Raw genomic sequence first — 144,179 nt, 5'->3', positions numbered from 1 at the left:
AGGTCCTTAAACCTTACAACGTGCTTTTGAATTAAGGTTCTGCAGTAATAATTCTGCAGGGACAGCAGAAAGAGGGAGAGAGCAGTGCAGAGGTGCGGAGGAGTTCTTTAGATAAAAAGATCTCCGTGGATCTTTGTTTACATGTTTGTGCACTGCTGAATAGGAGGAGCTGCAGCAAGAGATTATGGGGGTCATTTACTAAGGGCCCGATTCGCGTTTTCCCGACGTGTTACCCGAATATTTCCGATTTGCGCCGATTTTCCCTGAATTGCCCCAGGATTTTGCCGCACGCGATCGGATTGTGGCGCATCGGCGCTGGCATGCACGAGACCGAAATCGGGGGGGCGTGGCCGAACGAAAAACCGATGGATTCGGAAAAACCGCCGCATTTTTAAAAAAAAATGTGTCGCTAAACTTGAACTTACCTTCACTAGGAATAGGCCGGTGAATTTCAGGGCATTCCAGTGGGCCTCGGCGGACGTCAGCGCAGCAGCGACACCTGGTGGACGGCGGAGGAGCTGCCTTAGTGAATCGCCGGAAGACCCAAATCCAACGCAGAGAACGCGCCGCTGGATCGCGAATGGGCCAGGTAAGTAAATCTGCCCCTATGTGTCCTCCTGCTCTCCCTGGATCTGTCAATGAGATGAACTGTGAGAGAAAAAGGCACAGTGGGTGACGCCATTAGAATGGACTTAAGAAGCGAGAAACAAGCTGTGTATATATGCAGAGGGCAGCATGGTGAGAGCAAGGAAGGCTGAAGCTCTCAAAGGAGGCAAAGACACAGGTTCAGGGACCTGGTTAAAGGAAAAGATTTATTGAAAAAAAAAATTCTATAGAATTGTTATGTGGTAATTTTTACTAAAACAGACATTTCAAGAGCGATGACAGGACATTATTATGCCTGGAACACCCCTTTAAAGAGTGTGACTTTTACTGTCTTTCTCACATAAAGCTGTGATAGGAAATAAATTCCATGTGGCTGCGGCCTACAGATGATATTATAACGTCCTATATGAGGCGGATTTCCATTTGGAGCGGCAGAATACGAACGCTTCATCTTCCAGCCATATTTTTATCTGTACACTTCACTTTTCATTAAACATACTTAGCCCGTCCTTCAGTCATGGTGTCAGCTTTACAAGGTAGAATATTTTGGAAAAAATTGATTTTGTGTCACCTTCCTTCTTCGTCAACCGAGTTATTACAGTAATGGCAATGTCAGAGAGCGGCGCTATCAATACTGTACAAGACCCAACCAAAGGAGAGAGAATGATTATTCAGATGAGATTTTCCCCCGGAGAAGCGCTCGGCTATTAGCGATACGGCTGAACTTTACCGCAGAGAAAATGAAACGTCTGTAAATTGGTCATTGAGGAGAAAAACGTCTCACGCGGAGTAGTAACTGACCACAATGACATAACAGCACAACATCAGACTGTACTCAATCCTACTACGAGGAGGCTTCATCCGCACCTTAATGTCTTCATTCCAAGGAAAGTTTTTTTGGTGCCTCGGAAAGGATCCATCAAGAGATTGAAGGTGGCAAAGTGTCTTGCGCTCCTATATCACCATGACCCATGACCAAGGAGGATTGGATAAGACAATATTTGGAAGCCTCCTCTCAAGTTCAGACTCTGAAAAGTTCTGGACGACAAAAAATGTTAGTCAAGAATTTTTTTAAATAAAAAATGTGATACCAAGTCACGTCTACTGTACCTCTAGAGACTTCATGTTGGAGCTGCCTCCAGCAGCTCTTGATGATACAGGCGGTCCCCTACTTAAGGACACCCGACTTACAGACAACCCACAGTTACAGACAGACCCCTCTGACCTCTGGTGAAGCTCTCTGGATGTTACTATAGTCCCAGGCTGCAATGATCAGCTGTAAGGTGTCTGTAATGAAGCTTTATTGATAATCCTTGGTCCAATTACAGCAAAAAATGTTTAAACTCCAAATGTCACTGGGGCCAAAATTTTTTTTGTTTGGATCTACAATTATAAAATATACAGTTTCGACTTACATACAAATTCAACTTAAGAACAAACCTCCAGACCCTATCTTGTACGTAACCCGGGGACTGCCTGTACTATAATACTGTAAAATACTGTACTGTATTACTGTATATACTCTAATATAAGCCGACCCAAGTATAGCCCCAGGTACCTAATCTTACCACAAAAAAATGGAAAAACCTTTTGACTCAGATATAAGCCTAGGATGGGAAATGCAGCCACTACTCTCTAATAAAATGTCCAGTAGTCTCCCCTCATGAATGAAATGTCCACAACAGCCCCTACAAGCAGAATACCCCCATTAGTATAATGTCCAGCAAAGTGCCCCCATTAATATAGCGTCCAACAGAGTGTCCCCATTAATAAAATGTGCAGCAGAGTGCCCCCATTAATAAAATGTCCAGCAGAGTGCCCCCATTAATAAAATGTCCAGCAGAGTGCCCCCATTGATATAATTTCCAGCAGAGTGCCCCCATTGATATAATTTCCAGCAGAGTGCCCCCATTGATATAATTTCCAGCAGAGTGCCCCCTTAAAAAAATTAAGTTAGTACTGACCCTCCAACGCTGACACCCAGCGTCCTCTGATCCCCGCAGAACCTCTTTGGGTCCCTGGGTGGGCCGGCAGATGCACATCTATGGGATCTTCTGGCACTATAAGGTCAGCAGGCGGTGACCCTGCCGTGTCATAGTTTCTGTGCCGGTAGATTGCATAGACATGCATCTGCCGGCCCGGCCACTAACAGTGAGTGAGTACTTGCTTTATTACCTGAATGGGGGGTTTTCATCACATAAATTGTGCTGAAAGTCTTGGTTTATACTTAATGCTGGTGTGTGTCCCCTCTGATAGGATGTGCTCTTCTTTTAGCTTCTTATGCCCTTGTTTTTACAAAAAAAAGCTTTAAAAATTATGCAAATTATCCCAAGGGGCTCTGGGCTCCAAAGCTGTTAATTGAAGCCAGAGCCCCTCAGACTCATTTACATAATTTCTAAAGTCTTTTTTTTTTTTTTTTTTTTAGAACAAGGGCATAAGAAGATCGAATCCTGAGGGGACGAAAATGTAAGTGTACTACAATCCTTTATCATAGTGGTAGATTTCCTTTAATATAGAATATGCTACAATACAAAAAATGTATAATTTATGCTGACCTGGTAAACACTTCATGGTGACGGTCCTGCCCATCCCTCTACTTACCGCTCCTGAAGTGCTGAGGAGTTATCCCAGGACAAGACTAATCCCTGGCCTCAGCTATACTCTGCACACAATGATCATCAGTGTAGCAGTCACTTGAACATGTCATGACTGCAGGAGAAGTCCACAAGACCGGAACGGAAACCCAGAGCAACGGGGGCCTTACTGCCTGTGCATGGGTCTTTCGTTTCTTGTTTTGAAAAATGTTAGGTAATCCCCACGTCTTCTTATCCAATGACAACTCGATATTTTAGTTATTTACAAAACAAACTCTCTCTGAAGACAATCTACAATACAGGAAAACAGAGCTCTCTCTAGTGACCGCTGGGTGAAGCTACACTTTACAGCTTTCTCTAGTCGTAAGTGTATGATACTACATGTCAGAGCTCCCTCTAGTGGTCAGTGTATGATACTACACTTCAGAGCTCCCTCTAGTGGTAAGTGTATGATAATACACTTTAGAGCCTTCTCTAGTGGTAAGTGTATGATACATGTCAGAGCTCCCTCTAGTGGTCAGTGTATGATAATACACTTCAGAGCTCCCTCTAGTGGTAAGGGTATGATCCTACACTTCAGAGTTCCCTCTAGTGGTAAGTGTATGATCCTAAAATTCAGAGCTCTCTCTACTGATAAGTGTATGATACTACATGTCAGAGCTCACTTTAGTGATAAGTCTATGATCCTACACTTCAGAGCTCCCTCTAGTGGTAAGTGTATAATAATACACTTCAGAGCTCCCTCTAGTGGTAAGTGTATAATAATACACTTCAGAGCTCCCTCTAGTGGTAAGTGTATAATAATACACTTCAGAGCTCCCTCTAGTGGTAAGTGTATAATAATACACTTCAGAGCTCCCTCTAGTGGAAAGTGTATAATAATACACTTCAGAGCTGCCTCTAGTGGTCAGTGTATGATAATACACTTCAGAGCTCCCTCTAGTGGTAAGTCTATGATACTACACTTCAGAGTTCACTTTAGTGGTAAGTCTATGATACTACACTTCAGAGCTCCCTCTAGTGGTAAGTCTATGATACTACACTTCAGAGTTCACTTTAGTGGTAAGTCTATGATACTACACTTCAGAGCTCCCTCTAGTGGTAAGTCTATGATACTACACTTCAGAGCTCCCTCTAGTGGTAAGTCTATGATACTACACTTCAGAGCTCCCTCTAGTGGTAAGTCTATGATACTACACTTCAGAGCTCCCTCTAGTGGTAAGTCTATGATACTACACTTCAGAGCTCCCTCTAGTGGTAAGTCTATGATACTACACTTCAGAGCTCCCTCTAGTGGTAAGTCTATGATACTACACTTCAGAGCTCCCTCTAGTGGTAAGTGAATAATCCTACACTTTAGAGCTCCCTCTAGTGGTGAATCTAAGATACTACACTTCAGAGCTCCTTCTAGGGTCCAGTGTATAATACTATATGTCCTAGCGCCCTCTATGGATCAAAATATAACATAGCACATTTGAGCTTCAACTAGAGGCTGGCATATAATATGTCATCTCATGACATGTAAGCAAGTAACTACTTGTGGGAACTCCATCTTGTGAACAGTGTCTGATATTATGCACCAGAACTCCCGCTAGTGGCTGGAGTAGGATAATACATATCACTTTAGAGCACCTTCTAGTGGTAGCTGTATGATACTACATGTCAGAGCTCCATCTAGTGGCCATTGTATAATACTACACATCAGAGCCCTCTCTAGAAGCCACTGTATGATTCTACACGTCACAGCTGTCTCTAGTGGTTGGTGTATGACACTGCAAGTCAGGGCTCCCTTTAGAGGCTACCATTTAACATGCCAGGCCATAGCTGTCTATTTAGTGAGTAGAACATTGGGGCAGATTTACTTACCCGGTCCATTCACAATCCAGCGGAGCGTTCTCTGCGCTGGATTCGGGTCCGGCCGGGATTTATTAAGGTAGTTCCTCCGCCGTCCACCAGGTGGCGCTGCTGCACTTAAAAGCATCGGAACGCGCTGGAGTTCACCGGCTCGGGCTGAGTGAAGGTAAGTGCAAGCTCCGCGACACATTTTTTTGTTTTAAATGCGGCGGTTTTTCCGAATCCGTCGGGTTTTCGTTCGGCCACGCCCCCCGATTTCCGTCGTGTGCATGCCAGCGCCGATGCGCCACAATCCGATCGCGTGCGCCAAAATCCCGGGGCAATTCAGGGGAAATCAGTGCAAATCGGAAATATTCGGGTAACACGTCGGGAAAACGCGAATCGGGCCCTTAGTAAATGACCCCCATTGTGTGAATTCCTCTGGTGGTCAGTGTATAATGCTACACACAGAGCACCCTCTAGTGTTCAGTTTATGAGAATCATTGTTAGAGCTCCCCCTGGTGGCCAACATATTACACAAAAACTAGAGGCTATACAGTAAGGAAAGACAAAAAGAGGGAATCAAGTGGGAGGAGGACCGTGTCCCTGAGGGGTCGCAATCTAATTGGGAGGATAGATGGAGATATCCCCTAATATCACAGCACTGCCCATAGCATGAAGATGATATTCGTCCCTTTAAATATTGGCTCAGATTAAATGAATTTTTAAGATTCCTTTACAGAAACCAGTGTTCACGTAAGGGAGACATTAAACCCTCAATTTATATGATTTTTTTCTTCATTTTTAATCCACGAATATCTTAAACCAAATAGTGAAGTTCCCAGCCCTTAACAGCTCTGCGATTACCCGGAGCCGAGTGACTGAATTCTCATCTTACTCAAATCCAAATAGAAAATCCATGGTGACAGGGAGGAGTAGATGAAGCGTGTAATTGAAAGCATATACAGCTCTCCACTCTATTTTTCAGAATTTTTTTTTTCAATCAAATGTGGATTAATATTCCATTAATACATTTCTAGGACTTGTGTGTCATTAATATTGGGAGAGTCGGAGGGTTGTCTTCAGATTCCAGGGCCTTCTCAGGATTGTGCCGTTCAAGAACCTCTAGGATTTAACCTCTAGAGTGTAAAAATTTAAGGAGGCTGAACAAAACATTAATGCAGATGTGCTGCATGGTGGCTCAGTGGTTAGCATTACAGCCTTGCAGCGCTGGGGTCCTTGATTCCAGTCCCATCCAGGTCAACATCTGCAAATAGTTTGTATGTCCTCTCCATGTTTGCGTGGGTGTCCTCCGGTTTCCTCTAAAACATACTGGTAGGTAGGTTGTTTAGATTGTGATCCCCAATGGGGACAGGGACTGATCTGGCGTGCTCTGCGTAATATGTGTGTGCTTTATAAATAAAGGAATTATTATTTTTATTATTATAGTGGCCAGGGTTCATATAATTTTTGGGCTTGGAATTTCCTTAATTTCACACCCCAGGGAATGAGCTGTTGACCCTTTTATTCCCTTCTTCCTGCGTTCATCCGTATAGAGTATATGGATAGTAACAGCACTGTGACACTCAGAAGTAAAAGAAGATACACCAGCCACTAGAGGGAGCTCTTAAAAAGAAACGGTTCCCGTGAACCAGGCTGGAGACCAAGATCTATGAAAAAATATGATACTCACTTTTACCGACTCGCCCACAGAAGTCCTTTTTTCTTCTTTACCCTAACACAGCTGTGCACCAATCACCCGGATCTCAAGGGATGATTGTTCCTACTACCATCAGGGCAGAGAAGAGAGGACTCTGTGGGGAAACAGAGACTGCCTGCTCCCCCTGAGGATAAATGTACATGTTCAGCAGAGTCTATGGGGGGCGGATGCAAAGTGTTGCATCCCTCCTCCGGCCTCCGTTGATTGTATACTTCAGTGGGCAGGAAGAAGGTACCCAGTGATGGCCGCACTGTGTGTGCACATAGTAGGATATGTCTTAACCCTCCGCTGTAACAACACATCGGGAATTTTCCTGAAGTATCTTTATTACATACAGAAAAAAACGAGATGTGAATGAAACCTAATCGGTCAATTGTCAAGTCCAACTTGGTTTCGTCTGTAGTCAGCAAGTTGTCTTAAAGTTCAGGATTAGAAAAACACATCGGGGCTCATTTACTAAGGGTCCGCGGACCGCACTATTGTCGGAATATCCAACGATATCCGATGTGCGCCACATTTAGAAGGGCTTTTGTTGCACGCGATCGGATTTTGGCGCATTGGCGCCGGCTTTCACACGACACAAATCAGGGGGCGGGCCGTCAGATGATCGGACGGATTCAGATAACGCGCAGGATTTAACATTCAAAATTGTGTCACAAGACAAGCACTTACATGCACCGGGAAGAAGAAGGTGAACTCCGGCGGACCGGAGCAGGGAAACGACACAGGCAGGAAATTGGACGCACAAGCTTAATCACGGCAGCTCCAAATCCTCGTTGGACAACGCACCTCGGGGACGGGTAAGTAAATGTGCCCCATCATTTTCTACGTAAGAAACAGCTCCACATGTGTCCGTGTTTGGTATTGCAGGTTGACTGCACTGACGTGAATGTACCAGATGTAACCTGTCCCCAGCCGTGACACTGGTTCTCAAATAAACAAGATCTATTTTTCTAATTCTAACAACTCCATCTGTTACTTTACCACTAATATCAGAAAAAAAGCGATGGCCAATAACAAGAAATAAGCAGAAATTAATTCTTAAAGAATTTTAACTTATGTATAGATAAATGAAATGGAATAGTGTTAAAGGTTTATGGCTGGAAACAGACGGTTTTGCTCATTGACGCGTCTATAACACGGTTGGGGTCCTACAGATGGACCTCTACTAATTTCAAGAACAGATTGATCCTGTCACTGCTTTCTATGGAGAGAAATAGAAAATCAATGGGAAAGCCATTTCGGGGGCTATTTGTCTTTACAGAGGAGGGGGGGCAGTTATTAGACCCCATGATACGTGACTTCTATGTTATGTCTGAATCGATTGGTATTTCACAAATTGTGTTTCTACAATAAAAAAAACTTTGCTATAGACTTTATAGAGTTATAGGTTACATTTTTTTTACATTGGTTATATGAATTTTATCTATTGGGGTTAGTGTTTTTTGTAGGACAAGTACTAGGAAGAGTAAGCTGTCCTTTAACATCACCATGTTGAAAGATCTGTTCAGGGTAGAACATTTTCTTTATTGGATATCTAATTTCTTTCAAAGAGTTTTTATCAAATTTTGTAACAATAAGTACAAACAGCTGTCACAAAATACACAGATTTTTTTCCCTTTATTTTTGGAAGGGAGGGAAAATGTGCATATTTTTTCCCCATTGTACATCTTCGGGGATCAGGGCAATCCCTTTCAAAGGTCTCTCACCCTGTCCATGTTACCAAGTAGGGGCAACCCACCAAAAACTGTATTGGTATGGGAGGTTTCTCTGTTGTCATAAGAATTTTTTTAAAGGAAATCTACCATTAGGATGAAGGATTGTAAACCAAGCACACTGACATGCCGATGTGCCCCCTCTGGCAGGATAGGCTCTTCCTTTAGCTTTTTTATGCCCTTGTTTTACAAATAAAGGCTTTAAAAATTATTCAAATGGGCCTGAGGGGCTCACAACTGCTAATGGAGCCCAGAACCCCTCAGGTTCAAGGTGTCAAGGGAAAGCCATGTGTAGTTGACACTTGTAGGACCTTCTGCCTTCATGGAATAGACCTTGTGATAGACTGTATCTTTTTGTTTGGTACTTGAATCAGAGACACGAACCTGGTTTTCTGTTTCGGACAAAATACAAAGTAAACATTTTCGGTTTTATTTAAGTTGAGCACATGGGAGAAGATTCATCCACAACTTTCTAGGTCAAGCGGTTAGATACGTTTTATGGTGACCTACTCCTTTTGGTGGGATGTCTATGATGGATTAGATCATTGTGTCCTTTTTTATAAAAGAGAGCACTATCTTCTGCTTCACCTATGTAGGCCTATTAAACGGTAGAACATTGAGTTATTGGTGGACTTATCATACATCGGCATTTGTGCGCCTGTGTATGAAGAATCCCCACCCCTCCAGTATCAGCAGTTACATCAGGAGGCTCCTGATATCTCTGGTGGCCAAGCAGTGTACAATTCTTGCATAAACCGTGCCTGGTGTAGAATTGCACCATAACCCGAGAACATTCAGTCAAGAAAAATCACAGGCTCATTGAAGTAACGCCCCATGCCGGGCCACTTCACCACTAGCTGCAACACCTTCAAGCCCACTTGGCGTGAAGGAAGAATAAATTCTAGTAATTGAAATTATTTCGGGGCTCGTAGGTCAGAAATCTAGCGTACAAGTCCTGATACACCTCCCCCATTGAGTAGCCACTGTATTTCTTAAAAGTTATTGGTGCTAGAGAATACCTTTTTGGAAAAGCTAATTTGCATACATAGATGCTGACCGAATAACACCATGTAGTTCAGTTTCTTCAGACTGTGAAGGATATCATATTTCTCTCCAGACGCCATCTTGTTCACTGTCACCCATTTCATGTTCAGCCACCATCTTGTGTAATCTGCCCAATGATAGATTGTCCTTGTAGCTTCTGTCTTTCTCTAGCTTCTGCTTTAAGGTCATGTTTTGACTTCTGGGGAACTTTCACAGTACATTTATGGGTGGGGTAGTGATAGGTTTCTGTTTCCTGGAGATCAGTGATTTTACTTAATCTAGGGGAGTTTCTGGGAGGTGCTCCAAGTATATTCAAGCTAACCTATAGCATTTTAGTTTTCTATCACCTGTTACGCCTTAAGCAAAGTATTTTTGTTTTCTATATACAAGGCTGGGCGCCTTGAATAAAGTGTTATTGAGTGCAGTTACGACCCCTGAGGTGAGTTATAGTCTTCTATTATACCCCGTCATCAACAGTACTGGCAGCCATTTTGTTTTCCCTTACAACAACTAATTTGGAGATCACCTCACAACTGAGAAAGGATGGTTGGAGCCCTGGATAAAATCTCTAACAAGACAAATATGTTCAATCCATCAAACTTCTGGGTCAAAATCTGCAAGTGAGAATATAGCCTAACAGCAAGGAGTCAATAGGTCGGTACTACAATGGAAGAAAGGAGTGACACTCTACGATCCTCGTGATATAGTGACTTTACAAAGTAAAGTTACTGTGATATGCAGATTCCGAAAAGTAAAAACTACTTAGACAACAGTAAAATATATTTAGAATTTGTCAAAAGAAATTCCATAAATATTCTGAGATGCTTCCTCAGAAGACGTTTACCATGGATGTCCCTGCCCAGATTTTGAATACATTTGCCCCTGAGCGTTTGACATAGAAAATCCACTGGTCATTTACAGGAAGGGATTGTCAAAGGAGTTAATTAAGGTAACTGCGGAGGAGCCGGGCTTGTCTCCAGACATTCACCATTTTGTAATGATAAGTCCTACTAACTGACAGGAATTGTGTTGTGAAAACCGGAATCTGCTGAATTGAGTCATTTGGGAAATAGGTTCCCACCAATGTGCTGAAAATAAAACATAAAATGCTGTGGTGGACATACAGTTGTTACCCTAATATAAAAAAGTACATGATTAAGATCAAGAATGAACTTCTTACATGGACCATGGAGATTCTTGCAGAAGACACTTGCATGGGACAAAAACCGTAAGAAGCAAATTCTTGGTACAAATTTTTAGACCAAAGATTTTAAGTTGCAAATGTCCGTACCCTCAAGCCACTGGTAGCAGCAAGCTGTGGTGGGGAGGAGTGAGTGCTGATCACCCCTCCCCTCTTCATCGGGAGAAAAGTGGCACGCACATACTTATGGGGGAAGATAGAGCCTTCTCTATCCCCCCCACTAGTATGGTATGGAAGGGTGGGCAATACGTCGGTACTCTAACAAATGTAAGGAGGTGTGTGGGGTGGATTGGAATAGGGAGGTTCTACCAGTATAGAACTTTGTTTTGGCCATCTTGTTGAATAATTAAATTTTCCTCGGAATTAATGACTTTTGATATCCCGTAGTCCGGTGATTTCAATTGTTTCTGGTGCTCCAATTGTTGTAGAATTGTGCTAAGCAACAAATGTTTAGTGTTTGCAGTTATAGACTTCAATTTTTAAAGGGGTTGTCTCACAAACCAAGTTAGGCCCTATACACAGGACAGGGCCTAACATGCTGATCGAGGGGGTCTCAGTGATGAGACCCTCACAGATCATGAGGATAAGGAGTGCCGATGGGGTCCCAGGTACCTCAATTGGAGCCCTTGTCGCTCCCGTAGATGGCTGTCGCTCCCGTAGATGGCTGTGCATGACCGTTCTGCTCCATTCATCTCTATGGAGCTCACCGAAGATCACCGATCGTGGCTCTTGACTAATTCCGTAAGGTCCATTTACATGTATGAGCAGCGCTGTCATGCACGGCTTTCCGGCTGCTTTCATATACCACCACAGGCAGATTGTCTAACTAAATGAGCGGTTTGGACAGTCATGAGGTCCCGTGTGGATCCCCAAAACGAAGTAATCGTGATCCACTATTGGTTGTCTAGTGTCTAGTGGTCACATTCTGCCCCTTCCCTACTGACCACAAATGTATGCAAAGTCAAGCCTATTGAGTGATGAGGGATACACATCTTTCCTACTTCTCCCCTGCACAATGACCACTACACTGATCAGATAGTATTTCTAGCAAACGCTCTAATAGATATCTCCAGTCTATCACTATCTATGACCCTTGAGATGCTGTAAAGTGTCTCTCTCTCAATACTGTTTACCATCAATATGGCCTCCACCATATTCATGTACCGACAAAAAATTTTTTAAAAATACAAACAGATTATCATTTGGGCAGTACTGTGGCTCAGTGGTTAGCTCTACAGCCTTGGAGTCCTGGGTTCAAGTCCCATCCAGGTCAATATCTGCAAAGAGTTTGTATGTTCTCTCCGTGTTTGCGTGGGTTTCCTCTGGGACCTCCAGTTTCCTCCCACACTGTGGTAGGTTGATCAGATTGTGAGCCCCATTGGGGACAGGGGCTGCTCTGCTCTGTGCAGCGCTGCGTAATCTGTGTGCGCTATATAAATAAAGAAATGATTATTATCCAAAAAAAGAATATATTTAACTATTTAGTCATGAAAACAGATGACAGATTCCCTTTAAGGCTTTCGTGTTCCTTTAACTGAGCATTAATGTAGTTGACTGCTTGAACCTCCAGATGCCGGTGATAGAAGCTGCTTTCACCCTAATAAATCGGAAATGCTCTGACATTCATGGAAGTGATTTTACTTAGACACGTGATCTCACTTCATCCTAAATGTTTAATCCCATAGCGACAAATCCATAAATTAAACCAATTTCCCTTTCCCCTTTTTCAATTGCCAAGATCCATAGTAAGACTAATCCTCAGCGGGCAGTATGGAAGTTCAATCAGCAAATATGAAAATCTGCTTCTCATTTAAATCCCCCCACCCAGGAAAGCGGAGCGGACGCACATTTATCTCTCCTATTCCACGCGTTGGCTATGTGCAGGGAGCGAATACATCTTTAGCGCTGTGTAATGTATTGATTTTATCATCTTAAAGTTCAGCGTAGAAATGTATTAATCCCTCATGATAGTTGGATATTACGCGTTCTCTTTATTTGTCTGTTCAGCAGGAACCGTTGCCATAAATCTACATAAGACGCAAGCGTTCCCATAAGGAAATCCGGATTAATGCGTACAGACTGTCTACATCGCTGCTGGCCATTGATGGATGGATGTATAGGAGGTCATTAAAGGAAACCCGTGGTTGTAAGCTACTTTCTGCAATACTCTACAGGATATGTCATAAGTACATGATAGATCTCGAGCTTAGGGGTTCGCTGTCCCCATTCCCGTGGCCAGGATGAACAAATAGTTGCTGCGCATGCGCGGACATTCGTCATTTAGGTCTATGGGAGTTGCAAAAGAGTTGAATCAATAATCCAGCTGGAAGAACTAAGGACGTCCATGGCATATCGGCCTTCGGACCGCTCTGTGAATGCCGCTTCCATTCACTTTTATGAGAGCAGCGCATGCACTGTTAATAGATGGACAGTGTTCTAGCGGCTTCAACCCCTCCAGCATGGCAGCATGGAGTACCCCACCGATCAACTACTGATTACCTATCCAATGCATTGGTAGTATAATGCAAGTCACAAATGAGTCCTTGAATTACAGCCAGATATCACAGACCGACCACATTGCAGAGGATGGAACTCTTTGCTTAGTCATGATAGATGATGCAAGGAGTCAAAATCATGACAACAGTTATACGTTGTTGATCTGTGGGAAGAAAAGGACTCCTTGTATCATATATTTAGAAGTGCTGAGGAAGCAGAGGGGAGGGTGAGACAGTGTAACAGCATGTGAAGCCAGAGCATGAAAGTGCTCTGTAATGCCCCCCAGAGCCCTTCAGACTCATTAGTCTATTTTTTAGAAGGAAGGAGGCCAAGGATAACAAATATAAGAATATTACCACAGTCACTTGCCTGGATCTAAGATTAGGTGTCCCTGGTGTATCATGATGGATTTTGATGGTAGATTTCCTTTAAATCTAACACTTCTACCATAGAATTTTACATATCATTGTCTGCTACACAGTGAGTGCATGTCAATGTTTGTAATTTTATAAATTGGTCAGGTTAACCACTTCCAATCTCTTGTCTAATCCCCGCACTGCCATCCACCAACTTTTGTTTGTATACAGAGGGCGGCAGTGACATTATGTCGACAGTTTGCGCTGCTAGAGCAGCAGTTACAGGCTGTAGTAGACACGTGGCTGATAAGGCTGCATCACTGCCCGCCTCTGTACACAAACAGAAGCCAGGGGTAAAGGAATGCACCACATCTGGATAGAACAGACACACACACCCAAAAAATAATCCCAGATAACCCCTTTAAGAAAAGAAATGAATCAGAATGAAACTCTAAAAGGGACCTGTCAGTGTGATTTGGGACACTAATCCCCCACAGGATTAGTGAATACATGTCCTAAATCCGTCATATCAACTCTGATAAATGCTGAACTAACAATAATCAAACACTTTTACTTCTCCACAACTCCCGTAGCTGGCATAAAGCACTTCGGTTTGGCTGCGCATGCGCCATAGGTCCAGCATATGCACATTGAAGCCAGTGTGTGCAGCGACTTACTCCGGTATAGCTAGTCCCATCCTAATGATATATATTATATAATATACAGATATGAATTTACAACTCCTGAAATATGAGCCTGTCACTGCTAATACACAATGTATATTCGCTTCTGCGTAGATCCATTTCAAGCCAGCATGCACAGCAATTCTCCCGTATCCGTGCAGCTCTCCAGCCATTCCTTATCCTGATTGCCGCAGTAAAATGAGCCCTCATCAGACTAAAGGCATAAAATGCTCTTAATGGAGAAATAAAGCCGGAGCAGCAGGCATCAGTCTTCGTGTAAAAGTAGAAATTGTCTATTTTCGCCTCAGCAATCACATATTTCCGAATTTTGGATAATCTGATATAAGCTGCATCCAACTGGCCACGTAACAATTCGCTATCTAATCGGTTTCTTGGTTATTTTTCATGAAATATAACCTAACCGGATCCAGACTTCCAGATCCAGTCCTACATCAGAGAAAACTTAAGCACAAAAAAATCTCTACAAAAAAAAACTATACTACATAGATGTATCACCGAAACCATACTGACCCACATAATAACAATAATGTAATTTCAAATTTAAATTGATTGCCAGAATTAAAGCTTTTTAAAAAGTACCCTAAAATGATATTTTCAATAAATACAACCCGCCCTGCAAAAAACAAGTCCTTAACCAGTAACATCTCTCAATTTGTGTTTCTTTATCCCCTCCTTCTATAGAAAGAGTTAATAAAATTTCATAAAAATGTTAAAGTAGTCCTGAAATGAAGCCAACATAAAATGCAGCTTATCCTGTAAAAAACAAGCCTTTAAACTGGAAAATAAATGAAGATCCTTAGAGTGTGAGAATGTGAAAAACAAATAAGAGAACCAGAGAATCCTCCTGTGGGCCTAGGTAACAGCTCAATACTGGACCCCTGAAGTACAACCCAATTTGAAGGCTACAAGGGTCAATTTTGTAGGGATTGATGGGGAGTGAGCCTCAAGGAAAATTTATTTCTCTAAAACCCTGTCGACGATTGGTTTCTCCTCTCTGGGAACCCACTGGCTACACTCCTTTGGTGGCCCCAACTAAAGTAAGTCAAAGCAGTAAGTAATATTCCATTACATTGTTGCCCCCCTGGAAAGCTTATAAGGAGACACATTTACTGGCATTGTTAAACCCCCTGAAGAACAGAGACACAATTTTCATGGTCGCAATCTAAGGATGGTCATTGAATTTTTTTTGTTTAAGGTCTTGTTTTTTGCAGGACAAGTTACATTTTTGTTGGTGTCATTTCAGGGTGCCTTGAACATATTGGGGCACATTTACTTACCCGTCCATGTCGCGATCACCGATCCGGAATGTCCGACGATCATGCATTGTGCCGCGATTCACATAGATCATACGCCCGATATCCTGAATGTGTCGCTCCCCACTCAGGTCCGGCGGAGTTCACCTTCTTCTTCCTGGTGTATGTAAGTGCATTCTCTTGCGACACAATTTTAAAGTTAAATCCCGCGCTCAGTCTGAATCTGTTGGATCGTCCAATGGCCCGCCCCACTTTTTCGTTTGCATGAAAGCGCGATTGCGCCAAAATCTGATCGTGTGTAACACAATCCCCTTTTAAATGGGGTGCAAATTGGAAAACTTCGGAATATCTGATGTTTGTATGGTCCGCGTACCCTTAGTAAATGAGCCCCATTGACTTATCTCTATGAAATCTTTCGAAGGAAGGGGGGGATAAAGACATTAGTCCTTTCAGATAGAGCCGGCGCCAGTATGGCGAATATCCGGGCAAGTGCCGGGGGCCAGGGCTGTTGGGGGGCCCACATAAGGTTGTATATAAGGAATCCATGAGGGTGAGAGGGTCTGTTTCTAATGAATCCATAAGGGGTGAAGGGGGCTTCATATAAAATAACCATGAAGGGGCTGTTTGGTATGATAAACTAGGGAATATTTTAGGGAACAGGAATTTTTAATGCTGCAACGCGGTCTACTGAGACTCTGTCGCCCAGGGGCCTACTGAAACCTGGAGCCGACTCTGCTTTCACAGTTACATATGAATCTTATCTTGGTTTGGACTCGAAAGACAGTCCTAACCCCGTAACGCAAGGTCTATAACATATCAATTACATACTTTCGAAAACCATATTGTTACTGAATCTGTACATATAGTTTTTTATCTAGGTTTGGACGTGAAAGAAGGTCCTGACCCCGATACGCATGGTGGATAATATGTCAATTATGCACTTTCGAAAAGCATATTGTTAGGGAATCTGTAATTGCCATTATTCTGGTATTTTCGTAGTAAATATTGTGCAATGTCCATACACGATAGACAGAACTGTTGGCAACACAAACCAAGCACGGAGAAAGATTTGGCTGCACTCAAGTCCTAAAAGACCTTCTAATTAAAGTGGTCATTACCCAACAGTAGAGCGAGATTGCAAATACTAGAATTCTAGCATTAATAATTTTCCTTTTTAGTGCTTATCTGAAGATTTTCCTTTAATTAAGAAGACAAGTCGGAGTAATAAGCTCAATGCCGGGCCGGCTTAGTCTGCACATTACTGCTATATTGCTTCACAAGTTGAATATAGACCCCAGGGGATTGCACAGTGTACAACCAGGGCAGCAACATCCGCACTTCAAAGCTAAGGCGGAAAAGGTGCGATCCTGAGAGGTAAAGAGAAATTTGGAAATAAAGAGTCTTCTAATAGTTCTCCTTCTCCGGGAGCGATATTAGAAATTTAGAGTTAATCTTGATGTTATGTTTTTAGTATGAAAAGACGAATTCCGAGAAATCTGTGACCATTATCGCAGACGAAGAATGAACCCATCACTGCCCAGGACCCTTAAAGGTTCTTCAACTTCTGTTAAGAGGTGTTTAAGGGGCCTTATAATCTATATGCACTACATATGGACCATATGTTGGCTGTATTTTCCAGAATGAATACAATCCAATGACCTAGACCCATGGCAAGGTGAAACCAGAATTAGGTAGAGGTAGGTACCCAAACTTGATGGGTACAGTCTCAGCTGAACCATTGACTTATCACTCTGAAACTGTTGGGTATCCAGGATCTGTTCATTGGAACCATGATGCTGCGACTGTAATAAACATTTATCGGGGTGGGAGGCTTTGCAGTGTTTATTCTTCGCCAGTCAGCGGCGGCAGCGAGTGTGCCGGTGTGGGGACAGGAACGCCCCCGGCCGATCGCGCCCTCCGCGCCGTTCCCTCGTTCATGCCCCTTCATGCCCCACTGGCGTGAAGGTGGAGGAGAGGGCAAAATAGTCGCAAGTGCTAGCAATAAGCGTGTCGCAGAGGTCCTGATAAATATTCCCCATTGTGCCCGTGTCTTCCTTACTGTGTGGTGTCCTTCATTATAGACCTCCGGACCCCTCTGCTGATAAATGACTGTAGTCTGTTACCTGTATACGGGGACATAAACATAACTACAATGACATATCTTCAGTCTCCTGAGACCTAGGACATAGTGTGATAACTATGGTAACAGAAGGTGATCTGCCATCATGGAATAGGGAGATAACTAAAATCCTATGGGACCAGGATCCTCCCCTTTCTCTTACAAAGCCATGTTATAGGTCCAGTTATCAGAACCCACAATCCCTAAGAATAGTCATCCACAATTACTGACCAAACAGTTCACCAAAACACTCTTTTTTTGAGGGATCACATTTCTTCTGTGACACGCTGAAGAGAATTCCTGAGGGAGGGGTGAATAAGGGAGTTAATTTCTCTTCTGTGTGCCAGACACAACCACGGTCCCTCTCAACTCCCTCATTCCCCCCTTCCATCATTCCAAAGGAGGCGGGTTAAGCAGTGTCAGCATCAGTTAGCAATTGAATCACAACGTTAGAGATCACATGACCCTCCATCAGTGGCCATTTTATGGTCCAGAATGTCTGGCTGATGAGGTAAAACACAGTAAAAAAAAAAAACACATTAGGATATTATTCATGAATATACAAGTAAGTTCTTGGCAGGACGATTGCTCACGGACAGATAGAGATCACATGACCCTCCATCTGCGGCCATTTTATGGTCAGGAGTCTCTGGCTGATGAGGTAATAGACAGAAGGCTTCACTTTACATATCAAGAAAGCAGAGCAGAACTATTAATAGATGTATATTGGTAAATTACCTGATATCCTGCCGCCCAACACTTACACACATGACAAGAGGTAAAGTGGACAGCCCCTTTAAGTATTTTTCTAATAACTCCTGAAGTTTGGTAATCACAATATTACAATTTTCATACAGATTTACCCTGTTTATTGCTCTGTGCTGTAGTACCAGGCGCAGCCACACATGTACAGATGGCACTAGACCACGTACTGCAGTGAAGAGCTCCATTATCCATGTCTAATCCCAAATAGGTAACTCTAAATTGAATTTTTACTCCATGACATCTCTTCAGATCACGGTTAATTCAATCCTGTGCCCGTGCGATGTTCTATGATGGATAAAGACACATAAAATTGAGGCTAAAACAGAGAAAGCGAGGGATACATTTTCAGTATCATTAATTGTCATTTCTGCCTTGATTTAATCTCGCTACCTTCTTTTTTAGCGCCGGTGATTTTGTCAATTTATTGCTGGCATTAGGACTGCGCTCTGGCAGATTTCACCCGTCCACAAAGCCCGACCTCCGCAGACGCTCAATCATTACAAGTCACTTTCCTGCATAATTCAAGCACTTTCAGCAGAGGCTCGTAGACCGACACCTCGGCCGGGCGGGAAGATTATTCCGGCTTCTAAAAAAAAATGGCTTGTTTTTAGTTGCGTTTAATAAAAAGCCAAATATAAAAGAGATTTTACTCGTGTTTCAGGAGCAGCGAACACCGAATGTTCAATCACAGATTGAGATGAGGAATTGATTCACCCGCAGAAAGGAGAGAGGCTCTTATTATAGGGAAAGTAATGAGAAAATCGGAATATGGGAAGGATTAGTGCATGTACTGTATAATATAAGAGGCACTTCTAAGGGACCCTTTTATTTTAGGACATAGTGCAGATTTATTAAAGGGAACCTGTCACCAGCTTTTATATCACTAAACCACTAGCCGTCTCAGGTAGGGTATTAAAGGGGTTGGCCACTCTTTTACATACATTCTCCATGTGCCTTTACTGCCTTCTGGATAATCCCTTAATGTTCATCAAGTGATTCAGCAGTCCTGCTACTTACTTTTCTGCTGGGTGCAGAAACTCCACGATTCTATGTTTGCATGTTTGAACATTGATGAATAGGAGGAGCTGTAGTAGCAGAGTTATGACTCATGAGGACGGACTGGGAGAAGAAAGATACAGTGGGAGACACCATAAGGGGTGACTTAGAACAGTGAGAGAGAGGAATATATATATATATACTGTATGCAGAAGGCAGCATGGTGATAACAAGGAAAGGCAGAAGCTATCAAAGGAGGCGAAGACACAGGTACGTATAAATGCAGAGACCTGTCTAATGGAGGAGATTTATTAAAAGGTGATCAACCCCTTTAAATATAATATCTAGAATTCCCTCTATTATCAGAAATTTCCCCTGTTTACCCATATAAAAAAAATCTCAGAAACAATCATACGTAACCGAGCAGAGGTGGGTCAGTTTTTAGTTAAGATGAGTCAGAAACCCCTATTTGTTGCTCAAAAACAGAAAGGGACCTTGTTTTGGTGTCATATTAAAGATACAAATCTAAATTTTCAATTAGATTTTCTTTAAGACACCAAACTTGAGATATAAACAAATAAAGACTAACACAGAAAAGTGATATGCAGAAAAAATCTGATTTTTAAATTGCTGTATCTAACTTTTTTTTAAAGTTCCAACATTCTTGCCAAATTTTTCTCCACAAAATATTGTTAGCACCACATTTTCCAATACACTATTAAAAGGTTTCTGTAAAATGGGTCAGGCTTATCTAAAAAGTGGGGTTTGTGAGAAGTGGGTGGGACCTAAGTTGCTATGAGTGTACCAATAATGTGTCAAATTTTGCAGCATTTTCTGGCATAAAACGAAACTTACCCCTTGGTGGTGAAGAGCTACAGTAGACAGTCTTAAAGGGGTTGCCCCACAAAGAAAATTCTCAAATAGCAATCCCCTAGTGATGTTTACACAATAAAGATAATTTTAACAATTTTTTACAATTTTACTCAGTTTTATTGCTGTTTAAGCTCCTATCACTCCCTAGGCTGCTCAGTGCAAAATTCCAGGGTGTGGGCAGGGCCTTTCTAAGCAGACACATTGGGGCAAATGTACTTACCCGGCCCATTCGCGATCCAGCGGCGCGTTCTCTGCTCTGGATTCGGGTCCGGCCGGGATTTATGAAGGTAGTTCCTCCGCCGTCCACCAGGTGGCGCTGCTGCACTGAAAGTCATCTCATCGCGCCACCTCGGACCAGGTGAAGGTAAGCGCATGCCGGCGCCGATGCGCCACAATCCGATCGCGTGCGCCACAATCCCGGGGCAATTCAGGTACAATCGGCGCAAATCGGAAATATTCGGGTAACACGTCGGGAAAACGCGAATCGGGCCCTTAGTAAATGACCCCCATTGGGGGTCATTTTCCTGGCGTGTTACCCGAATATTTCCAATTTGCGCCGATTTTCCCTGAATTGCCCCGGGAATTTGGCGCACGCGATCGGATTGTGGCGCATCGGCGCCGGCATGCGCGCGGCGGAAATCAGGGGGGGGCGTGGCTGAACGAAAACCCGACGTATTCGGAAAAACCGCCGCATTTAAGAAGGGAAAATCTGTTGTGGAGATTGCACTTACCTTCATTCAGCCCGAGTCGGTGAACTCCAGTGCGTTCTGATGCTTTTCAGCGCAGCAGCGCCACCTGGTGGACGACGGAGGAACTACCTTAGTGAATCCCGGCCAGACCCGAATCCAGCGCAGAGAATGCGCCGCTGGATCGCGAATGGGCCGGGTAAGTAAATCTGCCCCATTATAACCCATCTAGTTCTGTGGGGTGACAATGTGGTAACTTTATCAGGGTACAGGTGTATATACACTTACACAGAGAGAGAGAGATCAAGTGTAGGATAAGACGGTCTAGTTTTACTTTTGGACAGTTTTCAGTAAATTTTTTTGATTGATGAGACGAGCCGGTAGCCACATCAAGTACAAGGAGTCAGATCTAGACGTATATAAGACAATACATTGTCAATATATAAGTGCATTGGTCTATAAGATGATCTTTATCCGTGTCATACGAATACCCCATTGACTTGGCATAACTTGACACTTCCACATGAAAACCTGGACCAGCACAAGGAAAACATATTTGTATCTCTGTGGCAGAAAGATGACAAAATAATTTCATAATTTTATCCTGATAAAAAGTGAGTTTTTTCAGAATAACAGGTGACAATTTCTTGGCCTCTATTTAATGAATATCTTTCATTATTGCTTCTTAAACATTAGAGGGGTCCACTTCCATTAATCTTTTACATAAGTAGGGGTCTGATATTGGGGATCCCCACTGATCGGACTTTTTTCGCCTCTTCCAGCCACCAAAGGGTTTTCCAGAAAATCTACCATCAAGAACAAGTATTATAAAGGGGCACCTCTCCGCTATCCAGGCACTGTGACTTTGGTAATCTTATATCTGTTAGCCATGCCCTCCTTTCGTCTAAAAATCAGCTTTTAATAAAAACATTTACCAATTTCCAGAACAATTGAGGCAATATTAGTTTGGATCGGATAAATCTGGACCTGAACCAAATTTTTTGAAAAATTCAATGAAGTGTCTAAAAAACAAATCTTGGATGATTTTCTTATCGCTAGTAGGAATGGTTGTCACTAGTGTTGAGCGGACCCGAAATGGGTCCATACCGAACTTTGCTGGTTTGAGTACTCTGGACCTCAAACTTCATTAACAGTTCAGGCCAGTTTTCCCCGTATTCACCCCCCCCCCCCCTCTCCTTTCCCAAACCACTCAGTTAATCAATCGCGGGCATTAACACTGTAAATGGCACTGGCAAAGTAAATTGAATTACCGGTCGGCACTAAACAGTCAGCGGTGCAGAGAGCCACCATTTAATGGATGATCATCATCAGGAGAAACAACCCTCCCCAAAATAGCTGTGCATGCGCAGTAGATCTGGATTCAAAGGCTAAGTATGCGCAGCCGTCAGCTGTGTATAGTCTATGTAGAGCACTGACGAGTGTGTGCCGCTACCGGGAGCTATGTAATGAAGATGTCATAGTAGGAAGATTGAAAGAGGCTACTGGGGTGTGGAGTAGCTTCAGCTCCACCTAATCCACACCCCAGTAGCCTCTATCACATATATGCATATTAGGGTGATAAAATACTTCAAAAGTTAAAGGGCACTGAAGGATTAGCCCCAAAAATGGCTCCCATGCTATTGATTAGATGAACCTGCTACCGGATCTACTTTAACAGGTAGATCCGAGATGATAGATTTTACGTTAAATTCACACCAGAATTTAAATGGGTCAACTCATCACTAGTTGTCACCCAAATAAAGATCATCCACTCCTGAATAAGTTTTTTGTCGAATAATTTATCCTATCTATATTTTCTAAAATATCTGAAATCCTGCAGTTTTTACACTGGGTATGAAGCCGTAATAATAGGTTTAGATTTCCTGTTTGTAGAGATCACTTTGCAGCTTTTGTCGAGTACTCTGAGGAGAGAGTCAGCAGTCATCTCATTATCATATCATTGGTATTAGAATATTTTTTATAAAACTAATGGTTGAAGTTATCACCTCATTGATCATAAGTGATGCAGACAGCTCCCTCCCCCCTCTTGGTGCAGAGCATGTCCTATCTAAGTCAATAACTCATTCCGTGACAAATTTCCAAGTGCTTGCTAGAAAGTAAATCTCCGTTTGTAATTAATTCAAAATGGCCGCCTTCATATTCACATACAGAACGGTAATTAAAAAAAATTTGACTAATTGAACAAAAATGAATATTTATTAGTATCTGGTTGTCATTAGCATAAAAAATATACATAAATAAAGACGGGTGAACATTCCCTTTAAGTTTAGAAAATTCTCCATCGCTTCAGAGTAAAGTCCGCCAAAGGGACAACAATCAATTATACCCTGGTCTTGCCTCATTTCTACTCGGCTTCCTACACACATTTGTCCTTCTGTGAGGAGTAATTTGGCCCCGGATTTTAATGGAATGTTTAATATTTGGATTGCCGTGGCACTAACAAGCTAACACCTTCCAGCTAATTTGCTGTCTAGTACAAGTCTACAGAGACCCGCGATTAAACTGGAGGAATTTATGTGAAAAATAATCAGATACAGAAATAGTTGCGCCAGCGAACCAATAAGAGGGAAACTGAGCTGATTGCAAGAACAAGCTTGTAAATTGTCAAATATTACTTTTTTTCTGTAAAATATTCTAATTTATCCTGCGTGGGAAGATGCCAACGCTACTTTACTTTGTTAGCAGAGTCCATGCAAAAATATTTCATGGTTTATGGTTTGGTGACACCATTTTGTGTATACAGCTCCTGATCAGACTTATGTGTCGCCTTAGTCCCAGATAACAAATATTCCCGATATAGTCATGGGTGACTTGGTTTAATTTGCTTCTTTGATGAACAGTGGAGATGAACACACCCGTAGTTCTACTTCGGGTTTGTCCGTGTGACCTGCACGTATTGCCGGATAGGCGGGCAAACAGCCAATCTGATGCCGCTTCCTACTATCCATGGCCATGATTGGATGTCCCCCTAGCTAATCATGGCCATGGCAAGTATCAAGGGGCGCCACCTACTGCATGACTATATCATGGCTAGTAGAATTACGTGTTCGGCAGTGAAGCCACACTCAGCCGGCTGCACATTTGTAAAGACGATTGCACATGTGTGAGACATCACCGGCTATTGGGAAGGAGAATAGAAGGGAATGGGTGTCCTCCAAAGCACACAGGAGGCATGCATAATAAGGAGCAGAGAGCGGAAGGCACCCATGTCATACAAGCAGGAGCCCCAGAGGCTAATTTGCATAAATTCAAATAACTGTTTTTGTAGTAATGACAAGATTTTATGCCTAATGAAGGTCTGATCCTGCATCAGTAAGTGCTCTGCGGCCAGTGAATATGTTTGGTAAAAATACTTTTCATCCAAGTGGTTGATATTCTTTGACATAAGGTTCAGACTACAAACAGAGCTTGCTTGTAGTCTGTAGCCATGGTGACGCGTAGCTCTATACAGAAGCTTTTTACACAGAACAGAAGGATACGGACGAATATTGTTTAACAGTTCAACTGACCAACGCACTAGGGTTGTCTAGTGTATCTAATCTTGTTTGTCCTTCATTATCTTTCCTTTTGCTTCGACAAGTTTCCGAAATGTATCCTTCAAGATGAACAGCATAAAGTAATTTTGGGATACTCTGCCAGAACTTTCATTTTATACAATTGGGGTTTTGTTTGCAACAAGCCAGTTGGTTGTTGGAGGAAAGGGCAACATTTTTCTATGGCTACAACTAATAAGGTATAAAATGTTCCACGAAACAGCTTCAAGCGTTATCCAACAAAAGACACTCACACTCATATCTCAGGGTAGGGGGAAAGATCCTGGTGATGGAAGTGGGTCACATTGCTAAGACAAGCAAATAGTACAATACAGAAGCATAACAAGAGGCCCCATAGCAAACATTTGGCTGTGACCTGCATACCCCCAACTCTGCATTGTGATTTGGAAATATACCTCCCACGATGTACAGATAGAGGTTCATTTAGTAGCCTAAACTCTATCCCAACTGTGCCCACAAAGTACCATACCCCACTTTGTAGCCCCCACGTATATTTCTGTAATCCTCCTTACTTATAATATCCCCTCTCCATTGGCCCCACTTATAATGCTGCCCTTTCGGTAGCCCCCCCCCAACTAACATTCTGTTGCCCTTCCCCCACTTAGATATCCATCAACTTTCCTGTTACGATAAAATTAATTTTCTTTACTCTTGGCAGTCAACAAGCACAATAGAGTTATCACTAGAGATGAGCGAACATGCTCGTCCGAGCTTGATGCTCGGTCAAGCATTAGCGTACTCGAAACTGCTCGTTGCTCGGACGAATACTTCGCCCGCTCGAGAAAATGGCAGCTCCCGCCGTTTTGCTTTTTGGCGGCCAGAAACAGAGCCAATCACAAGCCAGAAGACTCTGCACTCCACCCAGCATGACGTGGTACCCTTACACGTCGATAGCAGTGGTTGGCTGGCCAGATCAGGTGACCCTGGGATAGACTAGCCGCTGCCCGCGCTGCTCGGATCATTCTGTGTCTGGATGCCGCTAGGGAGAGAGCTGCTGCTGGTCAGGGAAAGCGTTAGGGTGTTCTATTAGCTTACTGTTAGGCAGGAGTGATTCTCCAAGAACCCAACAGCCCTTTTTAGGGCTACAAAAACGTTATACTTTTTTTTTTTTATTTGCAGCTAGTACCATATTGTGAGGAATTTGCAGGGGGACTTGCTACCGTTGTGTTTAGCTCTTAGTGACACACATATCCACCTCAAACACCAAAGTGGGACAATTTATTAGGGGTTTGATTTCAATTAGGCACAGTCTGCCATTTACTTTTTATTTTACGTTTATTTTTTTAATAACTCAGTGTCATCTCATCTTGCATAGTAGTGTGCTTTCATACTTGGCTAGAAAATAGCCATAGGAGAATCCAAACGGCTTACTTACGCCTACAGTAGCGTTATATATATTTGATTTCTGGTTAATCTGCTGGTGGCTGTACTTGCTGCAGTGCATCTACTAGCAAATTGTGAGCAATTTGTAGTGAGACTTGCGACCGCTGTGTTTTGCGCTTAGTGACGCACATATCCATTGCAAAGACCGAAGTGGGAAAATTTATTAGGGGTTGGATTTCAATTAGGCACAGTCTGCCATTTCCTTTTTTATTTTACGTTTATTTTGTTTAATAACTCAGCGTCATCTCATCTGGCATAGTAGTGTGTTTTCATACTTGGCTAGAAAATAGCCATAGCAATAGGATAGCATCGTTTGGTTTTAAAAACTAAAAAACACAAAAAAAAACAAAAAAACACAAAAAAAAGTTAAAAAAAAATTAAAGTTATAACTGTCATTTTCAAAATGTTTAACCCGAGGGCTAGGGGTAGAGGACGAGGGCGGGGACGTGGGCGTCCAACTACTGCAGGGGTCAGAGGCCGTGGTCCTGGGCGGGGTGAGACACCACCTGCTGATGAGGGAGCAGGGGAACGCCGCAGAGCTACACTCCCTAGGTTCATGTCTGAAGTTACTGGGACTCGTGGTAGAGCACTGTTGAGGCCAGAACAGTGCGAACAGGTGATGTCGTGGATTGCCGACAATGCTTCGAGCAATTTGTCCACCAGTCAGTCTTCCACGCAGTCCACCCATGTCACCGAAATCGGCACTCCTCCAGCTCCTGCACCTCAGCCTCCTCCCCCCCAGTCTGCCCCCTCCCAGGAAAATTTGGCATTTGAACCGGCATACTCTGAGGAACTGTTTTCTGGACCCTTCCCACAGTCACAAACCACTTGTCCGGTTGCTGCTGAGCAATTTTCCAATGCCCAGGTTTTCCACCAGTCGCAGTCTGTGGCGATGATGACCTTCTTGACGTAGTGGAAGAAGTGTCTAAAGAGGTGTCCGACGATGAGGAGACACGGTTGTCAGACAGTGGGGAAGTTGTTGTCAGGGCAGGAAGTCCGAGGGGGGAGCAGACTGAGGGATCGGAGGATGATGAGGTGACAGACCCAAGCTGGGTTGATAGGCCGGGTGAACACAGTGCTTCTGAGACAGAGGAGAGTCCTCGACCAGAACAGGTTGGAAGAGGCAGTGGTGGGGCCAGACGGAGAGGCAGGGCCAGAGCTGGTGCATCAGCGCCAAATGTGTCAACTAGTGAAGCTCCCGTGGCGAGGGCTCCTGCGGCGAGGGCTAGATTTTCAGAAGTCTGGAGGTTCTTTAAGGAAACACCGGATGACCGACGGACTGTGGTGTGCAACATTTGCCAAACCAGGATCAGCAGGGGTTCCACCACTACTAGCTTAACTACCACCAGTATGCGCAGGCATATGAATGCTAAACACCCCACTCAGTGGCAACAAGCCCGTTCACCTCCGGCCGTGCACACCACTGCTCCTTCCCCTGTGTCAGCTGATAGTCAGCCCCCTGCCCAGGACCCTGCCACAAAAACCCCATCGTCGCCTCCACGATCCTCCACAGCATCCACCAGCGTTCAGCTCTCCATACCCCAGACGCTGGAGCGGAAACGCAAATATAGTGCAACCCACCCGCATGCCCAAGCCCTTAATGTCCACATCTCCAGATTGCTTAGCCTGGAGATGCTGCCCTATAGGCTAGTAGAGACCGAGGCCTTTCGCAACCTCATGGCGGCGGCCGCCCCTCGGTATTCGGTCCCCAGCCGCCACTACTTTTCCCGATGTGCCGTCCCAGCCCTGCACCAGCACGTGTCAGACAACATCATCCGTGCCCTGACCAACGCCGTTTCTGACAAGGTCCACCTAACCACGGACACGTGGACGAGTGCTGCCGGGCAGGGCCACTAAATATATCGCTGACGGCACATTGGGTTAACTTGGTGGAGGCTGGGACCGAGTCTGACCCTGCGGCTGGTCATATACTGCCGACGCCGAGGATTGCGGGGCCTACCTCGGTCCAGGTGTTTCAGGCCTACTATGCCTCCTCCTCCTCCCACCCCTCCTCCACCTCCTCCTCCTCCGAATTACCATCCGTGGGCATGACGCCATCAGTCGGTAGCTCTAGGCACAGCAGCAGTGCCGTCGCTAAGCGACAGCAGGCGGTGCTCAAACTGCTGAGCCTAGGCGATAAAAGGCACACCGCCCAAGAGCTATTACAGGGCATCACGGCGCAGACTGATCTGTGGCTGGCACCGCTGAACCTGAAGCCAGGCATGGTTGTGTGTGACAACGGCCGTAACCTGGTGGCGGCTCTGCAACTCGGCAGACTGACACATGTGCCATGCCTGGCCCATGTGTTAAATCTGATAGTTCAGCGTTTCCTCAAGACATACCCCAATCTGTCTGATTTGCTCACGAAGGTGCGCCGCATCTGTGCGCATTTCAGGAAGTCCAGCACAGATGCTGCCACTCTCAGGGCAGCGCAGCGCCGCCTCCAACTACCCGCTCCCCGACTGTTGTGCGACGTGCCCACGAGGTGGAATTCAACACTGACCATGTTATCCAGAGTTTACCAGCAGCGCCGAGCGATTGTAGACTGCCAGATGTCAACTTCCACCAGAACTGGTAGTCAGGTCAGTCAGCTTCCTCAAGTCTACAATGAGGAGTGGACGTGGATGTCTGATATCTGTCAGGTGCTGAGTAACTTTGAGGAGTCAACACAGATGGTCAGTGGCGATGCCGCCATCATCAGCCTCACCATCCCGCTGCTTGGCCTGTTGAAAAACTCTCTGATCAGCATGAAGTCGGAAGCTTTGCGCTCGTCACAAGAGACGGGGGAAGAAGATTCCCTTGTTGATAGCCAAAGCACCCTTAGGTCTGTTTCTCAGCGCATATCGGAGGAGATGGAGGTGGAGGAGGATGAGGAGGAAGAGGAGGAGAATGTTGGCGAGACACAAGAGGGGACCATTGTTGAGTCCTTCACTGTTCAGCGTGTATGGGCAGAAGAAGAGGAGTTGGAGGAGGAGGAAATGGACAGTCAGGCCAGTGAGGGGAGTGAATTCTTACGCGTTGGTACTCTGGCGCATATGGCAGATTTCATGCTAGGCTGCCTATCCCGTGACCCTCGCGTTCAAAGAATTTATTCCAGCACCGATTACTGGGTGTTCACTCTCCTGGACCCACGGTACAAGCAAAATCTTTCCACTCTCATCCCTGGAGAGGAAAGGAGTGTGAGAATGCATGAATACCAGCAGGCCCTGGTTCACAAGCTGAAACAGTATTTCCCTTCTGACAGCGCTAGCGGCAGAGTGCGTAGTTCTGCGGGACAAGTAGCGAGGGAGAGTAGGCGAGCAGGCAGCTTGTCCAGCACTGGCAAGGGTACGCTTTACAAGGCTTTTGCCAGCTTTATGTCACCCCAGCAAGACACTGTCACCTGTCCCCAGTCTCGGCAGAGTAGGGCTGATCTTTACAGAAAGATGGTGAGGGAGTACGTAGCTGACCATACCATCGTCCTAAATGATCACACAGCTCCCTACAACTACTGGGTTTCAAAGCTGGACATGTGGCACGAACTGGCGCTGTACGCCTTGGAGGTTCTTGCCTGCCCTGCCGCTAGCGTCTTGTCCGAGCGGGTTTTTAGTGCAGCTGGTGGCATCATCACCGATAAGCGTACACGCCTGTCGACTGACAGCGCTGACAGGCTGACGCTTATTAAGATGAATAAAGCCTGGATTTCTCATAATTTCCAATCTCCACCAGGTGAAGGAAGCTCAACCTGAATAATTTATCCACTCCTCCTCCTCCTCATTTTCCTCCTTCTCCTCCTCTTTGTACAGTAAAGCAGAGGAAACTGGCTATTTTTTGACAGGGCCCACTGGCTCTAGCTATAGTACTTTATGCATTTAATTTTTCTGGAGGGCCACCTACCCGGTCCTCTGTTTTAAACAATTTTTGGGAGTGCCACATACAGGCACTCAATCTATTCAATTTTTCTGGAGGGCCACCTACCCGGTCCTCTGTTTTAAACAATTTTTGGGAGTGCCACATACAGGCACTCAATCTATTCCATTTTACTGGAGGGCCACCTACCTGCTCCTCTGGTTTGAAAAGTTTTTTGGACTGCCACATACAGGCACTCAATCTATTTCATTTTTCTGGAGGGCCACCTACCCGCTCCTCTGGTTTGAAAACTTTTTTGGACTGCCACATACAGGCACTCAATCTATTTCATTTTTCTGGAGGGCCACCTACCTGCTCCTCTGGTTTGAAAACTTTTTTGGACTGCCACATACAGGCACTATCCAAATTAAATTGTCTCCATAGCAGCCTCCACACGTTGTCTCCATTGCTACCTCCAAAAGTCGTCCATATAGCTGCCTCCATACATCGTCCCCTTATCAAACGAGGTGTGTCAGGCACAAATTTGGGTTGTTTTCATGGATTCCACATCAAAGTTGTTAACTTTGTCGCCACCCTGCTGTGTAATCCACAAAATATACTGGCAAACTTTTATCATGTACCGATATTATTTGAGCGCTTCTTGCTCACCTCCTTTGGTTCCTCTCTGCCACCCATTGGTTTGAAGCCTGAGTCCATTTAGGGTATGTCGCCATGCCACTCTCTAGCCTGCCGCTGCTGCCGCTGCCTCTGCATGCCGTCCCCTATAGTGTCAGGGTCAATTATTGCATGTTTTAGATGCTATCTAGCTTCATTCTGTCACTCTGTCATGGCCATGCTGTTGCCCATAATTTTGGCATAATGGTGCGTTTAAGCAGCCTCAGAGGCATCCATGCATGCTGCCCCTGCTGTTTCCTGTCCATTTCCGTGGTGTTTCCATCCTTTTCTGAGGTTCCCAGGTGTTTGGCCAAGCTTCCCTGTGCAGAGCCTTGGTCCCCTTGAAAAATGCTCGAGTCTCCCATTGACTTCAATGGGGCTCGTTATTCGAGACGAGCACTCGAGCATCGGGAAAAGTTTGTCTCGAATAACGAGTACCCGAGCATTTTAGTGCTCGCTCATCTCTAGTTATCACATCCTGTCCGAGTTTATGGCTCCCTGCTTCACTGTTGACAGCCACTATTGCCAGGTTTACATTAGCCCCAAGACGATCTGAGCCCCTCGCCTCAGGCATCAGTGCAGAAAGGTTGGGAAATACTGGGGCACATTTACTTACCTGGTCCCTGTGTGATCCCCGATCCGGACTGTCCGACGAGGATGCACATCTGCCGTGATTCATGAAGATCGTGCGCCCGATATCCTGCATATGTCACTTCCCCGCTCAGGTCCACCGGAGTTCACCTTCTTCTTCCCGGTGCATGTAAGTGCTTGGCTTGTAACACAATTTTTAAGTTAAATCCTACGGTTTGTCCGAATCCGTTGGATCATCCGTCGGCCCACCCCCCCCGATTTGTGTTGCATGAAAGCAGGCACCAAAATCCGATTGCGTGTGCCAAAAACCCCTTTTAAATCCCTGTCCCAGCGGCGCAAAACGAAAATTGTTGGGATGTCCAACGAAAGTGGTCCCTGGGGCCCTTATTAAATAAGCCCCATTGTATTAAGAACTTACCTACTAAACAAATAAAATTATATATTACTATTGGATGAGAAAGGGGTGAGGGTTACTGTTTTTAAGTAAGCTTCAGGCAGCAGAAACTTTAGGTTTTACCCTGGCCACGGTTGCTACAGCAGTAACTTTGGCTGAAGTACTGTGCACCCTATGTACAGTGCTCAGTCCTACAGAAGGACTGGTGGATGGTGATCTCCATTCTCCTAATCACAATAGGGGAGGCAGAGGTGCACCAAATATGAAGCGAGTTGAGTCTCTCACCTCAGGCAGCACGATAGGGTGTACGATCAGGGGTGCAGTCACCTGCTACACAGCAGGTTCTGACACTTAGAAATAATGTCTCTTTACACCTACTCACCTCAAGTTTAGGTTCGATCCCTGAGGGGGAAAGGTGATGTCTGGAACCTCCAGTGGTTAGACGCTTATTCCTTCTGGCTTGGGAATGTGCGCATCTCATGAGAAATAATAAGTAAAATCATACAAGTGACACAATAGTCTCTAGTAAATACATTTTTCTGACTGTGTATCATATAATTACTAGTGTAGTTAACGAATTATGGAATATCTTTGTACCACTTTTCTCCTTAAAGATATTTAGCAGTGAATCACACTACATTTATAACTCCCATACAGAACTCCTGACATTTCTGTGTCTTTTTTTAAAGAAATCTCACCACTATTTTGGTTCTTTGTTTTTTTCACCTACATTTAAAGAGATAAAAACATGAACAACTTTTTGGAAAAATATGTTTCATTAGCGCCATCTGGTGGTGCATTTTTAAAAGGCTGTAAGGATCTTGCATGGTAAAAACTACAAAGTTTTAGTTTGAAAAATTGTGATAGATCATTTCTGAAGAATAGGAAGAAAATCAAAATAATGTTTCCTTAATACATCAAATAACTGAAATTTTGTGAAGATATATGTACATTATCTTACCTTTCCTGAGGATATTTTAGTAATATTTTAAATGAAATCTACCACCAGGATAAAGGATTGTAAACCAAGCACACCGACATGCAGGTGTGTGCCCCCTCTGCCAGGATCCACTCTTCTTTAAGCCTCTTATGCCCTTGTTTTTAAGAAAAAAGGCTTTACAAGTTATGCAAATGAGCCAGAGGGGCTCTAAAAACCTATGGAGCCCCTTAAACTCATTTGCATAATTTTAAAAGACTTTTTGGTAAAAAGAAGGGCATAAGGAGCTAAGAGTCTTGCAGATCCTGCCAGAGGGGGCACCCACCAGTATGTAACTGTGCTTGGTTTACAATCCTTCATCCTGGTGGCAGATTTCCTTTAAGTTTCCATCCAATATACACTCACCAGCCACTTTATTAGGTACACCATGCTAGTAACGGGTTGGACCCCCTTTTGCCTTCAGAACTGCCTCAATTCTTCGTGGCATAGATTCAACAAGGTGCTGGAAGCTCCTCAGAGATTTTGGTCCATATTGACATGATGGCATCACACAGTTGCCGCAGATTTGTCGGCTGCACATCCATGATGCGAATCTCCCGTTCCACCACATCCCAAAGATGCTCTATTGGATTGAGATCTGGTGACTGTGGAGGCCATTTGAGTCCAGTGACCTCATTGTCATGTTCAAGAAACCAGTCTGAGATGATTCCAGCTTTATGACATGGCGCATTATCCTGCTGAAAGTAGCCATCAGATGTTACAGGGTACATTGTGCTCATAAAGGGATGGACATGGTCAGCAACAATACTCAGGTAGGCTGTGGCGTTGCAACGATGCTCAATTGGTACCAAGGGGCCCAAAGAGTGCCAAGAAAATATTCCCCACACCATGACACCACCACCACCAGCCTGAACCGTTGATACAAGGCAGGATGGATCCATGCTTTCATGTTGTTGTACCAAATTCTGACCCTACCATCCGAATGTCGCAGCAGAAATCGAGACTCATCAGACCAGGCAACGTTTTTCCAATCTTCTACTGTCCAATTTCGATGAGCTTGTGCAAATTGTAGCCTCAGTTTCCTGCTCTTAGCTGAAAGGAGTGGCACCCGGTGTGGTCTTCTGCTGCTGTAGCCCATCTGCCTCAAAGTTGGATGTACTGTGCGTTCAGAGATGCTCTTCTGCCTACCTTGGTTGTAACGGGTGGCGATTTGAGTCACTGTTGCCTTTCTATCAGCTCAAACCAGTCTGCCCATTCTCCTCTGACCTCTGTCATCAACAAGGCATTTCCGCCCACAGAACTGCCGCTCACTGGATGGTTTTTCTTTTTCGGACCATTCTCTGTAAACCCTAGAGATGGTTGTGCGTGAAAATCCCAGTAGATCAGCAGTTTCTGAAATACTCAGACCAGCCCTTCTGGCACCAACAACCATGCCACGTTCAAAGGCATCAAATCACCTTTCTTCCCCATACTGATGCTCGGTTTGAACTGCAGGAGATTGTCTTGACCATGTCTACATGCCTAAATGCACTGAGTTGCCGCCATGTGATTGGCTGATTAGAAATTAAGTGTTAACGAGCAGTTGGACAGGTGAACCTAATAAAGTGGCCGGTGAGTGTATATTGAATGGAAGAAGAGCTGCAGTAATCCTGCATGGCCACTGTACAGTGCATGGGGCATCATGTATTTGGCTTTCTGTTCTTTGTGTCTGACACATCCTTGGAGCAATCCAGGGGAAGATTCATCAAAATACCACCTGCATGAAAAAAACCCTAAAATACCTTAAAAATAAACCCAAATGATGAATTTACAATTTTTTTCAAGACAAGAAATTTTTGTGGGAAAGTTAAGAAGAAATACAGTTCATACTAGGAAGCCCCACACAATGAGGGGATGAAAATGCAAAATAGAAATTATTAAAGTGTTAACAGCTGATTTGTCGTAACCTCAATCCTTCCTATCCAGTATCTAGCATTTGGCGACTTGAGGCAGAACCATGCTGGGAATTCTCAAAATGCCAAATCCACTACTGCAGCAAGTATGTATAAGGTGACCACAGGAGTGCACCATCTATGAGGCGAGCTGTGCCTCTTGCCTCAGGCAGCACCACCTACAGAAAGATTGGGGGCAGCATCAGGGGTGCAGTCACCTGCGATAAAGTAGGACCTGATACCTAAAAATAGTGTCCCTTCTTACCATGTCAGCATGGATGTGAGACACTGCATGGAGAACCCATTTAGTAAAAAAATAACCTGGTATATCACTTCTGGATGAAACAGAGGGGGTACAATTCCATAGCTCGCCTCAGGCAGCAGAGAGGTTAGGTTCATCCCTGGGTGACCGGGTAGTCCACTCAAAATTTGCTAAAGCTAACACGCGAAACAGGCCGTCGCCTTGGTGAGGCAGCTCCTCACTCTGTCCTGTACCTCTACAATAATAAAGGAAGCATTTTTACATCATTCCGGTGAGTGCCGCATATCCCTCTTTCGTTTTGCCTTAAAGCTCCCTTGTATTCTGCCCCCCAAGTAGCTCCCGTTCATATTGTGCCCCCAACTAGCTCCCCTCTTATTTTACCTCCACAGTAAGATAGTAAAAAAAAAGATACTCACCTTTCTCGGTTCCCTTGCAGTAGCTCCTCTCTTCTTTCCTTCTGCTGTGTGCAGCACGGAGGCCGACAGGCAGATGACATCATCAAGTAGCGCATTCAGGCGGAGGCAGAAGCGGAGGCACAGAGATAAACCAGGGAGCTGCCAGCTCTCTACATTATCACTGTAAGCAGCTCTGTCGGCATGTCCCGGCACATACCTCCAACCGGATGGGACAGCTGGAAAACGGGACTGTCCCACTGGATCTGGGATGGTTGGGATCTATGGTTTGGGCAACGTAGAAAAATGATGGTGGCCACACAAAATATTAACACTTTGGGCACAAATTGACCATTTTCACTTAGGGGTGTAGTCACTTTTGTTGCCCGTGGTTTAGTGACTGTGTGTCTTCAGTGTTGTCCCATGAAAAAATAGGATAAAATATTTCCAAAAATGTGATTGTATATACTGTATAGTCTCAGCTTTAGGAAAACAGAACAGAAAGCAATTGGAACAATCCAGACACTTGTGCGCCCTGGTCACGTAAACAACGCTACCAGCTCTGATTGACAATAATTTGCTTCATTGTCCTATTGAAAGTCTGAAGATAAAGAAAAATTAAAACTTGACACGCACAACGCCGGCCTGTGGCCTAAAAAGTAATAGAGAGTCCTGATGGGTGAAGGCAGAATGGCAGCCCCTGCTCATAATAACGCCGTACATCAAATGACTAATACCCGATAATTTCCCCCATCATTCTAAATGATAGCGACAGCTGATACATTTCATTTACATCTTAATAGGGTAGAGAAATGTCGGCTTTCTCCGGGCTCTAAGACTATTGTTCCCAAATAATTGGAGAAAGAAATATGTTCACCTAATCTTAGTCACTGTAAGACCCTGACTTCTTAACCCCCTCCCAAATCAAGGCTATAGATGGGACATAGGAAAAGTTATATTGATGAGAATGTTAAAGGGGAATTTCATAAATAATCATATTTCATATACAAATGGGTCATTTAAAAATAAGCTAATATGTAATTAGTGGTTATTTAAAATTTTGCTTCCCTTATGCTGTGGTCACACACTATGATGGAGAACTAAAATGCTACTCGCCCTTTAATCAGTCCTGTGACTTCATCCCTGTGGAGGAGACACAGGATAGAAGATGGCTGCTGGTCACGTGTCCACATCACATGTCCTGCACCTGCCTGGGTAGGTCATGTGACCATCACTATGTTTGGCTGTAGTCGGTTGGTTGCAGGGCATCCAGTATGGCCGGTGTTATGGTGAGACGTCATCTCAGTGAGGTAATGTGCAGTGATGGCAGTTACACATCATGACTGGGAGCAGAGCATCAGAGGAAGGAGCTGTCACTGAAAACTGAGGGATCATGGGACTTGTAGTGTCCTGTAGCAGCCATTATGGAGCATTATGGGTTTTTGTATGAGAAGTTCACATTCCCAGAATATCCCGTTAAATACTAACAAATTGATTGGTCAATGTTATCCCTGTATAAGAAGCAGCGGTGAGCATGTATGAGCGGAGCATTGTTCACTTCCATATGGTTGTGCGAGTTCACCATCCTCATAATTGGAGCCCGTGCTGAGAGTACTATATGTAGAACAGACAATACAGTTAATGTGAGACAAGGGATAAGACCTGCTTTTATTCTCCAGGAGTAGACTGGACTACATTTCCTGCTTCTCTGTGTCACTGCCACCTAGGGGAGGAGTTGCAGAGGAAAATACTGACCGGTTGAGATCGTGCTTGTGGGTCATGCCTCAGGAGGGAGACTGAGAGGGTCTTGCACTGAGAGAGACAGTAGATTTCCAGAGACAGTTCAGAAGGAGCAGAATACCTAATGGAGAAGTATCTCCTCTGTACAGCAGCCTGACTCCCATAAGGTCTCCAGGTTACCCAGGGGTGCACTATCCTTAAGGTAAGTTGAGCCTTTTGCCTCAGGCAGCGCAAGCTTCAGCAAGATGGAGGGCAGCATCAGGGATGCAGGACTATAAAGCAGGACCTGACACCTAAAAATAGTGTCTCATTATACCAGATGTCAGCATGGGTTTGAGGCCCTGCATGGAGAAGCCACTAACTAAAAGAAAATAACCAGATATATTACTTCTGGATGGGGTGGAGGGGGCGCCGTTCTCAGGCAGCAGAGACTTACATGCTTCGCTGTAGCGCTGGTGTCATGTAATTTTGTGTGGTGGCCGTAACCTATAGTGTGATAGTGAGTGTTCACGTTTGTGGTTTATTGTACTTTAACCCTTTGTTACTCACAGAACTTAATAGTAATCAACAGACTATTTTTGTACCGGTAGTTGGACCGTTAGTGATCTGATGCCTGAACCCCATCAATTGTATAGGAAATTATTGTCTTTGCTTAGGCAAAGCATTGCCTTTAACCCTGGAGTCTAACTAATGAACAGTCATCAACAGGTCGATCTGAAAAACTCAACAAAGCAACAACATGTTACCCGAATATTTCCGATTTGCCTTGAGTTTCCCTGAATTGCCCCGGGTTTTTGGCACACACGATCCGATTTTGGTGCATCGGCGCCGGCATGCACGCGATGGAAATCGGGGGGGGGGGGGGCGTGGACGAACGAAAACCCGACGGATTCAGAAAAACCGCCGCATTTAAAAAAAAAAAATGTGTCGCGAAAATGGCACTTACCTTCACTCAGCCCGGCTCGATGTATTCCAGTGCGCTCCGATGCTTTTCAGCGCAGCAGCGCCACCTGGTGGACGGCGGAGGAACTACCTTGATAAATCCCGGCCGGACCCGAATCCACCGCAGAGAATGCGCCGCTGGATCGCGAATGGACCGGGTAGGTAAATCTGCCCCAATGCATTGAAAAAATAGATTTATATTCCAGGATTGTAACTGGACTTGTGGCACTGAGGGAATGCTCCACACTGCTGTGTTCTTAGATCTCTGCTTTCAAACTCTTCCCTTGCCTTATAATTTCCTACTAGGAGCCTGCAACAGTTCTTAGAGGAGTGGGAGGATGTGCTGTGTTCAGTGAAGAAGTCTTACATACCGCAATACTTCAAGTCAAGCTACAATTCAGAAAAATAAATCAATGTTTCACTGTCCTGATGATTCTACTACTAACAGCGCACTCATAAGTATGGCCACAGAGACCTCCACGGTCAATACCTGACAACATCTACAGCTTTGTATGTCCAAAACTTCTGGGGCACTCCCTCTAACAGCTCGACTACAGCACAAATTTGTATTTGCCATCCTAGGCCCCTGTGTACATGAGAATCTAGGTGTCAGAACTGAGCATGTCTGACCATTGGTGCTACCCATCAGGTGGACATGCTGAAATGGGTATCAAAATGACACCAGGGGTGCCATAAGGAGGATATAACAGCAGTATGTGGACATGTCTGCAACTTTTTTCCATGTCCTCAATTACTATTTTTTTTTGTTTCATTTATTATGTTTTTTTTTAAACCCATGTACAAGTGAAAAGTTATAATCTGTAACTTATTATAATTTTTATTATCTTTTTATTAACTCATTCCTACTGTTTTACCTGATCTTTGTAATGTATTGATCTGTACAGCGCTGCGGAATATGATGGTGCTATATAAATAAGGCTTCATTATTATTATAATTAGTAGCTAAACTTTCATTAATATATCATGTACAAGGGACGGATAAGTCACTCTGCCACCTAAAGTGTTATAAGAGTGTATTATTATTATGTTATGAACATATTGAGGATCGTGCAGTCCATATTCAGGAGATGGATATGGTGCAGCCTCTGCTGGAGGGAGATGCGATGTGCAGCACAACAGTAAAGCAGATAGTAAGATTCCACGTGAAGCTGACGCCATCTAGTGGTTGATAATGAGTAAACAACCAACATAGTGTAAACAGCTTTTCAGTTTAAGGTGAACTATAGAGCTGCAAAATATTTTAATAAAGCAGAATTTTGTTTAATAGACACATTTTATAATAATCTACAGTCTATAAATCGCATTACAATTAGGTAGATTAGGCATCGATCTGTAGATTTCTGATAATGTACCAATTTGACATGCTTGTGCAGCGCTGCGTAATCTGTGTGCGCTATATAAATAAAGAATTATTATTATTATTATTATTATTAAGTGAGGCAATCATCGGGGCACACTGCCAGATTTACAGGAATACACTGCAGAGAGCGGCCCCTTTGCATTAAAAGACCCCCCTTAATGCAAAGTAGATTCTGCCTTTCACACTCCCCATTTCACAACTTATGGGGGGACATCGATCATAGTTTTTTTGACTGATATTGCCATTTTATGCGCAATTTTTTGGTGCAGTTATAAAATTTTTCTCTAATTTGCGAAAAAGTCAGGCAGTGGTATTGAGTGTCTGCGCCTTATCTGACATAGTGAGCGGCTGCTATACAGATGTTTGCACGGGATCCATCACAATTTTGCGCCTAAAAAGTCGCAAAAAAGTTTCAAAAATACACCTACTCCGAGCAGCTGCAGTTGGAAAAAAAAAATCTCTTTTCATTACAGGCGGTCCCCTACTTAAGGACACCCGACTTACAGACAACCCATAGTTACAGAAAGACCCCTCTGACCTCTGGTGAAGCTCCCTGTTTTACTATAGTCCCAGACTGCAATGATCAGCTGTAATGTGTCTGTAATGAAGCTTTATTCATAATCCTTGGTCCCATTACAGCAAAAAATGTTTAAACTCCAATTGTCACTGGGGCAAAAATTTATTTTGTCTGGATCTACAATTATAAAATATACAGTTTCAACTTACATACAAATTCAACTTAAGAACAAACCTCCGGACCCTATCTTGTACGTAACTGCCTGTACTGGAAACAAAGGTTTTTGCTTCAAATTCCCTCTATGCAACATGAAAAATACTTCAGCGCGGTTCTAAAATGCAAAATTTCTCAAGTAAGGACTTCATCATTGTCTATAGGATCATCTCCCTGAGTGATTATTGCCTTAATGTGCAGATATAAAATGTCATCAGATTCCATTTCCTACATTATAATAAAAAAAAGGCAAAGACTCATTTGAGCAAGAATTTTTTTTTCTTATTACGTATCTGTCACTTTTAGTCCCTGCACTTGAAGCACAGTGTGGTCCAGACATTGTATAAGATGAGACTTTTTTGTGTAAAAATTAAGCCCTGAATGTTCTGTCACCTTTTCTCTATTTTGCTTCATGATTGGTCACAAATGAGATCTACTTTGTAGGGTGATAACATGAAACAAATTTGGCTCAAAATTAGGCGCAAATGAATCAGACATGTAACAATTCAAAAACTCATTTACTAAGGCTGAACTAGATCCATCATAAATCACCAGAAAAGAAAAGGAACAAACCAGGTGCAAAAATAGGCGAACCTGAGACCCCCTATGATTAATGTCCCCCACGGAGTTTAAACAACAAGACTGCACTCAGTACTTTGGTGAACTAATCTACAATATAATGACTGAAATAAGAAGTAGTGCTATGCAGGCCTCGTATATATACACAGAGCCACATGGCCGTGTTTGCTAGACCCAGCCTAGAGCCAGGCAGCCGTGTTTGCTAGAGCCAGGCAGCAATGTTTGCTAGACCCAGCCTAGAGCCAGGCAGCCGTGTTTGCTAGACCCAGCCTAGAGCCAGGCAGCAATGTTTGCTAGACCCAGCCTAGAGCCAGGCAGCAGTGTTTGCTAGACCCAGCCTAGAGCCAGGCAGCAGTGTTTGCTAGACCCAGCCTAGAGCCAGGCAGCCATGTTTACTAGACCCAGCCTAGAGCCAGGCAGCCATGTTTGCTAGACCCAGCCTAGAGCCAGGCAGCCATGTTTTCTAGACCCAGCCTAGAGCCAGGCAGCCGTGTTTTCTAGACCCAGCCTAGAGCCAGGCAGCCATGTTTGCTAGACCCAGCCTAGAGCCAGGCAGCCATGTTTGCTAGACCCAGCCTAGAGCCAGGCAGCCATGTTTGCTAGACCCAGCCTAGAGCCAGGCAGCCATGTTTGCTAGACCCAGCCTAGAGCCAGGCAGCCATGTTTGCTAGACCCAGCCTAGAGCCAGGCAGCAATGTTTGCTAGACCCAGGCGGCCATGTTTGCTAGACCCAGCCTAGAGCCAGGCAGCCGTGTGACTACCAGCCTTCTAACTTTTGGCAGAGAGAGAGCAGTACAAAAGGGGTGGTATGTATAGCATGTGACAAAATAATTGTGCCATAGACTAAGCCCATTGCCTCTTCATTTTATCCCCCTTTCCTGTGGCTCCACACACTTATATTGCAACTGCAGCAGCGCTGCTTCAGCTTCTGATGCTGGGGCCCTTAGCAGAGTCAGAGGAGGTGGCATGGCCAGCTTAGGGGAGGAACTACCTCCACGCACATAAAGAGCAGATGTGTATGGTGGCTCCAGGAAGCTGTTCCTGTCTCCACCTTAGCTCTGCAACTCTAGTGTACGTGACCAAGAGGAGGCGGGATAAAGTGGGACAGTGCGGGACAATCTCCCAACCTCCCCAGATGGCAGGAGAACGATAAAAACCAGGACTGTCCTGCTGAATCTGGAAGTTATGCATGTTATTAATGGCCAAAAAAACAGGAAGCAATGTACAGTTTATTGTAGCTTAAGTGGTTTTAAAACTTTGATTTTGATGTCCTGTCACTAAAAAAAGGTTGCAGAAGCCCATCACACCTGCACTGCAAATATGTCTTTCTGCCTTTTCTGAGCATTTGCATTACAATATAATTGTATGTCCTACCTACCTACCTGGCTGGCTGGCTCTCGCCCCCACCTTTCTGCTTGTGTACAGCTCCTCCCCCCAGCTCCTTCACTCACACAGGGACAGAGCTCACAGCCTGGTGAGCTGACATCAGTGGGGGAGGGAGGAGCTGTACAGGAGCATAAAGGTGGGGGCTGAGAGCTGAGGAGTCTGTAGCACAGACAATGTTTTTTTTTTTTTTTAATGCATCCAAACCAAAACATACCCTGGGACTCACCAGAGGATTCTGTCAGGGTGCAAGGTAAGTTAACACACACAATTATATTGTAATGCACATGCTCCGAAAAGGCATAAAGACATATGTGCAATAGAGCTGTAATGGATTTCTGCAACCTGTCTTTAGTCAAAATGAGGTCCCTGTTTGCTGCAGTAAATCCACCAAGAAATCTGCATTTTTTTTTTCTATCTGACCCTTTTCTCAACACAACGTTGAGCGGTTGGCGTCATCCTAACCGGAGACTGGGCGTCTCTCATTCCCATAAATCATGAAATAAAGACACGTATACAAATGTAACTAGTGTTTTATTAGCAAAATCATATAAATCATTAACCTGAATGACACCATGATTCACCAATAGACACATCCGCTCCTGATCGGACATAAATGGCCAAAATAGTCAAGATTTGAAGCATCTATTCAAGACTTTACAATCCTAAAATTCCTCCAAGTAAAAAGATCTGTTCTATGTGTGGATAATCACGGACTTTGCAGTGTAAAAAAAAAAAAATAGATATATGACGTGCTTAAGTCCCGGAGGGCAGAGACGTCCAAACGATTCAATGGAGGCCTCCGACACCCCGGGGCGTCTAAACTGTAAACAGGAAAACTATGTGCAAATGAATCAATATGGCAAATATATGAAGTCTTCGCCTGCTGAGAAGAGATTGAGGTCTGGCTCCAGTTACCCCCAGGTAGATGCATCCCCATTGATAAGTACAGACCCATTCACTCACACAATCGCACTGCTATACTGCCATCTAGTGCTGAAATATAAGAACTACAACACCGGACCAAACTCAAGATTAATTCTGATTGCATTAATTCTGATTGTAGATTATTAATAGGGAAAAGTGAAGAATACTAAAGATAATGGGCACTGGTCATGATCTATTGGTATACATTGTTGCCAGGGGTTCACCAGTCGAGTAGAGCCTCTTGCCTGAGGCAGTATTACCAGAAGCTAAAGGGGGAGGCAGCATCAGTGCCGCAGTCACATTGTTTAAAGCCGGACCTAAAACTTGAAAATAGTGTCTTGTCAGCATGGGTGCGAGACGCTGCATGGAGAACCTACATACAAAGTAAATTAATAACCTGCTATATTACTTCTGGTGGAATGGAGATGGTGCCGTTCTATACATCATGTCAGGCAGCAAAGATTTTAGGTTCATCCCCATTTGTTGCCCTTGGGGAAGGAAGTAATTGGGTATGCTCTACCGGCATCAGAAAAACTCAAGGGGGCTCATTTACTATGGGTCCCGTTGCGCACTTTCGTTAGACTGTTGCGCGGCTTGGACAGGTATTTAACAGGTGTCTGCGCTGGGATTGTGTCGCACACGATTGTTTTTTGGTGCAGCTGGGCTGGATTCCATGCCACACAAATTGGGACGCGTGCCCTCGGACGATCCGACTGATTTTGACTTGTGTCGCAAGACAATGCACTTACATGCACCAGGAAGAAGATGGTGAACTCCGTCGGACCTGAGAGGAGAAGCGACACATGCAGGGTATCGGGCACAGTGCATTATCGTCGGACAATGCACTTTCGGTGAGCTCTGCGGACAGGGTAAGTAAATGTGCCCCAATAAGTAAATTTATGGGGGAAAAAAAATAATTTATAACTTGCATTGTGCTCCATTTTCGATGGTTATCCAGGGGTTACGCAAAACACAAATAAGTGCACCAAAATGCACAACCAGCACCAGTAGAGGCCCATTTTCATACAGAGGTGTCCACCTTTAAAAGGGAACCTGTCATCAGGAGCCCTCTTTCTGGCTCCCCCATGTCCCCATAGAGAATAGTGTGCACATTTCCAAAGGGTTTTCATAATAAAACTGGCTTCCTCCAATAAAAAGAAAAGTTAGATGAAAGTTTACTAGAGATGAGCGAGCACTAAAATGCTCGGGTGCTCGTTATTCGAGACAAACTTTTCCCGATGCTCGAGTGCTCGTCTCGAATAACGAGCCCCATTGAAGTCAATGGGAGACCCGAGCATTTTTCAAAAGGACCATGGTTCAGGAATAAAATGTGTTATTTAATTGAAAAAGAATGTCTTCTGATAAGTGATCAGATGTATGCAAACATCTGCAATCTATTCTTCACTGTTCCGCGCGTATATTATCTCCCGACAAGTTAGCAGATGTGAAGAACAGTGAAGAATAGAATAAAAACAGTGAACACAGTGAACACAGGATCATTTAAGTGAAAAACGCAGTGAAAAACACAGTGAAGAATAGATTACAGATGTTCGGCACATCTGCTTACTTGTCGGGGTGATACGCTGTCCCGGGATCGCTCCTCTTCTTCCACTGAAGTCTCCCCCGTGCTGCCCGATGTCTCCCCCGTGCTGCCCGATGTCTCCCCCGTGCTGCCCGATGTCTCCCCCGTGCTGCCCGATGTCTCCCCCGTGCTGCCCGATGTCTCACCCGTGCTGCCCGATGTCTCCCCCGTGCTGCCCGATGTCTCCCCCGTGCTGCCCGATGTCTCCCCCGTGCTGCCCGATGTCTCCCCCGTGCTGCCCGATGTCTCCCCCGTGCTGCCCGATGTCTCCCCCGTGCTGCCGTTCCGCGCGTATCTTCCGACAAGTAAGCAGATGTGCCGAACATCTGCAATCTATTCTTCACTGTGTTCTTCACTTAAATGATCCTGTGTTCACTGTCAGCTCAGAGATTAAACCAGATAGGTTTCTGCACCAGTGTAGCTACAGCATTCTCAAGGTATGTTTGGTTCATAATGCATGAAATAAAATGGTAAATTTTCTTTAAAGCAGGAATGGCATTTTTAGCTGGTGACAGGTGATTTTAAAAATGCCTTTGTCAACAATCCGAATAATTTCACTACTTTATAAAAGTTTATTTCCCGTTACCTGGCACCCTGCCAGCAGCGTGTGGAGAGTCCTGGAGGAGGGCAAGCAGCTGCAGCCTGTGTGTTCCTGAGTCTTAGTCGTCTCCTATACCCCATTCCCCTTTCCCTTCCCAGCCTGCTCAAAACACATGACAAGAAGTGGGGAGGGAGCTGGATGAGTGTGGAGGAAAGGGAGATAAAGACACACAGACTGCAGCTGCCCCCTTCCTCTGGGACTCACCGCATGCTGCTTGCAGGGACTCAGGTAAGGTGGAAAAATGTTTTATCAAGTACTGTCATTATTCAGAAACTTATTTCAGACCCTTAAAAACACATCTTTACAATAGATCTTTCTATGGGATTGCTCCTCACACCTATAAAGGATAGTGTTTGACCTTCACTTCTATACATCCTGACTATTGTAGTGGGGTACAAATATTTGGCAACGTTTGGCGACTGGACACCAGTGGAGAATGTGTAGCACCAGTTCATGTTGGTCTCAGTCCACTACACCGTAAGCTATTCCCTGGGACTCCCATGGATGGGTAGGGATGGAGAGAAAGGGGGGGGGGGCATTATACCCCAGATGAACATTGGACCCCAGTCGTGCGTCTGTCGGCTGCTACATTCATCTCTACGGCACTAAGGGATATAGTCGATTGTAGCCATCACTATACCCCCCCCCCCCCCCAAGGTCAGCAAGTTATCACCTATCCTGTGGATAGGAGCTAAAAGTGTTATCACTGGAGAAGCCCTTTAAGCATAATATAAGTGGCCACACATGTTGTAAATATCATCAGAATGTATTAAAACTATTGACCTGTGTATTTCCTACAAGGGGTTCTCCAACCATAAACCTTTTAGGTTTGGGTATCCATTATTAGGGTTTATGGTCATTTATACCCGTTTTAACTCTTCGTTAACCTTACACGCGACAGTCCCAGCTAAAAGCATAGCTCACAATAATCCACTTATATCTATTAATAATGTTACTAAAAAGAAAAACTATTTTTTGTAGATACAGAAAACACTATGTCCTTCACTAGCTATAAGTGGCATCTTAATTTTATTCATACGTACAGTCCATGAACAAAGTCCTTATAGTCCACGAAAAAATGTCCTAAGCAATAAGTTTAATGTCATCTGCAGCCCCTACTTGTTCAGTATCTGCAGTTTTCTCCTTTAGGAGTGAAATCTCAAGTCAACTTGCATTGTGTGCTGGCTGGAACACCCGACCCAAACAGTGGGCAACTGGAACTGAACTGGCATGCTGAACTCAGTTCTGCCCCAAACTGGATCCGGAACTGAAGCATGTCTGTTCAGTTCTGGTTGCTCAGCTTTCAGTTCAAACGTTCCAGCCACCCCACCTCCAAGTGAACAATTAAACTCACTCGGTGAGAGCGGCCTTAAAGGACATCTGCCACCAGGATGAAGGATTGTAAACCAAGCACACTGACATACTTCTGTGTGCCTACTCCGGCAGAATCCGCTCTTCTTTTAGTACCTTATGTCCTTATTTATAAGCAAAAAGGCTTTAAAAAATATGCAAATGAGCCTTAGGGGCTCCCATTTCATTTGCATAAATTTAAGAAACCTTTTTTTGTAAGTATGCTTGGTTTACAATCCTTCATCCTGGTGGTAGATGTCCCATTATTTTCTCACATTGGATTACTTTCTATTGTGTATATTCCACAGCGGAAGGAGGAGGCTGACCTTTGGGTTAGTCCTGTGGTTTGCCCAGATGTAAATCTGCATAAAAGAAAAGCCTCCTTGTCAAATAATACAAAACCTTAGACTTTAAATGTAAAACACTATACTAGATAACCTTGTGTTTACAGCGCCCACGCACACTGATGTGTCGCCACGGTTGCCAAATGTGTTCAGGGTTAAAATTAAAGTAGCCACTAAGATCAAGGATCCGTTACTTTCCCCATACTAATGAATCTCCAGCATCATCTCAGGAACAGATGACAGACAGAAGACATCCTTGTGCTGCTGATGAAGGAACAGTGCATGCTGCATTTATTTTTCTCATGGTTCACTCGTCCGTGAAAAAAAAAAAAAATGGACATGTGAATAGCCACATAGAAAACATTGGGTCAGTATGCTATCCAGAAAAAAAAAATCATTTAAAGCAAAGGATGTGATAACCGCTAGTCTCAGAGAGCTCTAATATAACCCAGAATCAAGCCATTTGGGAAAGGAAGGCATTGAATTCTATCAGATTTACAGGGGTTGGCCACTTTACCGCATGTATTTTGTAATTTGTTGGGGGGGGGGGCAGGATATCAGATAATTTATCAATATACATCTATTAATAGTTCTGCGCTGCTTTCTTGATATGTAAAGTGAAGCCTCCTGTCTTTTACCTCATCAGCCAGAGACTCCTGACCATAAAATGGCCACAGATGGAGGGTCATGTGATCCTGGCAGGATGATGGCTTATGGACAGATAGAGATCACATGACCCTCCATCTGTGGCCATTTTATGGTCAGGAATGTCTGGCCGATGAGGTAAAAGACAGGAGGCTTCACTAGACATATCAAGAAAGCGGAGCACAAGTATTAATAGATGCATATTGGTAAATTATCCAATATCCTGCCCCCCACACACTTACACACACATTACAACAAACATGAGATAAAGTGGTAAAACCCCTTTAAGTTCTGAAGTTTATGGAACCTAAAAAGGTTATAAGTGTACATGTCGTAAAAAGGGGGGCCCTGAAGTCTTTCATCACCTCAGAGCAGTAGCGGTGGGTGGATAAGGTGGCCAAAGGCCTCCTCGAAACCTAGGCCAATATTACAATCCGATACTAGTCATTGTACCCTTACAGCCTAAGGCTACATTCACACAATGTATTCCCGCCGTACCGTAGCACAGCGGGCATACATCAGCGCTGTGGAGAGGAGCAGGGGATGAGTGCAGCTAACCCCGCCCCTCTCCATAGGAATATACAGCATCCGTCGCCGTATTACGTAGAAAGATAGGACATGTCCTATCTTTCTACGGGCTGCGGAGCGGTACAGTGCCATGAGGCCATGAGCCCATAGAAGTGTATCAGGGACATATATACGCCGTATATACGTCGGACTTATATACGTCCCCCATACATGTGTGTGAACATAGCCTAACATTAAGATATCATACTACCATTCAGTCATTGTAGCCTTTATACATTGACTTGGATTGAGAAGAACTAAACCTTCTAAACTCGAAGTACACTGCATTATTTGAGGCAAACTAAATGGGGGAGGGCGTGTCTGTTGACATAGTGCGGACAGATTCTAGGTCCAAAACTGCTCAAGTTACTTCATGTTACAACCCCTGAAAGCCCCAAGAAATACAGACACTATAGGGATGGATAATTGGAAGGCCGATGATACGTCATGGAACTTGCTCTAGTTACGAGAACCACCAATGAAAGAGCCCCAACTAATATCTAGAAAGAAACTGTAAAATGGTGAACAAAGGTGAAACTTGCTTTAAATCGTCAAAAAATACATTTGCTCAATCATACAAGAAAAAAAATAATAATAAGTCCAAGAACTTTGTGATCAAAAATCATATAGAAAACAGAAAAAATAGATACCATTTTCACCAAAAATGCTACATTGCAAAATAAAATAAAATAAAAAAAAAAAAAAGTTATTTCTACAGTCTAATATTCATTTTTTACCTTACTCGGAAGGCCGTCATCTTCGTCCCAAAAAAATTGAAAAAATAATCAACGTAAAAAGTGTATTTTAATACAATTTTTTTTAAAAATCAGGAGAATTGTTCAGTTGTATTGATAGATTTTCCAGCAAGACCCCAGTGACTTCACTCCCGAAAGGTCAATCCATTACAATCTTCCTGAGAAAGAATTGTCAAATCGTCAACACAGGACGTCTCATACCCGTTCTGCCATGTTTCTACATTGACCCAAACCGTATGGTCAATGTCCCTTTACTTCCTCTGAGAAACCTTCAATGAACCCTGGAAGGATCTACAGAGGAGATAAGATGCCCCCTTACAGTGTTACACACTTACTGGATACTTATAGTCTAATTAAATCATTCATTTTACTTTCTGTGGATAAATGCATTCATTAAAATAATGAATATCTGCATCGAAAACAGAAGTTAACCAGTCTTTATGGTAACCAATTCCAAAAGATTCCACCAGAACATGTGCGTCTGTTCATCAAGATATATTGTCTTGGTTTCGTCTTGGCACGGTTAGCTGTTCGTAGGTCGGGAGAGTGCTGCTGGAGAGGTTGTTCCCGTTGTTCAGAGAGTTGCTCCGGTGAGGTGTCCTGCTTGCCGATTGGCTGCCCTGTTGGCTCGACACCAGGTGATGAAGCATATCTGTTATGAGATTCAGTTTGTGGTCCATTTGGGTTACCTAAAAATGGTAGAGAAACCTTAAATAATAGAAAATACCACACACAGTTTAAGGGAAAGGGTGGTGCTGTCTGGTCAACTCCTTGGAGGTAGCCATTGGAGTTGATAACCAGATTGATCAAGTCTCACAATGAGCGATCTGGGGATCTGGTTCCATCAGTGGAATAGTCGTCTCTACCACAACACTCCCGTTAAAGATGGAAGTCTTAGAAGTCAATGATGACACTTGTCTACCTTCATAGCTGGAACCATCCATTAAGGTAGTGGTCTACTCTACGTCTGAATTATTAATACAGGGTGGTGACATGTCCACTTAAAGAGGACTTGTAAATTCGATTTGGGACCCCCAAATCTCTTCTTTGTGGAGGAGAGAAAAAATAAAACTCTTGTAATTACCTAGATGTGAATCTGATGAGGCATATAAGACTTAAATCTGAAGATCCCATGCCGGGTCTCCTCTCATGAAGTGGAAAGTGAATCAAGGATAATGCCACATAAGGGCAGTGGGTGGTTTAGTTTTCCAAATTGTCGTAAAAAGTTCCGTTATATATAACAGTGTAGTCAACTGCATTGTACTTTTTTTTTTCATTAAAATGGGCCTAGTGGGCAACATAGGCCACTGTATGCCTATACAGGGCCGGCTTCAGGTTTTAGTGTGCCCCTGGGCGACAGAGCCTTTGTGGGCCGCCCTCCAATGGCCACACTGCCCCCCCTTTCTCCCCTCCCCCTGCGGACACACTGAACCCCACCCCACCCTCCGGGAAAAAAAAAACCTCACCTTTTCTGGTTCCTCCTCAGCAGAGCTTGCAGCTGCCTTCTGTCTCCAGCCGGCACACGTGATCCGATGTCATCATGTACGCCGGCTTCAGAGCCGTCGTATACCATACGCAGCGCAGCTTCCGGGGAACCAGGAAAGGTGAGTTTTAGATTCTACCTCTATGCTGCACTCGTTGGGAGCGCAGGATTTAGCAGAAAAGTAATTGATCCGGATGGTGATCATTTGCACCAGTGTCTTATAGCGACACTGGTACAATTGTTCCTGGGGCTCGAGTGGGCCCCTCCAGCACCCCGGGGCCCCGGCACTTGCCCAGGTTGGCCAGGTGCTGGCACCAGGCCTGTACCTATACATTGCCCCCAGGGCTTCATGTCTATACATCTACAATCATCGGGCCTCTATGATGTAAGAAAGGTGCCATCATGGACTTTCAACACTTCCTGTCATACAAGGAGTGCCGGGATAAAGACTACCATTATGCTGCTGGAACCAGAGTAGGACAAGTCCACTTTATTTTTTTAATCCCCCCCCCCTTCCACACCCTCCATGGATCCCTGGAAAATAACTTTAAAGGGGTTCTACCAAGTTTGATTGTTATCCCCTAATTTCTAGTCTAACAAATTAACAAAGCGGCATATTAAGGATGTGCCATGCTTTACCATCTGATACAATGGAAGCATCAACAATTGCTGACCACAGCACTAGGGTGTCTATAGCTCTCTTTCAGACTTTAAATCCAAGTTTATAGTCACATACTGAATTGGAGTGTCGGAGAGAGGCTGTACTCAGCAATTTCCAACACTCCCATAATATTAATTGCAGGACACATATTGATCTGCAACTACATAAATTGGTGAGAACGGGATCCCAGCAGTTGCACCACCACCGATCACACTCTTATAATAATCAAACTTGGTAAACCCATCAAGATAAAACTTTCCCGCACCTTCCAAACTTTCTGAATGAGAATTTCTACTTATAAGGACATCTTACAGATGGAATAGAATGACAGGATTCCGTCTTCTGACAGATGTTCTTTAAAAAAAAAAAACAGTACGACTCCTATAGTACCCAACAATTTTCTCACCTTGTCTTCTACACGGTTCAATCTTGACCCGATCGTATTATTTCCTCGATCTTTAATTTTATCTGGACATAAAAATAAAAGTAGAAATTCTAAAATTGAGTTTGATTCCTGCAATATTTGGAGGATGTTGAGGCAGAAGAGTTCATGACATGCCATCCAGAGCATACAACAGGAGGGAATATTTGAGAAAAGAAAAAATGTGATATACGGCAAGTTGGTGAATCCTAATGGACAACGAGAAGTCAAGCAAAAATACTAACTACAAGTGTGAATAAGGTCTAGAAAGTAAAATGCAAAGATAACACAGTTACCTGATCCAGAAAGGAACAGTGAAGGCTTCCCCAATGACTGGTCCAATCTGTGCAAAAATAGAAAAAAGGATCAGTTTCAAATTCTAAAGAATATTAGCAAATCACATGTTACTGAAGTAGTCATGTTGTGGCGGACATCTTTGCAAAGGTGCCACCAGGAAGTCCAGCCTACGTTGATCTCCTCATCATTTCCTCAAAATTAAAGCAATGGTTTTGCCATCAGAGAAGCCAACCAGTTTTCTGTTGTCACCTTTGCAAAAATGTCCACTGCCAAAAAAAAATTTAACAATTAACAAAAGAGGTTTTCTACATAAAACCCATCAATAGAATGTTAATGTTAAATCAGTGGGGAGTCTAAGACCTGGAAACTCCATCTTTCAGATGATCCCGACTCCACCACAGAAGGCACCACCAAGAGTAGAGTCCAAAGCCCCATCAAGTGAACAGAAGCAGAGCTGTATTTTCTAGGCCTGGTCACTACATACTGTAGTTGGGCTTCCCACCTTCTGCCACTTCTTGGTGTTCATTTACTAAGGGCCCTGCGGACCGCACTTTCGTTGGACATCCTGACGATTTCCATTTTGCGCCACTGGGACAGGGATTTAAAAAAGCTTTTTGGCGCACGCAAATGGATTTTGGCCCAATCGCGCCAGCTTCCATGCGACAGAAATTGGGGAAGATGGTGAACTCCTGCGGACCTGAGCGGGGAAGCGACACATGCAGGAGATCGGGCGCACGATCTAAGTGAATCGCAGCACAGAGCATTCCGGACAGACTATGCACTTTCGGGAACTACAAGGGACCAGGTCAGTAAACGTGCCCCAAAATATGTTTCAAGATACTTTACAGGCAATTTCAGCCAATGACTGGCTAAGCAAGCATCTCCACCTCTTAAGCCACCAAGAAGTGTAGTGCAGTGGGGACTCCGGCATCACCAAGCTCATAGCAGCTGGGTACAAACCATAGACTCCATGTTTAGCCACTTTTTTGATATTTTTATTCACCTGAAAAATCCTTTTAAATAGAGACTAGAGATGAGCGAACATGCTCGTCCGAGCTTGATGCTCGTTCGAGCATTAGCGTACTCGAAACTGCTCGTTGCTCGGACGAATACTTCGCCCGCTCGAGAAAATGGCAGCTCCCGCCGTTTTGCTTTTTGGCGGCCAGAAACAGAGCCAATCACAAGCCAGGAGACTCTGCACTCCACCCAGCATGACGTGGTACCCTTACACGTCGATAGCAGTGGTTGGCTGGCCAGATCAGGTGACCCTGGGATAGACTAGCCGCTGCCCGCGCTGCTCGGATCATTCTGTGTCTGGATGCCGCTAGGGAGAGAGCTGCTGCTGGTCAGGGAAAGCGTTAGGGTGTTCTATTAGCTTACTGTTAGGCAGGAGTGATTCTCAAAGAACCCAACAGCCCTTCTTAGGGCTACAATAACGTTCTACTTTTTTTTTTTTATTTGCATCTAGTACCATTTTGTGAGGAATTAGCAGGGGGACTTGCTACCGTTGTGTTTAGCTCTTAGTGGCACACATATCCATAGCAAAGACCGAAGTGGGAAAATTTAGTAGGGGTTGGATTTCAATTAGGCACAGTCTGCCATTTTTCCTTTTTTATTTTACGTTTATTTTGTTTAATAACTCAGTGTCATCTCATCTGGCATAGTAGTGTGCTTTCATACTTGGCTAGAAAATAGCCATAGGAGAATCCAAACGGCTTACGCCTACAGTAGCGTTATATATTTGATTTCTGGTTGATCTGCTGGTGGCTGTACTTGCTGCAGTGCATCTACTAGCCAATTGTGAGCAATTTGTAGTGAGACTTGCGACCGCTGTGTTTTGCGCTTAGTGACGCACATATCCATTGCAAAGACCGAAGTGGGAAAATTTAGTAGGGGTTGGATTTCAATTAGGCACAGTCTGCCATTTTTCCTTTTTTATTTTACGTTTATTTTGTTTAATAACTCAGTGTCATCTCATCTGGCATAGTAGTGTGCTTTCATACTTGGCTAGAAAATAGCCATAGGAGAATCCAAACGGCTTACGCCTACAGTAGCGTTATATATTTGATTTCTGGTTGATCTGCTGGTGGCTGTACTTGCTGCAGTGCATCTACTAGCCAATTGTGAGCAATTTGTAGTGAGACTTGCGACCGCTGTGTTTTGCGCTTAGTGACGCACATATCCATTGCAAAGACCGAAGTGGGAAAATTTAGTAGGGGTTGGATTTCAATTAGGCACAGTCTGCCATTTTTCCTTTTTTATTTTCCGTTTATTTTGTTTAATAACTCAGTGTCATCTCATCTGGCATATTAGTGTGCTTTCATACTTGGCTAGAAAATAGCCATAGGAGAATCCAAACGGCTTACGCCTACAGTAGCGTTATATATTTGATTTCTGGTTGATCTGCTGGTGGCTGTACTTGCTGCAGTGCATCTACTAGCCAATTGTGAGCAATTTGTAGTGAGACTTGCGACCGCTGTGTTTTGCGCTTAGTGACGCACATATCCATTGCAAAGACCGAAGTGGGAAAATTTAGTAGGGGTTGGATTTCAATTAGGCACAGTCTGCCATTTGTCCTTTTTTATTTTACGTTTATTTTGTTTAATAACTCAGCGTCATCTCATCTGGCATAGTAGTGTGCTTTCATACTTGGCTAGAAAATAGCCAAAGGAGAATCCAAACGGCTTACGCCTACAGTAGCGTTATATATTTGATTTCTGGTTGATCTGCTGGTGGCTGTACTTGCTGCAGTGCATCTACTAGCCAATTGTGAGCAATTTGTAGTGAGACTTGCGACCGCTGTGTTTTGCGCTTAGTGACGCACATATCCATTGCAAAGACCGAAGTGGGAAAATTTAGTAGGGGTTGGATTTCAATTAGGCACAGTCTGCCATTTGTCCTTTTTTATTTTACGTTTATTTTGTTTAATAACTCAGTGTCATCTCATCTGGCATAGTAGTGTGCTTTCATACTTGGCTAGAAAATAAGCATAGCAATAGGATAGCATTGTTTGGTTTTAAAAACTCAAAAACACAAAAAAAAAAAAAACACAAAAAAAAGTTTAAAAAAAATTAAAGCTATAACTCTCATTTTAAAAATGTTTAACCCGAGGGCTAGGGGTAGAGGACGAGGGCGGGGACGTGGGCGTCCAACTACTGCAGGGGTCAGAGGCCGTGGTGAGACACCACCTGCTTATGAGGGAGCAGGGGAACGCCGCAGAGCTACACTCCCTAGGTTCATGTCTGAAGTTACTGGGACTCGTGGTAGAGCACTGTTGAGGCCAGAACAGTGCGAACAGGTGATGTCGTGGATTGCTGACAATGCTTCGAGCAATTTGTCCACCAGTCAGTCTTCCACGCAGTCCACCCATGTCACCGAAATCCCCACTCCTCCAGCTCCTGCACCTCAGCCTCCTCCCCCCCAGTCTGCCCCCTCCCAGGAAAATTTGGCATTTGAACCGGCATACTCTGAGGAACTGTTTTCTGGACCCTTCCCACAGTCACAAACCACTTGTCCGGTTGCTGCTGAGCAATTTTCCGATGCCCAGGTTTTCCACCAGTCACAGTCTGTGGGTGATGATGACCTTCTTGACGTAGTGGAAGTGTGTAAAGAGGTGTCCGACGATGAGGAGACACGGTTGTCAGACAGTGGGGAAGTTGTTGTCAGGGCAGGAAGTCCGAGGGGGGAGCAGACTGAGGGATCGGAGGATGATGAGGTGACAGACCCAAGCTGGGTTGAGAGGCCGGGTGAACACAGTGCTTCTGAGACGGAGGAGAGTCCTCGACCAGAACAGGTTGGAAGAGGCAGTGGTGGGGCCAGACGGAGAGGCAGGGCCAGAGCTGGTGCATCAGCGCCAAATGTGTCAACTAGTGAAGCTCCCGTGGTGAGGGCTCTTGCGGCGAGGGCTAGATCTTCAGAAGTCTGGAGGTTCTTTAAGGAAACACCGGATGACCGACGGACTGTGGTGTGCAACATTTGCCAAACCAGGCTCAGCAGGGGTTCCACCACTACTAGCTTAACTACCACCAGTATGCGCAGGCATATGAATGCTAAACACCCCACTCAGTGGCAACAAGCCCGTTCACCTCCGGCCGTGCACACCACTGCTCCTTCCCCTGTGTCAGCTGATAGTCAGCCCCCTGCCCAGGACCCTGCCACAAAAACCCCATCGTCGCCTCCACGATCCTCCACAGCATCCACCAGCGTTCAGCTCTCCATACCCCAGACGCTGGAGCGGAAACGCAAATATAGTGCAACCCACCCGCACGCCCAAGCCCTTAATGTGCACATCTCCAGATTGCTTAGCCTGGAGATGCTGCCCTATAGGCTAGTAGAGACCGAGGCCTTTCGCAACCTCATGGCGGCGGCCGCCCCTCGGTATTCGGTCCCCAGCCGCCACTACTTTTCCCGATGTGCCGTCCCAGCCCTGCACCAGCATGTGTCAGACAACATCACCCGTGCCCTGACCAACGCCGTTTCTGACAAGGTCCACCTGACCACGGACACGTGGACGAGTGCTGCCGGGCAGGGCCACTATATATCGCTGACGGCACATTGGGTTAACTTGGTGGAGGCTGGGACCGAGTCTGACCCTGGGGCTGGTCATATACTGCCGACGCCGAGGATTGCGGGGCCTACCTCAGTCCAGGTGTTTCAGGCCTACTATGCCTCCTCCTCCTCCCACCCCTCCTCCACCTCCTCCTCCGAACTACCATCCGTGGGCACGGCGCCATCAGTCGGTAGCTCTAGGCACAGCAGCAGTGCCGTCGCTAAGCGACAGCAGGCGGTGCTCAAACTGCTGAGCCTAGGCGACAAAAGGCACACCGCCCAAGAGCTATTACAGGGCATCACGGCGCAGACTGATCTGTGGCTGGCACCGCTGAACCTGAAGCCAGGCATGGTTGTGTGTGACAACGGCCGTAACCTGGTGGCGGCTCTGCAACTCGGCAGACTGACACATGTGCCATGCCTGGCCCATGTGTTAAATCTGATAGTTCAGCGTTTCCTCAAGACATACCCCAATCTGTCAGATTTGCTCACGAAGGTGCGCCGCATCTGTGCGCATTTCAGGAAGTCCAGCACAGATGCTGCCACTCTCAGGGCAGCGCAGCGCCGCCTCCAACTGCCCGCTCACCGACTGTTGTGCGACGTGCCCACGAGGTGGAATTCAACACTGACCATGTTATCCAGAGTTTACCAGCAGCGCAGAGCGATTGTAGACTGCCAGATGTCAACTTCCACCAGAAGTGGTAGTCAGGTCAGTCAGCTTCCTCAAGTCTACAATGAGGAGTGGACGTGGATGTCTGATATCTGTCAGGTGCTGAGTAACTTTGAGAAGTCAACACAGATGGTCAGTGGCGATGCCGCCATCATCAGCCTCACCATCCCGCTGCTTGGCCTGTTGAAAAACTCTCTGATCAGCATGAAGTCGGAAGCTTTGCGCTCGTCACAAGAGACGGGGGAAGAAGATTCCCTTGTTGATAGCCAAAGCACCCTCAGGTCTGTTTCTCAGCGCATATCGGAGGAGGTGGAGGTGGAGGAGGATGAGGAGGAAGAGGAGGAGAATGTTGGCGAGACACAAGAGGGGACCATTGTTGAGTCCTTCACTGTTCAGCGTGTATGGGCAGAAGAAGAGGAGTTGGAGGAGTTGGAGGAGGAGGAAATGGACAGTCAGGCCAGTGAGGGGAGTGAATTCTTACGCGTTGGTACTCTGGCGCATATGGCAGATTTCATGCTAGGCTGCCTATCCCGTGACCCTCGCGTTCAAAGAATTTATTCCAGCACCGATTACTGGGTGTTCACTCTCCTGGACCCACGGTACAAGCAAAATCTTTCCACTCTCATCCCTGCAGAGGAAAGGAGTGTGAGAATGCATGAATACCAGCAGGCCCTGGTGCACAAGCTGAAACAGTATTTCCCTTCTGACAGCGCTAGCGGCAGAGTGCGTAGTTCTGCGGGACAAGTAGCGAGGGAGAGTAGGCGAGCAGGCAGCTTGTCCAGCACTGGCAAGGGTACGCTTTACAAGGCTTTTGCCAGCTTTATGTCACCCCAGCAAGACACTGTCACCTGTCCCCAGTCTCGGCAGAGTAGGGCTGATCTTTACAGAAAGATGGTGAGGGAGTACGTAGCTGACCATACCATCGTCCTAAATGATCACACAGCTCCCTACAACTACTGGGTTTCAAAGCTGGACATGTGGCACGAACTGGTGCTGTACGCCTTGGAGGTTCTTGCCTGCCCTGCCGCTAGCGTCTTGTCCGAGCGGGTTTTCAGTGCAGCTGGTGGCATCATCACAGATAAGCGTACACGCCTGTCGACTGACAGCGCTGACAGGCTGACGCTTATTAAAATGAATAAAGGCTGGATTTCTCAGAATTTCCAATCTCCACCAGGTGAAGGAAGCTCAACCTGAATAATTGATCCACTCCTCCTCCTCCTCATTTTCCTCCTTCTCCTCCTCTTTGTACAGTAAAGCAGAGGAAACTGGCTATTTTTTGACAGGGCCCACTGGCTCTTGCTATAGTACTTTATGCATTTAATTTTTCTGGAGGGCCACCTACCCGGTCCTCTGTTTGAAACAATTTTTGGGAGTGCCACATACAGGCACTCAATCTATTCCATTTTACTGGAGGGCCACCTACCTGCTCCTCTGGTTTGAAACATTTTTGGGACTGCCACATACATGCACTCAATCTATTCCATTTTTCTGGAGGGACACCTACCTGCTCCTCTGGTTTGAAAACTTTTTGGGACTGCCACATACAGGCACTATCCAAATTAAATTGTCTCCATAGCAGCCTCCACACGTTGTCTCCATTGCTACCTCCAAAAGTCGTCCATATAGCTGCCTCCATACATCCTCCCCTTATCAAACGAGGTGTGTCAGGCAGAAATTTGGGTTGTTTTCATGGATTCCACATCAAAGTTGTTAACTTTGTCGCCACCCTGCTGTGTTATCCACAAAATATACTGGCAAACTTTTATGATTAACCGATATTATTTCAGCGCTTCTTGCGCAGCTGTTTACATTCCCCTCACCCGCCATATCCCAAACTTATAAGAACGCTACTACACTTGATCTTATACAAAAGGTTCTTAGAAGTGCTGTTTGGGGAGTAGCCTAGAGACAGGGGCTTGGATTGGCGAAAGCTCGCCTGGCTGCAGAGCGCCAGCTCCATCCCAAGATCCAACTAACATAGTTTTAACTGCAGCACCTTTAATCTACTACTAGTTCACTGCCTCCATAATAATAAGAATAATAATCTTTATTTATATAGCGTCATCATATTCTGTAGCGCTTTACAAATCATAGGAAACAAATACAAATGTAATGTAACAGAGCACAACATTTGTATGGAACAACAGGAGTGAGGTCCCTGCTCGCCAGAGCTTACGGTTTATGAAGATGATGGGGTAACACGAGGTAAAAGAATATTTAATGGTCAAGCCATTCTTCTTAGGGAATAGAAAAAAATATAATAAATGGAATTGCTGTCGCTTGAACCACTCAGCCGTCATCTTATATACCAGGTCCAGGGTGAATGGGACTGCAGAGAAGTCTGGTGCCTGTTGGTTGCTGGATAACAGATGGGAGGACGACACAGGACGGGTTAGTAGAAGAGTTAAAACTTCATGCAGTTAATGAGTGTTATAGGCTTGCCTAAAGAAATGGGTTTTAAGAGCACGTTTGAAACTTTGGAGGTTAGGTATTAGTCTGATAGTCCGGGGCAGAGCATTCCATAGAATTGGTGCAGCTCTAGAGAAGTCTTGGAGACGCGAGTGGGAGGTCCGCACTAGGGTAGAGGTTAATCTAAGATCACTGGCGGATCTAAGAGCACGGGTTGGGCGATAGACTGAGATAAGAGAGGAGAGGTAGGGGGGTGCAGCATTATACAGAGCTTTATGGATGAGGGTTATTATTATTTTAAACTGTATTCGAAAGGAGACTGGCAGCCAGTGCAGCGACTGGCATGAACTGTAAGCATACATGGTCCCCTTATCAAACGAGCTGTGTCAGGCAGAATTTTGGGTTGTTTTCATGGCTTCCACAACAAACTTGTTAACTTTGTCGCCACCCTGCTGTGTAATCCACAAAAAATACTGGCAAACTTTTATCATTTACCGATATTATTTCAGCGCTTCTTGCGCAGCTGTTTACATTCCCCTCACCCGCCATATCCTAAACTTATAAGAACGCTACTACACTTGATCTTATACAAAAGGTTCTTAGAAGTGCTGTTTGGGGAGTAGCCTATAGACAGGGGCTTGGATTGGCGAAAGCTCGCCTGACAGCGGAGCGCCAGCTCCATGCCAAGATCCAACTAACATAGTTTTAACTGCAGCACCTTTAATCTACTACTAGTTCACTGCCTCCATACATGGTCCCCTTATCAAACGAGCTGTGTCAGGCAGAATTTTGGGTTGTTTTCATGGCTTCCATGTTAACTTTGTCGCCACCCTGCTGTGTAATCCACAAAATATACTGGCAAACTTTTATCATGTACCGATATTATTTGAGCGCTTCTTGCTCACCTCCTTTGGTTCCTCTCTGCCACCCATTGGTTTGAAGCCTGAGTCCATTTAGGGTATGTCGCCATGACACTCTCTAGCCTGCTGCCGCTGCCTCTGCATGCCGTCCCCTATAGTGTCAGGGTCAATTATTGGATGTTTTAGATGCTATCTAGCTTCATTCTGTCACTCTGTCATGGCCATGCTGTTGCCCATAATTTTGGCATAATGGTGCGATTAAGCAGCCTCAGAGGCATCCATGCATGCTGCCCCTGCTGTTTCCTGTCCATTTCCGTGGTGTTTCCATCCTTTTCTGAGGTTCCCAGGTGTTTGGCCAAGCTTCCCTGTGCAGAGCCTTGGTCCCCTTGAAAAATGCTCGAGTCTCCCATTGACTTCAATGGGGTTCGTTATTCGAGACGAGCACTCGAGCATCGGGAAAAGTTCGTCTCGAATAACAAGTACCCGAGCATTTTAGTGTTCGCTCATCTCTAATAGAGACTATTCATCTCATTATCATCAAGGTTAAAGACAAGGTGAAGGATGTGCAGTGACTGGGAGGAACCCAGACATATCTCATCACCTGCCGAACATAATCCCCGTGGTGGAGGCAGGTGGTAGGATTTATGGAAACGTTCTTAATTCAGACCTAGCCCAGAGTACCCTGGACCATAGACTGGGCAGAAGGTTCAACTTCCAACAAAACAATGACCATAAAAAACAAAGAGAAGACAAAATAAGAGTGGTTTAGGACTTGAGACCACAAATCTATGGTGAGACCGAACAACCATCAAACCCGACAGAGCTGGGGGTAGACAGAATTTGCAAGAGAATCTTCAAATCCAGAAGAGCAAACCTTGTGGCGTCATACCCAAGAAGACAAGGGCTGTGAAATGAGGGTTGCAATGCTAAAAGAAACAAAACTAAAATATCATATTGATATAAGGAAATATTTCCAATGTTCTGCTTTTACTTTGTCGTGAAGGAGAATAATAATAAGAATTTGAAAAAAAGTGAAAGTGTGATTTCCTAATGCATTGTATGTTGTGTAACGAGAGTGATTTGCCCTCCCAATCCCCCTTCCGGTGTGGATGGACTCTGTTTAAAGGTGACCCTTTCATCTAATAAGACCAGGAACGCATTCTATTAATGAAACCCAAGACTGGCTCAGCACCTCCTCTGTAGCTCCTTGATCCGGACCATCAGATTCAGATGACCTTGCGAGTATTGCTCAATGACATCACGTACATCATAAGGCTTCCTAGCTTGCTGCAAATCAGAAAGAGGAAATAAAACATAAATCAGGGACCACAAGAGGAAATTGGGAAATTCTTGTAAAAATCTGAGTTGGTCTATAGCTCAAACCACATGAGATATCTGTGGTAAATTACACAACACGTAGTTGTAAGCTGGAGGATGGATCGCGAAACATGAAAAGTTTTGCCCTTCCCCCCCATGTTGTGTTTTGGAAAAATTCACATTCATTTTTAAGAAGGGCAATAAAATACTGCTTGGACATTCAAGCTCATTACCCTCTGCCTATGAGGATTACATTCATGCTTGGCCATACCAATCATAAATGTGTTTTGGGTGTTGTTGGGGGCTACTCAGACACAGACAGAACTCTGGTTCTAGGTTCTATATATTTGCGTACTCCAGATCTTCTAGTAATGTAAGGGAATGTACCTGGAACCTTTTCTTTGCCACAAAATACTGCATCCTGCGAATAACTTTTATCGCGGCTCTGTGATGTTCTCGGAGCCTGTTATGAGACAATGTGGACATATCATAGTATGTAGTCAATGAACTGGTAAAAAAACATTCACGTGATGTGTCACCAAAAAACATACAAGATCTTACTCGGATATGTGAGTGATCGGAGTCAGCAGTGTATCTCCTTCCATATCCAGATCATCAGTGAAACTGTTAGTCCGGATGAAAGGTCCGGATCCAACGTCCAGCAATCCAAAGGTCTTTTTGGTTACTGTAAGGAGTAAAACAAAAAAAAAATGAAATATACAGAATTGATTTTATAATGTTTACTTAAAGAGTTCACCAACACTTCCCGCGAGGTAGGATCAGGGGTCAAAAATGTTCATTATTAGAGAGGAGCAGTCCCGAACTTTAGTATTGGCATCCTCCCTTCGCCAACTCCGTCAAACCCGGACCTGTTGCTTAGTGAACTGCAGAGCCGATTTGACAGCTTTACGCCCCTAGGAACTAGGCATGGCTGTGATAGGCCAGGGGGACACCTGCCAGACCACCTGACCAATGCCTAGTTGCCAGATGCATAAAACACTGATTGGCAGCTCCGCCTTTTCCTGGACACGTTGCTTGATGGGCTGCAGAGAAGCCAAACGGAGGAAGCCTAACCTAAAGTTCGGGCCCACTCAGACCATTACCACTCAATTCGTACTAGTGATTCACGGGCCTCTATTTGTGTGATCTCAGGGAGGTCAAGACACCTCTATTCTGAAGATACTGGAAAATTGCCTTAAAACGGAACAGGTCACCAGGCTTGTAAATTCACAACCAATACCTTATCCAGTTCTCTATAATTGTCAAATCCTGTATTACATCTCATAGTTTCTGCATTGTGGCAAAAAAATAAATTCAATCCATGTCCCCTTGTTAGGGAGGTTCAACCATGAAGTCAAGCTCTGGCCTCCTCGCAGAAAATCTTCCCTGGTACTTTGCCTCCCACCTCTTGCACATGTGCCTTTTGGTGGGCATCTAAAATGCACCACGCATGCGCCGACATACAACACAAAGTTGGAGTCGAGGAAAATAGAGGTGGGGCTTCCTGTGGAGTAGAGGCGGAGAGAGCAGGACTTCAGGGTTGAGCTTACAGTCTCCTGCTAGGAGAGGAAAGGAGGATGAAAAGTGTTTTTTTACCTATGAGATAAAACAGGGGAATAGATCTGACACTTGTGTAGAGTTGGAGAAGCAGTTTAAAGGGGTTGCTCAAGAGCTTTTAAAAAATAGAAAACAAACAGTATATTACCCGTGTTCTCATAGGCTTCCACCGAGTAGCTGTCGTTTCTTCGATCATCTGAAACGTGATCATATGTGATGTGTGGAATGTTTAGCATCTTCTCGGTGGTGCCCTCCTCTTTTTCTGTGCGTATTTTCTTTCTCTTTACCTAGAAACATATCCTGGGTTACACATTTATAACAATTCTATTATTATTATAGCATCTATTATAAAGAATATATATAAAAACAAACCACAAAAAATAATTATTTTCTAATCTCACCACAAAGATTTTCATTAGGTTAAACCAAATAGGATAAGGAAACTCTATGGGATCAATGTAGGCCATTGATGTCCATTTGGTGACGGGGCCCCACATCGCTCAGGGTTTTTGGCTCATCTTTAAAGAGGGTTGTCAAAGAATTATGGAAAATGACTAGGACACCAAGTGAGGTGTGCAAAGAAAAAAACAAAAAACACATACATACCCTGCCCTGGATTCCGATTCTTGTGTTACTACATCTGGTACTGTATCCAGTTGAAAGTTCCAAGAGGGAGTTCACAGGACCCACTTTGGCCAATTAATCAGACAACAGGGCATCACTTCCTCTTACTGCTGACATCACTTCCTTTGTTGTCACCAGGTTTAAGAAGGCCAATCATTGTCTGTAGAGAGTCCATTAACTGCAACTGTGGCTCCCATAATACTTCATGTTACAGTTTCCATCCACTACAGAGAGGACAAAACCAACCGCTTCCAGCTCTGTTCTCTATGTTTATGACTGGCTGAACAGCTGATGTGTGCATTGGCTTGGTCTCAGTCCCTACTGTTCAGACATCGATGACCAATCTTTTCAAATATGTACGGCCCCGTCAGTCAGTCATAGAAGTCATAGATGTACGGCCCCGTCAGTCAGTCATAGAAGTCCAAGAAACTTTGGGAATTAGTCAACACAGATTGTCCATATATCGTAAATGTAAAAGTGCAAATAAATTGCGAGTTCCTATCCTTCATGAAACAAGTATGGAATGAGAGTAGAGAGTAACAGCTACAAATAAGAACCCATCTCCTTGCTCAATATCTGGGTATTAATTCACCATACACTTTTTGAGAAATAGTCTCTGCAGCCTTTGGAGAAGACAACACTTGAGGCACTCTACACCTTATCATAAGGGTTAGTGATCCCTGTTGAGCTACAAGACCACAATCCTGGGAAAACCCCAAGAACTTCTCTCCCATGAGGACCATGGACATCAAACGTAATCAGACGTGATAGAAATCACTTGTATAAGGAGTTCACTTTTATCAAACAAGCTCATTAATATTAGACACCCAGAGACCTGGAAACTTCCAGCCAGATCCTGATGTTCACCCTTAGGCTTTCGGAAGTGTTAAGGGCGAAACCTAGGGTTGGGCTGGAACTTGGCAAATTGTGTGACGCGATATTGATTATGTTGTGAAACCATTAATTCTTTTGTGATAAGGATAAAGATGTGTTCATTTTAAAGGACACTCTTCCACAAGTTATGGTTAGAAGGAGAACGAATCTGGAAGATCACAGTTAGGGTTAGTTTACACGATGTTGTAAAAAAACACTCTCCCATCGAGCACCGTGTCACAACAAGCACCACTGATCAACGGGAGAGTACCGGGCATTGCCAAGTGCAGATAAAAAAAGAAGTGACCTGCCCTATATTCTGGGCAGAATCCAGGCCAATCCTGCTGACCTGGTTTCTGCCGGGAAAATCTGGGTCAAAAACCATTGCATGAACACACCCTCAGTGTAGTTATGGTTTTACTCAACGTCTGAAGGAAGTAGATGGACTTGGATACAATCTTAAAAAGCATCAATGGACAATGTGACCACCAGTACAGAAAGAGATTATACAAATTAGCGCAGGTTTTTTAATGTAAGGCCGATTCTTTAGGATCTTGGTCACGACTTAATACCTTTTCCAATGAGATGGAAAACCCCTTTAAGCCTTTGTTTTCCAGTCATGCCTATTACATCAACTACAAGACTGAGTCATCATCACAACAACTGAGGACCTAAAAAGCATACGTTACCATCCCAGTTTTCTTTGGCTTTGGGCTTGGAGACATGACATGATGACTGCGCGGGGCCTTCCTGATGTACATTTTCCATGTTACAGATTCCGGATTTTCAGCGGCATAACACCTCCATGCTGTCTGGGGAGAGAAGACACCAAAATAGGGTATTATCACAAAGCTCCATCACAAAAAATTGTAGCCTATGGAACACTTTCTCCTCCTTTTTAACTCATACTCTTCCATGCCTACCCTCCAAAGCTTCAAACGTGCTCTTAAAACCCATCTCTTTAGGTAAGCCTATCACACTCGCTAACTGCTTGAAATGTCAACTCTCCCTTTACTAATCCATCCTATGTCCTATCTCCCATCTGTTATCTGGCAAACAGCTGATATATACCAAGCTCCAGGCTTCTCTGCAGTCTTTTTCACCTAGGACCCTGTAAATAAGATGGCGGCTGATGGCTGGTCCAAGCAGCAACATCGTTGTTTAGTAAATTATTTATTAAATTATTTTATATTGTTCCCTTATAAAGAATGGCTGGACCATTATACAACCTCTTGTGTCACCCCCTCATCCTCATAGTCTGTAAGCTCTTGTGAGCAGGGCCCTCACTCCTATTGTTCCATATGACTGTTTGTTCTTTGTAATGTAATATAGTTGTATATGTCCCCTATGATTTGTAAAGCGCTACGGAATTTGATGGCGCTATATAAATAAAGATTATTATTATTATTATTATTATTAACTAAAGGATCTCTGCAGTCTCTGTGCTGGTGGGTAGAGACCTAATGGCTACAACCTTTTTATGCCACTGGCATCAGCTGAGCCCCAGCATCAAAAATTGTTAACCCCGTATAGATTTACTACCTGAATGAGAGACGCAGCTGCAGGGATTTGACGGTTAAAGTGCTTTTGTCTCTGCTTCTGTTGTACTTTTAAGGCAAAACCTGAGCCAAGGATTCCCTAAAGAAAGAAACAAACAATAGTGAATTATTAATAGCAGGTGAAATTGTATTTTCTGTAACAGAAGACCTTCACGCCACAAAACTGGTGTACAAACCCTGATAAATCTGCCCCCATAATTCTTGGATGGACCCTATGATGGCACTGAGAGCTTGGTAGATATTTTTGGACTACTTGTGGTTTGGGCGAGTGTCTGTGACTGCATTGACTTTCTCTCTTATTTATACAGAGCTAGGGAAACGTAATGGAGGATCAGCTCAGAAGAGGTTCCCCCATATTGTATTACGCTCTTTCACGTAACTACAGTGGTAGCAGCCATAGCAGAAGCTACGGGGTCTGCAATGTCAGGGGGCCCGGCCATCTAACCTGACACAAAGACTGGACGCGGTGCACCGTCATATACATATTACACTGAACATTGTGCAGCATAATGTGTATATAAATGTGTATACAGTATGTTCCACAGTACACAGCTGAGGTGGAGAGGACAGCAGGTGGGAGTGGGAATCTCTCATCTCTAGCTACCTGCCGTCTACTCCCCCCAAGATACATGAAGTCTGTGCCCAACTCTCCAATAAGATGACTGCCTTACGTTGAGTATATATCTAGGCGTGTATGAGTGTATAAATATATGGATGTGTAGATGTGTGTGTGTATATGATGGGTATATGCTGTACAAGTGTGTATATGCAGTATGGGGAAGATTTATTGTGTTTGACAAGTGTTCTAGTTGCCCATGGTAACCAATCAGAGCTAAGCTTTCATCTTATGAACAGCTTTGGGAAAAGGAAAGCGGAGCTCTGATTGGTTACCATGCGCAACTAGAACAGTCCTAATCTCAGACATTTCCGATAAATCTCCCCCAATGTGTGTATGGGTGCCAGTTTTGGGCTATGCCACCTCCACGCCATGTGGGTATGGAGGAGCGTGGCCTTCGGTGGAGTGGGCAGGCATGAAGCATTCCCACCTGAGCCCGCGTACCGACAAAAAACCTCTGCAGGTTTTTCTGAAAACCTACGCCAATTCATACAAGCAGTAGCGAGGTCGGACTTGGCCTCAGCGGGACTGGGGTGGGCGTGGCCTTTATCATACACTGACACATGCCGACATATGATGTATTACCCCAAGTGTATATATGCTATATGTATATGGTAAAAGTATGGTAAATGTATGTGTGTAAGCGTATATAATATGTTTGTTTGTTTGTGTATGTATGTAGAACTGCATGTTTGTGTACCGAATTATATAAATAGGACTGTATAAACCTGTATGTGTGTACAAATTTTTTTCAGGGAAGAGGGGGTCCCCTAAGAGAAGTCTGCTATGGGTCCCCGTCTGTTCTAGTTACCACCCCCCCCCCCCCCAATTCCCCCCCCCCCCTCCGGTTTACGTGCCAGGTTTTACGAACTGAACACTACTGGAGAGGGAACTCCAGGAAACAGTCATGTATGACGCAAGGAGTTCCTCCAAACCCCTGGACAACACAGGTGTAAAAAAGGTTCAATGAAAAAAAGTGTTAGAAGAAGTTTCAAATAACCTTAATACGCTCAAAACGCTTCTATGATATCTATATGGAAAAAGGAAGCTCATACCGCCGGCAAAGCGAAGAATGAGATGGCGAAAACAGAAAAGCAGGATGCTATTGTTTTCCCAATCCACGTCTGGGGAACTTTATCTCCATAACCAATGGTGGTAACTGTGACCTACAGAGAAAAAGAGAGATGTTGATCCACCTGAAGAACATAGGACAACACAAGATAAACCAATGCAAGGATCTACTGCCGATCATAATGGTTGTATATTCACGATTTAGGGGATTTGTGCTTATAACGAAGTTTAAAATAAGTAACATACTATCACCTACTTGTCCCCCCCATGCGCAGTTGTGGATTTAACCGTAATGCATTTCTCGGAATAGACTGAGGGTCCAACACAGTGGTGGGATGTAGCCAATTCTCCTTCCTTCCCTAGGGGTTTTGAAATGTCCTCCACAGGAATTCAGAATAACTAAAAGCTATGGTAGACTTTCTACTCTTTCCTTTCTGAGCAGAGTCATATATTTGGGAGAAGTCCCAAACAGAACCTTACTTGGGGCCAACAGTGGAGTACAGTATAGGTGGTTTGAGCGCTAGGCCCAGGCTTAGGCCCAGGGGGCACATGGGCAACCAAACCGTTCAACCAAATTTGATACGGAGAAGGACCTTCACCCATGAAACCCTTGTACATCTGTTCCTGCTCTTAATACACACGTAGACAAGAGCCATTTCAGGACTTTTGAAGGTCCTCCAAAAAGTCCTAAAATGACAATAATGAAAGCAGACAGAAAGGACACATCTTCCATTCCCCAAGAAACTTATTTCTAGTGCCACATGTAGAAAGTGAATCCCAGACTTACAGGGCCCATGGCTGTCCTCATCCCCCCCCTGCTTGTGGCTCTAAGGAATGTGATATCCACCCAGGTATATAACTCTCAGATCTAATCTTCCAAAGTCTTCTCTAATTAACACCATGAGCACCACCCTCACAATACCTCGTCCCCGCTCTTACTTGATCTTAAAACCTCCATATTCAAGATTTATCTTAGGTAAATGACTATCCCTAGACAATAGGCTGTTCTCCAAGACCAAAAACATTCAAACGTTTCTAAAACCTACCGTTTCCAAAAAGGCTACAAACTACAATACTATCTAAAGAGCTTCAACCCTCTCCTATGGTTTTCCATTGAGGGCTTACATTTCACTCTGTACCAGTTGAGTCAATTGCTAAATTTTTTTCTGCATTATGCATGTAAACCCTTTTCATGGGTACACCGCCACCCTACACCTAGAACAGTGATGGCTAACCTATGACACGCGTGTCAGTGCTGACACGCGTAGCCATTTTCACTGACACGCGGTTGCCTGAGAGTTAAGTTTCATCCTACATGACCAGGTGCAGTAGCCAGGAAGCTGAGAGATTGCACTGAGCTTTTAGCACTCCCCCCTCCTCCTCCTCCCCGGGCCGACCTCTCCCCATGTGTGAGCTGTGCCTAGTGTCTCCAGTCAGAACAGGTATCAGCATGGGCCACAGCAGGAGAGGTGACCCGGCCATACACCCAGGAGGCTCCTCTGCAGCTCCTGATAGTTGTGGTGGGGGGAGGATGGCAGAACAGTCAGAGGCCACATTGCTGCTGCCTTGTGTGATGTCCCAGCAGCTGCCTCCTCTACACTGACCATCTCCACAGCAGGGGCAAGGGAGGACAACTACTCTCATCATATAGTAAGTAAGGTCATTGCACTGTATGATAGAAGACAGTCATCAGGGCTTGTGTGTCAGTTTTGTGACGTACAAGCCCTGAAATAATCGCAACGCCTTGCAAATCGCCAGACATTGCGATTATTTTGCTCCTCACACCTTCTCCATGCCAAGATGGCATAAGGGAGATGCAGACAGCGGCGCCTGCGCCCTCGCTATAACCTGTGAACTTTCATGACTGAAAGTTCACAGGTTACTAAGCATTTCCACACCTGTCTGATTGTAACCGATCTATTACAATGTGTGATTTGCACATAGTAATAGATGATTGGGAAAATCCCCATATACTGCCATATTGTAGTATGGCAGTACATGGTAGGATCAATCAGACAACCTACGGTTAAAGTACCCTAGAAGTTAAATAATATACATATTTATTATTTAAACTATAAATATCACAAAATTATGGGGGTTTTTGTCAAGGTGACACACCACCCGAGTTATACTCGTTTTTTTGGCGAATTTTGACACACCAAGCTCAAAAGGTTGCCCATCACTGACCTAGAACATCATTGATACAAGATGTCATCACTTCATTTCCAAAGTATTTGACATGAGGTTTACTTACTACTCCCCACCACAAAGCATCGGCATAGCTGCCAAACTGATATTCTCCAGATCCATCAATTGCATCTTTCTCAGCCAGGTACACAAAATACGAAGAGAAGATGAGGCCAAGGAATCCAATGTACAGAGTGGTGATTAGTTCCTTGAAAAGAAACCAGAAATTAACCCAGGAATCCAACATAAAAATATCATTTACCCAATATTGGCCTTTTTTCGACTATACAGAATTGAGGCAACGTACCTGTCTGTGTATGAAAACCACTGATCCAAGTAATCTCCATGTCCCTCCTTGACGGTCCACGTGCAACATCCGCAATATCTGGAGAAATCGGATTCCCCTGCAGAAAGACAGCAAAATATATTATTCTATAATCCATTTTAAAGGGGTTGTCCAGCTTTTGGATCTTAGACTTCAACAATACCAGACCAGAGGTGAACCCACACCCAACAACTTTTCACCAATGGAGGAAAATGCTATGTAATAGGTGACATAATGGTAAGCACCACCAAATAGTTATTAGGTTTAAAGGACTGATGCACTACCACAAGACTATGTAAAAGAAAAATTTACCTTATTGCTGACGTTGCAAAAACCTGTCCATTGGATCCCACACAAAGGACTATCATAGACGCTACAACAACTATCAAATCTGCAACGTAAAAGAGATAAAACATGGTACACGAAAATGAGACGTAGTAAAATGTTGTCTGTCTGGACAAAGCTTTAGGGCGACACTTATGTTGGGGCAAGTAGCTTTTTCTACCAGTGTTAAGGAGTTTTGTGGGAAATGAAAAAGTAGAAATATTTAAGAAATATTTTTTTTTTTAAAAATTATAAATTTCCAACATCTATCTCCAAGTAGTTTTTCGGCCATTTTATTTTATACCTTCAGCATTATTTGTTTTTAATTCCCTGAAAATCCTGTTAAACCAAAGAAGTTTATTAGTTATTTATTCTACATACCTATAACAGAAATAGGTTTCCTAGCAAAGCGTAGTCTTCCCCATATCCCCACATATTTGCTCCGACAACCAGCGGACCACAACCGGACAACATATTCTGCTCCAAAGAATACGACTAGAACGATTTCCTGTAAGAAAAGATTTCAAATATCAGTTATTTCTGTTAAAAATCATGATCCATTCAAATGTGCGTAAATGAGAAAACGTCTGCACTCAAACCAATGCTGCCCTGTATTGTTTTTGACTCCCCCCCCCCCCCCCCCCAAGCATCCAACACAATGCCCTTCCTGGCATCATGATGACATCCCGACACATGGGCAGCCAATCACAGACTGGATAACGTTATCAGGACACAGAGGTATCTTGATGACGCTGGGCCCAGGTGCATATCCAGGATCAGGCACCCAACTATAAATTATTATTTATAGCATTGGTCTTCTCATATCGGATAGAGTTGCCTTATTGGTGCCTCAAGGATCCTTGGCCCAGGTACATATCTAATCACTGCATCCCCTCACGTTACGCAGAGTGTTGGTTGACGAGGTGGTATCAGGAACAGGATCCATGAGGTCAAAAAGTCTATTCAACTCGATCTACTATGAAGCATCTATGGACATGGGGAGTCAAGCTCCATAGTGGCCAGGCAGAGGAGTTCTCGTCAGGGCTGTAAGTTAGAGTCAGTGACCACTGTGGTGGAATAAAATGGACCGGCCACAAACATATCAAATTATTAAAAAATTATGAAATTTTCTTTTGAATGTCTGTTCCATTTCTCATCTAAGGATTTAGACCTGGTGTAAACACCATTTACTGGTCTGGGGGCCATATTTATATAATGCTTAACGGTAAGTGGCCCCACTAGTAACCAGCAGCAAAACAGAAGAAAAACAAATGCCACCCCAGAAACCAAGAGACACCCACTGCCCAGAGCTGACAACTAATACTACAGGAGACCCCCAGAACAGACCCTGTGCCCCCTGCTAGTTGTATGCGCCAGCATCAGGACCCGGAACAGTTGTGCCAGGAGCTGGAGAGAACCCTGGAGAAGTACAGTACAGCTGACAAGTACTTACCACTCCTGGGTCCTCTTCTGCTCATAGAGACGCTCTGCTCTGGGTCCTGATGCCAGTGCTTTCAACCAGGATGTGGAGTCAAGAAGAAGAGTGGAAGAAGAGGAACCAGGAGCACTGAGGACTTCTCTGCTGCATTTACCACTACCTGGTCTCCCACACCAATGATCGCTTCCATAAGTTACGGAAGCCCTCATTGGACTGCACCCATCTACGAGGCATGGGAAGAAACGCAAGGTCAGACATGCACGCTATCCATAGGTTTCCCCCTGCTACAGGCTTTTAGTTGAGAGGAATGTGGTTGCACTTTATGTACATGCTCAGTAGTGTGGCTTCTCCACTACAAATCAGAGGGGAAAAAAGGAACTTGGATGGAATTTCCGCCCATGTTAGAACTACTAGAGTGATCAGTAAAGCAGGGATGTGGATTCAGATTCAGTGACACTTTTGGCCGTGTCAGAGCTAGTGAAATTGTGAAGTCGGAATCGGTTGCAGAATTTTGGTTTATCAACCCTGGTTCTGCACAAGTCGTAGTTACCCTTTAAACTTTGATTTTAGAATAACTAAAGTAAGCTATTCACGGTGATCGAAATAATTTTTTTGCAATCCTTGTGAAAATCATTGGAAAAAAAATAGGGACATGTTTATTGTTATGTGCCAAATTGAAAAAGAATTAAAAAAAAAAAAATCTAGATTTTGTTAGCTACAAAATAGATTTGATTCCATTATCCAGCAAAATATGTTTTGTTCCTAAAAAGTTTTCTTATTGCTTGGTCCCCAAACAAAAAGTTTATATAAAAATTCACTTTTTTTTTTCACAAAGTTTCTTCAGGTTTTTTTTTCATTTTACAAAATTTACAAAAAGAACCCCACAAGTTTATTTTGTGTTGTGACAAGACAACCAGTGACATCTACATTAAGTGACACCTAATCATATATACAAACACTCATTGCCAATCCCTCTGTAACAGCTCCGCTTATCTGTCCGTGGTCACTTTCTGCTGACCTCCGCAGGCTGAAGGAAACATTGATGAAATGCTGGTGTGACCTGACATGTCACAGATGAGCCATGATCCACCACCAAGCAAAACTGAACAAAAGCATCCACCATATCTACTATTCTGACAGAGACACCAACCAAAGCCAAAACCGTGTCAAGTGATTATATATGACTTGTGATTGCAAGCAGGTTCCAGGAAGACGAGGAAGACACCAACTATCTCGGGCATTGCCATTCCAAAAGGAAGGTCCTATCAACCCAAAACATAAATCTCAGCACGGTCATCTCAAAATACTCAGTCTCCCCTTGTACGAAAATTTGTCTCCTATACAAAACATGTCTTCAAAATGTATAGCTGTAAGTGTATGATAAACTCTGCCTGGGTTTTCCTACATTAATGTGTTGAGCTTGGATTAGGTATAGTTTAGGCAATTTTGGAAACGGTCAATATAATATGACAGAATTTGGGTTTGGTGTCAAGTTTTGTGACTAAATTGAATTTCAAGGTGGTGCCAGATTGCACCTATAACGTGGGAGTCGTAAAGATAGCTTAGGAACACCTACAAGTAGAAGGATCATCATAGGGAGGCATTTTCGTAGTTAACTTACGATCAATTACCCTTAGTCTAAACTCTGGCCATAAATTTTTATTAATTTTGAAAATAACTACATTATTTTCATGGAACTGGTTGATTATGTAATATGTATGGTGGCCTACAAAAGGCCCCTCCCGGGTAGCAGATATTGGGCAAAAGAAGGTTGGCACACCTTCTTTCTACGCCTTCTTTAAAAACAGAGCCCGTCACCATTAACAACCCCCACAAACTACAGACAGCTCCTTTTAAATGTCTTCACTGATGCCTCTATCCAGAAGAATAGAGCCACCATTCTTCTAAAAAGACTTATATTGATGCACTCTGTTACAGTCATATGGGTAGGAAGGTGCCAGCTACCCCATTCTCCTTACTGATGCAGACACTGCTAAACCGGATGAAATAAATTTCTAAGGGAGAGGTGAGGAGGAAGATTGCTTTCTTTTCATATAGCCAGTGTCTCTCTCATCCCCTCTTTCCTGAGGGAGTGGTTAATGATGTAGCAGAGCCAGTTACACACAACCACTGTGTGCTGCTCCTCACCCCATCCTCAGGAATTCTCTTTAACCACATAGAGGTGAGCAGGGGAAGGTAAAGGGAGCTGTATTTGTCCGTAGATTATTAGAATATTTGCAGACGGTCCACAAGTACTAGTTCCATACCGGTAACATAGAGACCTGTCAATGAGGAACAGGGAGGCACAATAGTGCAGGCAACCATGAATATAAATGTGAGATGAACGATGCAGGCATAAGGGCAATGATTTTAATGAATACTTAGAATTAGCGTATAACAAGCACACACTGAGAATCAGAGTCCTTCCCAGAAGATTGTAACATCTCTGCTTGGGAAGTGGTGTACATAATGGCCAAGGTCAATGATAGCTATAATGCAAATAGATATATTCTGGACACCAGCAACAGGGAGACAATGGATCACAGTCAGATCACTCTATAAATGACGTCAAGACTGGTCAACAAGTATTAGAATGCAAGATTCCAGCAACTGGAGGGGCATGGACCATATCTTCATCCATATCAAGCCAAGACTTAGTTTGGAAGGTTTCAGAAGACAATGACAGGGGTGTCAGGTGCTCAGATAAGAATAAAACACCGATAAGGCCAAAGGTAGCTTGAAACTAGTGATGAGCAGACCCAAACCCGCAACGCTCTAGTTCATACTGAAGATTGATGGTTCAAGTACAAAGAACTTGAACTTCCAGGTTCGGTCTATACCCCTATTGGTAACGCCCATGAGAGGTGCTGGCACTGATAGTGAATGTTATCCTTTACATATTGTTGGCAAAGATGTTTGTGGTACATTATTGCCGGCGGTGCATGCAGCCACCATTTTGGCAGTGATCTTGTTACTTGCTGTGAGGACATGGAGAGCGCCGATCCCAGACAATAAGGCAGTGCATGTGCCATTTTCCGGAGGATCAACTCTCCGATCACTTTGACATCACAGGGAGCAACAAGATCGCTGGCAAAAATGGCGGCATGCAGGTGATAACATGCCAATTTGCCAGCACTGATCGCTGGGTGAGCGGAACCACTTAAAGAGTTAAAACCGGATTCTGGTCCAGATTCTGGCCAGACCTGAATACTGATGGGTCCACTCATCAAGACTTTCAATGCGTTGCCTAAATAATGCAATTCTTTGATCCCAACTGTACCGTCCCATACATTGATTGAAAGGAGGGTACAGGCTGCCATAATGCTCACAACCTGAGTAACTAACCATCATCCCAAGGTCACAGCAATAACCACCTTGTGTTTAACCATTTTTTGAGATTTAAACATGCTACACTAGGGTCCACGCCTTTGTTTTTTTCTCTGGTCTCCCATCTCGCAGCCCTAAAAAACCAAATATCTTTTTCTGCGCAGAACCAGCAGTTCTCCAGGTCAGAAGCTATGACTTAGGATTTCCTGCTATGGACAGACCATGAAAATATATGGGCCAAGATGGATTTACACGGGAGAGTGGAAGCAAAACGGGAGTAAAACCACCAACAAGATGGATGGCTCGAATCTGTAGGCTCAAAACAGAAGACACAACATTTAAATAGTATTTCCAAAATGTCGGTAGAGATGAGTGGACGCGAGGCTTTCCACACAGGCCGTCCCCCTGGCCAATCATAGCCATGGCTAGTAGCTAGGGGAACCAATTTGCCCGATTGGCTGTCTGGTCACCAAATCGGGCAATATGTACAGGTTGCACACTCAACCCTGAACACAAAAGGTCACGTCTGTTATATTCTAGTTGTCAGGTATCAAATTCAAAAAGTTTTCAAAGACCTTTATATTGAGGACCCATCTTTAGGATAGATCAATATAATCATAATTAGTGGCTGATCTTAACGGCTCCTCAATAGTTCCTATGGTAATGGATGTAATTGTAAGACATCAGAATAATTTCTTAGGGGTACATTTGTAAACTTATAAGTAAACTTATAGACTCATAGTAAACAACTTAATACTTCTGGGGTTTATAATGATGGTATATAAAAAAAATTGCAGCCCAACTATAAAATTTTAAAAAATTCAAAAAAACAAAAATAAAACATTATAAAATCTGTGCATTACACTTTTACCTACCATCCAAAATAATGTCTCGGTGGCCAAGTTGGAATACTGCTGGATTGTGGAGAGCACACTGAATATCAGGCATATCAGCACAATAAGAAATCTGCAAAAAAGGAAGAAAATAATTGTCCCTTCTCCTTTGAGTACAATATGGACATTCAATAGACTTTCACATAGACCAAAAGTCAAATTAGTATATAAAAACATGTCTGTTTTCGCTTTTGTTACACAATCTAAATTACTTGTACTGTACAAAAAGGCTTTTCTTTTTCAATACATGATGTAGCAATTCGTGCTAACATAATAACCATTACATTTTTCAACAGTAGGGACTTTTGAAGGTCAAAAAGAAGATAAAAACACAATGACCTACATTTATTAGCTGAGAGTTTGCCAATCTTAAAGGAATTTTCATCTACCCATAGGATAAGAGATAAGGGTGTGATTGGTGGGGGTCAAATTGCTGGGGACCTACAGAAAGTGTTGCACCATCTCCGGTAGTCCCAAAGAGATGATTAAGCTTAAAGGCATAAAAGTAGTTTCATGTATCCCGAAAGACACACAACTCCCATCATGGAGATTTAGGGATTGTATTGGCCCACAACCAATGCAAAATGGAATCAGTTCCTAAAATTGTGTTGCCTCCTACAGGCATTCATTTATAAATCTAAAACTGCAAGAGAAGACCACATTGAGCGTAGCCTCTCATCCTCACCAAGGCTCCAGTGCATGGCCAACTCGACTTATCTCCCAATCAAATCCGACTTGGGTAATATAGTGTTTTTGACCAAATCTTGCTCCCGTTTTGGTAGGTAAGGACCCATTTAGGCCCAGTTCACATTTCCAGTAGGTTTTTAGTTATTTTATTCAGTTAATTTGAGCTAAATCCAGGAAGTGGTCCAACATACAGAAGAGGTGGAAGACTTTCCATAATATCTTACCTCTGCATAGTCACTGGAAAACTTACACCTGTACTGTATGTTCAATCTTTTTTCAAGGAAATAATTGAAGAGAGATCACAGATGTGAACTGAGCGGTAGAAGGTTTTAGGACAAAATAGATTGAAAATGGTGGTGGGTTGAAGGGTAAACCGAGAGCTGACCCCACCGGTCACCTCAACAATGACTTATAGTTTCATAGTTTATACGGTTGAAAAAAGACACTTGTCCATCAAGTTCAACCAAGGAAGGGAAGGGAATGAATGAGGAAGGGATTTAGGTGAAACAATTCTATATAACATAACCATCAATGTTATTTAGGTGTAAAAAGGCATCTAGACCCTTCTTGAAGCTCTCTGCTGTCCCTGCTGTGACCAGCGCCTGAGCTCAGCTATTCCACAGATTGACAGTTCTCATAGTAAAAAAGCCCTGTCGTCCCCGGTGATTAAACCTTGATTTCTCCAAACGGAGACAGTGCCCCCTCGTCTTTTGATTTGATTTAATCTGAAACAATTTACCACCATATTTTTGTATGGACCATTCATATATTTAAATAAATTAATCATGTCCCCTCGTAGTCGTCTCTTTTCCAGACTAAATAAATCTAGTTGTTTTAATCTTTCCTCATAACTAAAACCCTCCATACCCCTTATCAGTTTTGTGGCTCTACGTTGAACCCTCTCCAGCTCCAGGGCATCCTTTTTATGGACCGGTGCCCAGAACTGGACAGCATATTCCAGGTGAGGTCGAACCAATGCCTTGTACAGTGGTAATATTACATCCCTATCCTGAGAGTGCATACCACTTTTGATACATGACAAGATCCTACTAGCTTTAGAGGCAGCTGCTTGACATTGCATGCTGTTACTCAATTTATGATCTACTAGTACCCCCAGGTCCTTCTCAACAAGGGACTCTCCCAGATTTACTCCCCCAAGTACATATTTTGCCTTTGGATTATTGGCCCCCAGGTGCATAACCTTACATTTATCCACATTGAACCTCATTTGCCAAGTGGATGACCAAACATTCAGTTTGTCCAAGTCACCCTGCAGCCTATGAACATCCTCCATAGACTGTATTACACTACACAGTTTGGTGTCATCTGCAAAAATAGACACAGTGCTATTAATTCCTACCTCTACATCATTAATAAATATATTAAATAGTAGTGGGCCAAGCACAGAACCCTGGGGTACACCACTCATAACTGGTGACCATTCCGACTTCTAAATGTGCTAGCAACAGCTGCTAACTGTGGATAAATTAATGGCCATCCATGTATGAATATGTACGATTGAAAAATGTATGAATCCATCCACGTTACAGACCCATTCCAAAAATATTGTCCGGGTTTTTTTATTGCATTGTTTAGCCTGTAAACAGATGGGGTACAATAAACTCATTCATAGGATCACATTATTCTCAGGAACTCAGATGTTTACATAGAAACTGAAGACGCTAATCCGTTGTATAACACCTAACTAATAACAATGATGCTTCATTATCGTGGACACATTTATTATCTACATCCCCTTTAAGCTGATACCAGTTTAATATGAAAGAAAAATTCAAATAACCATGATCACAATGATGTCCTTCTAGATACTTTAGCAATGTATTCAAATGACTTCATGTAGTCACTGGTATGGAGAAAAACCATGCTGGGATGTCTTCTCCTTTGGGTGGCAGCTCTCTAGGGCGATTTACCTGCCCAATGAGACAAGTAAAACGAGGGGGTTTTAAGTCAGCATGACTCTCCTCCACCGCTGTGATGCTTTAGATCACTTGTAAGCAGTTTTCAAACTTCTTTTTCTTAGTAATTTGACTTATCCCAAATTTCTGTCTTTAAGAGAACTAGACGTAGTTATAAACCCAGTTCCAGAACAATTTGAGCAAGATCGGTTTTGGGTCGAATAAATTTTGTACGGAACTGAATCTTTCAAAAAAGTCTGCAATGATTCACTCATCTCTAGCTACAAGATTATTTCCTGCAACCACCACATTCAATCTCTATGTATGTAATTGGAGTAGCCAATCACTGGCCTCAGAGTTGTGTGTAGACAAACGAATCAAAACCACTGTCCTCCGTGTGTGTAGACAAACGCGTCAAATCATTGGCCTCAGCATGTATAGACAAGCGAGTCAAAACCACTGGCCCCAGTGTGTGTGCAGACAAACGAGTCAAGTCACTGGCCTCAGTGTGTGTGTGTAGACAAACGAGTCAAAACCACTGGCCTCAGTGTGTGAAGACAATGGGGAACATGTATCAGGACAGACATTGAAATTGTTTTCTCCTTTAAACCCAGTGTGAAGTAGGGTGTGACTGGTAAGTGACAGGAACTCCTTTCAAGGCTGAACGGTCTCCAGAAACCACTTACTAACCCCCTGCCTGGAGTAGAAATATACGCCAACACAGTCGCCCCGAATAATATATCAGGAGGCCGGAGCCTTCCTATGTATCCCGATGGAAAGAGTTTTATTGCTGCCTCATACTATGGCGTATGAGAAATCTCCATCGATAAGTCAATCATTGGCCTCAGTGTGTTTGGACAATGAGGCTAGTGATTAACAGCAGCGTCACATGACCGTTCTATCGTCTAACAGTTATGTAATAGCGCTAATTTGCTTGATGGAGTTAGATTAACTAATCAGTATTAAAAGCAAAAAAACTTTTCTAGCAGGGGGCTACATTTCCTATAAAACACCAAATGTTGCAATTCTCCAAATATCACACTTAAAAATAGGCAAAAAGGTCATTTTCCATTGTGTGTCAGGTTCTATTTTTACCCTTCCACACACAAGGCTTCAGTCTGTCCGCTCCACTTGTACAATTGAAGCAATCCGACCTGTAACGCTGCCTTAGGATGTTTATTTTGGCAGCCATCCGCTGGCATTTGGATATTTTCAGTTGGCGTTGTTGGACACCCTCTCGTTTCTCGCTTCCTTGTCAAGAGCATAAAAAAAAAAACATGTAGTCATATCATACACAAAGTATTTCATCACAACTTTCCCACATTGCCTGTGGTGACCCTCCTGACAGTCACATCCGGATTGTTTCGGGCGCCCGCTGTTGTTGTGTGACGCGCCGTTCCACTAATTGCCGAGTCTACTCAAAAATAAAAATATTTGTGAAAAATAAAAAATTGGGGAAAAATTCTGAGAAGCTGAACCGTGAAGCTCTTCTTCAGACTATCCTGTTGCATCAGGTTTACGCTTTAGATTTTTTTGCCACATTTTAGCATCTTTTATTTTTTGCTAATATATTTGATCGCGTGATGCCAACATGTAGACAACAGAAAAAAAAAAAAATCTAAAATATGAGAACTCTTCTCCCTTATTCCCACTGAAATGTCCAGATAAATTTGTGGAAGTTTAGTTCTGTTCTTCGATATCTTCGGAACAGCCTTACATTTTTACCTAGTTTTTTGTTTATGGCATTAGAGACAAACTCTATAGGATCGTTTTACTGACTACATATTTTTCTTTTTATAGAATTCGCAAATGACTAAAAATGTGAAAAGTTTGTCAAGTAGTAAAATTGAATCAACCTTTATCAAAAAATCCCCAGATTCAGCTACAGATGCAACGGATGCATATACTTCTGGGACCATTCACCTCTATCTTCCATGCAGCACCTCCTCCATTGTGCCTTCAGCTGACTGGCTGGAGAGGGGGGCTCACCTCAAATCCTTTATCTAACAAACCATAGCACCATAAAAACACAGTTTTGGTGTAATTTTAAAGAGGATTGTCTTTCTAGGAGTCAGAGAACCGGAGATAACCACTGCTAAAGTTGCAGTTGTGAATGGGGAGTTGTATATAAGTTGACTAGTTATACAAGAGGATGTCTACGGTTCTGTGGCACCTAGAAACAAAATCCTCTTAAAAGTTTGACCAGAACTGTGTTTCTCGGAGAAACATTTTAGATGATATAGTGTGCCACTGTCATGACATGTACTACCTACACGCAATTAGGACATATAAAGCCGTATGGCAGTTATGAATGGTTTAAGAGACTGTATAGGACAGTGGTGGCGAACCTATGGCACGGGTGCCAGAGGTGGCACTCAGGGCCCTTTCTGTGGGCACTCAGACCATCACTCCAGGACAGAGTTCATCAAATAAAGCGACACTTCATTGACTGTTTGGAACTGAGGGAAAAGTGAAAAGTTGTTGACAGAACTGCAAAATCTTTAGAGGTTCTCATTCTAGACCCACCATTCTTCCTCTACAGAAAAACCCTGGATAGAAGCTATAATGATAGTCCGAATTTTCCCTCCTTCTTTCAACTGCATTGGTGGCCTCAGGGGCCGGTACGATTGAAAGATGTGGAGGAACAACTAGCAATAAGTTACTGCTTAAAATGCCATGTTGGCACTTCACGGTAAATAAGTGGATTTTGGTTGCAGTTTGGGCACTCTGTCTCCAAAAGGTTCGCCATCACTAGTATAGGATATTCAAAGGATCTCAATAGCCTACGCACATGTATAAGGATCTCAGAGATGGAGGTTCCTCTATTATATCTTCAGGGGAATAGCAAACTTAGTGGGAGGTTATATATTATAACCCACATCTGAGTGCACCTACTGAAAAGCTACAAGTAAAACCAGACACGTCTGGATAAAAATTAAAATGCTACAGATCGGTGATGTGGAGGTTGGACAGAATATTGATAGCCCCTTTATATCTTTTATTTTAGTTTTCATGCTTCAATCAAACAGGTGGCAAATCCTTTCAACCACCCAAAAAAACAAAAAAAAAAAAAAACAGGAACCAAGTGGTTTATGGCAACATAATGGAGCCAACGTAGACCTGGATATAGACCAATCACAATGCAATATCTAAATCGTCAATTGTGTACCATGGAAATTTTTATTCACTTGCTACAGCACCCACCAAAATGGGCTATAAAAGTCTATGCACCCAACTGTCTTAAAGAAGTCCTTTCATCATCTTCATCCCAACTTTGTGTATCGATACAGCTTTGACGATTCTGGCATTGTTGGAATTTTGTCTCTAATCCTGACATTCTCAAACAAACAAACAATCAGGGTCAATATTTTAGGCCGTCTCCTGACTGATGACTAAATCCAGGCTTTCTGATCCAGCCCGAGACCACCCAGTAGTATGGAACCCTATAAGCATACATGGCCCTCTAAGGCCCTTAAATGGGTGATCCTAGGGCACCTTTTTAAAAGTGCTACATGCTTTGAGTTTATAGAAGTCGTAGAGGGTCCCATTAAGAATCCACACACCATTGCTGGAAACACACACATCTATTTATACATTTTACAGTTAAAATTATATATAGGCTCACACCCAGGCACACAACTTGGTAATAAATCAGATTTGTCCACTGACAAGGATCAAGTTTCTTCATATATTGCTAGAGCAAAGAATTGTGAACTACAAGATCTATAGATAGATAGATAGATATATACACACACAAATTAGGCTGCCACCACTTCAAACCCTCAACTTCAGACTCTTTCAGGAAACATATACAAGCAGTTCAAGGACTCAACAACTTTCTGGTGAGAACTGAGGAAACCCTTGGAATTTTTTGTCACTTCTCTTCTTAGGAACTTTTATTTCCTTTACTACCTCTGAAAAACCTGGATAGGTAAAACTCTGCCATCCAAAACCCACAACTTCAGACTTTTTTTTTAGAAGATCGTATCAAGAAGTCAAATAACTCAAAAACTTTTGGTCACTACTCCAGAGAACCTTTATTTCCATTCATACTTACCGTATATACTCGCGTATAATCTGACCCAAGTATAAGCCGAGGCCCCTAATTTTACCACAAAAACCTGGTAAAACCTATATTTTTTCTTACTCGAGTTTGGGTTTTCAGCACATTTTTTGTGCTGAAAAACTAGGCTTATACTCGAGAATATATGGTACGTAAAACCTGTAAAGGTAAAACAATGGACTCCCCCACTTAAAACCCTTAACTTCAGACGGTTTCAGGAAACCATATCCCGTAAATCACGTAAATTATCCAAGAACTCAAAGTTCATTGGTCTCCTCAGTTCTCACCAGAAAGTTTTTGACATATTAACACAATTTAAAAGAAATCCTTTTCCCTTGGTCATCTAGTCCATTACCAACAGCCCATCAAACTAAATGTATTTTGGCTCCACTTTAGACACAATTTAAAAATTGGGTCTAAGCATTCGATGATATTGTGCAAAATTTTTGTCACTACAATTTGACAAGAGCAACAATAGTCTTTAGAGGGTCATATTGTAGTTCTAATTTGTCTCCGACAGTGGAGGGAAATCGGATGCCAAAACATGGAGATAACCTGTTAGCAATTAGAAAATCCTCACATCTGGAAGTCTAAATCCCTTGAGATTAAGAAGCCACTTGATCAAACATATTTAGAAGGTGTTTGTAACATCCACTAAATGGCTTGTGGAAAGAACAGGGCTCTCTGTTGAGTGTCTTCTCCAAGAGAAAGTGCATGTCCCCGGCAATGATGACAGATTCATGCAGCAGAGTCTACATCTGTTGGCTGTCCTTGTTCTACGAAAAGTCACCGGTGGTCAAATTACGCCCCCACCAAAAAAAATTGTACACGTGGATCTGTAATAGCGAAATGTCCGAGACCACCCATTATGGAGATGGCCTTTAAAATGTGCAGGTTCTATGAGGTATATAGGTAGATGCATTTTTTTATACCCGCTCAACAGGTTTGATCACCGTCGTGAGAAGTACAAAATGTAATTCTGCAGGCAATAGCTTTCCTTTCCTTTCCAATAACTCACTTTAATTCTCACAATCCAGTTAAAAGAACTAGAATAAAGCAACTAAAACTAGAGTATAAGGTCAGTCCTATCTGATTACGCACAAAGTGCGTTAGTTGCTGCAGGCTCTAGGTTTTGTTTAAGAACCATCAATATGGTATAGGAATAAAGGGGAGCCTTCAACTATCCAACCTACGAGAATCACCGTAGATAGAGACGGGTTTATACAGACTGTAGCAGGACACCGCCAATCCCGACACTAAATGAAACAAGATGGAGTAGTTAGCACAACAACAAATGGGCCAATGTGCTCCCATTGACATTGAGGGGGTCTGGATGTTTTATTTACATGGAGGAAAGGTAAGGCTCTAGCACAACGGTAATCTTCCTAAAAGTATAGCTTTTGTTTATTAAGGATAAAATGCCAATACAGACAAGATGTTGACACATCTTAATGGGGTTGGCCACTTTCAATAAATCTCTTCCATTAGACCTACCTCTGCATGTATATGTACCCATGTCCTGTGTCTTTTCCTCCTTTGAGAGCTTTAGCCTTTCCCTGTTCTCACCATGCTGCCCTCTGCATATGTACAGAACTTCCCATTTCTCACTCCTTTAGTGTATCCTCATGGCTTCACCCACTGTGTTTTTTTCCACTCAAAGTCTGTCTTACTGACAGACATAGGAAGAGGGGGAGGGAGAAGGATGAGTCAATCTCCTGCCGCAGCTCCTCCTACTCATCAGTGCTGAAACAAACAAAGATCCACAGAGAGTATGCATACGGCATTAAAGTAAATAGCAGGACTGCCGAAACAATTAATTATAAACCCTTTAATCTTCATCAAGGCAATTTCTCTACCTGTGTCGACAAGCCCTTGTGACCAGCCTTACAACAACTCTACGGATTCATAAGAGGGGAGGAGCTGCTGCTCCCTGCTCACAGAGGAGGAGGTCATGTGACAGTTCTCTGTGTGTACAGTGCTGTGGATACAGAGGTCTCCTGCACAGAATAGTGAGGTGCAAGATCTCCCCCTGTTCCCCATCAGTCCCTCCATCCCAGGCTATGATACTACAGAACTCGCTCTGTCTTTCTCTTCACCTCATGATGCAACCCCTCCCCCACCTACTTGGCACTAGAAGCTCTGTACAGAAAAGCTATTAACCCTTAGAGCACACATCCCAGGGTATATACTGCATGTAAGTAAAGACTTTTGGATCCAGCTCGTTGGAAACTTCAGTAATTCTTTATTAGCACAGAATACAATACATCCTTGGTTGCTACATAATCCAACATGTCAACGCATTTCAGACAGATACACTGTCCTTAATCATGACTGATATACTCATGATTAAGGACAGTCTACCTGTCTGAAAAGCATTGACATTTTGGATTATGTACCAACCTTGGATGCATTGTATTCTACGCTAATAAAGAATTACTGACGTTTCCAACGTGCTGGATCCAAAAGTCTTTACTTGCAAGTTACACAGCCCTTACTGCGGGGAGGAACCATGCTCGATTGGGAATAGTAACAAGGAGATGGTGAGCTAGATTTTATACCCTTTGGTACAGACTGCATGTAACTGGGTTACTTGGATTTCAACCACTTATTACATGTTCCCTGCTCCTCCATGTGATGGAAGCTGCCAGGCTGGTCACCAAATACATCCAGTATGTGCACCGCGCAGTGGATTTACTTGTGGAAAACTAGATGGATTTAATGCTTTTTGAGAGAGAACACAAGGCATCATGGCATCTGTGGGCAGAGTTAATGGACTCTGCTTCAGGGCAGGTACAGGAAGAGGATAGTCTACGCCCACTTCACCTCTGGTGAGAAAGATTTCTGTCAAACACTTTCAAAACAGAAAATTCCATAACTTTGAGGAACGAATGAAAAGGGTGAGCAGCACAATATGGGAATCATTCTGTTTGCTTTTAAGGGTGAATTACATGTGAGAATTTGGTAAAATCATTATAACGTTACAGTTATGCTTTAAGATTAAGGACTTTTAGTCTGAAACACAACAATGACATGTCTGTATGGCATTTTTACCCTGACGATATAAAAAAAAATGCGTATTACCATTGTGCCGGAGCCTTATGTTACTTCCAAGTTTCTCCACATTGGTCTGACATCACTCTGCTGCACACCGGACTTGCATGCTTGCTGTTTTTGGGACTGCTCCGGTGACGTAAAGACAGAGTTGGATGACATTTACTCTTATGTACTTATTTTATTTACACATACAACAGGAATCTCCGAGACAGTAATGGAAGCATTTTCCTAGGAACCCCCTACAGTACTGTTGGCAATCACTGTATAAGGCTTTTATAACACGTTTTCCTTCCAAGGTCATATCGAGAAACTTTAATCTGAAGCGAGCTGCATGTGGAATCTAAGCACATTTTTTCACTATCTTAAAAATAAGATTAAACAACCGGCCAAGTGACGTACTAGCATTTCATGAATGAGGCGAAAACAAAACTACAAATAACATATTCCAGATAAAACACGAAAATGTAGGCCGACAAAAGTACTTCTATTATTACAGTGTAAGTGGGGATTTTCCATTAATCCTACAAAATGCAATACTTATAAATTTCATGGAGTATTTTTAGTCCCATGTCCATTGTACTATACGTGTGGCAATTTGCACCCTAAAAGGGCATTGAACAATATGCTCTACCTTGCTCTGTCTGCTAGGACCTCCAGGATTCCTCCAGACTGCTTAGTTCCTACTCAACAAAATTACATCCCATAGGACCTACCCCATGCCAACGTTTTGTAGAAGGAGGACTACGGTTATTTTGAACAGCGGAGATCCCATTGGCCATACATGGTCCTTTGGATAGGCTATAAAACCCATATGCAAAAAAACTATGCAGTTCCTGCTTCAATTTTGCACAAGGAGTAGAGGACCTGTGGTGACATCATACCGGAATGCGAAAGGTCCTGCATTGGAAAGGAAAGGATTGGTAATAGAATTGTACAGGTGTATTTAAGTTGTTCCCGTCATTGAAGAAAAAGACAGAACATCTCTTAGGGGACCAAAGCAGTAGAGATTCACGATATTTACTTCTTAAGACAGAAGAAAGCGCTCACCGCCAAGAGTCTCTTTCTCAAATTCCAAGCTCGAGCGCATCCATCTAAAGATACCTCCAGGAACGGAGATCTAATCAGAGGTCCTCTGGTCAGATATTACGCGCTATAGGAAATAAAGCCGCTAGTGTGACACCAACACGATGAAGGTAACAGTATATAAAATTCATTATACTCACAAATGAACAATAAAAAAGGCTTTGAGGACCATATTTCCTATGGCTCGATATCTGACCAGAGGACCTATCAGATTAGATCTCATTACCTCGAAGTATCTTTAGATGGATGGACTTGAGCTTGGATTTTGAAAGAGAGACTCTTGGTGGTCGGAGATTCCTTCCATCCTAAGAAGTGAAGATCCAGATTCCCTACTCCTTTGGTTTGCTCAACGGGAGGTAGTGCGCTTAATCTGATCTATTTTTACCTATTGATTGGGGGAACGTAGACAGCAGGGGGAAAATTCTTCTTTTTGTGACTTTACGGTACATGTTTATGTGCAGGACTGATATAACTTTCTCCCATCAGTTTTCTCTTTTAGTTGGCCGTTACATGAGCATTTTCAAGATGTAGGTGCGACAATTTCTTATCTCTTAGGGGAGACACAGCAGGTGAAACAAGGAATAGTCTGTGTGAAAAAAGAAAGAAAAGGGTGCGCATGGGGAGAAGGCCAAAAGATTACCTGTTGGCATTGATACATGTTTTATCTACAATTGAGAAACCACTTCACCTGAGAAGCAAACAGTAACACCAGTTACAAAAATAATAGGGATTTTAGGAGTCCTGAAAACGTAAAGTGAATCTGTTATCAGTTTTTTGACTATAATAAAACTTTAGAAAGTGATAGGTATAGGTATAGGCCCTGGAGATCTGTGGCCTTTGTGTTTGTAGTAACAGGGCTATGAGAAGGGAACTTTGATCCAAGTGTGCAGCTCCTGCAAGTGCTCTGGGCAGGTCTTTCAGGTCCATCTGCTTATCGCAATGAACGGTTCTACAGACCCTCCCCTCTGCTACAAATAGAAGCGGCATGAGGGTTTTGGTTACTTACAGCAGTCACTCAGAGCTGAGGGGAGGGACTGTAGAAAGCTCCGTGAGCAAAAGTTTTTCCAAAAGTGCGCAAGCCAGGGCGGGAACGCACCCACATCACTGCCCGCTGCACCCCTCTACGCCCACACGTCGCGAAGGTGGAGAAGTCACTATTATAACAGCAAATTCTTGAGAGCTCACCTTTCATTTTATAAACTGCTGTGGAAAAATTAAAGCATGGCTCTGATTGGTTGCCACAAGCAACTAGAACAGTTTTGCTCTCAGACACTTCTGACAAATATCCTCCAGTGTCCTTCTAGACCAGTGATGGCGAACCTTTTGGAGACAGAGTGCCCAAACATCAACCAAAATCCACTTATTTACTGTGAAGTGCCAACATGGCATTTTAAGCAGAAACTTATCACTACCTGTTCTTCCTAATTTTTCAATCGTATCGGCCACCTGAAGCTACCAATACAGTTGAAAGAAGGAAGGCAAATCAGACTGTTGTTGTAGCTTCTCTCCAGAGTCTCTCTGCAGCGAAAGAACCGTATGTCCAGCTGGATAAGCTTCAAAGATAATGCAGTTCTGTAAACACCTCACTTTTCCCGCAGTTCGAAACAGCCAATGAAGTGTTGCTTAAGTTGCCTTGGACTGCAGGAAGATTTGGTCCTATTTGGTGAACTTTGGTGAACTTTGGGTGATGGTCTGAGTGCCCATAAAAATGACTCTGAGTGCCACCTCTGGCACCCGTGCCATAGGTTCACCACCACTGTTCTAGACTATGGGAAATTCAGCATTACCCAGAAAGACTTTGCACACATTATTTACATGAAATGAGTCATGAGGGTTGGGGAAAAAAAAAAAAGTCACTATGGCCGCCCCCCTTCTGGCTTGAATAATGTTCCATAGTACAAGTATATCATAATAAGGTACCACTAGGGACTCCCACAGAGACCCATTGACTATGGAGCAACAATAAAGCCAGAAGGGAGCATCCTAGCATGACTCTTCTCCGCCCCTGTGACTCTTTATTGGTCATTTGACTACAGAATTTCTCCTTAATGCTAAATCTCTCATAATAAAGAAGGACATCATGGGGATGCCCAGCATAACAAGTTGCTGTGGGGCTAAAACTGCATGACAGGATCCCTTTAATGTGACTTTAAAAGGGAATAAGAGTGTGAGGACTTGCATTATTTCCATTACAGAGATAAAAGTGACATTACACATTGAAGCTCTATGAGTGCTGTTCCCTAATGACACTACGAGACATAATCCGCTCTTGAAAGGAAAAAAAAAAAAAAGTGACAAAGACTTAAATCAAACATAAAGCCTCTGCCGCTTATACAGTAATGTGTCCAGTCACAGATGGTTATGTATTCGCACATTCTAGGCCCTTTTGTTGCCGATATCTGGTAACCAAGAAGTTTTCATAATGGACCCAACGTCCATCATCCACGTAACTACCTCAAACAAAAAGCCGACAAAAAGACGGATCTAAAAGCATTTTACTACAAACTACATTTCTGCCTGAATGGGAGTTGATAATGAAGGAGTAAAAGGACACAAAAGGTACATTGTATCCAGTATATACTTAAAGGGGACGTCCAGGATTAATATATATTAGTGCAATAGCAGGGGCTGATCTCCAACAAAGAAAGTTATACTAGAAGTTGTTCATGTTGACAATGGAAAATTAGTGTTAAATGCGGACTAGAGAGGGGGCGGACCAGAGAGGGGGCGGACCAGAGAGGGGGCGGACCCGACGATCGCATTCGGTTTCGAGTGAGGCCACTCAGCCAAGACATATTGCAGGATTGGCTTCCAAATGGCCAATCATAGCCACGGCTAGTTGCTAGGGTTGGCTTGGCCATTCGGCTGGCAATATTTCTAGGTCGCTTAGCCAAACCCAAAACACAAACGTCGGGTCTGCCGTTTTTTTTTGCAAGTGAAAATCTCCAAATCAACTGAATACTCTCCTTTTGTTGAATAATCGTCCAATTCAACTGATGAATTTGACCGAAACCCAAAATATATATTTTTTTAAATTATTGTAAAATGTTATTTTTATGCTGATTTTATACAATATAAATAATAATACACATTCAGAAGAACCAAAGAAAATATTATGCTTAAAGGGGTGGGTTGTCTAATGTGTAAGTGTTATCCACAGGGATCAGCGGAGATCAAACTCCATCTCTTAAAGGGGGAGTCCCATTCCTCAGACTTGATAGAAGAGCAGGTTTAGTGTAGAAGAATCAATATAAAAAAATTGCTAAGTAAGTAACACCCAGTTTCCCCTTCAAATCTGCGGTTCTAAACATGGAACAGAACCAGACGGATCCGTTCTCAATCACTGCAACTTAGCTCCCATTTACCGTAAATAAATAGGACTTGACCTGCAGTTACCTGATTCGACCACTGTACAGGAAATGGCGCCCACTGCTTCCTGTTTCCTGTTTCCAGCTGATCTATGTGAATACTGGGCGTTGGACTCCCACAAATCTGAAATGGAACTCTAGTCTAAGGATAATTAATCTACATTTCAAGCCTGGACATATATTAAATAGGGCGTATGCATATACTTTTGGTAAAAATGTATCTTTGTTTAGGTGAATTAAACTGTTGCAGTTTTAGGACTTAATTGATACTTTCAAAAATATTTTGAACTCAATACGTGCAGGTACTGACTACTCATAAATTCTGTGGATTATAGGCTCGGTGACAATAATTACTGTATGTCATTTCTACAAAAGTTGTAATTACCTAGAATTAATTACAAAAGCCAAGTTGCTTTGAGAAGGGTAAATAAAAAGTAAAAATCAAAAAAGGTTACAAATAGTCTGGATTAAAAGTAAATCACGGATTTGTTTATACAACACCTTTGCAGATCTATGTGTCTCCATGGTAAGGCCCCTTCCACACTAGCGTTGCGTTTCACGTCAGGGTGCAATGCGTGAAAAACTGACGTTTTTGCCTGCGTTTTTGTTCCATTTTTCCTTGGAGTAATTAGCGTTTTTGCGTTTTTCACGCGCGTGTTGTTAGCGTTTTTGGCGCATTTTTCACGCGCGATTCAATGGGAGACTCGAGCATTTTTCAAAGGGACCATGGTTTGGGATTAAAATGTGTTATTTAATTGAAAAATAATGTCTTCTGATAAATTGCAAACATCTGCGATCTATTCTTCACTGTTCCGCGCGTATATTATCTCCCGACAAGTTATCAGATGTGAAGAACAGTGAAGAATAGAATAAAAACATTGAACACAGTGAACACAGGATCATTTAAGAGAAAAACACAGTGCAGAACACAGTGCAGAATAGATTACAGATGTTCGGCACATCTGCTTACTTGTCGGGAGATACGCGCGGAGCGGCGCGAACAAAATAGCATGTGAAGAACAATATATATGTGTGTGAAGAACACATTGCAGATGTTTAAATACATCTGCAATGTGTTCTTCACACATGGCCTAATGGCCTTCCGTCATTAGGCCAATCTGACCTACCAAAAAAGTACACAAAGAGAACCAGGTTGAAGGTCAAGTAATTATTATATAGACACAGCCACACAGATTCTATCCATAGCGGCCACTGCAATTCTTCAAACTGGACCATTCATGGCCAAGGGAGGAGTAAAGAATGAAAAATTCAGTTCATGTCTTACTAACTGTTGAAAACATGGGCTCACGGAAGAGTTGGGAGACTCCTATACACAGCTGGTCATGTCAAAAATGAGCAGATTCATGCAACGTTGTTCTAGTGCCTTTAGAACAACGCCTTACTTGAATACTTCAAATTGGGTTGAATCCCACTATACTTTTACGATATATATATATATTTTCCAATAATTCAAAATTTTACATAATCACATTGTGTTGATCCCAGATTCAAAGAATTCCAGAGTGTGTCCCTCTGCTGACCTCCCCTCCGAGGGGAACAATCACCCAATGACATTCCAGTGTCCCACCCTTGGCTTACATGTTCTTCAACAAGTTATCGTCTGTTTGCAATGTACAGACAGACAACCTCTGTAACCTGCTTGGCAGGGAGCAGCGTAATTATGAAGTGGCAGGAAGCTATTCTGGGCCGTACGGCGCAGAGCAGCCGCTCTCCTAAATGTCACTCATGTCCAGCTGCAGAATGACTAAATAATTCCCTCTGGTGAAATGTGATGAAATACTCTACTGCTAATGAAGAAAGAAACAAGACTTCTATCCTTCAACTCCAACATCTCAGCAGCTCCGATACTCAAGGTGATCTAACAAGGCCGTTCGTACAAGAAGAACATTGCGCAACAGACCTAGAGAAGTCCTTGTTTAGTTGGGATCACGATGGTCTCAAGTTGACATCCACATCTTTTTTTTCCAATTAGTTGGAAAAATTTGAGCAAATAATGACTCAATATTTCATTTTTTCCGAATTGCTGAATTTTTACAAGTGTTTTTACACCATGGGGTGGGGATGGGGGAGGTGGTTGTACACAAAAAGTTCAGAGACCCTGCTGAGGATTATATGCCATGTTCAGGCACCAGCTCCACATCTACAGACAGTACCAGGAGAAGTTGAGAAGGGTTGGGGTAGACTGGCCCTCTGATTTAGGTAAATGTAGTCCCAAGGCTCCGAATGAAAATTATCGGTTAATGTCCGGTTTTGGGGATCATTAACATAGAGGACCTAAAAGGTATTCTCTACTCTAGGACAGTGATGGCAAACCTTTTACCGGCCGAGTGCCCAAACTGCAACCCAAAACCCCCCCTTATTTATTGTGAGGTACCAACCAAAAATTAATGCGGTAACTTATTGCTCCCTGTTCTTCAACAACTTTCGATCATATTGGCCTCCTGAAGACAACATGGAAAATTTGCATCATTTTAGCTTCTTTCCAGCGTCCCTCTGTACACATAGAATCGTGGGGCCAGCAGAAGGTCCTCCAAAGATAATTCGGCCCGGTCTGCACATTCTCCCTACAGTTCCAAGTTGCGAAGTAAGTACCAGATAGTAAGTCCTATCTGGTGTGCTGGGGAGATGGCTCGGGTGCCCACAGAAAGGGCTCTGAGTGCAGCCTCTGGCACCCGTGCCATAGGTTCGCCACCACTGCTCTAGGAAATCACTTCCAAGAATCACGTGTCTTTAGGTTGTTTGTAGGCACTAGGATCTCCACAACCTCATTGGCGCTTCCATCCATGTTTTTGTCAATTACATCCCAAGCACAGTGTGTGATTGGGAATCTAGGAAATGTAGGATTTAGGTTGTTGTTTTTAGGTACCAGGATCTCCACACCCTCATTGACGCTTCCATCAATTACATCCCATGCACAGTGTGCGACATCAATAGTAAACCTTTGCTTTACATCTGGAAGGAATACATCACTTGGACAACTTTATTGTAGCAACTCCGTGGGGAATACTGGCATCTGCCTAAGGCTTACAGCATGTGTGGGACCTATGGTCATAGTCCTCTCATAAAGTTGCTTAAATGAAGGATCCTGGCCCAAAACATTTGTGAAAATTGTTTGGCTACAACTTGTTTTGTGCTCCGATTTGCAGAAGGACCTGACTGGTCACATGACTATATCTGTGCAGGTCCTAAAGCGGAAAGAACACCAAGGAGGCAAATGAGGAGAGTAAACTATTGTCCATGTGAATGAGGTCTCATCTGAGATCTGATCTATCATTAAGTAGCTTTGTATAAAGATCCTGGCCCAAAAAGTTTATCATAATAGTTTGGTTGCAATTCGTTTTGTGTATGGATTTACAGAAGGACCTGACTGGTCACATGACCATATATGTGCAGGACCTAAAGTCAGAAGAACAGCCAAGAGGCAGATGAGTAGAGTAAGATCCATTGTCTCTGTATATGATGTCTGATCTGTATTAAGGAGGTCTGGGATCTGAAATCATCTAATGAGTCTGCCCAGGATCTGTACTAAGGAGGAACCAATTTTTATCTAGAGGGTGAGGATTTAGGGGTTTCTATTTAGAAAGTCCGGTTCGGGGGGCAGTTGAGGATTCTGTCCTTGTCCATTGTCGGAAATCTCCACTTTTAATAAGTAGCCAATCTCTGCCTAAACTTGTGAATTTTTTTTAACTTCCATTTATGATGTGGCCCCTTCACCCAGAATCCCCACATGAACGTGGTCCACTGAGCCTTGACATAATCCAAATGTCCTAGATACAAAATAAAGATACCATAGCTCCCCAATGAATTGAGCTACAACGCCCACTTGAACGTGGCCAAAAATGAATAAGAAATATCTAAAAGCACTTAAACAATTGTACATCAATCCTTGTTGAGTAATTCCTCAATACCACCTTCCCAGGATATTGTACAAAGTTGGACGGGGCCCACGAGTTTCTCCTGACCCGTCCCTTTAAGGATTATGAGTTCATCACGTTTTTTTCCTATTACACATTACAATGTAAAAAAGGTCAAAATCCAACATCTCCCTTCCCAATTTACATCATAACATTTGGCTTAGGTTAAGGAACCTTTCAAAATCCCAATCATCCTGTGACGTCTGGAAAATGAGGAGATTATCAAAATTCTTTTATTATTTCGTATGTCATATCCAAGACGATGCACAAAACAGCTGAGCAACAAGGCCTGCGCCCGCTGTAGTGTACGTCTGAGGACACGGGAGTCATACATGCACGGCATAACATCATATATATACAAGTATATTACATCTGCTGTTAGTAGTAGCTGGAAATTATACAGAATACTGGAAGTGGTCAGGTCACAGGTGAAAGTCCACAAACCCTAATCTGGCCCCATTGTTCAGCTGGTGTGTCTAGGACCAAGGAGCAGCTCTCGGGATACATTGTACAACTACCTACAATATGAACTAATCCCATCCTGAAAATTCATGAAAGAGCTTCAACAAGTATTATTTTTAGGGGTCCTGTCAGTATCCTGTTACCTAGCCCTTACCTCTTACCGCTTCTGTTATAGGGAACCTGTCAGTATCCTGTTGTGTAGCCCTTACCTCTTACCGCTTCTGTTATAGGGAACCTGTCAGTATCCTGTTGTGTAGCCCTTACCTCTTACCGCTTCTGTTATAGGGAACCTGTCAGTATCCTGTTGTGTAGCCCTTACCTCTTACCGCTTCTGTTATAGGGAACCTGTCAGTATCCTGTTGTGTAGCCATTACCTCTTACAGCTTCTGTTATAGGGGACCTGTCAGTATCCTGTTGTGTAGCCCTTACCTCTTACCCCCTCTGTTATAGGGGACCTGTCAGTATCCTGTTGCCTAGCCCTTACCTCTTACCGCTTCTGTTATAGGGAACCTGTCAGTATCCTGTTGCCTAGCCCTTACCGCTTCTGTTGTAGGGGACCTGTCAGTATCCTCCAGTCTAGCCGTTACCTCTTACCACTTCTGTTATAGGGGACCTGTCAGTATCCTCCAGTCTAGCCGTTACCTCTTACCACTTCTGTTATAGGGGACCTGTCAGTATCCTGTTGCCTAGCCCTTATCTCTTACGGCTTCTGTTATAGGGAACCTGTCAGTATCCTGTTGCCTAGCCCTTACCTCTTACAGCTTCTGTTATAAGGGAACCTGTCAGTATCCTGTTGCCTAGCCCTTACCTCTTACCGCTTCTGTTATAGGGAACCTGTCAGTATCCTGTTGTGTAGCCCTTACCTCTTACCGCTTCTGTTATAGGGAACCTGTCAGTATCCTGTTGTGTAGCCCTTACCTCTTACCGCTTCTGTTATAGGGAACCTGTCAGTATCCTGTTGTGTAGCCCTTACCTCTTACCGCTTCTGTTATAGGGAACCTGTCAGTATCCTGTTGTGTAGCCCTTACCTCTTACCGCTTCTGTTATAGGGAACCTGTCAGTATCCTGTTGTGTAGCCATTACCTCTTACAGCTTCTGTTATAGGGGACCTGTCAGTATCCTGTTGTGTAGCCCTTACCTCTTACCCCCTCTGTTATAGGGGACCTGTCAGTATCCTGTTGCCTAGCCCTTACCGCTTCTGTTATAGGGAACCTGTCAGTATCCTGTTGCCTAGCCCTTACCGCTTCTGTTGTAGGGGACCTGTCAGTATCCTCCAGTCTAGCCGTTACCTCTTACCACTTCTGTTATAGGGGACCTGTCAGTATCCTCCAGTCTAGCCGTTACCTCTTACCACTTCTGTTATAGGGGACCTGTCAGTATCCTGTTGCCTAGCCCTTATCTCTTATGGCTTCTGTTATAGGGAACCTGTCAGTATCCTGTTGCCTAGCCCTTACCTCTTACAGCTTCTGTTATAAGGGAACCTGTCAGTATCCTGTTGCCTAGCCCTTACCTCTTACCGCTTCTGTTATAGGGAACCTGTCAGTATCCTGTTGTGTAGCCCTTACCTCTTACCGCTTCTGTTATAGGGAACCTGTCAGTATCCTGTTGTGTAGCCCTTACCTCTTACCGCTTCTGTTATAGGGAACCTGTCAGTATCCTGTTGTGTAGCCCTTACCTCTTACCGCTTCTGTTATAGGGAACCTGTCAGTATCCTGTTGTGTAGCCCTTACCTCTTACCGCTTCTGTTATAGGGAACCTGTCAGTATCCTGTTGTGTAGCCATTACCTCTTACAGCTTCTGTTATAGGGGACCTGTCAGTATCCTGTTGTGTAGCCCTTACCTCTTACCCCCTCTGTTATAGGGGACCTGTCAGTATCCTGTTGCCTAGCCCTTACCTCTTACCGCTTCTGTTATAGGGAACCTGTCAGTATCCTGTTGCCTAGCCCTTACCGCTTCTGTTGTAGGGGACCTGTCAGTATCCTCCAGTCTAGCCGTTACCTCTTACCACTTCTGTTATAGGGGACCTGTCAGTATCCTCCAGTCTAGCCGTTACCTCTTACCACTTCTGTTATAGGGGACCTGTCAGTATCCTGTTGCCTAGCCCTTATCTCTTACGGCTTCTGTTATAGGGGACCTGTCAGTATCCTGCTGCCTAGCCCTTACCTCTTACAGCTTCTGTTATAGGGAACCTGTCAGTATCCTGTTGCCTAGCCCTTACCTCTTACGGCTTCTGTTATAGGGAACCTGTCAGTATCCTGTTGCCTAGCCCTTACCTCTTACAGCTTCTGTTATAGGGAACCTGTCAGTATCCTGTTGCCTAGCCCTTACCTCTTACAGCTTCTGTTATAGGGAACCTGTCAGTATCCTGTTGCCTAGCCCTTACCTCTTACGGCTTCTGTTATAGGGGACCTGTCAGTATCCTGTTGCCTAGCCCTTACCTCTTACGGCTTCTGTTATAGGGGACCTGTCAGTATCCTGTTGTGTAGCCCTTACCTCTTACAGCTTCTGTTATAGGGAACCTGTCAGTATCCTGTTGCCTAGTCCTTACCTCTCACAGCTTCTGTTATAGGGAACCTGTCAGTATCCTGTTGCCTAGCCCTTACCGCTTCTGTTTTAGGGGACCTGTCAGTATCCTCCAGTCCAGCCGTTACCTCTTACGGCTTCTGTTATAGGGGACCTGTCAGTATTCTGTTGCCTAGCCCTTACCTCTTACGGCTTCTGTTATAGGGGACCTGTCAGTATTCTGTTGCCTAGCCCTTACCTCTCACAGCTTCTGTTTTAGGGGACCTGTCAGTATCCTCCAGTCCAGCCGTTACCTCTTACCACTTCTGTTATAGGGGACCTGTCAGTATCCTGTTGCCTAGCCCTTACCGCTTCTGTTATAGGGGACCTGTCAGTATCCTCCAGTCCAGCCGTTACCTCTTACGGCTTCTGTTATAGGGGACCTGTCAGTATTCTGTTGCCTAGCCCTTACCTCTTACAGCTTCTGTTATAGGGGTCCTGTCAGTATCCTGTTGCCTAGCCCTTACCTCTTACGGCTTCTGTTATAGGGGACCTGTCAGTATTCTGTTGCCTAGCCCTTACCTCTTACGGCTTCTGTTATAGGGGACCTGTCAGTATCCTCCAGTCCAGCCGTTACCTCTTACCACTTCTGTTATAGGGGACCTGTCAGTATCCTGTTGCCTAGCCCTTACCGCTTCTGTTATAGGGGACCTGTCAGTATTCTGTTGCCTAGCCCTTACCTCTTACGGCTTCTGTTATAGGGGACCTGTCAGTATCCTGTTGCCTAGCCCTTACCGCTTCTGTTATAGGGGACCTGTCAGTATCCTCCAGTCCAGCCGTTACCTCTTACGGCTTCTGTTATAGGGGACCTGTCAGTATTCTGTTGCCTAGCCCTTACCTCTTACGGCTTCTGTTATAGGGGACCTGTCAGTATCCTGCTGCCTAGCCCTTATCTCTTAAAGCTTCTGTTATAGGGAACCTGTCAGTATCCTGTTGCCTAGCCCTTACCTCTTACGGCTTCTGTTATAGGGGACCTGTCAGTATCCTGTTGCCTAGCCATTACCTCTTACAGCTTCTGTTATAGGGGTCCTGTCAGTATCCTGTTGTGTAGTCCTTACCTATTACAGCTTCTGTTATAGGGAACCTGTCAGTATCCTGTTGCCTAGCCCTTACCTCTTACGGCTTCTGTTATAGGGGACCTGTCAGTATTCTGTTGCCTAGCCCTTACCTCTTACGGCTTCTGTTATAGGGGACCTATGAGTATCCTGTTGTGTAGCCCTTACCTCTTACAGCTTCTGTTATAGGGGACCTGTCAGTATCCTGTTACCTAGTCCTTACCTCTCACAGCTTCTGTTATAGGGGACCTGTCAGTATCCTGTTGTGTAGCCCTTACCTCTTACAGCTTCTGTTATAGGGGACCTGTCAGTATCCTGTTGTGTAGCCCTTACCTCTTACAGCTTCTGTTATAGGGGACCTGTCAGTATCCTGTTGTGTAGCCCTTACCTCTTACCCCCTCTGTTATAGGGGACCTGTCAGTATCCTGTTGCCTAGCCCTTACCTCTTACGGCTTCTGTTATAGGGGACCTGTCAGTATTCTGTTGCCTAGCCCTTACCTCTTACGGCTTCTGTTATAGGGGACCTGTCAGTATCCTCCAGTCCAGCCGTTACCTCTTACCACTTCTGTTATAGGGGACCTGTCAGTATCCTGTTGCCTAGCCCTTACCGCTTCTGTTATAGGGGACCTGTCAGTATTCTGTTGCCTAGCCCTTACCTCTTACGGCTTCTGTTATAGGGGACCTGTCAGTATCCTGTTGCCTAGCCCTTACCGCTTCTGTTATAGGGGACCTGTCAGTATCCTCCAGTCCAGCCGTTACCTCTTACGGCTTCTGTTATAGGGGACCTGTCAGTATTCTGTTGCCTAGCCCTTACCTCTTACGGCTTCTGTTATAGGGGACCTGTCAGTATCCTGCTGCCTAGCCCTTATCTCTTAAAGCTTCTGTTATAGGGAACCTGTCAGTATCCTGTTGCCTAGCCCTTACCTCTTACGGCTTCTGTTATAGGGGACCTGTCAGTATCCTGTTGCCTAGCCATTACCTCTTACAGCTTCTGTTATAGGGGTCCTGTCAGTATCCTGTTGTGTAGTCCTTACCTATTACAGCTTCTGTTATAGGGAACCTGTCAGTATCCTGTTGCCTAGCCCTTACCTCTTACGGCTTCTGTTATAGGGGACCTGTCAGTATTCTGTTGCCTAGCCCTTACCTCTTACGGCTTCTGTTATAGGGGACCTATGAGTATCCTGTTGTGTAGCCCTTACCTCTTACAGCTTCTGTTATAGGGGACCTGTCAGTATCCTGTTACCTAGTCCTTACCTCTCACAGCTTCTGTTATAGGGGACCTGTCAGTATCCTGTTGTGTAGCCCTTACCTCTTACAGCTTCTGTTATAGGGGACCTGTCAGTATCCTGTTGTGTAGCCCTTACCTCTTACAGCTTCTGTTATAGGGGACCTGTCAGTATCCTGTTGTGTAGCCCTTACCTCTTACCCCCTCTGTTATAGGGGACCTGTCAGTATCCTGTTGCCTAGCCCTTACCTCTTACGGCTTCTGTTATAGGGGACCTGTCAGTATCCTGTTGCCTAGCCCTTACCTCTTACATCTTCTGTTATAGGAAACCTGTCAGTATCCTGTTGCCTAGCCATTACCTCTTACAGCTTCTGTTATAGGGAACCTGTCAGTATCCTGTTGCCTAGCCATTACCTCTTACCGCTTCTGTTATAGGGGACCTGTCAGTATCCTGTTGCCTAGCCCTTACCTCTTACAGCTTCTGTTATAGGGGACCTGTCAGTATCCTGTTGCCTAGCCCTTACCTCTTACAGCTTCTGTTATAGGGGACCTGTCAGTATCCTGTTGCCTAGCCCTTACCTCTTACAGCTTCTGTTATAGGGGACCTGTCAGTATCCTGTTGCCTAGCCCTTACCTCTTACAGCTTCTGTTATAGGGGACCTGTCAGTATCCTGTTGTGTAGCCCTTACCTCTTACAGCTTCTGTTATAGGGAACCTGTCAGTATCCTGTTGCCTAGTCCTTACCTCTCACAGCTTCTGTTATAGGGGACCTGTCAGTATCCTGTTGTGTAGCCCTTACCTCTTACCCCCTCTGTTATAGGGGACCTGTCAGTATCCTGTTGCCTAGCCCTTACCTCTTACCGCTTCTGTTATAGGGAACCTGTTAGTATCCTGTTGCCTAGCCCTTACCGCTTCTGTTATAGGGGACCTGTCAGTATTCTGTTGCCTAGCCCTTACCTCTTACGGCTTCTGTTATAGGGGACCTGTCAGTATCCTGTTGCCTAGCCCTTACCTCTTACGGCTTCTGTTATAGGGGACCTGTCAGTATTCTGTTGCCTAGTCCTTACCTCTCACAGCTTCTGTTATAGGGGACCTGTCAGTATCCTGTTGCCTAGCCATTACCTCTTACGGCTTCTGTTATAGGGGACCTGTCAGTATCCTGTTACCTAGTCCTTACCTATTACAGCTTCTGTTATAGGGGACCTGTCAGTATCCTGTTGCCTAGCCCTTACCTCTTACCACTTCTGTTATAGGGGACCTGTCAGTATCCTGTTGCCTAGCCATTACCTCTTACAGCTTCTGTTATAGGGGTCCTGTCAGTATCCTGTTGTGTAGCCCTTACCTCTTACAGCTTGTTATAGGGGACCTGTCAGTATCCTGTTGCCTAGCCATTACCTCTTACAGCTTCTGTTATAGGGGTCCTGTCAGTATCCTGTTGTGTAGTCCTTACCTATTACAGCTTCTGTTATAGGGAACCTGTCAGTATTGTATAGCCTAGCCCTTACAGCTGCTGTTATAGGAGTCCTTACTTCTTATAGGGATCCTATCAGTATATTACAGCCTAGCATGGGGCCTGTTTGTTATTGGGCCCTGTCCGTAATCTGTCTTGCTCTTACCTTGGACTAGGGCTTTTTAGATCTATGTAGATAGATGTGATCTCAGCCGCCTGACGTGTGTAAATAATCATGGACTGGGTAGATTGTTGATAATGATGACGACACTCTGCTTACTATTTGGATCTGTATGTGGTGTAGAGTGTGTATTAGTTCATGTTAGGGGTCATCATAGGATTCACTTTTCCCCTTGTGGGTCAGTTTGTGTCTGGTAGAGCCTAAATGAGCCAACGCTTGAAAGAATGGACTGTCCTAGGATTTATATGAGAACATAGGAAAGTAATATACATAGCGTAATATATATCTCTATATCTATATCTATATCTCTATATCTATATCTATATCTATACATACATACACCGGTATATAGAGAGGATAATAAACATGCAAACCCTGCAGAGTATAACACTACCCTACTGTGTGTAATATACAAGGCAAGTACAAAACAATCCCACTCTGTTTAAGAGACGCTCATAAAATACGGATCATAAAACCCACAGACCATAATGCACCCAGGGCCCTGTATCCCTTCCATTTTCCCGCTTTCATTACTTCGTCTCAATAATGTGACAAAGTGACATAACAGATGACACACGGCTGTGGTATGTTGTAATTGCTTCTCAAAGTACGGGAAGCCTATTCCCCTACATCCAGAAGAGAAGAAAAGATGTCTGTGAGAAGAGATTCCCACATTTCTATGCCAATAGCCCAACCAACAATGCCTGGCCCATCACTGTGCTTCCACAAGGAGATGGGATGGGGGTCACAATTGCATCCCTATATGTTAATCATTATATAAGGTAAAGAGCAATAGAAATTAAGTGGCCGTTTTGTGGGGAAATATTCATCGGATTTGGTCTGATATTATAAAGGTGGGGGCTGGACTGTAAGTCACACACTATTATACAAGATACACCAGATCACGTGTGCCATCAAGATCAGCGGCATTACAATCGCAGTTGCAGAGGCTGCTGCCGGACAGCATATCAATGAGGGGCGGAGGCTGCTGCCGGACAGCATATCAATGAGGGGCGGAGGCTGCTGCCGGACAGCATATCAATGAGGGGCGGAGGCTGCTGCCGGACAGCATATCAATGAGGGGCGGAGGCTGCTGCCGGACAGCATATCAATGAGGGGCGGAGGCTGCTGCCGGACAGCATATCAATGAGGGGCGGAGGCTGCTGCCGGACAGCATATCAATGAGGGGCGGAGGCTGCTGCCGGACAGCATATCAATGAGGGGCGGAGGCTGCTGCCGGACAGCATATCAATGAGGGGCGGAGGCTGCTGCCGGACAGCATATCAATGAGGGGCGGAGGCTGCTGCCGGACAGCATATCAATGAGGGGCGGAGGCTGCTGCCGGACAGCATATCAATGAGGGGCGGAGGCTGCTGCCGGACAGCATATCAATGAGGGGCGGAGGCTGCTGCCGGACAGCATATCAATGAGGGGCGGAGGCTGCTGCCGGACAGCATATCAATGAGGGGCGGAGGCTGCTGCCGGACAGCATATCAATGAGGGGAGAGGCTTCTGGCGGACAGCATATCAATGAGGGGAGGGCTACTGCTGGACAGTATAATTATATTAATTATTATAATATATGAGTATAGTGCTGTGTACATGTCTGTGTACCCTATACGTGTATTATCAAGTGTAACGTGTAGGATGTGGGATGAGGTCTTGATGCAAAGTTCCCCCTAGCCACTGAGCAAGTTGGTGTGCAATAGGGAAACTGTAGAAATGTCACCTAAACATTTTATCTTCCCATAGCTGCATCCCATAAATTTGTACTAGACTCTAGTTTGGAAAAGCCTGACATGAAAGGCGGCTCGCCCTCGTCTGGAAAACTTGCACGCTGCAGCCAATCCCCGAGTATTTTAATGACATTGTTTGTCATGAACTCGGCCTGATAAGCGCTTCTGTATTCCCATTTGCCATTTGTCCGGGGAGTACGTTGTTGACAGGAAAATCATTCGGAAAAAGACACCCAATGAAAACCACAAGGACAACGTGAGCTCGAGACATTCCAACACTTCCAATGGCAGTCGCCCTACAGCGGAGCTTGGAACACACAGACGCGGACACAAATCTGAGCCATTCATTTGTATATTCTTTATACTGACAGCTGAGCGGGACACTTTGTGTAGATAATCTGTCCCGCTCCGAGCTAAATATTATGAAGAGATTAGCTTTGAAGTCAGAAGGAGGTACTGAAAGAAACAATGATACATGGAGCATCAGTGTAGCTACCGAGAAGTGAATCTCCACTTTGGAGTCTCTTCAATGATTTCATTGCCCGGTATATTATTCACTAGGGTCTGTGCCAGGCTACAGGGTAAGATAAATGGATTACAAACTGTATCAGCATAAGTCAGTGGTGGCAAACCTATGGCACGGGTGCCAGAGGTGGCACTCAGAGCCATTTCTGTGGGCACTCAATCCATCACCCCAGGACAGAGTTCACCAAATAGGACCAAATCCACCAAATCTTCCTGCAGTCCCAGGCAACTAAAGAGATGGTGTTATCAGCGCTATTTCATTGGAACTGTGGGAAAGGTGAGAAGGTGTGGACCGGACTGCATTCTCTTTGGAGGTCTTTCTGCTGGACCCACCATTCTTCCTCTACAGAGAGACCCTGGAGAGAGGCTACAGTAAGAGTCTGTATTTGCCAGCCTGAATTTACTGCTTAAAATGCCATGTTGGCACTTCACTGTAAATAAGTGGATTTTGGTTGTAGTTTGGGCACTCTGTCTCCAAAAGGTTCGCCATCACTGGCATAAGTAATGTATCACTATAAAGTCGATATTGGGGAGCCTACGCCGAATCCTATAGCAATCCATCTTCTCGGAGAAGTAAAAGGTTTTCCTAGTCTTCCTTTTTGATCCTCTAAACAAGTAAAAACCCAAAATCTATTTTAAAACAGTTGAGTAATGTTACTTCCTATAAAGATCACAGAGTATAAAAAGCACAATAGTGTCCGAGTTCAGACTTGAAAACTTGATCTGTGTAGGAGACAGATTTATGGGGCGGAATGTAGCTCAGCACGTCAGTTGTATTTAGCTAAACTGGGTTCAGCCCAATAAATCCGGGCCAATATGCAAAACGAGTTTCCACCAGAAACCTGACTATGTGAAACCGGCCTAAAGATCCCATGCACACAGCTTTGTGACCGATCTGTACCGGTTCAGAGTTGTATCGCACCATAATATGGCACCAATGGAAGTCTATGGGAAACTAAAGTTTCCAGTTACTAACAGAAACAAATAGTTGCATCCATAGGGAACCTAGCACTGTATTAGTCACCTCAAAGGTCCACCTTTATGATCATTGCAACTCGCAGGTCCCATCTCAACACAAGGAAGATGCCAGGAAATAACAAAATCGCCAATTCAGATGGGTAAAATAGGCATTAGTTGTATCTTAACATGGAACTTAAGGAAGTGGTTGGTGACTTGGAAAGCGATGGTTTGACCCATTACTGCCATTCCAACGCCTGGCTTCGAAAGTGAATGAACGGCATGTGACCAATGAGAACAGAACCTGGCTTACTGGTCATACACAAGAAATATCAGAAAAAACAATGGACCCCCACTGGAGTCTGGGTGGGCCGCCAAATAGGAAAATGTGGGGGGGTTTTTTTGCTTTTTTTTTATTTAACAAATCCTGGCACGTCAGTGGTTTTCATCCTTCCTCAATCCAGAGTCAACAAAATTGGTAGTCCATGCCATCATCATCTCCCGCTTGGACTACTGCAACATTCTTCTCTGTGGTCTCCCAGATAATTCTCGAACGCCCCTCCAGTCCATCTGTCTCCTCATTTCTCCCTGGTCTCTCTTCTCTTACAACTCTTATGACTTACAAAAGTCGTCCATAACCTTTCCACTCCATATCTCTCTGAACTCATCAGCCATAAGCTTTCTATGCGTCACCTCTGTTTTCTCACTGGACCTTCACTGTATAACCATCTGCTCTTCCCACAAACTTTTCCAGGACTTCTCTCGTGCATCTCCTATACTCTTTACCAAAATGTGTCAGACTGTACCCCACCTTCCAAACATAGCCTGAAAACCCACCTGTTCATAATAAGCTACAACTCACAATAACTGCACTGCTCTGGTCCCTCGCCTCATCCCTCCACCAGATTGTGAGTCCGCCTCTCACTTGTTTCCTCATCTCTGAAGTTCATGTATTTGCATTTGTTTGGGTCTTTACTTAATGCACAAAAACCCCTAAAGGGGTTATCTGGGTTTAAAAAAATGTTTATGGCCAGGATGGGGTGGGCTAGTTAAACATAATAAACATGGACTTGCCTCCTCCGGTGCCGCTGATGTCCCGCGCCGCGGTCCCTTCAATCCGTGCCCCTGTTTGTTTACAGGGGCACGGAAGCCGCGCACAGGGAGCTTCCGGTCCGCGATGTGGATGGCTCCTCCCATCCGTCCCTATCTCTCAGCATTGTAAGCGCTGGGAGATGGTGCGCATGGGAGCTTCCGGCCGGCCGGAAGCTCCCTGTGCGCCCTTGTACTGAAACCGGCGCACAGAGAAGACGGGCCGCGGCGCGGGACATCGGCAGCACCGGAGGAGGTAAGTACATGTTTATTGTGTTTAAATAGCCCTCCCCAGCCCGGCCATAAGAAATTTTTTAAACCCGGATAACCCCTTTAAAAGGACATTACCATCAAGATTAAGGACTGGTAGGATCTGCTTTTTGGCTTCTTATGCTCTAGGGCTTTTATAATTATGCAAATGAGCTTGAGGGGCTCCAGGCTCCATAGCTGTTCATGGAGACTGGAGCTCCTCAGGCTCATTAGCATAATAAAGCATTTTTACCTTAAAAACAAGGTAATATGCAACTGAAATAAAAGCAGATTCTGCCAGAGGTGGCACACACCAGCGTGTCAGTGTGTTTGGTTTACAGTCCTTCATCCTGTTGGTAGATGTCCTTTAAGTAGGAAAAACCCCTGTAAGACATTAATAGAGAAGTTGAAACCATATGTGGCATCACTGGATATGTAGGTCATGTTATTTCCATACTATAGGAAGGTATCAATTAGGCACTGTATGGCAGTATACAGGTACATAAAAAGTGCATATGTATACTCGTACTGTACGTGTCATGTATGTTGGTGCTATTTTTTATGCAGCTTTACTTATGCTAATTTTTACACTCAACGACCCTTTCTATGTGGAAAACAAGTCGAGCGTGCATATCTCCTCCTTTAAGTGTTGATAACTTTGCCCTTTGCCCTCTCTTATCAAAAATTCCCATTCCTGCCTTGTCCAGCGATATAGAATTTTTCAGCCAATCAAATTGTGAGCTAACCTTCAGGGGAATGGGGGATCTCAACATTTCTTGGAAGCTTATCAAATTTCACCATTACATTTATCTCCTTCACCCCTAAACATTCGTCCTATGTTAACAGTCTATAGGACGGAAGGATAAAAAATAAAGTCATTTAAAACGTCACCATTTTTGGCAAGTTGCCCCTTAAAGCGGTCAGTACACGCGTGTGACCACCACTCTATGCCATGGGACTGACGGCGATCATCATTCTGCAGGTTTCATACTGTTTCATAGGAGCAGTGGATACATATGTGGACTACCTTCCCATGCAAATGGGGTGCTCTGTGACCCCCAACGTCCCCGATGATTGGTAGGGTATGGGGTATTCGTTTTAGTGGTCAAACCATTCTAGTCAGCAGGTTTTGGCCGTGAAAGCCAAACCATTTGGTTTCTGCCATGGGATATAGCACATACAGTATGAGCTATATCCTATTCCACTGCAGCTAACCCACAGTGCTTACACCCAGGACTTGAAAAGAATGTCAAGTTACAAACAGTTTCCCACCTATGCACAAAATAAGGGATATCCTGCTGATTAGACTGGGATCCCAGTGGTAGGATCCCCCACAGGTCACAAGTACAGGGGTCTGTTGTACCCCCATTGAATAGAGCAGCCAGTCGCACATCAGCCCTGCTTCTCCAAGCTCTACGATGCTGATGGAGATCACCGAATGTAGTGCTCTGCTAATTCCATAAGTGCCGTACATAGGGAATGGAGCAGTAGTCAAATATTCAACCTGCCGCTCCATTCATTTGGAGTACAACAGACTTTTGTACTACTGGCACCCACACCAACCAGCAAGTTATCCCCTAACTGGTTATCTCCAGTTACATCTAAACTTAATGTGACTCCTTTAGAGAGGAACGTTCACCGACATTTTGAACTCAAAAGTGTTTATCCAAGAAAGGGGAGGCCTTCATCCGAGGTGAAATCGGTGGAGTAATCAGTGCCTTTAGTTTCTGCACCTATATGCTAATTAGGGCTTCTACAGACAACTGGGCATCTAGTAGCACCATCCGAGGACCACCTAAATGATAGTAGAGAACCTCTTTTGCATATTAGCTGCCCTATCTAACACTATTGATTGTTTGGGAATGGTGGAGTAAAATCCTGACTATTCTAGAATCCATGAAGTGACCCCTTTCAATGGATCCAAAGTTTTGGAGGTGGTGAAGGTTCCTCTTTAAAGGAAACCTACTATGAGGAATCTACAATCAGAAGTAGATCTGATGATTTATTCCTCCTTCCCGCCTCTGCCCTAATCTGTAATTTAAATAATCCTGGAACCTGTTAAAAAAAACTTTATTTTAGTAATATAATAAATCCTTTATTTATATAGCGCACACAAATTATGCAGCACTACACAGAGCTTGCCAGATCAGTCCCTCTCCCCAATGGGGCTCACAATCTAATCAACCTACCAGTATGTTTTGCAGTGTGGGAGGAAACTGGGGGACCCGGAGGAAACCCACGCAAACACAGAGAGAACATATAAACTCTTTGCAGATGTTGACCCTGGGACTTAAACCCAGGTAAACTAACTGCAGAGGCTTCAGGGGCGGGGTGTAGCCTTAGCTCCCAGTGTTCGGCCAGGCTAGTACACGCCCCAGTAGCCTCTGCAGTTAATTTACATATTAATAAAATAAAGTTTTTAACATGTTAGGTTCCAAAATTAATCAATTACAGATTAGGGCAGAGGCAGTAGGAGTGACCTACCATCACATCTACTTCTGACGGTAGACTCCTCAATGTAGGTTTCCTTTATGGAGTTGTAAACCTTTGTCTAATATTGTCTCCAAAGTATTGCATTTGGGAGGTAGGTTGGGCAGTAGAGTTAGTTGGTGGAGAATCCAACACTATTTTGAAGACGAGTTCTTGGTAATTGATTATTATACTCCAAACCTTTTGGTATAAATTGTTGCAACTTGATGTTCTAGAACAGGGGTGGCGAACCTATGGCACGGGTGCCAGAGGCGGCACTCTGAACCTTTTCTGTGGACACCCAGACCATCACCCCAGAATGAAGTTCACCAGAGAACTCAAAGAATCTGCCTGCAGAACCTTCCTACAATGAATTTGCCCTCCTCCTTTTAACTGTGTTGGTGTCCATAGGAGGCTGAACGATTGAAAGTTGTCAATGAACAAAGAGAAATCCATTACTGCTTAAATTGCTGTGCTGGCACTTTGCAATATATAAGTGGCTTTGGGTTGAAGTTTCGGCACGGAGGCTCTAAAAGGTTCGCCATCACTGTTCTAGAAAGTTCTTAAAGACTCGAACCATAGTGCCATCTAGTGTGTTGCAGATATCCGGTATTATACCTATTGTGAGCATTGAAATTACTGTAACAATTCTATCTAGTGTCATTTGGCTACGGTACAACCTGGTATTCTCAGGGCCCTGGATAAGGGATTAAAGGAGAAGTTACATTTTATATAAATAAAACTCAATTAACATAGCACTAGAAGGCGTTGTTATGACATCATGTATATGATAAAGCCCATTAAGTAGTCATTCATCATGTCAGAGCAACCCCTCCAAGTAGAGCAAAGTGTCCTCCAGAAGCAAAAGAAAAGATTACACATCCTTGATCCAGACTAAATTATTTTTGAGCAAAGTTTTTCTTGGCAGGCATTGGGTTAACCTAAATCTCCTTGACAAGTCTTCTAGGTTACATTCAAGTACTGATTTAATTACAGGATTTATTTGCATGGGAGATAACCTTGATAACAGCGCTTATGACTGGCCTCCATTCAAGACGTCTCCAGAACGTCATACACAATGCCTCTTCTCCTCCTGGTTTTTTTTTTTCTACGAAGTGTACATGAAACAATAAATTCTCCGCAATTCATCAGGGCTTGGCACGGACATCATGTGGTTACAAGAAGAGCGTCACATTAGCCAAGTTTCTAAATAATCAGAACGTCTTCCAAAACCAACTCATAAAACAGGAACCACCAGGTTGAGACCTGCTGAGGGCGAATAACTAGTTCACACAATCGGATATCTATGTCACCCTAAGAACTTGTCTACAGGTGGGCAAAGATAGGTCCGGATGAATCTAGATAGATCATGAGGCCACCAACACAAATACCCAAGACCTTGAAGACAAATTACTCCTTATTTTTGTGGTCAACATTTAAAGGGAATCAGTCAAGCACTTTGGGACAACTATACGCCTAGCATGACGGCTGGGGTTTACGGTAAAACACATCTCACCTCTGCCTGTTGCCATGTAGGAGCGAACATACGGTGGCGTGTGTCAGACAAGCACCCTCCGTTGACTGAACAATACCCCCTTATTTACTCTGAGGGATTTTTTAATCCTACTATGTTTGCCCTCCAGACAATAACTCTCTGACTTACCCCAGAGGGACTCCCTAAAGCTCGCTACCCAGTGGTATTTTTCTGGATGAAGGGGACAGCTTGTTCCCAAAAACACAGTCCATTAATATAAAAATTAACATTTCTTCTCAATATTGTCTTGCAGATCATGAGGACAGTGCTTCCAAATTCAACCCGTTTTTATACACCCATTTACAAACCCTGTACCTACCCGACACCAAGGTTGGCTCCAGGTTTCAGTAGGCCCCTGGGCGACAGAGCCTCAGTAGGCCCCTTTCCTGTCCTAAAATATTCCCTAGTTTATCAAACTAAAAAGCCCCCTTGTAGTTATTTTATTAAAAAAAAACCTCACTCCCTATGGATTCATTAGATACAGCCCCCTCACCCTATGTATTCCTTAAGTATAGCCTTATGTGGGCCCCCAGCAGCTCTGGGTCCTGGCACTTGCCAGGCACGCCCAGTGTTGGCGCCGGCCCTGCCCGACACAATATAGTGACGGTACCCAGGGGAAGCAGTAGCCCATATATGACCCACAAATAAACTGGAGAAGTCCATTATAAGCACCTGCTCAGGTGAACAGCACCATTCTTTTTCTCATTACACCCTCACAAGTTGATTATAATCCACTAGGGGCGCCGCATGCAAACTTTTCTTTCTCTTCATGTGGGGGAGAAAAAAAACGGATGTAAAGTTGTCCTGGGTCCGGTGGGATAGGTCTGCATGAATCACTGATGCATGTTCGGTTCTCCTAGAGAAGCTAAGGGCAACCCACCTCTCCGGCTTCACCAGACTAACTGCGCATGTGCCAAAGGTTCAAACTAACCCATCTAGCCAAGAGGTAAACTCAATATGCTTGGGACCCTAAACCCCAAATTTGTAAAGTCATGCTAGTGATGTAGTGGTCCCACACTGGCCGAGAGGATGGATAAAGTTAAGAGGTATCCAGAAGTGTTCCTGGGGTGTTACCAGAGCCCCTCCAGGGTGTAGCTGAACAGGCCGTTTCACTGTGCTAGGACTTACACGCACACCCCACGCCCACTGTGTGAGTTTACATTGGGCAGGGGGAGGGGAGACCGCAACAGCCTGAAGCTCGGAGGGGCACTGGTATTGTCCCCAGAGCCCTTCTGACTCATTAACATAATTTTAAAAGTTGACTTGAGACGGAAGGAGTCCATGGATAACAAATATAAGATTACCACAGTTATGGTGCCTGGATCTATGACTAAGTGCCCCCTGGTTAATGATGATGGATTTGGATAGTAGATTGGTCATCAGTATACAAGTCCTTGATATTATACTCCTTTAAGCACAGTGGGAAAAAAATAAAAATAATACAAATTAGATGATATTAATTTTCAAAAAAAAAAAATAACATAAAATAATCCCAAAGGGACTGAGTCCAGGAGAATATGTACCTAAATCCTCCAGGAATGTAGTATACATAGCTGCACGCAGACCTGCGGAGTGTAACACTAGCCGCCTGTAAGGAATACTTATTACATACACCCCAAGCAAACAATTACAGTCTGTTTAAGCAGCTTATATACAGAGAACAGGAAAACTCCAGCCAAGACCGACAGAACTGCTCAACTCAAAAACGCCCGTCCTATTACACTCCATCCAAGCAAACCTGACCGTGGGCAATATATAGAGATAGGAACTGTTGGAATACATATACACATACGTTCTAATTCGCAGCCCCCAATCGCCTTTTTTCAGTTTTGCGCATGCGCAATAAAACCAGTGTGTACTATGCTAACTTCATTGAAGCAACGCGAATACACCAGGAGTGTCAAATATGGTTTCAATGTGACTCATTGCCAGCATCACTAGAGGGGGATAACTAGGAGTGCCCTTTCCCCTTACAAAAAAATAGAGATATATTAATACACACACATATACTTTCATACACACACTTTTCTGCACTCATATATACATTTATACGCACACCACACACATACATACATACATACATACATACATATATATGCACACACACACACACACACATATATTATAGACATCATAAAGGGGTGGTCACACATTGCGTTTAACGCATGCATTTAAAAATGCATTTCAACATCTGAAGAAGGATTTGCCTTATGAGACAGCTGTTAACACTTGTGTTTACAAAATGAAAATCTTAATACTGGCGTTAACACAAGCATTAAAAATGTGTCAACAAACACACACGTTAACATGATGTTAACACATGCATTAACGGTTACGTTTTGTAAACACAAGTGTTAACAGCTGTTTGATTAGGCAAATCTCTCTTCAGCTGTTGCAATGACTTTTTAAACGCACGTGTTAAACGTGACGTGAAACCGCACCCCGAGATGGTTCTATTCCTTCATTGGAGTCCTCCTGTGTTTAATTATACCAATTGGACTTAATGAGGAAAGACAGAAACCTGTCAATACAAGATCTCACAGTGTATGTCAGAGCACAAGGGAATGATGAGGTCTAAGGAATTGCCCAAGGAGCTCAGAGAGAATTGTTACAAAAAGAATTTCTGAAGCACTCAAGGTTCCTAAGAGGATAGTGGCCTCCGTAATCCTTAAATGGAAGATGTTTTGGATGACCTCAACACTTCCTCGACTTGGCTGTCCAGTAAAAACTTGGTAATCTTGGAAGAGCCTTGGTGAGAGAGGTAGAGAAGAACCCCAAGATCACTATGGCAGTATGTGTGGAGAAAACCAGACACCGCTCATCACCTGCCAAATACAATCTCAGCAGTGACACATGGTGGTGGCAGCATCAGGCTATGGGGGCGATTTGTGTGGAGTTGGTGGTAGCTACGGGTGGTCAGAGTTTTTAGTGCGACGTGCGCAAATTCGAATGAGGGGGTAGAGTTATTAAGAGGTTTGTTATTATTAGAGATCATTAGGCCCAAACTGCTAAATTGGAAATGTCAGGAGCCAAATTCTGTTCTATTTTTGGATTTTTTTATATCCGTTGAATGTGAACATTCATATCCTACAGGGGGAAATGTCTTGTAAGACAAGACCCTCTCTTCTTTACATTGCTCAGCATGTACATATTTAGTCATGTCTACGGTTTTCTAACTCAAAAAGACGCAAGAAAATGTGTGGTCTAAAAATAAGAACATAACAAGATGCTTTCAGGACGGAGGAGACAAAACACGTCACGGGCGCGGGGACGGTGGAGGCGCAGATGAAACCAATTAGTGTAATGGGCAGTATCAAAGGCAGAGCAAAAGACAACGTAAATAACAGTGTAGAAGATAAGCGATCATTGAAAAGTATACAAGCGCAACGAAAAAAATTCTGTCCCTGGCTGCTTGATTGGCAAAGGATATCCTGCAATTATGGCGGAGGTGTTGATGATCACAGAACAGGAAGAGCTTTCTATAAACACCACCTCTCGTGTCCTGAAGACGCTCAATGGAGAGGGTTGTGTAGTCATCCGACTCCTCGCTGGCCACAGAGTTTAGACAAATCTTCCCTTTGTCTCGTTTTATTTAGATAAAAGGAAGAGGCTGAAAACGATTTACGGGTAAAAATTTACATATGGCTGAGGAAAAGCCAAGAAATAAGCTTCCTTTGTGTTATATTTCATCATCATTCCATTATATTGTAATTTTGTCAGTGATTTGCCAAATCTTTCTAGTTGATTAACAGTTTATGAACTGTAGCCTCAAAAGTGACAGCAGGATTGTTGACCCCAGTAGTGGATTATAATATAGGCGGTTTGGGCAGCAGCCTGGGGCCCAAGACTTTTAGGGGGCCCATGTACCAAGCTCCCTGGGAACACCGGAACCACCGTGACAGGAAGTAGTAACTTAGGGACAAGGCGTCTTGTGAGGGACAGCATGGAATGGAGTAAAGGGTTATCCTCCGTCTGATTGTTCTCCCTTGCCCAATGGATATGACCATCTGATAGTTGGAGGTACCACCTACTGCAAGTACCTGTCCTCGCTAATAGAAGGAGCGGCAGGTCGAGCACGCATTTGGCCACTTCATTTAATACTATGGTTGTGTCAGAAATTGCAGAGCACAGCGCTCCAGTATCTCCGACACTCACACAGACTGTGAACGAGTATGGCAATTTGCAAGGCTCCCATAGTATTGAATGCAGCGGCATGCTCAACCAATAAGGGAGAACAGGAACCCCATTCCCGTGGTCAGTGGGGGACCCAACCCCCATCGATCAGGTTGTTATCCCTTATCCATAGTATACAGGAAAACAATTAAAAGGAAATCTAGTATGATGATTAAGGGAAACAAAGCATGATAAACCAGGGGAACTTGACTGCAGGAATCTTATATGTTTTATCCATTTCCTCCTTCCTCTTAAAATGTATGCTAACCAGAAGGACTCCGGGGGTGTTACCACAGCCCCTCCATCTGCTGGCTGTAATTTTCTCACAGTGGGAGGGAGGAAGTATTGCTCCACTGTGTAACAGTCTATGAAACTACAGCAACCAGAGATCTCCCCCCCACCCATTATCGCGGTCAGGGAGAGACACAGACAGGAAGTCAAACACTCTGGGACAGAGACGGTCACAGAGACGGTCACAGAGACGGTCACAGAGACGGTCACAGAGACGGTCACAGAGACGGTCACAGAGACGGTCACAGAGACGGTCACAGAGACGGTCACAGAGACGGTCACAGAGACGGTCACAGAGACGTATAAAATATTTTTTGTTAATCCAATCTATGTTGTTAGCCAAGAGCAGTTATTTACTATCCCGGGCTACACTGGGATCTACAGTTAGTACAGAGATAATCAGGACTAAAAGTGAATTGAATTGCAGTGTGCACGTTGCGCTTGCCGCATTCGGAAAAAATGCTCTATGTTTTGTCATACATACGGCGCGGCTCTCTGTTGAGAGGGGAGGGGTGAGGAGCACTTCCCCTCCCTTTCTCCAGCCGGAGGTGTGCTACGCCCGGGTTCTGGCTAGGAGGAGCATTTCCATAATCTATGCTTAAGTGGGTGGTCCTACTCAGTGACTGACAGTTCTCATTGGTTACATCCCAATACAGGAACTAGCTCCACCCACTGAACAAAAGTTATGCCGAAACTTTTTCCAATAACTAGTAGTACTCCCTAGTAGCAGCCCCAAAGGAGTGACAAAAGTCACCAGCAAACAACCTGATAACACAAGCTGCCAGCTCCTATTTACTATACAGTATCACACAGTGAATAGCAGAGAATCCACATGCGTGAAGTACTGGCGCCAAGCCCTGAAGCCAAAGGATTTATTAGGATCAAGACCCGATCTGGAACTACGTTGCTCACTTATTCCCCATGGGTTTCCACTGTAATCGGATTTATTTTCACAGACTAAAATATGCAAATGTCTACATTAAATGGATTTTATAGACTTCCCTTAGTTCAGATTACTGGGATTCATATAATGATCAGACAAATTAAATATCAGTCAATATCAAAACCAAAACACCAGGAAAATTTTGAGGTTATCCGTCATGTTAAAGATGCAGCATTGTCTACAGACAGCATGTTATAGAGCAGAAGGAGCTGAGCAGATTGTATAGAGGCAGTCCCCTACTTAAGGACACCTGACTTACAGACAACCCATAGTTACAGACAGACCCCTCTGACCTCTGGTGGAGCACTCTGGATGTTACTTTAGTCCCAGACTGTAATAATCAGCTGTAAGGTGTCTATAATGAAGCTTTATTGATAATCCTTGATCCCATTACAGCAAAAAATGTTTAACCCCTTAACGCTCTGCGCCATAGCTCTACGGCGCAGAGGTATAGGGAATGTATGAAGAGGGCTCACGGGCTGAGTCCTCTTCATACAGAGGTGGGGGTCGTTGCATATTGCAGCAAATTCCCACCGCTAATAACCCCGGTCGGTGCTTGCACCGATCGCGGCTATTAACCCTTTCAATGTCGCCGGCAAAGTCGCCGGCGGCATTTAAAAGACGGCGGCGCGCGGGCGCCGCAATCTTTATTCCGATCACCGCGCCCCCGAACATCGATCGGTTAATGTACCCTAGATGGTCTAAGAAATAGTGGGGGAAAAAAAAAGAAAAAAAAAAAAGAAAAAGTTTTAAAAAATTAAAAAAATTAATAAAATATCAAAAATTCAAATCACCCCCCTTTCCCTAGAACTGATATAAAACATAATAAACAGTAAAAATCACAGACACATTAGGTATCGCCGTGTCCCAAAATGCCCGATCTATTAAAATATAAAAACGGTTACGGCCGGCGGTGACCTCAGAGACGGGAAATGGCGCCCAAATGTCCGAAATGCGACTTTTACACCTTTTTACATCACATAAAAAAATGATCAAAATGTCGCACAGAGCTAAAAATGGTAGCAATGTAAATGTCGGCTCATTTCGCAAAAAATGACACCTCACGCAGCTCCGTGCGCCAAAGTATGAAAAAGTTATTAGCTTCAGAAGATGGCAAAAAATTTTTTTTCTTTTTTGTACACATTCGTTTAATTTTTGAAAAATGTATTCAAACACAATAAAACCTATATAAATTTGGTATCACCGTGATCGCACCGAACCAAAGAATAAAGCTGAGGTGTTATTTGGAGTGCACAAAGTCGTAAAAACTGAGCCCACAAGAACGTGACTTTTTTTTCAATTTTTCCACATTTGGAATTTTTTTTTCAGCTTCGCAGTACACGGCATGTTAAAATAAATCACATTACGGGAAAGTAAAATTTGTTACGCACAAAATAAGCCCTCACACAGGTCTGTACACGTAAAAATGAAAAAGTTATGGCTTTTTGAAGGTGGAGAGCGAGAAAACCCTGCGTCCTTAAGGGGTTAAACTCCAATTGTCACTGGGGCCAAATTTTTTTTTGTCTTGATCTACAATTATAAAATATACAGTTTCGACTTACATACAAATTCAACTTAAGAACAAACCTCCGGACCCTATCTTGTACGTAACCTGGGGACTGCCTGTGTTGTCCCATCTGCAGGCTGCATGTTATAGAGCAGGAGGAGCAGTACAAACTGCTCGGCTCCTCTAGCTTTAGAACATGCTGCCTTATGGGACACCATGTAATTCCTCTCTATACCATAGTGTCTACACATATATGCGATCTGATAAGCAACCTTTGTTCTGCAACATGCTCCCTTGCAGAGAGGACACTATGGGGCACATTTACTAAGGGTCAGCAGACCGCATTTCTGTCGGGTTTCCAGACTACAGGTTTTTTGGCGCGCGCAATTGCGTCGACTTTCATGCAACACAAATCGGGGGGACAGGCCGTCGACAACCCGACTGATTCGGACTGAGCACGGGATTTAAAATTCAAATTGTGTCGCAAGACATGCATTTACATGCACCGGGAAGAAGAAGCGAGGAAGCGACACATGCAGGATATTGGGCGCACGATCTTAGTGAATCACGGCAGATTTCATCCTCGTCGGACAACGCACCTCGGGGATCGCGACAGGACCATGTAAGTAAATATGCCCCTATGTGTAATCTGCTCAGCATGTCCTATCTGCACTGAGCAGGTTATAGACCAGGAGGAGCTGAGCAGATAGGACACTATGTACAATCTGCTAAGTTCTTTTGGCTCTATAAGATGCTGCCTACGGATAGGACAATGCGTGTACAACCTGCAGCCTGCATGGTGCAGAGAAAGAAGAGCCGAGCAGATTGTACACAGTGTCCTATCCGCAGGCAGCATGTTATAGAGCAGGAGGAGCAGTGAAGATTGTACATCGTGCGCCCTATGTGTTTTTCCGCATGTTATAGAGCAGGAGGAGTCGAATAGATAGTAAATATACTTGACTCTTTTATAAAGCATAAAAAAATTAAAATTTTGAGGACGTTAATAGAGTTTACTTTGTAACTCTCGCTAATGTAATGAAAACACCCTTCACCAACCCCCAAATTCTCTCCCCTACCCTCTCCAATTCTGACACCTTTCAGAAGTAGTCAGACACAGGTTATTACTTGACCTTGCCCAGAACAATATCCTTACAAGAGGCGGCATTTCCTAGTAAACTTTTGCTTACACTTCATCAAGAAGGGAATATTCTTCAGCAAGGCGTAAGAGGATGACCCAGAAGGGAAGCAGGACTGTGCACTGCAATAGGAAAGAGGATGACTACATTGTGTACACCCTGGAAGGAGAGAGAGTAGGATATGTGATAGACCTCTAAAACATCAAGGAACCTGAGATCGTAAAGGATGGAAGGATTTTCCGGATAAAAGTTCCAAAACAAGATGTGTGACGTTCTAAATTGTCGGGGGTGTAGACTCGGAGGAAGTGTGATAAACGTCTATCTCCCTTGGAATTGGAGCAGATGCCTCTCCTGGCCGTGAAAGAGAATATATAGAAGCAGCAGAGAAAAATATGCGCTCCCGGCCTATATTTAGACAGGAGGAAATCTTGACCAAGATAAAAGGGACTCGGGGGTGAAGCAGTGCGAGCTGCCAGTACCTGACCTCAACTGTTACAATGAGCCACAAAGCATTTATAGCAGAGAAATCTCATCCCAAAGAGATCCGGTTATAATTCAGTTACTAAAAATCTAGGAAAAATGAAAAAAAAAACTTTGTAAAAGCAAAATAAACTGAAGGTAAAAAGAATCAAAAGCTGAATGTGTCCCTGGAGGAAACACTATAAACAATATTAGAACAACATTTCTCACCTGTTGAACCCCCACAGCTCCAACTCCGGTGTTTCCTTCCGGACTGTATTTTCTCAAAATAAAAAAATTGTTGTATATCCATGTGACTGCCCTGGCCAATTACTGTGGTTAGTAACTGGGACCGTAGGATTGGACACAGGGACCATTCTGTACCAAGCGAAAAGGGGTGCAACAGTCAGTCTATTATAATATAGGTGGTACCCTGTGGCCCAATCCACCCAACATGTTTTACACCAAGAAGAACCTTCATCCATGAAATCCTTGTACATCTGTTCCTGCGCTCCTACTCAAGAGCCATTTAAAGACCTATAAAGGTCCTCCATAGGTCCTGAAACTAGATTGAAAGAAGTAGGGACACATCGGGGCTCATTTACTAAGGGTCAGGTTTCCTGGTCAGGTTTCCTGACAATTTCCGATTTGCGGACCAACTTGTATGATGTGGAAGAAGTTAGTCAATTGTACCATCTTGGCCCGAATTGCCCCGGGATTTTGGTGCACGGGATCAGATTGTGGCGCATCGGCGCCACTTTCTTGCAGCGGGAATTGGGGGCGTGGCCATTGGACAACCCGACGAATTCGGAAAAAACGCAGAATTTAAAAAACGTTTTGTGTTGCAAGATCAAGTACTCACATGCACCGGGAAGAAAGTGGTGACGGATGCAGGAACTCGAGCGCACAACCTTAGTGAACCCCGGCAAACCCGAATTCTCGGAGAACGCGCCGCAGGATCGCGACTGGACCGGGTAAGTAAATTAACCCCATCCTCCATTCCCCAAGAAGATGATTCCAGTTCCAGATGTGGGGAGCGATTCCAGACTTGTAGGGGCTAAAATATACATACACCCCAGGGCCCATAGAAGTCTTAATCTGCCACTGGCAACAGTTGAGCATCGTCTTGTGTTATTGAGAGTCCAATTCAGATCACCAAGGCGAGGCATAGGGGAGACCACCATGATGGATGTTTGAGGAGCTGTATTTGAAAAGGATTCATGAAAAAAAAGAGTAGATGCGAACAGGAAGGGAAAGGGGGGTGGGAGAGAAAAGAGGGAACTTTGGGATAAAAAGATATCACAAGAAATAATGGGCAACCGTGTGCTGGGGTGAACCACGGTGCAGCATCTACCACCCATCCTTAACACGTCTACTGGTTATCTGAAGTACCCGCAGATGGCAGCAGGTAAGGTGGTTGGAACAGAAGAAAAGATTGGCCTTGTAACCGTGTAAAAATGGTCCTTAAGGTCGGGTTCCAGGTCCTTGGAGTTGGATAATGTAGTGAGAACTTGGGAATTTTGGATGCAAGTCGCAAGGGCTCTTGACTAGCCAAGAAGGCAGGTTAGTCTGGAAGATTTTGGTGAGGGTATGTGTGTGTATTTTAACAACCCCTGGAAACCCTACATGTTTTTGGTGCTTTCAGCCAGGTACTATGGGCAATGGTAAAATGGAGAAGGGAAGAACAGAGTTGTCCCCAGGTATCAGGGTGCAAAGATCTTTCCCTTTCGCTTGAAAGAGGCAAGGGGTAGAAAACATAATCCATTTTGGGGTCAAAAGTAAAAGGATATGTAGAACAGTAAGGAGTCGGCTATCACTCATCAAGTATTATAGGCCAGACTCGCCCTATTGAGTCTATGGATTAACTAAAAAAAAGGGTGAACACACTGTGGTCCCACCTTGAGTTTTCTTCTCAAGTGTCCCACATTTGCCAGAAGCCCAGCAAATTCAGAATTTTTAAAGAGTCTTATGAAATCCTTCACCAAGGTGTTCAGAGTTGGGGACAGGAACGGGCGATCTGACACGGGCTCTGAGGATTTCAATAGGACATAGGTGTCCTCCCATCAAGTAAAACACTGGCAAGTTAAAGATGGCACCTGAATGTTAAAAGTAGACATATGAGAATATACTTGAAAAGATGGCTTGGGTTCCCCAAATCCCTATGACATCATCACTTCCCATCCAACTGGAACAGAAGAACCAGAAGACACATGATCACTACAGGGATCGGGGAGGTAAAAGTTGTTTTTTTTTCTACTGTTCATCCAGGTTGTTTTCTGGGAGTATTGTAATGTCCTGCAGGACAGGTCATCACTAAATTTCGCTCCTGGTCACGTGGTGGGGGCTTAGTCAGATATCCCATGTCACCTTAAGATGAAGCCTCAGGTACTCCCAAATTCCTCAACCACAACGGAATAATTGCCACAGCCAACCAATCTGCCTTGTGTGTACCAGCAGGAAGGACTATTATCAGCTTGCTGCTGTGTGGACTGTGTCTGCCAATAAAGCACCTGCGAGTTTTGCAAAGATTCCAATTGTCAAGTGTGATCCCTGGCTGCCACTAACACCACAGGCCTCCCCTGCACCATCTGTCTGCACAGAAAGTGCCCCAGGGGAATCCTTTCACTACACTGGGGCCTCGCTTTGTTCTGGCCCTTAACAAGGCCTGTTCTCCTGGACCAAACTACCCGTGACATATCTCTGACGCTAGGCCTAGAGCCAGTCACTCGCTCCGGAATCCAGCTACCCCCACAATGCAGTAAGGCCCCCGGTGGGGTAACATTGCATTAGTTGACCTCTTAAAGAATCTGTGTTCAAGTGTCTGTTATAATTCAATCAATAGAACCTACCTGCAACACAATCCAGGAACTACAAACAACCCTCTTACCGCCCCCCCCTCCCCCCCCCTTACTCTGGGTCATATACAAGTTTCTCTATCCCGTGTAAATACAGTCGAGATACAGGAAGGAAGCAGATTCTGAAAGCCGGTAACACCATGTAAAAATAAGACTAGTGCACACAGCGCTTCTTCTCTGCGAGTAGGAAAAAGTCTGCAGACGCGTCCGTGTAGTATGTGATAACAGCTATAACAAATGGGTATTTATCCGCGTCTGGTTCTGTCGCCAGCGGTTTAGGTTTCTCGCCTGTGTATTTACCAAACATCGCTCGAGTCATTGTTACTGACTGTAAATTACAGGTTATCCCGTTATCCGATCCCTTATACTTTTATGGGAATTGGAGAAATTCTGGACTCAAATGACAATGAAAAAATCATTAGAATTAATCCGCAGTATTGAAAAATTCTCTCATACAAATACCGGGAAATAGAGACTTCTGACTACGCTTTTATTCTATTGTAGATTAAATCTCTTCTGCAATTGCACCTGACAGCAGGAACCCATTTTTTTTTAAGGGAACCCTCAAACTAGAAAGGTACAGATGCCAGATTATTACAAACATACTACGGTACAAAGAGAAGTATAAAAAAAAAAAAAAAAAATTTAAAATTTAAATTAAAATAAAATTATATTAAAAAAATTTAAAAAATGTTTTTATAAAAAAAAGAATTTAATAATGAAATAAAAAGGAATTCAATTAAGTTTAAATAAAATTAGCTAAATAAAAAAAATGATAGGATTTTAGTTGGTGAACTCAATGGTTTGAACTTGCCAATTTTGTGTTTTTTTAATCGCTTAAAAGGGAACTCGCCAGATTTTACCCCATTAAAAAGGCCGCTCCCTCAGGTAGCGTATGAAATGTCCTTTTTAGCATTCTCTCTTTTATAGGAGATCTCACTCATTCACATATACAAAAAATAAATAAATAAATCATCTCCGAAGTCATGTGACAATGATCAGAGAAGAGTCATATTTACTTGATCTATTGCAGGGTGAGAGTCACTTCAGACACTCCTATTTTTTGTTCTGTAGTATCTAGAAACATATTGCTGGTGTCATATTAAAGATAATCATCTCATCTTTCTGATAGCATCAGGCTTGTGGTTCTGCGAGCTACAGAACTGGGAGCTTTTCTAGCATATACAAAAAGACAAGATAGGAATGTAGCCTTACCCTCATAAAGGGAATCAGGAGACATATAAGAAGGGGTCAAAGTGGTCAAGATTGTCAGTTTTTGGACAACTTTAGTAGAGTAAAATGGGAAGTTTTATGGTTTATCTAAATAAAAGGAACCTCAAGATTTGTGGTTATTTTTGACAATCCTATACATTGCCATTATTGTTTTTTTTTTTTTTTTTTTTTTAACAGGGCTTCCTAGGAGACCATTGAGACCCCTTCGTCCATGACCACTTTTCATGAGAATCTACTGCATTACCCATGGAATGACACCGCTCGCTCACCCAGCGGTGATACGTGCCAGCGATAAGTAAACAGACGTGTCATCGCTATGTGTTCCCGCAGTGCCATAGTCTTTTGGTCTCGTTTTGGAGTCTTACAAATAAACTGCTAAAGAAAAGTTTATAGGAGGATTAGATTAAAACCGTGTAAACAGCAGTAAGACTAGTTCATTTACAGAAAGACTTAGCAACAGCCACTACAAAAATCTTACCAAGCCAACAGCAACAATAGATCACCAGCCTGGAACCCGGGGGTCAAAGGACATCTAAACAGGGACATGCCACCCAAACAGGGGGCCAGGGAAACAAAATGAGGTACACTGACCCCCAAAACAATCAACAGCAGCTGTACTTCTAAACTGGACTGTCTATAACAAGTTAAAGAGGGAGCTTGTCAGACAGGCCGTTATAGAGCAGGAGGAGCTGAGCAGATTCTACATAGTGTCCTAACATGCTGCCTGCAGAATCTGCTCAGCTCCACCTGCTCTATAACATGCTGCCTGCGGATAGGACACTATGTACAATCTTCTCAGCTCCTCCTGCTCTATAGCATGCTGCCTGCTGATAGGACACCATGTACAAACTGCTCAGCTCCTCCTGCTCTCCATCTGCAGGCAGCATGTTATAGAGCAGGAGGAGCTGAGCACATTGTACATAGTGTCCTATCTGCAGGCAGCATGTTATAGAGCAGGAGGAGCTGAGCACATTGTACATAGTGTCCTGTCTGCAGGCAACATGTTATAGAGCAGGACGAGATGAGCAGATTGTCCATGGTGTCACAGCACAACATTCTGGATCTGATAAACAGGGTAGCTGCCCTCAAAACATGTGATCCTTTTCCAAATAAATTGTGAACCTCTTCTCCCAATACTCTCATCTCATTGGAGTCGCTTTGTGGCTTTTTTTTTTAAATCCACCCCATATCTACTGATGCAGCAAAATTAACCGATTTATATCACATACACCTACTGAGAACAGTGCATCACTCTGTGGCCAGCAATAGGAAATCTTATTTGGATGCAACAAGAATACAGGAACAAGGGGAGACGTTGATAGTCAGCAGTGCGGCTTCCGTGGTTCACCATTTTGCAAGCCAAAAAAAATCTTGCATGGAGAACTTCATTGCTTGTCACAGGCTAACAGGACATCTATCACCAGGATGAAAGACTCTAAGCAAATGAGCCTGAGGGGCTCCATGCTCCATTAACACTTATGGAGCCTAGAAACCCATAGGCTCATTTGCATACAGTCCTTCATTCTGGTGGTAGATGCCCTTGAAGTTCAAGTGTGAACTTAGCCCAAAAGGGGCTAAAAAAATGGTGGAAAAATAAAATTGATAAGTGACTGTCCATCCAGCAACTATCATGTTAAACATTATGGATCAAGAACAGAGTCATAAGGATTGTGGAGATGCTAGATAGCGCAGCCACAGGCCCTGCTGCACCCTACAAGTCCTAAACCGTATTGGAATCCTAAAGGCGCCTATACAGCTTAAAGCCTTGACACAGAGCCAGTGGCAATGGACTTCCTACAAAAAGCCAAATCTGTCCCCCCCCCTGGAAGTGACTAAAGCAGGAATCCCGGGAGCCATGAAGAGATGATGGGTTCTATGCTAAACTCACAGTGACTCAAAAGTATCCACAGAGAAAGTAGATGATATGCAAACACTGAGGTAAAAACGATAGCAAGGGTCAAAGGGCATTCTATAGAATTCCATGTGTAGGGACATACATTTATTGTGAGAAGGTAAGATATTAAATATACAAAGACTTAATATAAGGAAGGGGTTCTCTGTACATGACCAGAATAGAGACCCTCATGCAAACGCAGATATCACACTAGGCATCTATGTGGTTGTTTAAAGAGAACCCGTCAGCAGGAGCCATTCCCCATAGAGAATAGTGGGCACATTGCCAAAGTGTTTTTATAATAAAAATGCCTTGTCCAATAAAAAGAAAAGTTAAATGAAAGTTCCCTGGGGCACTGCCCTGCAGAGAGAAAGGGGGAGTGGCCAATGAGAAGCAGTTAACCCCCCCCCCCCCCACCTCCTCTGGAAACCGCTCCGTCATGCGTCCATTTCAAATAAAAAAAAAAATAAAACACCAATATCCCTACTATTTGAAATAGACGCATGATGGAGCGTTTTTTTTAAGGGGGGGGGGGAGGGGGTGTTGAGTTGTGTCCCACTATCCTGGGTCACACAGGATACTGCTCTGCAACAGGAAAGGTAAACTTTCAGCTAAATTTACTTTTTAATCGGAAAAAGTTTTTTTTTTTTTATCAAAACACTTTGGCAATGTGCACACTATTCTCTATGGAGACAAGAGGATCCAGAAAAAGGGCTCCTGATGACAGGTTCCCTTTAAAGGACATCTATCAGTTTCACTATGGGTAGATGTGTAGAACTCATGTACTGGTTTCTTTATGCATCAAGTGGAAATGTTTTTCGTGCATAAAGAAACAGCAAACTGACAAAGAAAAAAAAAATGTAAATTAGCAGGCTTTTAATTTACGTACACTCTGCACTGTAATTGGACTGCCTGCTCCTGCCCCATTCTCTCCATGCCCCGGCCCTCGGACAGGAGCAGACGGTACAATTACAGTGCGGAGCCTACATAAATGAAAAAACGGTGAGGTCTCCGGCTAATTTACATATTTTGTAAAAGTCTTTCTTTGCGTGCCGTTTCTTTATGCACTAAAACAGTTTCACTTACAGCGCAATATTAACTGATTCATTCAAAATCATCTGCATCTTATTAGGTAGATCCCCGTTGGTATTCACCCTGGAGATCTGTGTAACTATAATGTGGTATATGTTATTAGTGGCAGCAGGACTGTGAAAAGTGAAGTTATAATCCAGCTCTATAGCCCTTGCGAAGGACTCCGGGCAGGTCTTTCAGCCTGAAGAGCTTTCTGCTCTAGGCATTGTGCTGAAAGGATTTTGATTAAGAACAGAAAGCTCTTCAGGCTGAAAGACCTGCCCAGATCATTTGAAGGAAGCAGGAGCTGCAAACCTTGATTACAAATTCATTTTTCACAGCCCTGTTGCTACTAAAAACAAGCACCAAGATAAGACTACACAACTCTCATGTGCCTATAACTGGCACTGTCTGCAGTTTATTACGGTTAAAACTGACAAACTGCCATTAACTCAGAAGTCTTTGCTCAATTCCATCTTGCTATGGAGACAGGAAGCAGCTGACTGAGGTGTCAGATTACATAGAATCTCTATGGAGTGGGAGGGTCATAGAGACACAGCAGCTAGGTCTCCATCCAGCAGCTGGTGCAAATACAGATACTCCCCATGGGCAAATACACACACTGGAATGCAGATTTCGGAAAAGTTTTTGAAAGATGATTCTGAAGTTTATTTTGTTTACAATTTCTGATGTAATATTTACCAGCAGACCTGATGATGAAGTGCCTAATGTTCCCTTCCAGCTCATTTTCACATTGTACAACGTGGCATCGGGTGGCGGAAATGCCAACAGGAAATGCAAGGTATAAAATTATATGCACAGGGTAGAAAAGGAAGTTCATTACATAAAACTGGAACTTGCAGCCAGATCTCTTCACTTATTTAATCAGAATTCAGAATATTTAATTAAAAATGCTTTTTCTTTTCCAGTAATGTAGTGCCCCGCTTCAGGGGAAGGTAAACAATGGATTCACTACTGTATAGGCAGAGCAGATTACACATACTATTGTTTTGTGTGGAGGCAGCATGTTATAGAGCAGGAGGAGCTGAGCAGATTGTACATAGTGTCCTATCTGCAGGCAGCATGTTATAGAGCAGGAGGAGCTTAGCAGATTGTACATAGTATCCTATCTGCAGGCAGAATGTTATAGAGCAGGGGGAGCTTAGCAGATTGTACATAGTGTCCTACCTGCAGGCAGCATGTTATAGAGCAGGAGGAGTTGAGCAGATTGTATGTAGTGTCCTATCTGCAGGTAGCAAGTCATACAGCAGGAGGAGCTGAGCAGATAGGACACTATGTACAATCTGCAGGCAGCAAGTTATAGAGCAGGAGGAGCTGAGCAGATTGTACAAAGTGTCCTATCTTCACCCAACATGTTATTGAGCAGGATGGCTGTGAGAGGATTATAACACATTGTAGGATTTCATCTGAAAGGAAAGGGATGACCATCAATGAGCCTGATAAGGCATTCGCTTCTGAGCCAACGGATTTGGTAAAATCACCAGCAAATAAACCCCAGGACACATGATTTTTCATTCAGCAGAATGAATATCATAAATCACCTTTCTTAGAAAGGATAAATTACTTTGTGAATGTGATGCTTCATGCATACAATGAGGTTTTTTATGTGGATTTTGGCAGGATTTTGCCGGGGTACCGAGATAAGCCCTAATGGGTTTGAGGATCCAGTGGCGAATTAGTGAACTTTGAACCCCAAGCAGCTTCCAAAGCTCAAAGACCCGTCAGATTAGGTTTTACCTTGTAAAGGTTAAACGCGTCACCAGAATTTTTACTCAGTATATAGGCGCACCATGACCTGGAATAATAGTTATTTAACAGGGTTTCCAGGAATTCTGGAAACTTTGTTGGGGTCAGGAGCAGAGATGGCAAAACAAACTGCGTTTTCAGAACTTCCAGTTTTATTGGGACTGCTCATCACCAGAAGATTTTGGGGGGTCATGGGACCCGCTTCAGCTGTTAAAAGGCCACCTTAGACCACAGACCCTCACTCAGGGCTGCCACCAGGGGGGTTTAGTGTGACTGTGTTCAAGGGGCCCACCAAGGAGAAGAAGGGGCCCCAAGTCATAGAAAACCCTCTCAGATGAAGGTAACTCACCGTGAACATAATCATTCTTTGGGAGTGCCTACAAAACTTGCCAGTCGGCCCCGAACTTTCTAGTGGCGGCTCTGCCACCATTTCCCATAACCACGGGACAGTACTACCTTTGTTGTCCCCAGGTCTGAGGAGGCCAGTTGTTGACCAGAGCTAGTCCAATAAACCCCTAAAACTTTAAGCGGAACGCAGTATTGAAAATTGGAAGTAATGGATCTATGCGAGAAACAGGCCCCCCACATGGGTTTTCTAGAATTTCTGTAAAGAAGTCCTGTATAGGCGATTTGGGACACTAAACAGGTTACTATGGACCAATTGTTTAGTGTCCCAAATCGCCCATTATGAAGTTACTCGCCGTCACACAGCAACCACCACCCCAGCTTCACTGTGCATGCACCATGGTGTACAGCTCCAGCTTCACTGAAGTACTGTTCAGCGCAGTGAGTACCAGAGAAAGGTGTCAGTTGCACTTCATCGGACCCATCTTTAGTAAAGTATACGGTTTTTATTGTTTTTGGTAGCAGGCACAGAGGGATAAGCTGGATGGCAATTTGGACTCTAAACCAGCAGTCCATAAGGACCTGTAGGTGGTTTTGGCTCCCAAATCGCCTCGATAGGTCCTCTTTAAGTATAGCCCATTCATCAAAAGTAGGCCCCAATGCCACCTACTTGTGTGCCACACTTGTAGTCTCCTCCACTACATACAGAACTGCTGTAATACTAAGGAATAAAAAAATAATGCAAAAAGCATAAGAGATATCAACACACTAAAAAAATGTTAAACATCTGTTGAGTAGACCAATGCTTTTATAAAACTGTCTTGTATATGACTGTCTACTATAATAAAAGAAAAAATATGAACTATATATTCAGAAAATTTATGTAGTTTTTGATATTTGAACAATGGGTGACCACAAATATGACCATTATAGGAGGTTTTTACTCTACTTTTGACCTAACTTGATGCATAAGGACCAATCACCACCTAGTAAGTGCTCCGTATAATAACGGAGTCCCGTTTCGAGTCAGAAGAGACTTTAAGCAAATGGGTCCTGTTATGATGGTCAGCTCAGAACCCCACATAGATACCCCCAAAATAAACTAAATTAACATCAGCAATGCAGGAGTTCTACAGCTTTACCATTCAGCTGATTGATATATGAAATAACAGCTTGAATAGCGGCCATGTTTGTTGTTACCCAGCTTTCCTCAAAGAAGGCACAATTTAAAAAAAAACGTATGTCAGCTTCATAGAAGAAGACACCTCAAGGTCTTTCGAAGTTTACGATAGACAACTATTTGATCCCATAACTTTTTTTTTGTAATTTTTTAAATTTTAAGTTCAAGATCTGTAAAGTTTTGCAGAATATAATTGTGTCTTAGAATATAGAAATCTAAAAAATAAAAAAAAATTATGGAAAATACAGCTATGCTGCATGTGTAACCATAAAAGGTCTTCAGATCGTCCATAGCTCAAAAAGTTATTCTACATATCCAAATACTATTTACCAAGACCAACCAACCTCCAAGAAGGTCCAAGACAGGCAAATATCTTCTGCAAAAAAAACCTTACACACACAAAAGTTGTAAAATGACAAAAGCGACATCTACTCACACTGTAAAGTGATAAACAAAACACTTCCATCCCGTCGGCCGTTCCAAAAAGTTATAAACTCTGCCTTGGATGTTGGTTCTGGTGAGCAGAGGTCGCCTCGTACTGTAGATAGAAACCCGGGGGTCCAGATTGATGGTCGGCCTTGGGGTCTCCGTGTTGATGAGAACATCGCGTTTCAGTTCAAAAGTATTGGTGGCGCGTTCCTGACCTTGCTGTCCATTGCTGTTTAACCCTTCATTCATCTCCAGGGGACTTGGTTTGTTGCGGAGGTTTTTCCGAGAGGTTAAGATATTGATATTCCAGTTTCTTTGCGGTGGATCAGAAGGATCTGACGAGGACATTGAAGAAGTTTTGGGAAAGTTCCTCACGACTTTCAAAGTTTATTGAATGAAGATTTCATTCCAAGTTCTCTTGTTGTTGTCCCCCTGGTGTCTGTAACCTGGCTGGGAAGGAATAAGAAGCGAAATCTAGTTAGTAAGACACACGAGTTTTGAGGTCCTGCCTCCTCTAGCTCTCTCCTGATGACTCCTCTCGGGAGGGAGTGGTTTGGCCATGATTCCTTCCTAACCGCAGCTCTCATACATGTCTATTAGGGTTGTTGATTTTAGAGGTGTGATTCCTAATGCTGCACTCTCTCGGGAAACGTCACCTTCTCTTCACTCTCTTAATAGACTTTCCCTCTAACCTAGAGAAGATATTACGTTTGTCTACTGTCCGCGGTCTCCTGGAGGGCAAGGAATGCCTTTCATTCCAGCGAACTTGAGACTGATTATATACAGAGCAGACGACACTCTTTTAGTTATATATATACGGTATGTTCTCTGCTGCTGAGGAATCCAGAAACTCAAAAAAATCCAAAAAATTCTTCACTATTCTTAACTATATCAGATAATGGGTAAATTGCTGGCCGTGAAGAGCAAAATTTATGAAAAATACGGTGTACATCCTCCTTTATTACAGTATTACTACAACCAAAAGGCAATCCGTAGGGAAAAAAAAAAAAAATCACAATTTATTGATTTTCGGCACATTACCCGACATTCCACAGCGTTGCGGTGATCAAGGGTCCAAATCACGATATTAACGGCTATTATATGTCCTAAATATGGCCACTTTATTTGCCCTTCCTAAACTCATAAGTAATTGGGTTTTTTTTTGTTTTGGAATTTTTGTTTGGGTTTTTTTTTCCCTGGAATGGACCTCCAGGGAAGATGTCATGTAACATACCCTCTCTCGTTGATCATAAGATAGGTAACACAGACCTGTCAAAGTCACAGTTAATGAGGGACAGTTCTACGTCGCCCTCTTATGGTCATAGGAGTAACAGCCTTCACATTTGTGGATGACAAAGTGCAGGAATGACCACAATTTAGTAGCATGGGATCCAGATTCAGGTTCGGCTCCAGGTTTCAATAAGCCCCTGGGTGACAGAGTCTCAGTAGGCCCCTTTGCAATGAACTCACCTGGTGAAATTAAAAAAAAAAAAAAGAAAAAAAAAAAAAAAGATAGCCCAAAATCTGCAATTAAAAAATGCACAAAAAACCCACTAAATAGTCATATCCCGAACTTGCGCAGATAGCCTTAGGGTCCTTTAAAACAGACGGCATTTATCTAGATTGGACACTCCTTAAATTTCGTTACTGATCAGTGCTTGCTTATTTGCTCTTCACTTAAAGGGGAGCGGAGGTGCAGTACCACAACTGGCCACTATGTAATATCACCCATCTCTTGCCTCTCCTCCTCCTCCAAGGCATATTGTATTTTATTTCTTGCGTTACATCCGTGTTCCTGGGATTTTCCTTTTTGTACACTACATGCCGGAGCTATGTACACTTACAATTTCCTCGATGATCAATAAAGTTGTATTGTATTGTATATACACATGATAAATGGGACCCTTACCCATCACAAGATCATTCAGGTCTACTGTAGAGCAGATAATAAGCAAGGCTATTATCATGAATGGAGAGTGGCAGTACATGCGCAGCACCCTCTACATTCATCCGGGCTGTGGGTAGGGGGAACGGACCGTCATTCGTGAGATAGAAGCGGATATATATACATAGTACATTATAGTTGGGGGGTGGGGTGCAGATTTTTCGTTGAGGTAATGTAGAAGCAAAGCCCATTCTCAAAATCCAGACACCTACCTCAACAATACATGGCTACTTCACCATCCCCATCCAACCACAACTGTCAGATGGCAGCGCTGCATGCTGCGACTATAACGGACAGTCGCACGCAGCAAGTCGTGTAGGAAATCTACCATCAAAATAAAGTATGGACTTATTCATAGATTTAGGCATCGGGATAGTGGTAATCTTGGTATATTTGTTATCCATGGTCTGCTTCCTTCTAAAATCAACTTTTAAAATTATGTTACTAACTCAGAAGGGCTCTAGGGGGGGCTTTATGTTGTAGCTTCACAGGCTGTTACACTGTGCAGGAGCATCAGGTGGTAGGGGAAGGGTTGAGGGAAAAGTGGGAGCGAGACAACCTAATAGTCTGTTAATGGAGCATGGAGGGGCTCTGGTAACGCCCCCCCCCCCAAATCCCTTGTGGCTAATTAGCATAATTGTAATAGTCAATTTTAGAAGGAAGGAGGCCATTAAAAACTCATATAAGACAGTCACAGTGCCTGGATCTATGAGTAAGTGTCCCTGGTTTAATATGATGGATTTTCATGGTAGATCTCCTTTATAGGTCACCAGGCTTTGTACTAAACTACTAGCCCCCTCAGAGTACAGAAATTCCCTCCTTTTACATATAAAAAAAATCTCTGCCAAAGTCAGGAAAATATGACTCTTCTTTAACTGCCTGTATGTCCAGTTCTGTAGTTCACAGAGCCACAAGCTTGACTGGACCTAATTTTTGTTAATATGACACAAAAGTTAGGTTTCTAGATGCTATAGAATCGAAGATAAAGGCTTCTGAAGTGACACTCCCCCTGAAGCCTCTAAACTTGACTCATCTCATATGAAAGCAAGGTGAGAAGAGTCATATTTGCCCAAATTTTGCGGAGATATTTTATTGGATTTTATAGGAGGGGGAGGGGGGGGGGGTTGTCAAAGTTTCTAGTAAAAAACGTGTGGTCTTGTTGGGGCAAATCCTTGAGTGTCGCTCTCTTGTGGGTGAGAAACTGTGTATAGAAATGTGCTTCTGCCTTGCAGCGCCGGGGTCCTGGGTTCGATTCCCTCCCAGGTCAACATCTGCAAAGAGTTTGTATGTTCTCTCCGTGTTTGTGTGGCTTTCCTCCGGGTCCTCCAGTTTCCTCCCACACTCCAAAACATACTGTTAGGTTGTTTAGATTGTGAGCCCCATGGGGACAGGGACCAATCTGACATGCTTTGTGCAGTTGTGCTGTGTAATCTGTGTGCGCTATAATAATTCTTTATTATTATGAACATTTCCAGCTACTGAACAGAAATTTCTTGCATATCAATGTCTATGAATAGTCTCATGACTAGCCCCGAACTGGAGTCTAATGTATTCAGATCTATCTACATGATAACGGCAACAGAAGAACAAGTGTCTTCTCCTTTTATCCACACCCAACTTTTTTCTTGCAAACCTACATATTGTGCGTAGGAGACAGCTGTAATTTGAAATGCTTAGAGGATCAGACTACACAGTTTTATGTGTAGTCTGTTACCATAGAGACACAAAAACATTTATAGGAACTAATGAAACATACACTTGGCCAAGCCGGCTTTATACAATGGATCACTGTCAGGCTCGCGGGTTGTGGATCCACTGGACCACTGCAGACGAAGACTCAAGCCACTACCTGGGACCGGAGTCAAAGTGGTACCCGGATTTCACCAGTGCCATTTCACCCGGGGTCAGCAACAAGAGGTCCAAGCAGAGGGGTACGGGAACACAGCACACAGAACAGCAGCACGGGGGAACACTGGTACACAGGACAGCAGAACGGAAGAACACAGCACACAGGACAGCAACACGGAGGAACACTGGTACACAGGAACACGGAGGGATTCAGGAACGCAGGCAAATCTTAGAGACCGGGATCGAGGGAGCACCAGTGACAATCACATAGTATAAAATTAGTCTTATGCTCCTTATTTTTTTTTTTTTCCAGGTCATAGATTTTGGTCAACACCACTAGATAAGAAGCTGGGTAACAGGTCAGGATTTGGGAGCACAAAGTTAATCAAGATGAGAAACAATCAATTTCGATTAGAGAAACAATAGGTGATCCATCACATCCGTCACCAAAAGCAAATATCTCATTAAAAAGCAATATCCAACTCATACAAGTGCATCATATGTTTAAATGGAGGTCTCGTGGGGGGGGGGCATGCACGAAAAACGTTGAATTCGGCCCATACATGGAAAGGAATATGTCAAATACTCATGATGGGAAAAGTCTAGCAGGAGAGGGCGTGTTGGGCCACGCTTTTCACCCCTCTCCCCCTCAGACAGGCAATCCGCCTTGCCGCATATCTTCCAAAGTATAGGACAAGTCTGATACATTGTGCCACGGCTACACCATGTGCTCACCGCGCCGTGGCCAGGAGCCATAGAGGTCTATGAGGGCCGTGATCTGGTCGCACTAGATCACGTCCCCCATAACGACCGTTGTACTTGTACTTAACTAGAGATGCGGTTCATTGGACGCATCTCTGGTCCTCCCAGGGCCTGTGTGTTGCTTCAATGTGGCCAACATAGTACACCCTGGGTTTGTTGTACATGCGCCAGGCCTATAGGGCATGGGCAGTGGAGGCAGGATGCCCTGTGGCAGCTTCTCCTAAAGATGGGGCAGGAGCGCACCAAGGCAAGTATACATAGATTTTTTTTTAAAGCCCAGAGCAGAAGTATATTTGGTTTGGTGTCCAAAATGGCCCAGACATGTTCTCTTTACCAGCTTATAGCATATGGAGGCAATTTAAGTCCAGATGGTGCAATATAAAGGGTTTATTCTTGATGGCTTCTATATAAAGATTTGAGAAGACAGAGAATATTAAGGACAGAGCTGTCATCCAGACTGCCCGAGGCAAGGTACACCGTGCTCAGGAGCGTACCTTTAAATCCATCTACATAAACAATAGGAGGATTATCTTTGTGCCATAAAAGAGGTGACACCGGGTGAAAAGAGGAGACGCAATATGGAGACGTTTCTATGGTTTTTAAGTCAGAAGGAGATTTGGGGTTTGTCTTTTAAAAGGGTAGAAGTTACAATTTACTAGGGGTCTGACTACCAAAAATGCCACCTCTATGGGGGTAAAAGATGGTCACAGAATTCCATACTAATGGATACAGAGCACAGATAATGCGCAGCCACTAGTGTTCCATTCATTAGGCGATTTTCAGTACCTTGTCCTCTCGATCACTATGGGGTCTCAGCGGATAGACCCCTAAAACTCCCATGGATAAGCAAATAAGCTACTTTTTTGGGGAAAAGCCCCTTATACGTTGGAATTTTGGGAAATTAGATGTGAGCAACCTTGTAAAAGTCAATGGCCAACTTCATGAAGAGGTCATGAGACATGACTAGGGAGGCCTAAAAAGTAAACCATAAAAAGTTCTTTCAAGAGAGCTGAATGGTGGAATGCGAAGTCCAGCGCCACTCTATGTGTAGTGGCAGAACTGTGTTATTGCAGTATGCTACAATTCACGTGAATGGGAGCGCAGTTCTTGGTGCCAGCACTAGATAGAATGGAACAGTGGAGGGTCCCGAATACCAGACACACGTGATCTGATATCTATGGGATGGGTCATCAATATCTTTTAACTAAGTCATGTTCTCAGTGGCTGAGGGGGTAGCACTTCTCCCTTGCAGTGCTGGGGTCATAGGTTCAAATCCCACCCAGGTCAACATCTGCGAAGAGTTTGTACGTTCTCTCCATGTTTGCATGGGTTTCCTCCGCGTCCTCCGGTTTCCTCCCACACTCCAAAAAACATACTGTTAGGTTGTTTAGATTGTGAGCCCCATGGGGCCAGGGACCAATTTGACATGCTTTGTGCAGCGCTGCGCAATCTGTGTGTGCTATATAAATAAAGGATTATTATTATTATTAGTGAGTCCTCTAGAGGACCAAGTTTTATAGCTCGATGCCGTAACCGCTGTGCTGTTTTTTTATATTGTTTGTTTTTTAATCTGAAGAGGAATGTACTTTATAAAGACGTATGTTCTGCTAATGCGCTTCCTCCTTCACGACAGCTTCCTCCAAAAACATTCTGAGAGACTCCGGAGCTTCCTAGAAAACAGGCCTGTCCATGCCTGCAAGTGCTCTCCTTCATAGTATAATCATCCGTAAACTCAGCTCTGCTACATCAGTCCTCACAAATCTCAGTGACGCACGGTGACTGTGTGACCGGCGGGTTTTACATGGTTTCTTTCATGTGGTTTTCTTTCTCTCAGCAGACAGATTTTCCATAGAAAGAATTAGGGTTATTGAGTCTTTTATAACCATTTGTTTGGGTTCTTTATGTTTTGTTTATATTATGTCTCTTACTTTGTTTAAAAAAAACGTAATAAAAACGTCTTCAGAAAGAAAAAACACTAAACTTTTACGGTGAGCTATGGCTTAAAATTTATACTGTAGACCAGGGGCGTTGCTAGGGTAGTAAAAGATCCAGGGCAGGGGCCCCAATGCATGGGTATCGCATTTTCAGTATTACCCCCTCCTGTACATAACCCCCACACATTTGGTTGTGCTAATAACTTTACAGAGCGTATATACAGCTACAGAAACCACAGAAGAAATCCCTACATGTTCCCTCCAGTGACTGCAGGTGACGTCTCCTCCATCTTCTCCATTAGGCATCACCACGTCTTATGTTCCTCATTATCCCTAAATCTTGGTTCCCTGACAGTGTTATCCTGCTGCTGCCCCTAACAATCTCCCTAAATACTGAAAGGCTGCGTCACACCTTTGTCTTGGATTAAAACAAAACCAGGTGCGTGTTACCCATCACTTGTGTATTACTGGAAAATATATGTGATCAAACCGAGGCCAGTCCTAGTGTCATGTGTGCCCCACACAGCCCCCCGCCCAGTAAGTAATGTCCCCCACACAGCCCCCCGCCCAGTAAGTAATGTCCCCCACACAGCCCCCCGCCCAGTAAGTAATGTCCCCCACACAGCCCCCCGCCCAGTAAGTAATGTCCCCCACACAGCCCCTGTAGCGCTTTACGTTCTCTCCGCATTTGTGTGGGTTTCCTCCGGGTCCTCTGGTTTCCTCCCACACTCCAAAACATACTGGTAGGTGAATTAGATTGTGACAGGGACCGATTTGGCAAACTCTGTGCTGCGCTGCGTTATCTGTGTTTCGTTATATAAATAAAGGAATTATTACAATACATGTTTTTTCTTCCCTTAGAGTTTTTCTTCTCATGAAGAGCAATTTGTAAAAAATAAAGTTTGCGCTTTTGCAAACATTTCTACCAGTATCAAACTAAATTTTGTCTACACCAGACACTACCAGAGGGGTCATCACTAGCTCTATGTCATTGCTGTCTCCATCTGCAACTCAAATTAACACTTCATGCTCAAAGATATGGATGAAGCCACATTCTCTTTTTTATGAATTGAGTCAAGTCCTCAATTGGACCCTCCCATTTTGGATTGTGCTTATTTGGGGGGGGTGTTTAAGACCCCGACTAGAAATCAGCAGACCTGCTGTTCAGCCGCTTGACCCAGAAATATTTCCGAAATTGGTGGCCAGTCCAATCATGGCCATGACTAGTTGATATAGCCGTCAATTTGCCGGATTAGCCGTTTACCCACCAGTACGGCAATATGTCCTGGGTATACTGACGAACTCGCACAGGAACAGCAGCTCATCTCTAGCCCAGAACCGTTTTTTTAAACTGGGTCAAGTTTCAAACATGGGCAAGTTTGTTAGAATTGGCTACAGCGGACTAGACACACTCCCTATTGTGATGGAAGGAGGTCATATTAAAACCCAATGTTCAAAAAGTTCCAAATGTTCCCAATGTGTGTCCAAGCCAGGGGGATTGAGATTAACAGAACAAATTCATTACACAAATTTATAGTAATTGTAGTTCAGCAGCATCCCGCTCAAAACTAAAGAAACGGGTTATCCCGTACAACTTGCCAGACTATAAACTGCTACATCAGCATCATAATCCCTAATACACAAGTACAACTAGAAAAGCACCGCAGAAATTGCACCAAACCCCAGCGGCGGCCATATCCTCATGGGAGAAAGCGGAGCTACATCCAAGCGCAACCAAACACGGCCCCAGAGCGGAAGTGTTAAGGGCATCGACAGGCCCCAGTGTGCCGCCATGAAACGCCCTGCCAGACCCCAAAGTACTGCTAAACGAGTGCGCAGCAACAAAGAAAAAAAAAAGCGCAACTACAAAAGCACAGCCGAAAATGGCACCAAAATCCAGGGGTGGAATCACTGCAACCTCCCCCAATGGGAAAAATGAAGCCCTACACCCCTGCGCAGCCAAACACTGACTGATGTGCAGCCGACCGCCAGCCCCCAGAGCGCCACCGTCAAGTGTACCGCCAGACCCCCGCGCAGTCAGTCTCCCCCGCCGCCAAACCCCCGTGTACTCTCCCTCTCCGCCAGACCCCCGCGCAGCCTCCTCCCCCACCGCCAGACCCCTGCGCAGGCATACAATGTCCTATGTAGCGCCAAACACCGTGGCCAGACCCACAGACCTCCAACATCTTCAGTGTTGCCACCCAAAAAGATACAGTGATAAATCTAATCCCCCATTAACTTACAACTATCAGTAGATGTATTCCCATCATCCATCATAAAACTTGTTACAAATATTAAACATAAAGACGTAGCATAAAACGTACATTTCTCGCCGCGGCGCAGGGTCCTACCTATTTTCCCAGCATGTTTGCAGATGTTGCTTGAAGATCACAGTCCAGCGAAGAGGAAAGAGATCTAGGAAGTGCTAAGGTTTCCTCTAGGATCTCACGCCTGCAGCTTGTAAACTTTCTGATACAAGTTGCTCAGAGCTTCACTTCCTCGTTGCTTTCAATGCTAAAAAAAAATTCATCTTCCGCAAAATGTAATTTTCAGCCTCCGCTTTTACACTCCGGACTCACAAGACTTCACTGACACAGGAAACATGTCCATTCACACAAGAAAGGGCTCCCGCTCCTGGCAGCCATTAAAGTTATTGTAACCTGAGACTTCTTGTTAAAAAAAAAAAAAAAAACCTCCCCAACTTCTTGTCTTCACTTCATGGTTAACCCTCGAATCCCCGCCTTCTATCTAAAGACCAGGAGGGAAGCGTTGTACAATTTTTGTTGCAATTCTCACAAGTTTTTTTCAATATAATAGAACAATCATGAAAAAAAATTTGTGTTTTTGTGTATTTTTGTATTCGTTTTTACCAATTCTGCAATTTAATATGATTTTTTTTTTTTACCCTGTAAATATTTACTTTAAATCTTAACCAGTGATGAACTATGAACTCCGAGGGGGCAGTTATTAATTTTGGCGCTAGAACCGTCCTATATTTTTCCACGGGATGTAAGTTTGTGGTGCAAAGTATTAATAAATTGGCGCAGGGACTGAAAGGTTGAGAATTCCTTAGTCTATCTTTTAGCTGCTCTCTTTTAGCACCACAAGAAGTGCCCAAAAAATGGCCCGGAAAAAAAAAAGCATAGGAAAACTATTGTATCCACAAGCAGCACCAAAATTTTGCGTAAAGAGTGTCAGAAAACATCAATGCTGTGGCCTTGACACTTCAGGTGCATGAGACTCGAAAAAGGGAAAAAAATACCGCCAGTTTTCCGTTTGAAAGCCCATAATAAATGCCCCCTCTGAGTTCAGCCAAACCACAATCAAAGATACGCTTCATGTACCCTAAGGGCCCGGTCACACGTTCCGCTAGTGTTGCGTTCATAACGCCACGCTAGTGCACAGGAGACGCCACGCTAGTGCACAGGAGACGCCATGCTAGTGACCCGATCGCATATGTGTTTCCCGGGAAAAGCATGCGATCGGGCTGAGGCCTGGCCCCTATGCGCTAGCGCCGCTTTTTGAACGGACTGCTAGGGTTCTCTCATCACCTTTTAATCCACACAAAGTGATGATTTTATGGAAAACACCTCTCTGGCCTCTGGCGACTAAATGCAACTTTGTTCACAGTATTTAAATGATTAAAATCCACAACCAGTCCTGGATGGGCAGCTTCACAGCCTGTTACACTGTGTAGAAGCACTTCCCCCTCCCAATGTGTGAGATAACATCAGGCAGAGGGAGGTGGGAAATGCTGAGGGAAAAGAGGGAAGAGGGAAACAGTGTAAAAGCCTGTGAAGTTACAGTATTTCAGGCTCATTAGCACCATTTTAAAAGTTGATTTTAGAAGGAAGGAGGCCATTGATAACAAATATAAGAAGATTACTCCAGTCACAGTGCCTGGACCAATGAGTTTTCATTATGGTTTATCATGATGAATTTTGATGGTAGATTTTCTTTAATTTTTGCAGCACTTTTAGGTTTTTTTCTTGCATTTCTTTGCTCTGTGCAGTCCAAAGGACACGTTTGTATTATTTTGGGGGTCATTCTGATAATAGATTTCGATAGTTGTGCTATGTCTTTGTAAAATATAAAAGGTTTGTGAAGGATGAGCTGACATTTTCATAGATTTTTTTTACAGAATTTTTTCATTAATGAAATTTTGTGCACTATACTTTTGGGATAATCATAATTTAGATTTTTTGATACCCAACATGTTTCAGATTTTTTTTTTTTGTAAATTTCTTTTTTAAGGAATTGCATTGTTGGAAAACAATCCATCAGGATTTGACCCCTGGGTCATCGTAAGACTATTCAATGAGCCTGAGGGGCTCCAGGCTCCATTTACACCTATAGAGCTGGATGCCCCTCAGGCTCATTTGCAAATTGTCCTTCATCCTGGTGGTAGACACCCTTTAAAGAAGGAAGGGGGGGTCATGCTCTTAATGGGGATAGCTTAGGAATTTAATGGATACAGACATGTCTGGTTTAGTAAAGTAATTGTATTCGCCATGTGATAACAATTCTGAAACAACAGTGCTTTGTGGTGTTCCCAGGAATTTGTAGCCTGGGAATTTTAACATAAATTGACAACTGGGCGTGAACATTTGAAGGCGTCTCCTTTTCAACAAGAGGATTAAGGCTGAAAAGATGCTAATTTATTCAAATTTTCCAGTAGGAGTAACAGGCTAATGGCACAATGTAGAGATAACCCAAAATTGGTATTTCATAAAGTACACAGCTTTGATTGAGCTTAGAAACAGAATGAAAGCACACGGGATCGGGCCACGACCTGATCGCACATATGTTTCTATGATAACAGCAATGTAATTAGGCAAATCTCTCTTCAGCTGTTACATTGCGTTTCAAAACGAGCGTACATTCGGGAGCGCAGTGTGGGTTGTGTCATGTGACCACAGCATGGTGGGGCTTATACATCAGAGACAACGGGGACATTTATCATACGCCAGAGTTACTGTGATGGCATATGACAAACTCTCTGCCCCTCCGACAGTGCCGGATACATCAAGTGGCTCTGGCGTCTTGATGTATCCGGTTGCTGGCAGCGTAAGTATATTCCTACATCAGTTCCTACCTATAGCATTGTGCAATTAATTAGCAACCGTTCAGCTAAAAATTGGCAATAATTGTAGCAAGTGCTCTGGTGCAGGGCTAACACACCCCGCGGCCTACCTCTCCGCCATCGGCTGCACCCCTTTAAGTCCCTCCCCATCCACAGTGTGAAGGGGAAAAAATCTCTATTACTGGTGCTATGCTAGAAATTTCAATTATTTCATGGTTCTACACCAGTTTTCTGGCACAGAAGTCCTGATAAATGTCCCCCTACGGCTCCATGGCCCCCACATTGTATTTTTCCATTATCCATCTTGCACTTGAATGGGACAAAGTTGCAATACCCAGCAGAGCCACTACTACAATATGCAGGTTCACAGATTACGACCCAAACGGAATCTTTAAAAAATTGGACGAATAGTATCTTGGATGATTCCACCATCTCTAGTATTGAGTGTCTCGTTGATCCAATATTGTAATCTTAGAAAGCTCTTGCAATGCCATACACAAGTCATACCAAGCACGACCCAATTACTACATATATTATATAATGCCCAACTAGTGCCAAACAGTGTCCAAACTAGTGTCCAAATCCATAGTGTCAACTACAATGCACTTGGAGAGACACTTTCCCAATTTACTGTTGGTACCTACTGGGAGCCAAACAATGCCTGAGATTTTGTGCTTAAAGCCAAACAGTGCCACATAGGGCATACTATATTATGGGTGCCAATACTCTGCCCTAATGAAGGTGTGCCAGATTTTGTTGCAATGAATAAAGTATGAGGTGCCCCTTTAAGGGCACTCAGTGCTACAGCCTCCTAGGATGAACTTTTCTGCAATGTACCAAAGGGAGATGCTGCCCCCTGCTGGCAGCTGCAGTTTTTATTTTAATGGCTAAACAAGTTTTTTTTTTAATTGTTTTTTAAATTTCACTTTGGTGATGTTGCCCTTTGTTTGACACCCATCATTAGTCATGCCCTGCCGCACATGGCATACATTCCCCAGCACCTATGTCACTGCACTGCCCAAACCTGTCTGCTAGAAGATGACAGCCATGTCCTGTGACACTATTAGGCGTCAAGAAAAAAAAAACACTTTGCCTTCACATTTAAGCTCTACTCCAGCTCTGGGACTCGAAAGATATTTGACTTTGCAACTGGGGTAGGGGCTAACTTGCTGATCGATGGGGGTCTCAGTGATGGGATTCCCACGGATCATAAGAACAAGTGTCTGCTGAACTCCCATTCCAAAGAATGGAGCGACTGTGAAATGTCTCTCTGGATAGACATTTACTAAATTTAGCTTCAAGCACCTTTAAGGGTGGGTCGCCACTTTAAGAGCCATTGTCCGCATTAATTCCCTGCTCAGCTATTCTATGTATTAATAACCTGCTGCCTACTACTGTCCAGAGAGTCTTTATTATCTGATGTTACCAACGAGTTAATGTTGTATTTATGTTTAAATGTAACTTTTGTGGATTATCCTGAGGAAAGCAGGCTGTGATTGGTTAGCAGCTAAGAACTTTCTAGACCAACCAAGTCTATAATGAAAGGCTTTGTCTGGAGTTATGGGTCTTTCTTGGGATTTTCACTCTGTTCTGAGATTGTGTTGTGAACATTTTAGAAAGATTATTGAGAACCAAACGGACCGCTGGCCCAGGCTGATGTCGGATTTTGTTCTTATTACAAGTGGACTTTTTCTCCTGCCACAGTCAGACAACTTACATCTCTTCTAGTCCTCAGAGGAAGAAGTTTGTTACTAGCCTGTTACCCTCTACTGTCGGAGATTTCATAATAAAGGAACCATGAGTTTTCAAGATTTCCATTTGTTGTGTGCATCTCCGGCCTGCCACTACCATCGCTGGCCTCCCGCTTACAATCAGCCAGGGACTAGTCACCTACACTGGATGTGAAACAGTGGGAACTTTTATGCGCCTTCCCCCTCGTCTTGCTTCACTTAACGAGTGTGGATATAGCCTTTGGCGTAACTTGAAGTTGACAGGCCCCAGTGCAAAGTCTGTACCAGGCCCCCTAAGATAATCTATGGTTTATAATACTAGTCTCCTCATATGGGAAGGTAAAAGCTTATGGGCCCCCTAAGCCTCTTGGGCCCGGTTGCGACTGCACCCTCTGCACCACCTGAAGTTAAGCCCCTAGATGTAGCCTACACTACAACAGGGCTACCTTAACACCATTGGCTCTTGGTGGGGTTGTTGTACGTGCACCATGCTGCTCTATTCACTGTCTACAGTACTGACAGTGATATCTACATCAGCGCCATATAGATTAATAGAGCAGCGGGTGCATGTGCCATTTTAGGTACAACAGGGGTACAGCGGATCAGTCGGATCGATAGTTAGCACCTATCCACATGATAACTTGTTGTGACTGCACAACCCTTTTAGGAAACCTGTCATTTATGGTATATTCTGGTGTGGCTGATGAAGATCTGAGGTACTGCCAATTGTCATCAAAAAAGAGTCAACCTGGAAGATCCTGATAGGCCCCCAACACTTCCGGTCTGAACGACAATGCAGAGGAACGGAAAACTGCTGGAACCAGAACAGGGTAAGTAGCCCCGTAAAGTTTTACAGGTTTGCTCCCAGTTCCAGTATTTGGACGGTGATTGGTTCCTGCACTGCTGGTAGGTCTAGTTATGGGTTATTGGATCCTCAGCAGGCCTCAGAGACATAGAACAAGTGACGTCACTGGGGCCCGATGAGGAAACTGATTGACCTCAACCAATGGTTTGGTCACATGACCCCCAACAATAGATTCGGGAAAGGACTACCTTGCCCCAGTTCCATCGGTTGCCGTCACTGCCGGCTGGGCTCGGAGGGTCAGGGACCATAGGACTCTGTGCGGACTATCAGTAACCTAAGCAGGCCCTGGTGGCATGGAACAAGTGGTGGCATGGAACAATTCCAGGCCAGATGAAAGTGCTGAAGAACCGACAACCGCTGAAACCAGAGCATGGCAAGTACTCGCTGTAAGAGTTTACAGGATTATCCTTCTCCCTGTTCCGGCGTTGCGCTAGAAGAGTCGAAGGTTACGGTACCCTTAGCGGACAATCATTGACCTCAGGAGGCCCCGGTGACATAGAACAAGTGACATCACTAGGACCCACTGATGCTACTGGCTGGCCTACAGTTTCACCCCATGACCCCCAACATTTAGGGGGGGGACAGGGTAAGTAGCCACTGTAGGATTTTCAAGGATACCTTTTGGCCACGACCATTGTGCACTGAATTTATTTATTTGTGTATGTGATACATAAAGTTGCAAAAAAATTTTTTTTACTTTTGGAAAATAATTTTTCTGTCATCGTTGTGACATGTGATATATCAGTCAGTGTCAATTTTTATTTTTTTATCGATCACTGACCCCAGGCGTCAGAAGTGTCAGGGCGCCGCCCACTAGGCGATTGTGTTTACGGGAAACCCTAGAAGAGGCTGTGAGGTAATAATAGATGTGATATGAATTCTGGAGTTGTTGTAGCTCTTAAAATATTAAAAACACATGTCCTGCCTTTCATCTCTGTACAAATTACACGGGGTAATGTTTCCTGTCACGCCGCAAGCAGCTTAACCGGGCGGCTCTCTCACGAGTATGACAGATACATCCCATAATATCACAGAAGGTGAGGGAACAGAACAAGCAGCCAATAAAAAATTCATCCGGTTAATTTACATACCATACGGCAACTTCTATTATACAACCTCCTTCACTTCCAACCATAGGAACACAGCATTAAACGCTTGTCCCAACTCTGTCCTCCACACTGGGGGGGGGGGGGGGGATACATTTCTCAGCTTAT

At 43.9% G+C, this 144,179-nt stretch overlaps 1 protein-coding gene across 3 annotated transcripts; it reads right to left on the bottom strand.

Annotated features, from left to right (window-relative positions):
* Positions 1-48,485: 48,485 nt before the first annotated feature.
* Positions 48,486-137,940, bottom strand: KCNQ1 (potassium voltage-gated channel subfamily Q member 1). Of its 3 annotated transcripts, none has more exons than XM_072118537.1 (18): positions 137,867-137,940; positions 137,639-137,801; positions 128,806-129,248; positions 75,898-75,988; positions 70,639-70,765; positions 70,246-70,324; positions 69,916-70,012; positions 69,676-69,816; positions 67,406-67,516; positions 65,718-65,813; positions 64,865-64,987; positions 62,827-62,965; positions 61,683-61,806; positions 61,509-61,584; positions 60,997-61,091; positions 51,317-51,363; positions 51,006-51,067; positions 48,486-49,144 (listed from the first exon to the last, which is right to left on the bottom strand). In XM_072118537.1, the coding sequence occupies exons 3-18, from the start codon at positions 129,144-129,146 to the stop codon at positions 48,944-48,946; spliced, it is 1,950 nt and encodes a 649-aa protein (XP_071974638.1). In that variant the 5' UTR covers positions 129,147-129,248; positions 137,639-137,801; positions 137,867-137,940; the 3' UTR covers positions 48,486-48,943. The 3 variants fall into 3 exon arrangements, with proteins under 3 accessions (XP_071974638.1, XP_071974639.1, XP_071974640.1); XM_072118538.1 differs by having other exon boundaries at positions 137,881-137,897; XM_072118539.1 differs by lacking the exons at positions 137,639-137,801; positions 137,867-137,940 and adding an exon at positions 130,956-130,976.
* Between the last annotated feature and the right edge of the window lie 6,239 nt (positions 137,941-144,179).

The sequence above is a fragment of the Engystomops pustulosus genome, chromosome 7 (genome assembly GCF_040894005.1).
Source record: "Engystomops pustulosus chromosome 7, aEngPut4.maternal, whole genome shotgun sequence".
NCBI lineage: Eukaryota > Metazoa > Chordata > Amphibia > Anura > Leptodactylidae > Engystomops > Engystomops pustulosus.
Note: the sequence above shows the minus strand (reverse complement) of the source record. Positions and strands in the feature narration are given on the sequence as shown.

Coding starts and splice junctions, on each gene's coding strand:
- KCNQ1 (XM_072118537.1), bottom strand. CDS start 129,146: ATGTCCTCGTCAGATCCTTCTGATCCACCGCAAAGAAACTGGAATATC. Junction 70,325..70,638: donor GAAACCTATTTCTGTTATAG/GTATGTAGAATA, acceptor TTTACGTTGCAG/ATTTGATAGTTGTTGTAGCG. Junction 61,807..62,826: donor GGAAGCCTATGAGAACACGG/GTAATATACTGT, acceptor TACTCCTTACAG/TAACCAAAAAGACCTTTGGA.